General features: G+C 39.5%; 12 protein-coding genes and 1 long non-coding RNA gene across 17 annotated transcripts; 7 read left to right on the forward strand and 6 right to left on the reverse strand.

Annotated features, from left to right (window-relative positions):
* Positions 1-10,263: 10,263 nt before the first annotated feature.
* On the reverse strand, positions 10,264-19,355 carry LOC117832226 (protein FAM104A). The gene is made up of 3 exons (XM_034711267.1): positions 18,776-19,355; positions 18,436-18,553; positions 10,264-12,361 (listed from the first exon to the last, which is right to left on the reverse strand). The coding sequence occupies exons 1-3, from the start codon at positions 18,790-18,792 to the stop codon at positions 12,140-12,142; spliced, it is 357 nt and encodes a 118-aa protein (XP_034567158.1). The 5' UTR covers positions 18,793-19,355; the 3' UTR covers positions 10,264-12,139.
* Positions 19,356-20,396: 1,041 nt separating this feature from the next.
* Positions 20,397-29,203, forward strand: hid1a (HID1 domain containing a). 2 transcript variants are annotated; one of them, XM_034712296.1, is made up of 19 exons: positions 20,397-20,609; positions 21,268-21,417; positions 22,206-22,376; positions 22,501-22,617; positions 23,363-23,469; positions 23,580-23,696; positions 24,420-24,627; positions 24,815-24,871; positions 24,959-25,099; positions 25,187-25,277; positions 25,382-25,533; positions 25,631-25,709; positions 25,865-26,029; positions 26,141-26,368; positions 27,604-27,755; positions 27,840-27,926; positions 28,014-28,105; positions 28,205-28,363; positions 28,449-29,203. In XM_034712296.1, exons 1-19 carry the CDS (start codon positions 20,544-20,546, stop codon positions 28,510-28,512), a joined length of 2,403 nt encoding a protein of 800 aa, XP_034568187.1. In that variant the 5' UTR covers positions 20,397-20,543; the 3' UTR covers positions 28,513-29,203. The 2 variants fall into 2 exon arrangements, with proteins under 2 accessions (XP_034568187.1, XP_034568186.1); XM_034712295.1 differs by lacking the exon at positions 20,397-20,609 and adding an exon at positions 21,019-21,128.
* Positions 29,204-31,824: 2,621 nt separating this feature from the next.
* Positions 31,825-35,490, reverse strand: LOC117832287 (proton channel OTOP2-like). The gene is made up of 7 exons (XM_034711355.1): positions 35,247-35,490; positions 33,911-34,308; positions 33,702-33,838; positions 33,554-33,612; positions 33,358-33,482; positions 32,459-33,264; positions 31,825-32,150 (listed from the first exon to the last, which is right to left on the reverse strand). The coding sequence occupies exons 1-7, from the start codon at positions 35,297-35,299 to the stop codon at positions 31,980-31,982; spliced, it is 1,749 nt and encodes a 582-aa protein (XP_034567246.1). The 5' UTR covers positions 35,300-35,490; the 3' UTR covers positions 31,825-31,979.
* Positions 35,491-37,034: 1,544 nt separating this feature from the next.
* On the reverse strand, positions 37,035-43,574 carry LOC117831835 (tripartite motif-containing protein 16-like). The gene is made up of 7 exons (XM_034710717.1): positions 43,540-43,574; positions 42,398-42,906; positions 42,129-42,224; positions 41,802-42,035; positions 41,365-41,536; positions 40,310-40,384; positions 37,035-40,211 (listed from the first exon to the last, which is right to left on the reverse strand). Exons 2-7 carry the CDS (start codon positions 42,818-42,820, stop codon positions 39,676-39,678), a joined length of 1,536 nt encoding a protein of 511 aa, XP_034566608.1. The 5' UTR covers positions 42,821-42,906; positions 43,540-43,574; the 3' UTR covers positions 37,035-39,675.
* Positions 37,642-39,444, forward strand: amn (amnion associated transmembrane protein). Its single transcript, XM_034710716.1, has one exon. The coding sequence runs from the start codon at positions 37,664-37,666 to the stop codon at positions 39,236-39,238; it is 1,575 nt and encodes a 524-aa protein (XP_034566607.1). The 5' UTR covers positions 37,642-37,663; the 3' UTR covers positions 39,239-39,444.
* On the forward strand, positions 40,987-42,123 carry LOC117831836. Of its 2 annotated transcripts, none has more exons than XR_004635092.1 (3): positions 40,987-41,285; positions 41,381-41,558; positions 41,889-42,123. It is a non-coding gene; the product is annotated as an uncharacterized LOC117831836 (long non-coding RNA). The 2 variants fall into 2 exon arrangements; XR_004635091.1 differs by having other exon boundaries at positions 41,943-42,123.
* A 655-nt stretch (positions 43,575-44,229) lies between the features above and the next one.
* ush1ga (Usher syndrome 1Ga (autosomal recessive)) lies at positions 44,230-52,558 on the reverse strand. Of its 2 annotated transcripts, none has more exons than XM_034712158.1 (4): positions 52,141-52,557; positions 48,493-48,946; positions 47,277-48,080; positions 44,230-47,164 (listed from the first exon to the last, which is right to left on the reverse strand). In XM_034712158.1, exons 1-3 carry the CDS (start codon positions 52,302-52,304, stop codon positions 47,280-47,282), a joined length of 1,419 nt encoding a protein of 472 aa, XP_034568049.1. In that variant the 5' UTR covers positions 52,305-52,557; the 3' UTR covers positions 44,230-47,164; positions 47,277-47,279. The 2 variants fall into 2 exon arrangements, with proteins under 2 accessions (XP_034568049.1, XP_034568050.1); XM_034712159.1 differs by having other exon boundaries at positions 46,626-47,164; positions 47,284-48,080; positions 52,141-52,558.
* Positions 52,152-58,977, forward strand: LOC117832854 (proton channel OTOP2-like). Its single transcript, XM_034712157.1, has 8 exons — positions 52,152-52,599; positions 54,220-54,295; positions 54,765-55,218; positions 55,325-55,461; positions 55,540-55,598; positions 57,364-57,506; positions 57,607-58,457; positions 58,547-58,977. Exons 2-8 carry the CDS (start codon positions 54,254-54,256, stop codon positions 58,715-58,717), a joined length of 1,857 nt encoding a protein of 618 aa, XP_034568048.1. The 5' UTR covers positions 52,152-52,599; positions 54,220-54,253; the 3' UTR covers positions 58,718-58,977.
* Positions 58,978-59,488: 511 nt separating this feature from the next.
* LOC117832856 (Golgi apparatus membrane protein TVP23 homolog B-like) lies at positions 59,489-65,523 on the forward strand. Of its 2 annotated transcripts, XM_034712161.1 has the most exons (8): positions 59,489-59,622; positions 59,812-59,879; positions 59,982-60,126; positions 60,617-60,706; positions 61,693-61,818; positions 61,925-62,053; positions 62,152-62,185; positions 64,682-65,523. In XM_034712161.1, the coding sequence occupies exons 1-7, from the start codon at positions 59,611-59,613 to the stop codon at positions 62,176-62,178; spliced, it is 597 nt and encodes a 198-aa protein (XP_034568052.1). In that variant the 5' UTR covers positions 59,489-59,610; the 3' UTR covers positions 62,179-62,185; positions 64,682-65,523. The 2 variants fall into 2 exon arrangements, with proteins under 2 accessions (XP_034568052.1, XP_034568051.1); XM_034712160.1 differs by lacking the exon at positions 64,682-65,523 and having other exon boundaries at positions 59,490-59,622; positions 62,152-63,292.
* Positions 65,001-68,662, reverse strand: LOC117832354 (5-hydroxytryptamine receptor 3A-like). The gene is made up of 7 exons (XM_034711444.1): positions 68,150-68,662; positions 67,902-68,047; positions 67,549-67,593; positions 67,350-67,456; positions 67,074-67,243; positions 65,410-65,525; positions 65,001-65,306 (listed from the first exon to the last, which is right to left on the reverse strand). The coding sequence occupies exons 1-7, from the start codon at positions 68,205-68,207 to the stop codon at positions 65,001-65,003; spliced, it is 948 nt and encodes a 315-aa protein (XP_034567335.1). The 5' UTR covers positions 68,208-68,662.
* A 3,176-nt stretch (positions 68,663-71,838) lies between these two features.
* LOC117831845 (inward rectifier potassium channel 16-like) lies at positions 71,839-77,637 on the forward strand. The gene is given in 7 exon segments (XM_034710729.1): positions 71,839-71,931; positions 76,355-76,458; positions 76,461-76,756; positions 76,758-76,814; positions 76,816-76,975; positions 76,978-77,144; positions 77,146-77,637. Coding segments are annotated over 6 exon segments (1,143 nt in total). The 5' UTR covers positions 71,839-71,931; positions 76,355-76,382; the 3' UTR covers positions 77,533-77,637.
* A 565-nt stretch (positions 77,638-78,202) lies between these two features.
* Positions 78,203-83,928, forward strand: LOC117831844 (inward rectifier potassium channel 2-like). The gene is made up of 2 exons (XM_034710728.1): positions 78,203-78,381; positions 80,609-83,928. The coding sequence occupies exon 2, from the start codon at positions 80,829-80,831 to the stop codon at positions 82,143-82,145; it is 1,317 nt and encodes a 438-aa protein (XP_034566619.1). The 5' UTR covers positions 78,203-78,381; positions 80,609-80,828; the 3' UTR covers positions 82,146-83,928.
* A 21,829-nt stretch (positions 83,929-105,757) lies between these two features.
* Positions 105,758-119,890, reverse strand: LOC117832066 (dual specificity mitogen-activated protein kinase kinase 6-like). The gene is made up of 12 exons (XM_034711025.1): positions 119,537-119,890; positions 115,508-115,580; positions 113,146-113,194; positions 112,951-113,064; positions 112,589-112,708; positions 111,155-111,271; positions 110,841-110,892; positions 110,597-110,724; positions 110,039-110,116; positions 108,302-108,441; positions 108,041-108,086; positions 105,758-107,807 (listed from the first exon to the last, which is right to left on the reverse strand). The coding sequence occupies exons 1-12, from the start codon at positions 119,553-119,555 to the stop codon at positions 107,730-107,732; spliced, it is 1,014 nt and encodes a 337-aa protein (XP_034566916.1). The 5' UTR covers positions 119,556-119,890; the 3' UTR covers positions 105,758-107,729.
* Positions 119,891-124,414: the final 4,524 nt, after the last annotated feature.

Raw genomic sequence — 124,414 nt, forward strand, 5'->3', positions numbered from 1 at the left:
GAACAGGAGAGTCAGGGTCTACTCTCTGCATGTTCGCGGCTGCTTTCATTGTGTGTGCATTCGTGTGTGCTCTAATGTATTTGTGTGTGTATGTGTGTGTTGAAAAGTGCACTATTGAATGACTACATTCAACAGAGCACAGAGCTCTTTAAATGCCAATGAAAATAAAGAGAGGGAAATTGTAGGCACTCTAAAGCAACAGGGAAAAAACCAACAGAGCGAGACAGAGAAAGCAAAACCTTGCAGTGCCAAGAGAGACTTCATAAGGTTTAGCAGCCCTCCACTCAAATATATGGGGGCAATAAATCCTACACTTAATGTCCTTTGGGCTCCACTTTTTATAGGTGGTGACAATGACAGTGAGTGACTTCTTTTAAAAAAAATGTTAATCAACACGGCAAGTTTTAACAAGGCTGTCTGGACAAACTCCAGGGTTTACTTTTTTTTCCGAAACTCCCATTCCAGTAATGAAAGCTGACATTACGCTCTGTTGCAAAAATATTATGTTTCCATTGAAGTTTGGAAGAAGTAAATCATTACATGGGCTGCAAAAAAGGCCAAAACATGATACTAGACTGTTAGGAAGGCCACACCTGATGAAAGAACGTAATTTATGTTTACTTTTGGTATAACTTCTACAGCTCCAAAAGACAAGATATAATGTGTTTACCTGGGAGAAGAAGGGGTTACAGTGGGTAGGTTTTGTCACTGCTTGAAGGCACCAGGTTGTTACCTCCTGTTTTAAGTCTCTGTGAAGGTAGGCATGCTGTTAGCTATAGCTGGCCATTTATTTAAAATACACATTTGACAACAGTTTTAACTTCTACTCAACTATCCACTGGAGAGCAGAAAAAGGTTTATCTCAAATGTCAAACAATCCATAACCCTCCCATAAGGTCAAAGGACTCTAAAGTGACTTACTGTAAAAACAATGATAAAGAATAAGATTGATATGCAGAAGTATTGTAACCCTTTTTTTTTTTTAAATATAAGCCATGCTACAATACAAAACATTATATTAAATAAATAAATACATATTTTAAAAAAAACAATTAAATACATGTTCCAATAAATATTTAAATATATAAATGAAAGTAGTATGAAAAGAAGATCTGTACTCCATTCATTTGCCCCCACAACAAATGCACTCTTCTTCTTCTGTTTATTTTAAATGGCTGTTGGCAAAGAACCTTTTGGCGCCACCAACTGAAATAGAGTCTGGATCGTGTTTTGCTGGCTTTCAACTGTCTCTCAAAAATAAATAAACCGACTAAAATAACATTAACAACAATATAATTTAAGCGACAAAAATGCATCTTCTATCTTCCAAAGTAGTCCTTTTCAATTATTTCCACAAAAACTACAACACTTGTCATCAGAATTTCTTTATAAAATATTAATTAAATCCAAATGCACACTTTGGTATGAGCCACATCTTTACAATAGTGGGTGATGGTGCTCATGGGAAATGCTGTCCTCAACCCAGAGAACACTTTCCATTTCCTCCAAAGGGGTCCATGAACATGAAACTTTTCACTGAGCCTTCAATGTGTAACATTGGTTACATTTGTGGAACTTTCACTACAAGGTGCATCATTTGCTGGTGAAATGAAGTCACACAAAGTAACAATATGTTCATAGAATAGCTAAAATAAGATTAAAAAACTAAGAAAAAAAAAAGTAAAGGTATTCGTCCCAAGTTAACCAAGCACTCATTACAAATCCTCCATAAGCCTTTTCTGTGTCACATAGAGGCAGAAAAGATTAGCATGGTAAAAACATAGCTAAGGTAAAATTATTAATGAAATGCAAATAGCTCTGAAATGGTTTCAAATTCTAGTCCTTTAAGTGTGTTTCATTGTGTTTTAGTAAGGCTCAACCATTCAGGCTTTGTGGATGAAATAGCTTGTCTTTGTGTATTTTGTTCATGGGAACTTGTTTCCCTTCTGGTTTGATGAATACTTGTGTTTTTACTCCCACTACTTTGTAATTCACCCATTGACAAGCATACACTATCGTTCACTGTGGCATTGAGGTGTTTTAACAGTCATATGCATGCCCAAACAATACCCTGTCCAAGGATTACTCAGTGTTTTCTTAGGAGAGTCGGTTTGTTTTCTCTATTTTGTCCATATATCCATGACTCCGTGTAACCCAGCTCTGTGAAGTCAGCCTTTTTTCTCTCTGTTTCTGCCTGTTCACAGTCGGTCTTGATGGCTCATCAACTTGTCATGGCCTTCCAGCTTTTACAGCATTCCGGTTTTTATGCCCCAAGAGGTGTTTCTTTTTCCATTGGTGCACCACGACTGCGTTGTAAAATAAGCACGAGTAAACTGAAGGTGCGTTTAAGGCTTGGTATGTTGTGTTGATCCCGGAAAAGTTATATCTTCCTTCAGAGCATGATGCCACTTTAGGCATTGGTCTTCCTTTAACAGAGGAACAGTAGGAGGTTTCTGTCTTTGAAAGTCTGCTTTGAGGTGTTGTGTGAAAACAAAGAGACTCGTGCAACACAAGAGAAGGCTGTGTGGGAGAGAAGAGGAGAAGGGGAAAGAAGAAGAAAGTTTGCTTGCTCTGGCCTTGGTTTCATGTTCAACAGAGGAGTGATCATCTGTGTTGAGAGGAGGAGAGAGGGATGGTGACTTAGTGACTACAAGCCCAACAGACATGATAGATGCCTTTAATAACCTCTGGCTGCTTTTTTAGAGCCCTCCAGGATTTGTTGTTAATAAGATCCAGGTCTTATTATGATGACCACCCCTTTCATCGCCTCCCACATCGTGCTGGGCGTCAGTCCAGACAGTCAAAATAAACAAAATGTCAAAAGCCCCCTGTATGTGTGCTGATGTGGCACTTGTTGATGGTGCCACCATGTCTCAGTCCTGACCAAGGAGCATGTGGCTACACAAAAGTCAGCAGTAAACATCCTGCTCGTAGATCACCTGTTGAATCAGCTTGAATGTGCGCCTGAAAGCCCTGTGGCCACCAACCTAACATCAGCAGATTACAAGGTAGATTGCAGAAGCATGTTTAGGCAAATGGCATTTGATGGTTTTAATAAGCATTTCCATTACGAAAAGGAAGGAGGAAGAGGAGGTCATTGGGAATACATGTAGGACCACGGGAGCAATAAGAACTCCTGCTCATCACTGCTGGAAAACAAAATGAGAACAATTTTATTGTACTCCCATTCCTTTTGAAATAACAATCACAAACACTCAGTCCTTTAGTGTGTCTAAGTAGCTCCAAGCTCTATCACAAGCATAGATTTGGTGAGGGCCCATGTTTTATTAATTTGCAGATGAGCTCAGCTATTGATGGCGTTGGCCGCCCATGGGTTCAATTAGGATAATACAGGGAGAGGGGCAGATTATGGTCGGCTATTTAAGTGAGGGTATATCTCTTCCTGACAGTTATAGTCCAAATGCAACAAATTGCACCTTGGTGGCTGTGAGCGGCGCCATATCAGTCCTACAGTGATGAAACATGCCTGTGTGGCAGGTCAGCCGTGTGGAGACGACACCGGGCTGTGTGAGCCATGTAGCCTCTCTCCAAGCTAACAACACAGGCCTGAGTGCAGCCCTTTCCCATTCAGCTAATAGGGGCCATTTAGAAAACAGCGGTCTATACAGTGGTGCGCTGAGTGCATGCTCTACCCAGCCAAGCCTAAACAGTCCCACTTAGCACAACTCTCTCTAAACTATTGCACTTTTTTCGCTGGCACTCTGGGTTGAAAGCCAGCAAGCGTTGACAGCTGGGGAGGGCAAAAGTGACCACATCTCATTTTACAGATGAAAGAAGGTAAATTATCATAGGGTTGTACAAATTTCAACATCCCATTCATATCCCTATAACAACGTGACAGATCAACAAATTACAATATCTTGTGATTTGTAATAGAGGTGTGCATGTCATTACACCAAGCTTTACTTACAGATTCTACTTAAAAATGCAGAATCTGTAGAAAGGGACACGATTTTGAGTCTTGGAAGCGTTCTTTTTTCTGCATATAGTCTGCAAAGTATTGTCCACCAGTAGGGTTGAACCCTTCGAAGGGCGCATTTCATAGCTATTGCATCAAAGCAGTGCGACAAAGCCCATCCCATTTCAAGGCTTCCTCGAATGAGACCGACAAATGTGTCATACTTTTTCCAGGCCACATAGGAGTCATCAGATGCATCCTTTGTGGCCCAACATGTCCCTTGATTCCTTGCACACCAGTTCAAATTAGATGGGGACCTCTCAAGCGGCCAAGTAATACACACTTTTTAATGTGATGAACTGGTTTTATCTCAGTCAAAAAGCTGGCTATAAAAGTGTTAAAAAAAGGATGAGGCATTTAAACTTCAAATTATCTTTAACAACTCAAGGTGCATTTCGATCAAGAGTTCTGGGGTCTTTTAGCCCCCAAAACTACTTCACCCTGAACTAAAAGGTTCAGTGCCCCCCATTGTTGTCATTTTTTTAATTAAACTTTGAAAAACCCTCAGGTTGGTACACTCCACAGCAGAACAGATTCCTGTGGCAGGCATGCATGGCTTTAGAAAGTTCAATGATTCTTTTGTCAGTTAAATTGTCTCTCGCGGTTCCTCCTCTATCTGGTACATAACACTGCAGTTGGCCCCTATTTGTCAACAGAGCTGTCAATCAATCATCTATTTAAAATCAAATAACTAATTCAAACTAAACTTCTCAGAAAAATGAACACTTGGACATAAATCATTATTGTGATAACTAACTTTAATGACAAAAAACATGTTTGAGAACATTTTATTTGACATTTTTATTTGTTAACATGAGGCAGGTGGGGTATATGGTCCGTACTGCTGCCAGTCAATTAGGGGGAGCTCTACATCTTCTGGCTCCACAGTATATGAACACTTATGGAGCCCATTCTGAAATACAGTGGTTACGTGATGTTAGTTATGCTAGCAAGTTCCAGTGCAGCTTTCGAGGTTGCTAGGCACCATGTACAGCCAGCCCATGAAGACTAGGTCTTTTGTGGGCAGGGTCCTTCGAAGGATGCTTTTCCTGAATTGCGACACAGCTTGGAAAGCAAAAGAGGTGGAAAACTATTGGATAAATTGCAATTCTGGTCTCGAATAGTAGCCATTAGACAATATTCTATCTTTGATTAGTCTCTGTAAACAGACATGCAAATCATGAAAACACGGCTAACAATCTGCTCTTTGACTCCAACTCTATTTTTGCTATTTGAGTTGCAAGTCTGACTGTAAAATAGAGATGTGCGAATTTTGTTCCCTAAAGAGTTAAATGTTGTCCCCCCTTGCTAGTCGGCTGTCAGTTAAACAAGTTATTAATATTTTCTCTAATTCTGACTAGAAATGCCAATCTCAGTCTTTGTCTAAGCTGTAACCAAACCAATAGTCAGAGCTATTTCAATAAAGCTATAATGCTCTGCTGCCCTGATGTAAATAAACACAGATGACATACGGCAAATCGTAGAACAGCGCTGTTTGGCAGTATTTGGAAGTAGATAATGGAGATAAAATTGTATGTATGCTGTATCTTGTCAAACTACATAACCAGCACAGTCATGCAGACGTTAACCTGCAAGGAGGACTAAAGGCTGGTGGTGGTAGTACTGCTAACTATAGCCACACTAAGGAAACCAATTCAACGTTCCAGAATGTCATTGCGTGTTTTCTGAGAAATTTCTTCCCATTAGATTAATCGGCTTGTTGGAATTTAAATTTCCTGTTGAACCACTTAGAAAGGAGTAGATTTGGAACATCCCAATTGTAAAAAATGGCATTGCATGCAAGTAGTTTATTGGTAATGGCTGGCTACACTAGAAGCCTGGAAAATATGGCTGTAGCTCTCAGGGGCTACATCATCAACGGATGATAGCTGATTGGTTCTGACATTGAGTCTGATGTTGTAGTTTTCACATCTGAGCAGAAGAGTCAAATAGCTAATGACTGTTTTATTATATGCTATATATTAGGGTTATAATAGCAACATAACTAAACCTCTGTCACAACTTTTGGCATGTTAACAATAGTTAAAAATCAAGCCAGTTCCTGAGGAGCAGTTCCGTGTCTACAAATGTAATTGCAATACTGTATGGATATTCTCTTACAACCCCACTAAGAAGACACCATAAAAGGAGTGATGGTTGTGGCCTGCATGGGGGACTGAAACTGTTCACAGCCCCGCTCTCTGAGATCGAGGTAGAACATTTATGATGATTGATCGGGGCCTTGACTGTAACTTCGCTGTGCAGTGAAAAAGTCTACTGTACATTGTCTCTGGATCACATTGTGTGAAATTGAATAGGGAGGCCATAAAGTGGAACCGGAGACACTGACCCAAGCCTGCCCAGCCTGTCGCTTGTCTTTTACTTTTCTGTTCTGTCCGTTTAAACCATTAAAACTTGCAGACTGTCCATAAAGAGTGTTTTCTCTCTTTTGTTTAGGGAAATGACGACTGTGTCCCTGCTGCGTTGGGGCAGCATGTTTAGGCTACAGTCAGTGAGATAACCCAGTCCTCCTCTCCACACCCTGACAGGAACAGTTAAGGAGAGAGTGAGCACTTAGAGAGGATGAAGAAGAAGATGATTCTTGGTTTTTGTATGTACTTATAAGCAGGTCGTTTAATTCTAAGTGCTGGGCCCTCATATGCATTTTGTAGTCTTATAACCTCTGCCCTCGACTTGACTCAGCTGACTCGCTCTGCTACCAGAGCAAACACAGAAAGTCTTACTGTACTTCACATATCCTGAACTTCTAAATATAATTCTGTATGAATGAACAGTTTGCATAAAAAATAGAATCAATCCATCTTAATTCCTGACCTGTGAAGTACTTTATCATCCTGACCCACTAACCCCTTCTCTCTCCTTGCTCGCCTGCCACGGCTTTTCCTATTCCCCACTCCAGCCAGGAAGGGGCAATAGGGCACCGCTAATGTGCTTGGTGGGTCATTAATTCTTCGGATGGCCATGGGGGCAGCGGAGCAGACGAGCTTTGTTGTTTGATGTTGGGCGAAATGGTGGTGGGGAGGCAAAGCAGATGTTTGTGTTGGCTGGCGAGGGAAAGCAGTACACTTGATGCCAATCCAATCACCATCTCATGCTAAGCAACAGCTGCCCAAATACATTTCAGCTAAAGTCTGGCAAAGAGAGGCAAGGGTGACCAGATCAGCTTTAGCTCACTTTGGCCCTAACATAATTTATGGTTTGAATATACCACTTACTCTAAGGACTGACCTGTGACCAGTTTTCATTTTTCCAAAATAAACTCACATAAGTGAGATTAGGGGGAGATTTTTCATGCACAGATCCTGCATCTGAAGGTGAGCTGGACACTGATGAAAATATAACATGTGGGAGTTATTCCTGTATGTGTAGAGCACATTTATAGTTTCGTTGCTTTTTTGTCTTTGTGGAAAAATGGGAATCTAAGAGGACACAAAGAAACCAAAGACTAACTCATTTGTTTTTTCTCTGGCCATGATAAAAATATAACAATGTATGCGCATACATAGACCCCAGAACAAGGACAGTTCATTTAACTCTCTCCAGCTTCTCCACTCAACTGATGTGAGCCATTCATCACCGCCTACCTTCATAACTGTGTGCTGCACAGAAAAGACAGTGTGTGTGTGTGTGAGAGAGAGAGAGAGAGAGAGAGAGAGAGAGAGAGAGAGAGAGAGAGAGAGAGAGAGAGAGAGAGAGAGAGAGAGAGAGAGAGAGAGAGAGAGATTAAAGATAATTATCTTCTACGTAGCTCACGTTTTGATCCTGTTGTAGAAATCCCCCAGCATGTATACGGTTCAGACGAGAAGTACAGTTTGTGTCACGCTGACAGTGTGCTGCCCTCTGCTGCTCTTTCCATGAACATCTGGACACAGAGTACTTGCTATTAGAGTAACTAAGTGCTTGTATGAATAACTTCTTAGAAATTGTTTTATCATTCAATTGGGGTATTCAGTTACTGAATGCATTTAGATTGTTGTAAAACTTTTGATCTTTTTTAACACTCCATACATGCAGCCTTTGTTTTGATCACACATTGTCTCTTCTAAACACAGATCTGTGCAGTTTTTTTAATCTGTCACCTGAACAATACAACATGAATATTAAAAGAGTCTCATTAGGTACTCTGAAATCATCTTTAAATTATTTCTAAAAGCTTCAATGTTTTTCCGAAACAGAAATTTGAAATATCACCAAGAAAATATTTATCCAAGCTGCTGCTAATTGCATCCTCACCACCTTAATTACACAGCACTTGCTCAGCTCTAATGTGATGTTTCTGCTCCAAGATACAAAAGGCCGTTCAAAAGCCTCACATCCTCAGATGAAAGGGTTACTTTCGTCTCACTAATTGTTCCTATCTATAAGTTGCCGCCTTTCAAGATAATGAGAAGGCGTGCTTCCGTGCAAAGAAAGAGCAACGTCGCTACAGTGCAGGAAGGTTTCTAATCCTGAATTATCATTGCCCTATTCGTCATATCTGACTCCGTAGAGGTGGATCAGGAATCAAAGGAGGCAAGTAATGAGGACCTGTGGTAGCCAGCAAGGTAACCGTAGTTACGTGTGGTGCATTAATGTATGTAATCTGTTACTGTGTCTGTGACAAGACAAGGACATGTAGTGTGCTAATTAAAGAAACCTTTCAGTGCTCCTCGCTTAGACACAGGTCATACCTCATTAATGATGGTCTCAATGCATGGGGAGTTATTCATTACTGGCCATTCTGTGGAGAAAGAGGAGATAGGAGGATGGAGGGAATCCCTGTTTGCAAATACAGTACACATTCAAGCTTGTAGGTATTTCCTCAAAGAAAAACAGCATAAGTGGAACATGCACATCAACATGTTTAAGATATCTATAAACATTTTTGAAAAGGGCTGAATGCAGCCTGAATATTGTTATACTCTGCAGCAGTGGTGGACAGCAACATAGTCCATTTACTTAAGTACTGTACTTAAGTACATTTTTTGAGAATCTGTACTTTACTTGAGTATTTGTCTTGGGGGGAACTTATTACTTTTACTCCACTACATTTCTATCAGTGTTCTAGTTACTCACTATTTAAGCTTTAAAGTCAGCTGATTAATTTTCTTTTCTGAAATCAGATCCTGTAAGACCATGAACTGTTTGTGTACTTGTGTTTGGTTCGTCTCAGTGGTGTAGCCATACCTCGATTGAGCGTAGCAGCCAAGAAGGATGATGATTCTCTACCTGAGCACCACGGCCATATTTTAAACCCACGTTTGAGGTTTTGAAATAAAGAATGATTGTTTGTATTGTTGTAAATCTCTGATCTGTTTACCACACAAACTTTATGACAGCCGACAAAACATCACCATCTAACCTGAGAAAGCATGTGGAGGTCTGTAGCTAACTCACTTGTTTATTCCAGATGAACATTGTAAACTTGTCTGTGCTTGGAGTAACTTAGTTTATATTTCATGGTATACTTTTTAGATATGAAATCGTGTTTTCTAGATAAACAGAACGGAGCAGAGCAGAATGTACACCCATGCATTATTGACTGCCCTAATGCTTTGTGAATATCCATTTGAGATATTTTAAGAAGTACTTTGAATACTGAAGTATTTTTAAAAGCAAGTACTCCAGGACTTTAACTTAAATAATAATTTGACTGAACAACTTTCACTTGTATTGGAGTAATTTTGACCAGGAGGATCTATACACTTACTCAAGTAATGCACCGTGTACTTTGTCCCCCACTGCTCTGCAGCAGTGTTCATTTCGTTAACGAAATTATGACGATAAATGTTCGTCAGCGACTAATTTTTTCATGATGAGCTAAAGTGCATCACTGATAATAAAAACTCTGACAAACGTGTGCCTGTCACTGCAGGTACATTCAAGGACCGTCGTAAATGTGCAATACAGCCCTTTCATGGCATTTTTCTGTGAATCAAGATGTTACACAAGCAAAAGAGTTAAAGGAGTGTTGCCGATTTTAACACTTGGTTTAAGCCTGTTACCAATATCTGATCGACTACATTCATTACTAAAAGAGTGAAGATGTTTCGGGAAAAATCAAAGACTAAAATGTTTTGAGTTTCCGCAGACTAAAACAAGACTAAAATGTTGAGTTTTTGTTGACTAAAGGGCTGAAAAGACTCAAATGTGAATAAAACTAAAAGGCATTTTCGTCTAAAGACTAAGACTAAATCTAAAATAGCCGCCAAAATTAACAATGCTCTGCAGTGACTGAAGGGACAAGGATCATCACGCCTAATGAATAGAAGTAAAGAATGCTCTTTTTCAAAAACATTAATTTATTTATTAAATGAAGGGGTTTTTACAAGAAAAAATAAATCAATGGCAGGTCAATGTCATGAAAATTACTCAATACAAAAAATATATCACTAAAAAAAATAAACCACATCTTTGAAATGCGTCCGTATCTGATACACCAGTCTGAGAAAAAAAATCAAAATCAACATCCACTCTCAGTCCTGGATTGAGGTCCAACAATGAAACTGCGTGTTCTCTTGGCCAGTGTGTGTACCTGGATGTTCAGTGCACAGGGGACATACGTAGCTACCATTGAGTAGTAGTGCACAGGCAGAAAGCTCACCTGCAGTTAGTGGCTCCAGTCGTATGGCAAACAAAGCCTTTTGGGTTGATTTTGTTCCTCAGGGTGTATTTCAACACCCTCTGGACAGAAAGAACTACATTTCCCACAAGCTAAATGCCACATCAAGCAGGCTTCTATAGGATACCAAGGAGTTCAGGGAACTTACAGATTCTAAATAATTCTCCTGCAATCTCAACATTTTAATTTTGTACTTTTATTACCAGTGATGGAACGAGTCAAATCCTCTGTGAATGCCAGGTGCCATCTCCATAAAGCAAACTCTACCTAACATTACTTTGTGTGCAATGTGACTATGAAGTTAGAATAACATCTAAGACCCACTGCTCTCTTTAAGGGGGACAATCCTAGTCATGGTAAATGGACTCTTCCTTTGGTTGTAGTTGCACCATTTTATAAAAGACTGTAAGCATGTCTGTGTCCTTAAGTGGGCAGCAACATTCGACAACACTGTTGATTGGAAGTGATTACTCCTCATGACACATCTATTGTTGTTCATTGATCACAGAGAGCAGGATCGGTTGTGTCAAGATCACAAGAAAACAACAGATTCTGAGTCTATACCATGATCTGGAAAAAAACGCACACCACTCTCAGGTTGCAGAACATATCAGAGATAAATATCACCGACTGTGAAATATGAAAAAAAAAGCCCCACTTTTATTTGTATCTAAATGAGAACAGCAGTTGATGGAAAATTCCACAAACTGTTCAAAATTCTATTTTGCAGTGTTTTGAAATCTTTCAAAAATGATGACCAGTGCTGAAACCAGTTCTACAGTCTGACACTCCACTACAAGTCGCTGAAATCTAATGATGTGTTTTCAAATACTCTATTTACTAACAAAATAAGGACAGAGAACACGTGGTGCGTCCTTGGCCAAGTTAACACCCAAGGCTTCTATGTGTCCCTAAGAAGGAGTCCCTGTCTGAATATGAAAGCAAATGAACAGTCCGATACAAGAAGTGCAAATCCTCCCTGAGACTGGTCCATGTACTTAACACAGACATCAGATTCAGCATCATACAACCCAAGAACTCCACTAGGAGACTAAACGAGTCACACTGACAGGCCTACAATATATTTGGTGCAATTTCTGCGGATGCAGTAGCACTATTTCATACAACATTTAAGACAACAACACAGGGATTATTCATCATCATCATCATCATCATCATCATCATCATCATCATCATCATCATCATCATCATCATCATCATCATCAGTCACAACGAGGCTCTAGGAGCAGCATGTATACCAAACTGCTCAAACATGAAGTGGATCACACAAAATGTTAAAGTTGATCACACAGTTATTATTGCTAAAACAATTATCATCTTTATTTATCTAATTGATGAACCCCCTCCAGATACCTGACCAGGAGCTGGCCTCCATCCAAAGATATGTAGAGCTGTGAGACATCACAGTAACTGGAGATGGGTGGGAAGAGCTGAGTGAAGTGAATCAGCATGTGATGTTCTAAGCACCTCAGGGACTCGGGTCCTCTGGTGGGCAACGGGGAGACTTAAAGCTGTCATCATGTGTCTCTGATGTGGCCTCTGGTCTGCAGGCTCTGGAAGTGGGCCTGCTTCAGGATGTGGTTGATGTGCTCGTAGGACACCGGGTTTGTAGAGCCGGCCAGTTCTGAGGAGTCGCTGGCGCTGAGGGGACTGCAGGGGCCGACAGCACAGCGACTGCCGCAGCTTCCAGCCGCATGTTCCGGACTGCTGATGCTGCTGCTGCTCTCACTGTTGGATGACTGAAATGTAGACATCTGCATGAGCAATGAGCTAGCTAAATATGACCATCAACATTAAAGGGTAACATGAGTATAATCTTTGGAGATTAACCTGGCTTTCAATTTTAATTTCTTATGATGTTAAATTCAAAGCTGTACAACTAAAAATGCTTGAAGGTAATGTTGCACACTGGCCAAAATTAGCATCTCAAAGGCTTCATTAGCCAGTGAAGCTTCTAAACTTAACCCTCCTGTTACGTTGTGGGTCAAATTGACCCATTTTAAAGTTAAAAATCAAAAAAAAAATGTTAAAAGTATTTTTTCACTATGACACTTCTTCTGCTTGGCTTAATTAGCGTGAACAACATATAAAATGAAAATGGTTCATTTCATTCATTTGCAACCCCCCGCATGCATTCATTACACAGATACTGTTCGTGGGTCAATTTGACCCTGCAGTCAAAGTGGAGGCTAAAAGGGGTCAGAAGTGTCAAATAATAACCGTTTCTTTGCAACTGTGTGACATATTTCACTCCAATCACTTTCCAATGTACATAAAAAAAAGTTTTAACATTCATTTTCATAAAAAACAAGTGAGTTATCCTCATTGAACTATGATCTATGAGAATTAAAGAGCACCATTGCACTAAATATTGATTTAAATGGTCAGTAATGGAGTTAATAATGAGATTTAAAAAATGTTTATTTGGATTTTTTGGGGTTCGGACACTTTCAAATTATTAAATATGCCCTGGGTCAAGTTGACCCAGGAACATTATTGTTGTCCCTGAGAATTGAACATAACTGGAACGGCTTAATAAGGGTGCATAAATAGGGTTCATTGGAGGGATGTGTCCTATCAAAAATGCATTGCAAATACTTGTTTTCCAGCAAAAGAAAAATACTGATACTTCAGCATGTTTTGTGTGCAACTCAAACAGTTGTCAGGTAATTTCTAGTTCTATCTTTAATGAAGGGGAATGATTGTTTCTTTTGTATAACTATTTCTTTTTTTTCTTGTATGTTTGTATAAATATTTCTTGTTTTCTACTTGCATGTTTTTTTTTTTTCTATTTTACTTTTACAAGTTCGAAATAAAGACATCAAATTAAAAATATTAATAGTTTTGCAGAAGAAGGAACAGCTGACTTTGGTTTCTCTCAAAAGTTTGGTAACAGAAATAACCATCTGCCACTGTAGGGACTGGTTCAAGTTACTCACGAGCCAGGGGTCCAAGTCCGAACACTTTATTGTTATACTTAAAGTTAATGTTGTCCCATGGCTAGCACTTGCAGGTGTAACCTTCTGTATGTTTGCACATTCTTCAGTTAGTCTGTCCTGGTGTTAATCTGTGAGAGCGTACCTAGTTAGATTTAAACTCTTAATGCTACTTGTGTTTCAGGTTTAAGAGCAGAGCAGACTAACCAAAGTCATTTATAACAGCAGATAGAAATTTTGGCCTGAATACAAAATCTACTTTTTAGGGATGCACCGAAAATGCGGCCACCGAAAATGTTGGCCTTTTATTACCAAAACAACACGGCCAAAACAGAATGTTGTGATGACGCAAGCAAAAACCACGGCCAGTACGCGCTTGTCTGGATAAGGGCCAACATGTCTGCATCTGTTATTCCTTTAATTGCAGCACTAAAGTGTCTTCTAAGCAAAGAGGTTGAGACGGACCACAAAGTGAAAACAATGAAAAGTATGCTCTTCGAGTCTGTCAGACAGTTTTCACTGAGATCTATTCGGATCCTCTGCCCTTCATCGCAACTGTACTTGATCTGCGTTATAAAGATCATTACTTGGATGTGGGAATAAAGCAGCACGCACGAGAAATTATCCAGTAGGGTGGATGCGAAGAAGTGTACAGCGCAGGAAGGAGGAGAACAGAGCGCAGAAAACAGGACTTGTCTCTCTGAACCAGATGAGGGACATGCACCCTCATTGTCTGATATGTTCAATGAGATCCTTGATTTTAGTGAGGTTAGTACACAGTCATAGACATAAATGCAATGGTAGGGGAGACGGGGACAGTTGGGACAGTTGTAACATTTTGACATTTCTGTCTATGACTTTGAGCTCTTTTAATCCAGTGTGTTCAAACTGCTATACAAACTAGCTTCAAGTGTCTGCTCATAAATGGCCTAGAAAATGCCTGTGCAACACAAACAGAAAATGCATGGCCTAATCCCTACTAATAATTGGCATAATCATTTCTTTGGGTGTTTCGGTTTTCGGCTTTGGGTCCTCATTTTGGGTTTTCGGTTTTGGCCCCAAATTTTTTTTGCGGTGCATCCCTACTACTTTTGAATCATTCTGTTGATGGTTGAACCACCTGACATGAAACTTGTCTCCAAAGGTGTCAAAACCACACACTCATCTTCTCCAGTCTGCGCAATTGCAACTCACTCCTAGCTGAAAAAAAGACTCCAACTAGTCCAGAGTGCAGAGTACAGCAGTTCGGCTTCTAACTGGTTTTAACAGACAACATCAGATCACCTCGATCTTAGCTCTTCCCTTGCTCCCTGTGAGTTTTAGAATTGATTTTAAGATTTTGATGATCAAGTTAAAAGCATGTATGGGTCTGGCTGAACTGTTGGTCACCTTATCTTCTGGTGGGACAGACTCGTTGTTCCAAAATAGAGACTAAATTTAAAGGAGATCATGCTTTTTAACCCCTTAGTCTGCCGGAGGAGATAAGGCGTGCAGACTTTATATCTCTTCTTAAAGGTGACATATCATGCAAAATCAACTTTTTAATGGTTCTCTACCTGAAATATGTGTCCCTGGCATGTCTACAAACCCCCCGAAAATGAAAAAAATCCATTCTGCCCCTGTTTTGATTTCTAAACTTTTCTATAAATGTGTGTGAAACGAGCCGTTTCAGACTTCCGTGTTTTTGTTACGTCACAACAATATCTGGTCTGTCACGGAGTCAGAGCTCGGAGCTTGTTCAGCCCATAGACTGTATAAAATACAACTCAACAAGGGGCTTAGGAGGGAGGCATGCTAGTTGTAGGCTGTCTTAATAAACACAAAGGTCGTTTTTACTCCCCACGTCTGCAGATTTGAAGATCTAGTGGATAACTTTTTATTTTTCATGGAAAAGTGCTAGCGCTAGTTAGCATAGCCACATAGCTACATGTTTGTAGCTGTAGCTGTGTACCAAGACACACGTCTACATACTGCCAAATAAAACAACAAGAAACACTAAATCTGTGACCAATGGTTCAGAAAGGTCCTGCTGCATTTCTGGCAGAGGTCGGTTTTACTCCCCACGTCTGCAGATTTGAAGATCCAGTGGATGATTTTTATTTATCGTGGAAAGTGCTAGCGCTAGTTAGCATAGCCACATAGCTACATGTTTGTAGCTGTAGCTGTAGCTGTGTACCAAGACACACGTCGACATACTGCCAAATAAAACAAGAAGAAACACTAAATCTGTGACCAATGGTTCAGAAAGGTCCTGCTGCATTTCTGGCAGAGGTCGGTTTTACTCCCGACGTCTGCAGATTTGAAGATCTAGTGGATGATTTTTATTTATCGTGGAAAGTGCTAGCGCTAGTTAGCATAGCCACATAGCTACATGTTCGTAGCTGTGTACCAAGACACACGTCGACATACTGATAAATAAAACAACAAGAAACATTAAATCTGTGACCAATGGTTCAGAAAGGTCCTGCTGCAGGCGCCTCTCCGTCAGGATCAGATTCTGGATCAGATTTAGAGGGTTGAAGTAACGCGGGTCTGTGAGCAGCCGTGTATTTTCAGCCAACATGTAAACATTAGATCAACGTGCTGGAGAGCCGAGGGGATAGCCACTTCCTGAGGGGACGTGGTCAAAGAGAAAACAGACCGTTCTGAGCAGGGCTGAAGAAGAGGGTTCTTCAGGCATGCCAAAATCTGATTTCAAAGTGATTCTTTGAGCAGAAACTTTAAAGACATGTTTTGGGGACCTCTTAGACCAATATATATTGATGAAAAAAGCGTGATATGTCACTTTTAAAACTCACTTATAAGCTTGTTTTTGTTTTATGTTGTCTTCCCATTATCTCTCTATGCGCTTGCTTCTTATCATTCCTCTAGTTGCCTTCCCATAATATCAACTCTTTTTATTAAATAATTTAATTGCCTTTATGGCTTTTATTTAACTGCTTTAATTTAGTGTCTTCATTAGTTTTCCCTGCTTCTATTGCCGTTTAAATGTTTGTATCTCTTTATTGTTCTTATTCTCTTTTAATGCTTTTGTTTGTTGTATTGTTTGCTGAGCTTATATATCTTTAAAATGGTTTTGAATATATATTTTCATGGTTTCTAACTCCGTCATAGGCTTTTACATCTTCCTGCTTCTATATTTTTTATTCCTCTATCTCTTAAAGATGCAGTTGGTAGGACTTGGGTAAAAAAAACGGTACATATTTTGTGATGTGTTTGGCAAAAAATCATAACACTCATCAACTGCTATCAATAAATGAGGTATTTTGAGATTATGACAAGATCTCTGTATTTTCCTACGCCTCTGTATCCAGCAATCTGTTAATTCCAATAGCTCCAGTCAGCTCTGACCAATCAGAGCCACCTTCCTGATTGGTCCTTATTGAGCATGCACTACGGTCTGTTTGTGGGCAGGGCTTATAGGAGCAGAGAGGGGGCAGGGTACTCAGGGTTTTTTCGTTGTTGTTTGGGGTCCTTTTTGCTTTTGGGTTCTTATGTTGTTTGGATTATTTAATTGTTTGTGGTTTTCTTTTACTCATCTCACAAATTCATTGTTCCTCAAATCCAAAATATTGAAATGATTCTACCTTGTTGATTTTAAAAATGCAAAAATTGTGTATAAGGCAAGGAAAAATCTCCTTTAAGGAAATATTCAAAGATTGTGCTTTGAAAGAGAGCGGGGATATCACTTACGAGGGAAGTTAAGATAAAAGATGGTGAGTGTTCGGACCACAAGGAAAAGCTTTAGTATTTAAAACTGTGGTGTAAAACTGTGGAACAGACTCAATATGGAGCTACAGAAATGTCTGAACATAATTAAGTTCAAGAAGAGGTATAAAGAATTAATTTTCATGAGGTACAAGGAGGAAGACAAGTGTTGAGAATCATGAGGGGTTTGCTTTTGATTGTAGGTGGAAATATGAAGATAGGTTATGAAAATTTGTTTTGTGGGAATGCTCTTGTGTAATGCCAGAAAATAGTGAATAAAGGGGTTGGATTAGATAAGTTTTAACTTCTTCCTACTCCTTTTTGCACATGTAAAGTAAAATGTTTCAGTGCTTGCTAATAGAAATGATTGATTTTTTTTTGTATAACTATTTATTTTTATTTTTTTTACTTTTTACGTATGTTTTTTTTTCTATTTTACTTTTACATGTTTGAAATAAAGACATCAGATCAAATCAAATTTGACACTCCTACCAATTTACAATGATTGGTAATGTTTAGTAGTTGTGTTTAATTTGCAGTGAGCGAAGCACACAATTAATGTCTACCATCATCTTCAATAAACTTCTACTGCCTAAAAGTGTGAGCAAGACAACTATTTGTCTGATTATTGAACAGGGTTTTTAATAATAATCATAGACTGTATAAAATGTGGACGTAGTATCCGTGACGTCACCCATCTGTTTCTGAAGCGCTGTTTTGAGGCCAGACTACACTCGTCTTTTATTCCAGGCTGTAAACATGTTTATTTCTGCTGTAAAGATTGTCTTTTTTGAATTAGTGTGTATGTGGTTTCTGGTACTTCCTGAGCCAGCCTCAAGCGGATCCTCGATTAACTGCAGTTTTAAACACTTCCGCATTGGACTCATATTTTTAGACCAGAAGTTGCTGCTTGGTTATAACTGACCCGTGTTACAACTGCCCCTGTGTCCCTACTAGTAATTGGCATAATAATTAATTTCGGTGTTTCGGTTTTAGGCCTTGCTTTCCTCATTTTCGGTTTTCAGTTTCGGGCAAGAATTTTCATTTTGGTACATCCCTAATCTTCAATAAACTTCTGCTGCCTAAAAGTGTGAGCAAGTCAACTATTTGTCTGATTCTTGAACGGTTTCTTTAGTAATAAGACAAAGTCTGGTGACAACTGTTTCTACCTCAGAGTCCCAGGCATCCCGGCCTGTCTCAGGGGAAAGAGGATGACCTCTGCTTTGCCTTTTGGCTTGTGGCACCAGGTGGCCGTTCTCCTCATCACCGCCACTGCGCTGTCGTTTCCTGTGAGGGTGTAAGCACATACAAAGACATTTGTTCAAATAACAAAATAGACACGTCATCACACATATATGTATCATTGCTGTTACCCTTGCTGTTCACCTTGCAACTAACTCATTTAGCGTTCAAATGGCTGCTGCTGTCAGTGGAAAATAAAGGCCACGTTAACGCTTCTGAATTCAATACAAACATTAGAATTCGTTGAGTTTTGAAGGCCTTGCTCACCTGTTTTCAGTCAACATATGATGACAATAAATAAGCCTCGACAGGTATCGTTTGTGTCCGTTGAACAAAGCTGGAGGACCCGTCTGCTTGACGGTGTTGACTTGTTTAAGTAGCTTGCTCTCTATTACTCGATGGCCTATCACCCGAGTTAGCAGAATAGCCTTGCTGATTGGCTCATTGTGCTAAACAGGGTATGGTACTTAAATTCATTTTGGCAACACTAAAAGAATAAATTTGTATGCTGTAATGAGCTTCACCGTCACTCGGGGTTATTGCCTTTTATATCGCATAAAGACCGGGCGTTGACTAGCTGGCGTTATGCTAGCTAGGTTAGTGAACAAGACAGTCCCAGTCACGAGCTAATGTCACCACTAGCTACCCCACTTAGCTTCAACTCGCCGTTATATGCCCACAAGATATAAATCTAAAACTCGTTTAGTTTCTTCGACTAAAATCTAGCAACTTCCGAGCCAAAGCCAGGCTGAGTCGCACCTCTTTCGCTTTAAATTAGCAAGCTATGACAGCAGAAGCTACAACCACTAGCAATCGCGGCAGTTATGTTTACATGATACTGCGGCTGCGCGAAGACTAGTCATGGTGCTTTCAGGTGTAATCGGAAAACTAATAAAGTTACGTAAATAGGATCCGAAGTAGTTTTCTGTGGCATTATATGTACAATATTAAGAGTAGTCATAGTCATAGGGACAAATGCTAACAATCTAAGTGATAAATCGTTGTCAGTTCGTGGCCCGTGTTTCAGACGCCAGCTAGTTTGAAAATGAAAGATAGAATATACGAGTACCTATGAAGGCAGCATAACATTACACTTACCTACACTGTACATTTATTACGGAAGAGGATAAGGGCCACTGGAAAAAATAAATAATTAAGGTCATTTTTAAAAAATATATTATTATGAGAAAAACAAAAATCAGAATTCTGGGGTTAAAGTCAGAATTCTGAGATTAAAGTCCGAATTCTGACTTTTTTCTTATGCTTTTTCTCAGGACTCTGACTTTAATCTCAGAATTCTGACTTTAATCATTTTGACTTTAATCTCAGAGTTCTGACATTTTCCTCAGAATAATAATAATAATAATAATACAAATAAAATTGACCTAATTTTTGTATTTCTTTGGTGGACCTAATCCTCTTCCGTACATTTATAGTAGTAAATCACTGTTTGGCGTTTTAGAACCATAGACTGTAAATAAAAAGTTTAGAACAGACTCAAACCTACAAGTTAATCAAGTGTTGTATATTTTATAAAACGTTATTGGTATACACTGGAAAAACACAAGCATGTGGCTAGATATGAATTTCATAACCCCACAAAGATATCGTTGTTTACTTTGGATCTGCATTACTCGGCATGTTTTCGCTGATCGTTATTTTGATCGAAGGGTTTGAATATGCTTGTCGAACTGTGCCAACAATAAAAACAGAACAATACTCCAAACAAGCAATTCTTGCAGGCCACCTTAGAAAGAAATTATTGTGGGTATTTATATCAAAGTGTGGGACAAGCCCCAGCCTAATATATGACATAATCTAGAAATGTTCAGAAAAAGTATAGAAACGAAACATCCACCTGACCGATTTGTTGACATCTTCTCAACCCGGAAGTTACACCCTGTAGTGCAGTATTTCCAACCAGCCAATAGTGGAAAACGCCTCCGCCAATGACTCAAGCAAAGGAAGGGGGTGAGATTAACAGGGATTCTCAGCAGCAGCAGCGGTCCTGTTATTATAAAGGGGAAAAATCGCAATGGGAAGCACGGACTCAAAACTGAACTTCAGGAAAGCAGTGATTCAACTGACAACCAAAACACAGGTATGCGTGTCTTGATAGCTTTAAAAGGGGAGAATGTGAAGGTGGTATGTCCAACGAGCGCACTGGAGAGCATCACCGAGTAGATGTGATTACGCGCATAAGGGGGTTAAAAAAAACAAAATCTGTCTGATGTTCCTTGGTGACAGTACCATTCACATTTATTTTACACAATAAAAATATTTCTGAAGATCGATTCAAAAAGACTTCATGCATCACACATCAATGATGTCGTATTTGTCATTTAACTGCTGGATTAAATGATGGCGGATTCCGTGATGCATGCAGATTACCAAAAACCTTGATGTAATCGCATTTCATTGGTTTTGACGACAAGAAAACGATGGCGATGTTTAATAAAACCGATGACGTATGTCTGAAAATGACCACGCTTGCAGATGCGGCAGGTGGACTGAACTCAGATCATTGTGTCAGATAATGCAACCCCACCAATGCTTGAACAGAGCCTGTGTTTACATTGCCATTAGTGCATGCCTGGTTGATGTAGGACAAAATAACAATGTATGTATGACGCAAGGGTAAAATGAGATTTTAATGCACTACAAGATCAATTAGGCTTTTGTTTATCAAGTTCCAGTGATACAGAATACTGACTTTGGCTCAGTTAAAGGGAAATTGCACGTTTATATGTTTTCTACAGCCAGTGGAAGCCACAGACGATGCCTTCTGGGACCAGTTCTGGGCAGACACTACCACCACAGTCCAGGATGTTTTTGCACTGGTGCCAGCTGCAGAGATAAGAGCTGTTAGAGAGGAGTCTCCCTCAAATTTAGCAACCCTCTGCTATAAGGTACGCACTGTTGGAGCTGTTGCAACCCAATATCTATGTCTGTGAGTTGATATTGCATGAGGATATCACTTGATTTGAGGTTGCATAATGGTGTTTTGTTTTAAAATGCTGCAGAATTTTGTTTGTTCGAGCCTTGCACAGTCTGTCTTTCAGCAGTGCACTGCTCCATGCTCTCAAATGAGGGAATAAGTGAGTCAACAGCCCTTCCTTTCCTATGCTTCCTTTCTCCTGGTCCCAGTTTCCGTTTGAAGCTGCCTATCAGAAACAAAGCAGACATGCTGTGTACTTAGAGCATAATTTAATAAAGAGGAGAGCCTTTTAAGCTGGGTAGATTCAGAAGGGGTTGGTACCTATTTTAGAAACAGGCTGATGATAAATAGTTATCAAAAGTAAACCATTTTTAAAGCTCAAAACAACTACAGATGTCTGAATATCATAGCCAAAAGATATTGGCTGTCAAATGAAACAAACTGGGAATATTTAGAGTGCAGCACATAATTGATCACAGCAAAATTAAACACAGTGATTATTGTTGTTTTTGATTCTAAATACAATACTGTCAGGTTATGGCTTAGTCAAAGAGAGTTAATTATAATTGTAATGGGACAATAAGTGTCTGAAACAAAGATGACTCGCTAATGCATCATTAACTGACTTTGAAAAAAATGGTAGGAAAACAGGCACCAATGATGTAGCAAACTGAGCTATTGAACATTTAAATAAAAAAGTGATTTAAATTGAACAGACAGTGCTGCTGCTTCACTCTCATGTACTTCCTGTCTATTCAGGCTGTGGAGAAGCTGGTACAGGGTGCAGAGTCTGGTTGCCCAACAGAGAGGGAGAAGCAGGTGATCCTAAACTGCACTCGCATCCTGGCACGCATCCTTCCTTACATCTTTGAGGACCAGGACTGGAGAGGATTCTTCTGGTCAACTGTGCCTGGTGCTGGGCGGGCTGGGGTGAGTTTTCAGGAAATGAAGAAGGTCCCTTTGAAAAGCCATGAATACCTTTATCCATTTTTAAGTTTAGTTATTTTCACATTCATCTTCTTGATTCAGTCTTTTATATGTCCATCATTTCCAGACAGATGAGCTGGACGACGATGATGGCGCTCGGCCTCTGGCTGAGTCGCTGCTCCTGGCTATCGCTGACTTGCTCTTCTGCCCTGACTTCACAGTGCACAGTCATAAGAGGGGCCCTGTAAGTACCCTGGGTCCTGTTGTGGTGTGCAGTTGTCACCTTCACACCATCCAGTACAATGAAGAATCACTGGCACATAAAGACAATAGCTGGAAAATCAGTAGATGTTCTATTTAGTTGTCTAAATGGGACCTTTGAGCACAATTTTCCTGCTTCCTGGTCATTAGTTACCTAACTTATCGGTCAAGTTTCTCTAAAGAGAGAAAATAAAAAAGGTCATGACTGATGACACACTGTCAGTTGTACCAGGAAGAAGTCCTTGTCTCCCAAGAGCAAGAAAGGAATGTTGCATATCGGAATGCAGCTTTTCAGCTGACAGTCATGCTCTGCAGGGGTTTTAACTTCCCTGATAAACTATAGTGTACCATGTCAGTATTTCTCTAGAATTTCCGTCTCAAATGCACAATGAAAAATATGTTGCTCAAACAGAGCTCCAAAGGAAAGTTTAGACAAAGTAGACTTTTATCTGCTTTAAGAATCACCTTTCAGTCAACTGTTATTACTGATTGGAGAAGGAAGAAGCGTGGATGGAGAGGGGGAAGTACTCATCCTATGTCTAAGAAATAATTCCCATTTAACTACAGTAGTCATCAGCGTTAAACAACCAATGGTATGATTTATGTTGGATGACTTGTTAGAGTACGTTTTGAGTAGCAATGTTTCCATAAAATATTTGGATGTATCTTAATTTTGCACTCTGAATGTACTAAATACATTGGTGAATGTTTTTTTGCACTACTTCCAGGACTCTGTAGAGAGCATGCAGTCTATTGACAGCTGTGAATACATCTGGGAGGCAGGGGTGGGCTTTGCACAGTCCCCTCCTCTCAACTACATCCATGATCTGAATAGGTGAGTGCCCCATGCTCTGCAACATCTGTATCACAAACATTCATACATTGGACTTAATTTTCTGTCCACCTCTTCCTCTTCATTTGTTTTGCTCTGTTGTTGCGTTGCAGGACAGAGCTGCTGAGATTGTTACTGACCTGCTTCTCTGAGGCCATGTACCTGCCCCCATCAACAGACACAGGTGTCTTGAACCCCTGGGTGACATTCTTCTGCTCCACAGAAAACAGGTATGAGAAATAAGTTTCATGATGTGTATAGATATAAATGTTTAATTCATTTAAATCACAGTTAGCTTACAACTCAGACAGAATTCCAAGAAGACAAGAGTTATTCTTTTACAAAACAAAATGCCTTTACGCTGATGATTTTAGCTCAGATGTTATGGAAATGGTTTAAAACTACTACTACTATCCATTCCATTTATTTGTTTACTTATGAATTATATTTGAATGCCTTTTCATGTCTGTGACTTGTGACTTCATTCATTATTTCTGTATGAACTGAAATATATACGTAACTGCACTTCAATCAAGCAGTCTTTATTTATATAGCGCCAAATCACAACAAATGTTATCCCAAGATGCTTTACAAACAGGCAGGTCTAGACCATACTCTATGTTATATATTATTAACAAAGACCCAACATCAAGAGAGGATAAGATCCAGTCCCATCTTACAGGCAGGACTCAGTCTTATTTAATCTTAATCCACCATGAGCAGAGCACTTTGCAGCATTAAGCAAGTAGCAGTGGCAAGGTGAAACTTCCTTTTAACAGGCAGAAACCTCAAGCAGAACCAGACTCATGTTAGACAGCCATCTGCCTCAACTGTGTTGGGCTTGGAAAGAAGGGGCATTTGTTGGTTGATTGAAAACATATCTTGTTCAAATAAAGACCCAAATAGTAAATTCGCACTTTAAGAAAACATTTTCTTCTTTCCTTTGTCCCTAGACATGCTCTGCCTCTGTTCACCTCCCTGCTGAATGTGGTGTGTGCCTATGATCCCGTGGGCTACGGCATCCCATACAACCACCTGCTCTTCTCTGACTACCGGGAGCAGCTTGTGGAGCAGGCTGTACAGATTCTCATTGTGACGCTGGAGCATGGCGGAGGGATTTCCCACCGTCCTCCGTCCCCGTCCAGCATGGAGGAACAAGAGGTATGACACAGAGACCACTGCAAAATCATAAGCTGTATCCACACAGGGGGAGCTCCATGTGTGAACGAAATGATGAATTTTTAGTCCTGATTTGACCAGCAAACATACTGGCATACAGAAAAAAAGGACTGATGACTATGAAGCATATTTATTACTCCATGTGACACATGTTTTTGTCTTCTTGCAGTCCACAGGCCCTGAAAACCTTTTTGTGAATTACTTATCGAGGATTCACAGAGAGGAGGTATGCTGGTTGTTCATTTTTCAGAAACATTAAGATCTTCCCTGTATGCAGGTCCAAAGCCTTACTTTCCTTCTGTCATTTTGGCAGGATTTTGACTTTGTATTGAAAGGCCTTGCTCGTCTCCTGACTAACCCCTTGACTCAGACCTACCTGCCTAACTCTACCAAAAAGATTCAGTTCCACCAAGAGCTGTTGGTGCTTTTCTGGAAGCTTTGCGACTTTAATAAGGTAGGCATAAAGGACTAACATGAGGGATTGTAACCTTTAAATGCTGTGCTGTTACTCAACTAGATCCTATTTGTATTCCCACAATAGAAGTTCCTGTTTTTCGTCTTGAAGAGCAGTGATGTGCTGGATATTCTGGTTCCTATACTCTTCTACTTGAATGACGCCAGGGCTGATCAGTGTGAGTCTCATGCCTGTGTTATCAGCCTCCTCACACTGAATAAACGTCTGTAAAGAAAGAGTATGTATTTACAAACTCATTCTGTGTTTTATATTTGGCTTCAGCTCGTGTTGGCCTCATGCACATCGGTGTGTTCATTTTGCTACTGCTGAGTGGGGAGAGAAACTTTGGTGTGCGCTTAAATAAGCCCTACACCGTCCATGTGCCTATGGACATCCCAGTGTTCACAGGCACTCATGCTGACCTGCTCATAGTGGTGAGATCTCTATGGTTACGTCATTTGAAAGGTTCTTTATTGCAGCCTGAGTATAGTGCGGTTCATTCTCACAGCTGTCACTGTGTTTGTTTTGTAGGTGTTCCACAAGATTATCACCACCGGCCACCAGCGGCTGCAGCCTCTCTTTGACTGCCTGCTGACTATCATTGTAAATGGTAAATATATCTGTACCATCTTTTGTTTGTTTTTCCATCATCTGCTAAGTTTTCTCAAAAGAAATAGATGATGCTTAATCAAACAAAAAATCATTTTATAGTTTCCTTTGTTTAGTTACACAATCATTGTCTAAATATATCATTTACTTCTGCAGTGTCTCCATATTTGAAGAGCCTGTCCATGGTGGCAGCCAATAAACTGCTCCACCTGCTGGAAGCCTTCTCCACCAGCTGGTTCCTGTTCTCTGCAGCCCAGAACCATCACCTTGTATTCTTCCTTCTGGAGGCTTTCAACAATATTATCCAGTACCAGTTTGATGGTGGGAGACAGTTGACTGAAAACACAACAAACAGAAAGAACAAAGCTGTGTTCTTATTTGCTGTTGTAGAGGTATAAGAGGTAAAGTCGCTCCTTTTTCTCTCACCTCCAGGAAACTGCAACTTGGTGTACGCCATCATCCGCAAACGCAACGTGTTCCACCAGTTGGCCAACCTGCCCTCTGATCCTGCCGCCATCCAGAAGGCTTTACAGAAGAAAAAGAAGTCTCCTGATGTCATTTCCCGCACCAGCTCCCAGGAGACCGTTTCCATGGAGGGCTCTCATCCCGCTGTGCCGGCGGAGCCTGGTACACTGAAGGCCAGTCTGGTCGCTATTCCAGGTGACTGACTCTGATATCTGCTGAGTGGATGTAACTGATTGAATGTCAAACTGACACAGTGGTCAACATAGTGTACTCCATGTTCTTCTGATATCTTTTTAATTTACTTTAAAAAAAAGTTTAGTTAGTGAAGAGGGGTTGTGTGAGGTTCTTGTCAATTATAAGTGTATTAGCCAAAGAGGATCCTGATCAGCTCGGCCCCTTTGTTGAGAAACCGTCTGGAGAACGAGAACTGAAGCAAGACCACCAACTGAGCAGACGGGGTCAACTCTGCCACATAATTCAGCTAACTTTAATAAACTCAGACACAAACATTTGTGTTAGTGTAAGTGTACACTATATTTACAAAAGTTATATGCTTTACTATGTGGGATGTCAGAAAGCCCATTCATTTTTGTACTGTTCATGGATGCAACACATTCGTGTTCCTACACCTGGAGTGCACTTATCCGCTGTTCAGGTCTGTAAACTTTGAAAGAGACAAAAATTCTATCAAACTAAAAATATAGTGATTCTGACAGCTGAGATGAAATGCTGTTTATTGTGGACATACGATGACATGGTGCCAAATGGAGAGCAGGAGAGATCATAATGACACAATCCATGGTTCATACAGTATGTCTACTTCATCAAAATACAGTGTGTTAGCTGTTAAAGGGGAAGACAGAGCTGAAAAAACTAACTCTAGAGCCGTTCCTTTGCCAACTGGATATTGTTCAAAATTGTTGCTTAAAATATGATACCTGATATCAAAAATGTATGATATATCAGAGGGACTTACCAAGCTTACAAGGATCCCTTGTGCAAAGTACACTTACTATTAACAAGTACCTCATACAACCACTCTTAGAAACGTTAGAAATACTTGTAGTACTTCATTTGGGGCACTACTTTAAAGCAGATTTAATGTGGAAGAGCCTATTAATAGCAGCAAAAAAAGTCTATGAATAACTGAATCAAAAGAAACTACAGAGACCACACTGATGGCAAAGAACAGGCGTGTTCGTTAGTCAACGTGAAGGTCCGCTCATTTCTTCATCACATTTCTGTGTGTGTGTCAAGAGTGTAGGTATTGCTCTATATTCTACAGAGGAATAAGCCACATACGATTCTGAATATACAGCCTTTCTAATACCATTAATTCATCTTTAGTCCTGGCCTGCTCATGTTTATTTTATGATTTATTATCTTTTGACAACACTAAAATGAATGATTAGTGAACTTTCTTTCTTCAGGCATTGATAAACTGACAGAGAAGTCCCAGGTATCAGAGGACGGCACCATGGTGTCAGTACCAAAGACAGACTCCCTTCAGGCAGCTCATCCAGACCAAAGTGCAGTCGCCGGGACCAGTGACACAGAATCAACCTCAGGCCGAGATAACGAAGTAAGTGTATGACTAACGGTGTGTTTGTGTGCATGTTATTTTAATAATGTCTATGTTTTTAAATCCCTTTTTTTTCATTCTCAGGATGTTTTTTACACTGAAGCAGAAATGGAGAGAAGGCGTTTGTCAAGTGCATCTTCAACATCACTTTGGGCTCCCACACCAGACTGGGTATGTGAATTCCTTTACCTTTAACTGCCCTTTTATAGACATGTTAGATATTTGGCAGAATGTGTCACTAACCATTTTTCCCCAAAGGTCCTCTCCTGGAAATGCAAACTACCCCTGCAGACTATCATGCGCCTTCTACAAGTGCTCGTTCCCCAGGTGGAGAAGATCTGCATTGACAAGTATGTTAATTCATCTTAGCCCTTTTTTCTGCATGCCAAACTCATATACTGACTCAGATTATTTTTGAAACATTAAAACCTGTGCATGTTTCACTGCAGGGGTCTGACAGATGAGTCAGAGATTCTGAAGTTCCTCCAGCATGGCACTTTAGTGGGCCTGCTGCCGGTTCCTCACCCCATCCTCATCAGAAAGTATCAGGCCAATGCAGGCACTGCCATGTGGTTTCGCACCTACATGTGGGGTGTGGTGTATTTGCGGTGAGTCAGCAATAAGAGCTGGGCATTTTGCAAACAGTCCTCTCTCCGAACTTTCAAAGACTAACCTCTTTTTCTGATTTTCTAGCAATGTGGACCCTCCTATCTGGTATGACACTGACGTCCGCCTTTTTGAGATTCAGAGGATGTGAACAGAAGACTGAAAATAGGACCGTTGTACCTTTCTCTTCCCTTCATTATCTGCTGGTTTTCCAGTACACTTCACTGTGTTCAACTTGTCCCCGTTACCATCTTTAAAGCTTGAAACATTACAGAGATGAGATAAGACGGGAGATGATTGAATTGTCAATTTGTTCAAAAACTGTGTTCATTTTTTTCACCTGAAGACCATAGAATGTTTGTCAGTGCACTGAGATGAGCGTGTTTTGAAGGCTTAGGATCTTTTCTCGTCAACAGAGAAGTGAAAGAGGAAATATGGTCAACCCTTTTGGTCGGAATTATCAAAGATGATGTGGTGCTTTCCAGCAGAGGCTTGTGACGTATCTTGGACGGCACACTATTGGTGTTTCACGTTATTAGTCGTTCTTGCTATGCTTAAAAGTGAACTTGCACTCTTTCTGAGTTGTCCGTTTTAATGGTTGTAGCTTGTGACAATGTAACTCTACTGGTTTTTGGAGATACTACAGATTGTATGTTTTTATGTACGGGGCCAGGTTTAAGTTTTCACATGGCCTGCTATGCTTTCAATGCTCAATGTTGAAAATTGTATTTTCCTTAAATTATTCTGAAAATATATATTGACATGCATCTGTGAATTCTGTGTTGGTCCCATCACGGACACTGTTTCCTAACTCTTTCATGCATTATAAATAGAAAAAGCCACCATTTCCAGTTATTTTAAGCACAGACACAAGCCCAAAATAAACATGCAGAAACAAGACTTATTAAAATATTTAATGAATGAAGAGATGCCTGAGCTGCCTCAAAGAAGGCACCCACACTCCAAGCAAACTGGTCCAAGCTGGACTTGATCCCCAGATTCCCTCTTTATAGTCTGGGTCACCACCAGGTCTTCATTCATGAACAATATAGAACCATGCCAAAAGAAAGGACTGCCAATTTAAACCAACATGTAACCATACAGAATAGACAGCTGTTTGAATGACTTGATATTGCAACTCTTTAGCCTAGCCACAACATGTGGTGTCCTTTTGCATAGTGGTCACTAGATGTCACAGTTGCTCTGCAGTAATCATCCACGTACAGGCCCGAGTGACTGACAGTCCACAGGCTGTTCATACTCAACAGAAACCCTGAGACAGGTCACAACAACTTTTAGAGAAATATCCTACTAGATTAAATTATTTTATTAATTGTATGTTTAGACATATCATTAAAGCTCCTGTGTTTTTAAATGTGGTTATGAAACAAACCAAAAAATGAATGATGCCTTTTATTGAGCTTCATGAGTATCAGTAGAAAGACTGATTAAGTCTTCACAACCATCTTTAATGCCTAAAACTGCTACCAGGGGGTAGCTTTCAGACAAGGAGATCAACAACACACCGCAGAAACAGCCATCTTTTCTTTTCCATAGCAAAGGCTTATCATAAATGGTATGTCGAGTGTAAAGAGACAGGAGATTTTATGTTTTTAAAAAAATGACAATTACACATGGACAGGAAAAGAGCAAAAAGTCAAGAGGAATCACTTTGATCATAGGGGTGCCAAAATAAACAAACCAAAAATCCCCACAAGAGCTTTAAGGAGTGTTTTTTTGGTAACACTTTACAATAAGGGTCCCTTAATTAGCGTTAGTTAATGCATTATTAAGCATTAATTAACTGTTTAATAATAGTTTAATAATCGTTATAATGTATTACCTAACATTAACTAACACATTAGTTAATGCATTAATAAGCAGTTAATTAATGTCCACTGCTCAGAGTTAATTAATACATTATTAAGCATTAATAAAAGTTACAAAACTTAATTAGTTAACCATTAGTGAATGCTTTTTGGACCCTTATTGTAAAGTGTAACACATGTATCCCTTAGGTAACACATACGCTGAAGCAAAATGAGTTGAAATGTAGTTGAAGCAACACATATACAGAATTCAACACATTTTATTTAGAATAAAACAGATAATCACAGATAACATCTCAACTGGCACAGAGAAGTACGGTGGCCCTGAGAGCTCACAGCACTGCAACTTAAGAAAACACATGCAAAAAGACAAAACACAAGCAAATTAAGAAAACACCTTCATCAATTTGACAACACATGCGCAGCATTTAGAAAACGCGATGCAAAGACCACAACACAATACATTAGAAGAACGTGCTGCAAATAGACAGCAACACAACAGAAGTGTTTCCAGAGGACACTTAAAAGTGATGCACACGCTTATGCTTATGCTGATGCTTATGAGGCAGTTTAGCATTTATAATGTGTTACTTAAATGATGCATGTGTTACACTTTACAATAAGGGTCCAGAAAGCATTCACTAATGGTTAACTAATTAAGTTTTGTAACTTTTGTTAATGCTTAATAATGTATTAACTCTGAGCAGTGGACATTAATTAACTGCTTATTAATGCATTAACTAATGTGTTAGTTAATGTTAGGTAATACATTATAACGATTATTAAACTGTTAATTAATGCTTAATAATGCATTAACTAACGCTAGTTAAGGGACCCTTATTGTAAAGTGTTACTGTTTTTTTTTTTTACCTTTATATTGATAAAACATGAGGTTTGGAAACTATTACTCCAAAAGCACAGTGCTCCCCTTTATGTTTCACAAGCCACTCTCCTTTCCTTTAAAAAAAAAAAACAATTTTAATGTCCTGAAAACTCAATTTTGCATTACTGAGGTCAGCAAGTTTTCAGGACCAATGAAACTCTTAGGCTGTTTTTGAAACAGCCTGCTACATACTACCTACTAATATAGTAGGCAGTAGGTACTACCCACTACATACTGCCTTTTTATTTAGTGTGCAGTATGACTGTTCTGTTCCCAGAAAAGCGGAAGTAGACAACGGCCAATCTGATAGATAAACTGCTTCTTTATCATCACTTATGATTTAAAAAGTTAAGTGGTTTATATGGAATTTAATAATTTTCACAGCACATAAAAACAGAGATCCCCTGTCAAAATATGAAGAGAAAAGAGAAAGCGGAACGAGCGCTGTGCATTGTGGGAAACAGTACGCGAGGCAGACTGGTCCGATGCATACTGTGAAATTTTCCCAAATCAGTAGACATCCGTGAAGTTTTGGCATACTGCAGATTTTGCTCTTGTTCACATACTACTTACTACATAATGAATTTTGGCCAAATCAGTACGTACTGCTAGTATAGTAGGCAGTTTCGAAAACAGCCTTAGTCATCAATAAATAAGCATGTAAATGTAATTGCAAGCAACTTACAGCAGGTCATTGAACTCAAACCTTGAAACATAAATGTTAGGCCAGCAAATCAAACAAGGTCACAAAAACGATTTGATCATGATTTATTTACACATAATTTAATATATCAAGTTAAATACAATAAAATATTTCTTTACATAAGTTTTATAAAATGGTATAAAAATAAAAGAGAATAAAAAAACTAGACCATTATATTTAAAAAATGTAACAACTCAAACTGTCTAGGAAATTAAGTACACTTCAAAGAGACTTGCGACAGAATGCATGCGGTAGAAAATTCCAAAAGGCAGTCCAATATTCACAATAGCAGCCCACATGGTGAATTTGTAGAACTTTATCTCAATGGGATGATCAAACTGGGGACGTGCACCGAAGGCAGGCATGATCCACAGCTGCCAATGAAAAAACATGATAAATGATTTTGGATTAAAACACATTACTAGTTTGTTTGAATCTTAAAGCTACTGCGAGGAGTTTTAAGCTGATTAAAACAGCCCCACACTAATACTGATGTCTCGTTATGACCTACAAAGTGAACAAAACCCCTCAGTGACTAAGTTTGGTTACTTTTATATAATAATTTGTGATGTGTTAAACAATACATACCACTTTGTCTACAGAAGACCCCAAAATTAACACAAACCAAAAGTTCCTTACAGGAGCTTTAAATAAAGAAGAAGAAAGCATAAATGCGACTTACAATGATGTTCGCAAGCAGCAGAAAGGCACAGACTTCCTTCAGTACTCTCCTCTTCCAGCTTGGCTTATTCTTACTTACAGTGAGGTAGTAGCTAGACGTATTGATTTCCATTACAGTGCTCAACTCTGCATGTTCCTGGGAGGCACAAGCATTTGTGTGCAGAGCTGCTTCCTGCATAACGTGGAAAGGCTCCCGATTAAGGCCTTCAATGATAAAGTAGTTCTGCAGCCCGAGCTGGAGCACTGTCAGCACAGCCCATGACAGGTTGAGGGCATTCAGGTACCCTCTTGCTCCTGTGGCCACCAATGCCACAATGCTGAAGTAGCTGATAATGAACTGGCCCATGGAGGCTCCAACCAGCAGCCCCACGTCCAGGCTGCGAGTGGGGTTCTTCTCAGACACATGCTCTCTGTGGTCCAGCCTGTAGATGATGCAGCCAATCAGGGTGGAGAGGGACATCAGACTCACGATCACTATATTCATGATGAAATGAATCAGCAGGGCCCTGTTTCTGTTCCCCTCGTCCTCTTCTAGTATGTCCATTTCGTAAATTATGAATGTTACAAGTCCTGCCACCACCAGGAGTATTCCTGTCAAAGGTCCAACACACACTTCCTTTGGACTAAATTTTGCATGGGGGTGGCTGTGATTCTCCACAAGTCTGCCAACATTTTTCCACATGACATAGGCCATAGCTGAAGCAAAGAGGCTGTACTCTATGTTGAAGGGGTACAGGTAGTAGAAAGCCTCTTTGAAGGTGTCGCATGCTGAGAGATTGCATTTACACTTCTTTTCACCATAACTGGCTGATAAGGAAAGAGAAACAGTTTGAGTTGTGTTTCTCAAATAATCCATAAATCAATATAATTAGAAGTAAACATCAATAAATACTTAAATACCTCTGTACATCTTGTGTGAGACATTAACATTCAGCTCAGGAATCTCAGTTTGATGAAGAGATTCTTCAGTCACAGCTGCCATCCACACCACCAGGTTAGTTGAAAGAGTGAGTGTGAGCCCACACCTGGAGGAATGAAAACATGAGTGCCATGCAAGACTAACACAAACTTCCATGTGACTGATGAAATAATTTACCGAGTGAAGTTGGTGTGTAGCTGCACACAGTCCTTTGCATGGATCCATAAGAAGTAAGTCTAAAACAGACAAGTGTTTAAGTTTTTCTGACCCTTTGAGAGTAAGACTGCATGCTACCGCAATGCTAAAGCTCTTCGATTGCTACAACCTGAACGAAAAGAAACACAGCTTGCACCACAGGGAAAGCCACTTTCACAGCAGAGTCACAGTGAAGGTAGCCCACATAGGTGGCAATCTTGAAGATATCCATGAGGAGACTGAGAAGCCCAAACAGCACAAGTCCAGCTGAAAAAACAAACAATGTGATTACATTTTATGAAATGTGTCTCAAAAGACCTACAAAGTGAGAATTCTCACCTCGTAGCCACACAGGCCCTGCATGACTATCTTTAAACAACACTGCTTGGTCCTTCCGACAGGTAACCACTGTGTAAAACAGCATCCACAACATTGTGAGGAGGAGGAGGATTATGAGGAAGATTTGCCTGTGCACAGCAGTAATGGCCACGCTGTTGAAGGCGCTTCCGCTAACCAGAGCACATCCCAATATCAGGATGTTGATGCAGATGATGCCTGACAGAAGCCATCCACCCCCATGGTGGGCCCTCTCCATCACTGCCTCCACATGGTGAATGTGCTCTCTGGCAGCCTCCACACAGGGATTGGGAGGACTAGACAAATGTTGGATGTTGTCCATCTGTGCGGCCGTCTCAATGTTAGATGGATGCCCCTCTGAAACATCATTTTGTGTTTTTCTGTAAAGGGCACAGGTTATGGTTTGTCTCAGTAAATCCCATACTGTTACCAAATATTTATGAGCACACATTACAAACTCAAATCTGATCAAATGTTGCTGTTTTACCACACGCTGTATTTCAAAAAGTGCATTGTTTGAGTAAGTCACCCAGAGGGAAGTTTCATCACACACACATGTAGATTGTATAAAAAGGGACCAGGACTGGCCTTACAGTTGTGATGCCAAAAACAGAGGCTTCTTAATCTAGTCATAATCTGATAAATAAAAAGCTACGCACAGAGAATCTTGCCCTTATCAGCCTATTAATGTGACAATGTAGATACTTTACTGTGCACACTGAGTCTAACAACCAAATGAAGTAATATTCTAAACATGTATGAGGAAGGAAGCCCTCAGTACAAGGTACATATAGAGGTTAGTGCTCCCCCTCCCGTTGGTTAAGGTCTAGATGTGATGGTGGCCTTCAAGGACAAAAGCTCCTGTGCTGCATGATTAGTATGATCATCAATTTGTAAAGTTTTCACCATCAAAAACCTATATCAATACATTTATTTTACACAACCAACCACTCTTTTCTTCCTCTTTGTTCAGTGCATTTTCAGCTGCCACCCCCTGAATAGAATAATGCCAATGGCTGCTGCTTGATGGTCTATTGTGTGGTACTACAGAAACATGGTGGTGCAAGACAGCAGTCTCCTATATTCAATTTATACCAAGTCTGTATTTCTAAATACGACAAACTACACCTTTAAATCATTTCTATGGCACATTTGATCATGCATTTTCAGTATTCAGGTCTACGCCCCCAGATCTGCACTGGTCATAAATCCGCCCATGCATATTTGTGCTATGCAATGCCCCTGTGCACAGTTGACTGAAAGACTGGATTTGATTGTTTAAAATTCTCAAAAGTGAAATACATCACCACACATTTACCTAAAGAAAAGCTTGTTGCAGGTCTGGAGCATCTTTTGAGCCACAGTTGTCATGGTGCCCCTCCTTCGGATCCTGAACGCTAAAGAAGAAAGGAATATGGGACGGGTCGTTGGACTTTTTAAACCCTTATTTGTCGTGTCATTACACGTATAGGTACGAGAAGCACCTATGCCTAGCGTTCCTCTCCCTGCAGATCTGAGAGCTCAAGAAGCTGGTGCACCGCACAAGGTGAAGTACGTGAGGACAATCAGGTGTTGATTAATTTCAGCTGATCAGTTAATCTGGTGCCCTGCCCCTCACCCCCAGCACTGCCGGAGGTTAATGGGTTCAGCGGTAGTTCCGATCGCGACTTCCCTTTGGCAACACGTTTTATTGTGATTCCATGTAAACAACAGAGTTGTCTCTAAAAGCACGCAACCGTGCAGGTGACATATTGCCTCAGGGGAAAATGTGCTTCAATAAGGGCATGTGGGTTATGCTGTGCATACTCTTGCTATCTATTACAAGAATCAGGAGATCTGCCTTACTTATCTTTGTTCACTAAAACTGGTCCTGTTGACCTTTGACATTCGAAAAAACAAAATCGAAGCAGCTTGCTCTCTAATAATTTAAAAGTAAACTTAAGACTTACCTTTTTAATCTAGCTTTTAATTTGGAGTAATTTATTTTTAGCCCTGGACTGCATTATTATTATTATTATTATTATTATTATTATTATTATTATTATTATTATTATTATTATTATTATTATTATTTTAACCATTGTTATTTGAATCATTGCTTTAACATATAATTATCTTATTTCATTATTTATTCATCTATTTATTTCTTGTATTCTTCTGATCTTGTTAACGCTACCTTATTTTTAACTTTTCTTTCAACTATTACTTATTTTATTAATTTTACTGTATTGATTTTATTTTATTTTTTAGGTATTTTATTTATAATCATGCCTTTTAGAATTGTACCATTGCTGTTTTTTTCTGTCTCTCTGTTATTCTGTGAAGCACTTTTGGCTACATGTTTTATGTATGAAAGGTGCTATATAAATAAAGTTGAATTGAGTTGAATTAATAATGGAAAGAATAAACACATTTAACATACAATTTGAAATTATCGAAAACTAGAATTACAAAACCATATCTTAAAGAAGTGGCCTTTACAGCACTGTTCAAATGTGGATGCTTTAAATGTGCTAAATTAGTAAACGTACCTTTAAGGGATAAGACCTACTTAATATGATTTACAAGAGAAAATGGAGCAGGGTGCTTTCGGCCATGCTTTTTATTGTGCTTCTCTGTCAGTGTCAGGGAAATAATCAGTACTGTGAGTTTTCTAGTTCTACAGCAGTTTATATGTTGCTAAAGGCCTATTTCCCATTTGATTCTTCTATAGATCCATATCTGGATTGTAATTTGTATTTATTTCAACATGCAGGAGCTGAAGTGTTAGTCTATATATTTATTCTTCAAATAGAACTGCAAGTAACTGCACTGAAAACATTTAACCCAAGCCATTCCATCAACAAGATTTCCTCAATCGTTATTTCAGACAAAAGCTTCAAGTGAAAAATAAGTGCTAGTAAGATAAGATAAGATAAGATAAGATAAGATTAGATAAGATACTCCTGTATTCAATTTAGTCCCCTTATTTATTATAACTTATTTATCATTTATGTATTTGTGTTATTATTATATTTGACATGTGTATTGTGTTGTCAGTATCAGTAAATTGTTGGTATAACATTCTTATTTTGTGCAGTTATTTAAAGATACCAGAAGACAGTGCTGATTTTCACAACATACATTTATTGAAAAACCTACTTCCTTGTGTTACACAAACTAAGAACTTCTGCATTGCCATGCCCTTATATACCGTTTTCCATCAGGTAAAATGTATACAGTAGCTTTGGTGTGTGGTGCAAAGAAGTCATCAGGCTTTCACTAGACACCATGGGTTATATATTTTAGGGGACATTATGAAACACCAAGATAAAAAGTAATACAGGACAGGAACGGATACTGCAGCATGTACTGGCACACTTAAAGCACTGGATAAAAGTGCATGGGGAACACTTTAACAGAGTTTTTTGGCTGACTCCAAAGTCACTGAGGGAGATCATAGAACTGATTGGGAGTGGGATCTTTGGAAGTGTTATCCCTGCAAGCTTCAAGAACTCCTTAGTTCCTAATCATTTACCAGGAGCACTTAGCAAAAGTTTTGGTTCTCCAAAACATTGTTATGATAAAAAGTATGAGACAAAGCATCAACACAAATTTTAGAAATTACTTTGAGTGTTTCAGATATTTTGACAAGCAAACTAAACAAAGGGAAAAAGGCTTGAACGATACAATTTGCAGGAGTGTTACAACAGAACTTGTAAATCTTTGACAGGTCACCTGTTTGTGCAGGTTTTTATGGTCATCAAATTCAGTTTAACTGATGAGCTGTGTGCACTCGTGTTAGTCACACGGTCAGAAACAAAGGTCATCAAATATTCTCTAAGTCTGTCACAAACACTCAGGATGCTGAAAACATCAGACCTGCTTCTTCTCCTCTGTCTTATCGGGGCAGCAAGTGCCCTGTACAAACAGTGGATTCCTGACACCAACTTTGAGAACAAGACCAACTGGGACAAAGATGATGTCCCATGTGGCAGCGACACAGTTCAGTTTCCAGCTCAGAGAAAAGTGTCTGTGTTTGTGGAGACATCACACGCTGTAAGGGAGATGAGGCTACCGGTTGATGGGGAGTTCATTCTGAATTCTGGAGCTGGATTTTATGTGGTGAGTGGACAAGAACCAGGCTGTGGGCAGGGTGTTACAACCAAGTTTAAAGATTCAGAGGCTCTCCAGTGGTTCAACCCAGCTCTGTGGCAGGCAGCTGCAACCCTGGATGACCTGTTGCATGGGCAAGTCTTATTCTCTGTTCACGAGGAGAGCGTCCCCTGCCAGCATGATGATGTGGTTTTCAAAGATCGCTCCTCTTTCAGAGTGGACACCAGCTCAAATCTGCCTAACATCCCTGTCAAATCTGTGTCTGTGCTTGGGAAGAAGTTTGAAAGCAGTTCCGAGTTCTCCAAGTACCTCAGCTCGTGCTCAGGCCAGCTGCAGTTTCACGGTTCATCTGCAGTAGGTGTCGGAAGCCAAGGTTGTGGGGATCCTTCCGGCTGTGAATGTGGGAATTCTGTAAACCACATGCGGATCTGTGGCACTGTTAAATGTGGCTCTCTGAACTGTAAGACAGCACTCCTCCCTGTTGGACACTGCTGTAAAGTTTGTGGTGCAATTGTGACAATCAAGTTCTCCACGACCTTCAACTTACAGAACTACAGACAACGGGTCCATCACCTATTTCTCATCCAACCTAAATACAAATCCATCCAGCTAGGCATGTCTAAAGTCTTCAAGTCACAGGAGTTGCTGAGGATCATCCCTTTTGGCACCACACCTGAGATTCAGGTGGTTATCCTGGACGGAGACAAGGGAACATTGGCAGAAAATCTGGCCGGAGACATAGTGAAGGATGCTAGTTCTCATGGCTCCAGCTTGGGAATCACTGAAGCTGAATTTCAAGCTTCCTCGGGGGGCAGCAGCAATAATTCTGGAAGCAATGCTGGGGTTGTCGTTGGAGCTGTTTTTGGAGTTTTCATTTTGATTTTACTCATCGTCATTTTGGTTATATTGCTTCGTAAAGGGTTTGTACAAATGCCATCAATGCCTTCTATGCCATCTATGCCTTCTATGCCATCAATGCCTTCTATGCCTTCAATGCCATCCCTGAGTCGATTTAAGAGACACAGTGACGTTGGAGAGCTTGGTGGGACTCTTGACCATGGCTATGACAATCCCATGTTCGACAGGCCCAACATGATGCCTGATATTCCTGGTCTGTATGGGACTGAAACAAATACTTCAATCTCAATGACCCAGTCAGGTGTGCACTTTGTGAATCCAGTCTATGATGACAATGAAACTGATTTTAATGCTTGATAAAATAAATGTTCTCAAATTGTTTCAAAGGTATTAAATTGATGGATTTATTAACCCTGTGAAACAATAAGTCCTCTGTTGGCCTCATAATAATTCAGTGTTGCAAATACATTTTTACAACCAAATGGACTTTAGACAAATAAAATAATTATTGCCTGAGATTTGTGTGCTTTTTCCCCTCATTCATATCACATTCAAGAGCAATAAAGCTGCAATAAAGCCGCAGTAAACTGTCAACACATCTGCTGCACTGGTTCATGCAACGGAGTCACCACTAGATGGTAGTAAATTTAACTTTCAATGACATGCATGTAAAAAATCTTGCATCTGTGCCTTAACTTTTGTACCTTGTTATGTAACCTTAAAAAACATCCATAAAGCCCCACCTTTTTCTGTAAGAGCTCAAGTAAAGGTAGATTACACTCTGAGAAGTGGCATCACTTTGCATCAAGGAGAGAAACCACATTGTCTTTCTTTGATAGCCAGGTGACAACATATAAGGGCTCTGTGAAATTAGCTGCATACTTGCAGAGAAGCTTGATAGGACCAGTGATATCATAGAAAGAGACAGTGCCCCTCTCGAAGTCAACATAGAAGCCAATTTTTGTTGTATCAGTGACTTCCAAGCAAATCTCCACACCATCATGCCAGGCAAAGAAACCTCTGCTGTTCCTTCCAACACACCAGGAGAAGTCATTCCCAGTAATGCAGCTGGTGCTTTGCTCCCCCTTTCGATCGATGCTCTTGTAAGTAACACCTACATGCGCACCTTCTCCACTCAGCTGTGCTTCAACATAGTGCCTCCCCAGGTAAAGGCTCTCCACAGTCATCGCCTGTCGCCAGTACTCAAAGCGAGCAGGGTGGTCTGGGTAGCTGTGCTGCCAGGGGCTAGTGTTGGTTAGCTTTCTGTTGTCCTCCCTCACACGAAGGAAATTATGGATAGTGTCCGGGTCAAAGGTCAAACTCCTGGTGTCTAAAAAGCAGGAGAAATATTTCATATGCAGGGAAGCTGTTATGATTTGACAAGCATAAACCATAGAACACACTGCAGGTATTAAGTTGCATAGTTACATTTTAAAAAGTCCTCTCTTGTCTCAGGATCAGGCAGGGATGAAGCTGGAGATTCCGGCATTTGGGATTTGGTACCTAGTTTATCATTCAGAGACACTTTTCAGCAATATGGTAAAACTTAAGGACTTCCAACATTTACTGAGTACCATATTTGATAGATGGAACGTTTCAAAATGAATTCAAACTAACAAAGATTTAACAACAGCACTTGAAGTTTATGGCCATGCTAGCGGCTATATGAGGCTTTACAGCGGTGGTAACATGTTTATGATGTCAATGCATACATGCCTATGTTAGTAGGTATGGCATTTACCATGTGCACCATCTTCTTTCAGCATACTAACATAATAATATTTGCTAACAAATATAGCCGAGGTTGAAGAGGCTGAAGCTGAACAACCATTTTTTTATGGTATTTATTTTTATTCATTCATTATTTCAAAATATTTTTGAAGGGACTTCCTCATTTCCAAGATACCATGACAATTTAAGACCTGTGTCGATTAACAACATGTTGTTGTTTTGTGCTGGCAGCACCAACTAGGTCAATTTCAGAACGCTCCACACTAGTGTGTGCTGATGCCAGGTTACAAAGGTTGTCACACAGCTCCGCTTTCCTTAGTACTGACAGCTTGGTCTGTTTTAAAATGCTCTGTTTGTGTTTGAAAGTTGAGCTATTTTCAACTGAAAGAGCTGAGAGCCCAGCGACAAAATACAGCTGAAGCACAGGGTGTTCTTGCTCTTGGGCCAAGCAATGAAAATGCCAAGCTGCATTGGAACTGTGCGGAAAACAGGTGCTGCCAGGGTAAAAAGAAAAAAAGCTCTTAGTGGACACAGGCCCTTATGCTACGCCAGTCATATTGTCTGAGAACTTAGTGGTAATCCTTCTGATAACTAATAAATATTGTCTGGACTGAAGTGATGGCAGACAAACAGCTGGATAACAGTTAGCTAACTGTGAAGGGCACCGATAGAGGTACAAAACAGGTGTACAACTGAAGCAGTTTCCTCATTGACGAGCTGAAAGATGCACACAATACAATATTTACACTCACAACTTTTCCACACCAGGTCGAGTTTTTCCCTGTATGAAGACAAAACCAGGTCACACAGCTCTTGTGTGGCATCAGTCACTACTTGAACATAGGAGGTCAGATGGTCCATGCGCTTGACATTTGCAGTTGGCAGACACACATCTGCTGGTCGTTTCTTCCACTCTGAGTACTCCTGGAGCAAGGAAGAGTCAAAGGTAAATTCTCGAGTATCATGATGTTAAATGAGCTGTTACACCAAAATGTGACTCTTTTTGTTCTGACCCGGAACTTTTCTCAGTGAAATTGTTGAAATTTCTCAACTCTACGTACACTGTCAAGAGATAAACTATTGGTCTCGGAGAACATCCCATGCTAGAATACTGATAGAAATAGGTTTGCACATTCTGGGTGATTTAGTGTTATACCTAGGGTTTTGAATACTTTGCACACTTGTTTACCTGCAGAAAGTCAACATCAGACTTGCACTTGGACAGTTTGTTCATTTCAGCCAAAGTTTTCATCAGCTCTGTTCTCTTCTGCTCCAGATGTGCCTGGATGCCCTCTGCCTGTTTTAGTGCCCGTCTTTTCTCTCCTTCCAGCACCTCCGCCGCCCCTTTTCTGGCCTCCTCCACAGTCATCAGTAGCCTGCTGAACTGCTCTTCAACAATAACACAAACCTCCTGCACCGAAGACTAAAAGACCAAAGAGAAAAGTTCAGACAAACACAGTTACAGCATGCCATTGTTTCTTAAATAAATGTGCCAAAAATGTGCAACATAACCTACTTTGATTATTTCATTGTTGCTTTGTAGTTTATCAATCACTTTCTCAGCTGCTGCAGCACTCTGACCTATCTCTTTTTGCTTCTTCTGAAGATCAGCCTGCAAAAAATCATCACAAACATACTGCAAAAGATGCCCTGTCAAATTTGCAAAGATGAAAAATTGTTACATTTTCTTAAATGGATATTTTACCCTTTGAGTTCTTAAAGGGGAAATTTTATGAAACAATTAGAGCAATACAGATACAGCCAAAACAAAATTAATTTTAAGACCTCAATCTGTATGCGTGCCTCCCCCACAGATGCAGACGTGTGCCCTTGATGCTCCTGTGTCTCACAGTCTGGACACACACAGCAGCCATCCATCAAGCAGAAGCGTTCAACGGGAAGTTGATGAACCTCACAAGTCCTGCAGTCGATCTCATGTAGGGGATCTACCAGGCGATGGTTTTGAAACTTGGCTTTTTCCAGATGAGGTCTCAGATGGGCCTCGCAGTAAGACACCAAACAGGTCAGGCAGGATTTGAGGGCCTTACTGGGGCTGTCCATGCAAGAGTCACATAACACATCTTGTGGGAGTAGCGTCTCGGATGTTACTGGGGCAGGACCCCTCAGCTCGCTCGGTTCCTCCTTTACATCTTCACTGTGCTGATTCTCCTCCAAAGTCTCTTCATTGGTACTGCTGAGAGTTGCCATGTCTAACAGCGTTTACCTTGGTCGAGATTATGGCTGTAACAAAGCCGGCTCCTTTCTTACAGCTGCTTTTCCCTGTTTTTGAGATCCTTAGGGAGCATACGGAAAGAATTAAAAGACCACGCCCATGGTATTTTGTACTCAGCCTGCTGAAGTATTCTCATTTCACCACACCCCTGTTTAGCTCTTCTCTTTGCTGGATTTTACTGAGCTCCAGAAACAGCAGATTACACAGATGAGGGGAGGAAATGACGAGTGTAATATGACCAACCAGGGAGGGCATCAGCATCCACCCCTTCCCATTCTGTTTCAGTAAATAGTCTAGTAGTCCATTAATTTCACAGTATCTAGTATTATTTGGGTTTAAAATATTGCTTAAACAATGAAAAGTTTTGTCTTTTCCACATTAAGCCAATGAATGAATAAAAAGATAAACCAAGTCTCTGAATCATCATTAGCAATTGGTGTTTGTAATGCTAAAGGAACTTCATGGGAGAGATGGTCAGTGCTTCCTTCTGATAACAGAGTTATGTAAGCAGCATTTATCTACAATACAACTTCCTGAGTTCATGTCGGGCAGCGCAGCGGAAGGAGTGACGCTTGTCTTTTGTGTTAAAGCAGCATGAGGATTATCTTAATGCCAAAACAAGTATTTTCCGCTCTCTGTGTCTGTCTCAGTCACACATAGACGCACACACATCAAAGTTTTGGCAGGAGCTTACCATGATGTGTCTGTAAACAGAAAATCAGACGGGATTTTCATTGACCTGTAAAAACTGCAAATACAACTGTTTTAAAATTAGTAACACTGTGTATAAGTAGAAACTACATTGTTCATTATACAAAGCATGTGTTTATCTTAAACTGAGGCTGAATTTACCAGCACAATCAAACCTCTCTATTATTTGTACTAGCTACAAAACAAACTTCACACAAGTTCACAGACTTCAAAATTATTTAAAAAAATTGTCACTGTCACTGCTGTAACCTTGTATCCCAAAAACCTTTATTTTCCAGAAGGTAAATGTGAAAAACCCTGTTTGTCACATAACTAAACACTGCATGAGATACAACCACAATCTTTCCAAAATACTTTATCTGTTAATTTCTATAGAAAAGGAGATCAACAGCAGTGGTTAATGCAAAAAAAGATTTAAAAAAGATAAAATTTGGAGATACAAGGTTTCTGCTCAACAGCGACAATGTTTTCATGTTTTTTAATGTTGTTTTTTATGTGTATAAATTTGTAATCGAACAGACCCACAACCCTTAGTGTCTTAAATTGTAGGTATGACTCTTCTTATTAAAAGGACATCTTACAGTGTGTTTATACTTCAAATGTAGTTATTCAGCTAACAAAATATTGCAAGTAGATTGCAGTAAGTGAAGTGGTGGATTCATCAGGTCAGTCATTAACAGCATTAAAAACAGTAGTATTTTTATTTATTCCACCTACAATGTTAGAAACGTGACAGAAGCGTACTCTCCTGGTGAGTAACTACTCAAGATACAAAGAAACATAAGGTCAAGACTTGTAAACAAATGTTTACACTGAGGATTTAAGATACATACTGTAAAAGTCAGGTAAATTATTGGTCCATTAAAAATAACAGCTAAATGTGCTTTTACTTACTGATTAACATTCCTACACATTCTGACATAGATGTATTGGCATGCAATCTGCCATTACATGAAATAGAAAAGAACAGGTACAGCCAATAAATAGCCAACAAGATAATAGTGGGTGTTTTCCTAGTGTTTTAGAGGAAAATAACTCAATTGTAAACTTGCAGAACCTGTGCCACAAGTATTTTGAGAGGAGGAAAGAAGTGCTCAAGATTTAACACATTTTTTAAGTCCCCTGAAAAGTCATGAATAATATTAAGCATTAGTAGCCACAGCTAGCAATAGCACCAAAAAACGTCTGTTGTGCTGATTGACATTTAAGAATCGCAGAAAGATTACCAGAGACAACCCAAAGATAAAGCAATCAATGACACAATCACTGAATTTGCAGCACTTGATGACACAATTTTTCCTGAGGTAGAAGACAAGGGTTTCCCAAGCTAATGACATAGTTGGAACCTCAGTATAGTTTCCCAAGCAACAACTGCTTTGAAGACGCTTCCCTACCTGCCCGATATGATGTGATCTCTACACGACTTAGACTCTGTGTCAGTGACATACGTTTTACCACAGATATATGGACTTCTGATGTTATTCCAATGATGCTCACTGCTTAGCTTGACGGCCCAGTGGCTAGATGAAGACTTTAACATGAAAAATATATTAGTGTATGCACAGGAGTGCTCCAGTTCAAAGAAACAGAGAAAAGTCAGTTGAAGAGTTAAAAGTGGCCAGCTCAAGTTATGCTGCTATGGGCAGACTGCCAGGGGAACTGACACACTGGGATCTTTTCTCTCCGCTTTCTCTGCCTATCACTTACTTTAACCCTCCCTGTCCCATTAAAGTTACTAACCATAGACCTTTCTGGAGTGCCTGAGCTCCATTGTCTCATAGGTTCCTCTGAGTCGTTGTCACAGACGGCCTGCTGCTGTGGACGTTCCAGACTTCCGCAGCTACCACTACTACTGTGCGTCTCACCACTATCATATCTCTCTCTCTCTCTCTCTCTCTCTCTGTCTCTTCATCTCCTTTATTCCTCTTTCCCACCCCTACTCGGTCAAGGCAGATGAGTCCTGTCTGTAAAATGGGACTGGATGTTATCTTGCTAGACCTGCTCTGTTTGTAAAGCGTCTTGAGATAACGTTTGTTGTGATTTGGCGCTATATAAATAAAGATTGATTGATAAAGATTGAAAAGTGTAATTTTTCAAGTGTTAACAAGTGATTTGAGCAAGAATTAGTTAGTAAAGAATATTAGTGTACATACACTACCAGTCAAAAGTGTGGACACACCTTCTCATTCAATGTTTTTTTATTTATTTTAATTATTTTCGACATAGTAGATTAATACTGAAGACATCAAAACTATGAAATAATCTGGTTTTGCCATAATATGGATTACAACAGTAGTCAAATAGGGTGATCATTGTGTACTTACCCTACTTCTGAAAAACACAATTGATGGTCTCAAACACATTAAGAAGGAAAGTCATTCTACAAATGAACTCTTGACAAGGCTCATGTTAATTAGAAACCATTCCAGGAGACTACTTCATGAAGCAGACTGAGAGAATACCAAGAGTGTGCAAAGCTTTCATGAAAAAAAAGGGGGCTACATTACAGAATCTAAAATATAAAACATATTCTGGTTTGTTTGACAATTTGTTGTTAATTAAATAATTCCATATATGCTCTTTCATAGCCGTGATGTCTTTGGTATTAATCTACAGTGTTTCAAATAATTAAAATAAAAATAAACCTTGAATGAGAAGGTGTTTCCAAACTTTTGACTGGTAGTATATATTTACTGAATTTTAGTCTTTCTTTCCCTCAGGTTTACATAAACTAAACATAACATTTATCTATATATTAAAATAAAAAAATAAAAATTAGAACTCATCAGTCTCGGCCATCAGGAGCAGGGTCCTATTGGTCATTGGTAAGCGGCTTAAAAAAACTCATACCATGCTTCCCTACTGCATTTCCTGTTGTAAGGACAAATACACAAAAGTGTTAGTGTGTGCAATACAAAATCGAATAAAGATACTGTGTTTCAACATAGTTAACCTCACTACAGTAATCTCAATGAAAAACTGACATGGCTTGCAGAATGTAAACATTAACAAACATGCAATATGAGCAAGGACATATTTAAGTGGCTCTGGATGACACTGTTACTCAAATGCTGTAACTTAAACACTTTAATATTAAAGTCAGGATGAGGTTACTGTCAAAGGTTTTTATGACAAAGGACACTTAAGCAAATGTACAGGCACATGTAATGCAGGCACATGAAGTCATAGGATGTACCCCACAGGGGCAAACACATTTAGGGGACACAGACCCTACACTTACGTCTCTGTTAACTATGCCACATGGCATACAATGACATCACACACGACTGCACTGATTGTCTCTCAGTTTGTTAAACCATGCAGTGCAGGGAACTCCAACAAACCAGTGTACAGAGCTATCTGTAGTGATCCTCATGAGGCCTACAGGACACTTTAAAAGAATCCTGTTAAGAATTCATGTCACGCTCATTGCTTCTTGCTCTACATACTCATCCTGACATTCTCCTTTCTGCTTTGTTACCACTGAGGTACCAGGAGAGGTAAATCATCGTGTCCTTTCTGTCCGTACGTGACATTCACTCCACAATGATGCACTGACCTTAAAGGCTGGGTGAGCACACAGCAGGAGGACTGTCTGCAACAACTATCTGCAGGACAGAATGGAGACACGATAAGAAACTGCGTTTGTAGCTTGAATATAGAAACAACATAAAAACATGCTGGCATACACATACTGCACTGTGTGACTGAAAATCTTACCACTCACAGCTCAGTGTCCTCTATACTGTCTGGGTCCTCTATGGTCTCAAGTCGTGTTTTACACGCATCTAAGATCTTTTTTCGTGGTCCTAAGGGGATGTGGATGCTCTTTAGGTCATGATCAGAGCACAGCAGCAGTGCTTCCAGGTCGATCTTCTCTCTCTTGAAGATAGAGTAAAACTCATTCATGCTCTGTGCAGCAAGGAAGACCTCCAAAGGGCTAGTGTCAGCCTCATCATCATCGTCCAGCCCTAATTCGATATCTTCCCACGGCAGCTCCTCCATATTCCTCTCCTGCAGGCTACGTGCACTTCCAATGCTGTCTTCATCGAGATTTGGGTACGGCTGCAACCGACTGCGCAATCGCACGTTATTGCCAGAGCGGTTTTCTGCGGCTTCATCCCGACTGCCGAGGTCAAACATCCCTCCACTCACATAGTTCCTCCTGAAAACCATGGTGCCCAAACCGGGGCGGTTGAAAAGTGAATCATGACCTGAGTCAGTGCTGATCTCAGAGTAGTCCACGTCAGGCCCATGAAGGTCAGGCTCACTCATGGCACGTGATATGGCATCATAATTGTCTCTGGGGAACATGTCGCGAACGTTGCGGCGGCCACGGTCCTTCGGGTTGACATAAGTCCCCTGTTTGAGGAACATGACGTCGTTGCTCAGCTGAAGTCCGGAGAGGGAGCGCACACTCTTCCTCCCATCCTCGTAGATTTTAAAAGTCCCATCTCCTTGTTTCCTTTTTTCCAGCTTCTTCTGAATCTTTGTCTTCCCTCGGTTTGTGGCATGGAGAGTAGCCTAACAGGACAGGGATAAAATGGCAGTAAGGCACAGTGAAAACAAAAGGATTACATTTGGTCGAAACTGAAATACATGAACAGCTACGGGCTCTTTCGCCATAAAATTAAGTACAAACATTCATGGTTGTAAGAGGATGAACCTTTGTCCTATACTTTGGTTTGCACAAGTAACACTCCTGTGCATATTACCAAAATGTGCATGGTGAATATGGTAAACATTACTCCTGTTAAGCTTATTAGCACTCTTGCTGTGATCATGTTAGCACTGAGATTATCTAAGTATGTTATGCAAGTTAGAGGAAGGACTTACCAGCAGTCTTTAGTCAACAAACTCAAACTCAACACAACCATGAACAATGCAAAACAAACAAACTCTAAGCTTCTAAGAATAGAAAATAAAACCTCCTGACCTGGGAATATGGCACACTGACGGTGGCAGCATTAAAGTTGCGCAGCTTGTGGCTCATAGAGCTGCTGGTGTAACTGGAAAAGCTCATGGCGTCTGACGCAGAAGCTTCAGAAGTGTCCTTATGAAACTTCCGCTCCATTCGTTTGTGGTGTTTCTTCTGCATCTTCACGCACTCTTTGATTCGCCGCTCAGCCTCGCGAAATGCCCGGTCCTTCAGTTTGCTGACCAGCTTGGTATTGAGGCCTGTCTGCTTGACGGCAACAGAATCCAGGTAGCGGACGCAATCCATGTGGTTCTTTGTGGCAGCCATGTCCAAAGGTGTGTGGTAGTCGTTGTCCAGGCACCATATGTTGGCACCGAAAGACACAAGGAAGAAAAGGCAGTTGTGGTGACCATTGGCAGCTGCCAGGTGGAGTGGTGTGTTCCCCCATATGTCACACTTGTCAGGGTCTCCTCTGTGGGGCATGAGAAATATGTTCAGTAGACTATAACCTTTTAAATCAGAGGATTAAATTAAACATGTTATTTCATTTATTATAAAGACTGCTGCTACCATACAAGTGGCCCCCTTGCTTACCTGTTTAGATGACTCACTCATGAATAAGCACGTGATTTTTTGATAATGTTTTCAGCACTGACTTGCCATCCATGGGCTGTTAATGAGGCCTTATTGAATAATTCATTGTTGAACACCACATCAGTCTTTCAGAAAACCAACCATATACTATGTGAGCATCTAATGTGTTTCAAAAGGTTTTTCCAAACCAGCAAATAAGATGGTGTGATCAAAATAACCCTTGAAAAAGTATCTACGCTAATGCAGAGGCCATAACAACAAAACATGCAACACTCAGGCTTGGCGGGTAGTCCACGACCTTAATGTTACCTCTGCCTGTGCTGTGCTCTTGCTGTCTGTCCTGTAATATGACCACAGGCTTGCCAGCACCACTGCTTCACTACTTGTATCCAGTTTCAGGGGAGGCCGACTAGGCTACGCCTGACGTGAATAGTCCATGGCGGGTGATGTCACTGAATTCTTCAAGTCAGGACATACACAGCATCATCCAGCTGTTGACAAGGAGGGCTGTTGTGTATGGAGTTATGGTACTTTCCTTTTAATCATATGTGTGATATGAAATTTTACGAAACATTTTTGTTCGCTTGCTATTGAAATTTGGTTCAGACAAATATTTATGTGCATGTATGGGGCTGTTCATGTGATTTAATATTGGAGCTTGTTTGTGGTCACCTCAACTAAATACTGAAAATATTAATTTAACTCCTAAATTCCACATTTATTCATATTTCTTTCTTTGAGGATGTGGTTTGTGTCTCACTACCTGACTCTACATATTAACACCTTGTGTGATTGATGGATTGCGTTGTGAGGTTTTCACAAGGAATGCACTGGATCTGCCAACCTGGGCGCCTTGTAGCAAAGTCACACACTGATTTCAGCCCTCTGTTCTCTAAGTCTGGACTGGATTTGTTTAAAAGCGTACGGGATGTTCTGATCGAGGTGTGTGATTGACAATAGAGCCACAAATAAGACAATGTTCAAACAAAGGAATTACAGTGCTAACTCTGCACTGATATGAAACAATATCATGCAATCAATTGATCCCCAAAAGTAAACAGCAATTAGATTTGTTACATTTATATTTTGAGATGAAGTATTTATCACCACCTGGACAGGGATTACATAATAAGCTTGACGGTTGTCTCTGTTAGATAGAGGCCATCTTACATGATAGCTTTATGTCATAATTTATGTCTGTCCTAGTAAAAAGCTGACCACGGTGGTGATAGGTCTTCTCACTTATCCCTCCACTGCTCTTTATCACATTATGGACTGTTTGCATCCTCACTTCCTATGACAGCTTGATGTTACTGCAGGCCACCCTGTGCAATATACTTGCCAAATGTAGCGCTGGGCAGCGTCTTTCCCATGAAATTGTCAAGCAGTATTAGACTTATCTTCATTACAGCATCGCCGGGTCTCACGATTTTGGTGCCTACTGTGAAACATTATGGCAGCTATTAATGTTTAATGTTAGCCCCTCATGTCAGTCAGGAGATTGTGTGTTCTGCTATCAATAGGGCAATGCTTTGTCTTTGGCAGCTGAATACCTCCAGAAGCCTGTTTACACTTACTCTGTGGGAAATATGGAGTTTACAATGCAAGACTGAAAGCATTCCTTGCATATGTGTTTTAACAAAACTTTTAAATGCAATGCCTCTAATATTTGTCTGCAAAATTCAATCAATGAATGACTGATTCTAGCAGTTTTAAAGTAAGTCTCTCGCAGACTATACACAATTAAGCAGATTCATAATGAACCCATTTTTCTGCCTGACAGGCGAACCAGGTCAGGCAGAAAGGAAGTGGAATGGGCTGTTGTGTGGTTCCCTTCTCAACTATCCATGACTAACAATCACATTTGTCCACAAGGCCCGCATTTATACCACGATGCAGACTACTTAAGCCAAGTTATTTACTGTAAATGTGATGAATCATGTTTTTTTTATGGTATGATGTAATGGAATTGTTTCTGATGTAACAACAGAGTAGAGTGCCTATTTTATAACAGTAAGAAAAAATGTGTAGGAGGCTCCAATCTACATAGAGTTCTTCATATTCACCTTATATTGAATGCATTCCTCATAGCCCAACACAGATATCCTAGTGAAGCTTTTCACTCACAGTATCGCAGATTTCTTGATGAACTAATCTTGCTGAAGGAATATTTTACCAATCCCATGCCAAAGTGGGTTTAGTATTAGTTCCACTTCTGAAATTTGACTTTGGACAATTCCATCCATAAATGGCAACCAAGTGTTCTATTTAAACCCTCAGTAATCCACATCTAACTTGAAGTATTCAACAGTTATATATCCCACATGGATTATTATCATAGCTATTTCTCTCTAAATGACAGTCTTGAAGTTACAAAGTTATAATATTGAGTAAATGTTTTTTTTTAATTATAATTTAATGCTTTAAATTTTGATTTAGTTTACAAAGCTGTCATTCTTACATGCACCATGTGAACAAAATACTATCTGAGAGAAGTGATGTTTAGGGCTGCTAACATGTAGGCTTAGTTCTTTGTTGCAAAATCATAAATATTTTCAGCTTCAGGAAGTATCCAGCCAAGTTTGGGGAATTTTCCAGACTACATGTCCAATTTTAATTAAGTCACCTAACTTGCTGTGAGGTTACACGTGCATGCTCTTTTAAGCCAGGAGCAAAGCCTGAGGTTCATGTGTTGGATGGAATGTTAGGGCCTGACCTCTCCCCTGGGGATGATGAACTCTGATAATTACTGCAACTTGTGAAGAGTGGCCTACATTTTCAGTGGTGTATTGTTCCTGGGACTACGTATGGTTCAACTGCAAAAACTTCTTTTAAGTCAGCAGTGTAAATACCGGGACATCTTTCCTTGTAGCTTGTGGTTTTACTATTGGTGATTGGGAGCGTTTGCTAAAATGAGGCAACTTGATCAAGAAAACACTGGATAAAAACAATGAAAATGGTGAAATAAATAGTCTGCTCTTTATAATACCCGAGGCAAAAGACAACCGAACATAAACCTGTCTCCACAGTATTACGCACACGCCCTGATAAGTCATGTAACAATTTACCCACCCCCTCGCCACGATCAGCCGCAGAGCCTCCAGGTTGCCGTGATAAGCGCCCCATAACGTCGGTGTCATGCCATCTTCATCAGGTGCGTTCAGATCCTTCCGCGTCGCCTCCTTCAGCAGGTCCAGGTAGCCGTCCCGTGCCGCCTTGTGGTACCTGTCATTCATGGTGCTCAATGAATCCACCCTGCTCTACTCCATGCCGTTTCATTACCATAAACACGGCCATCATCGTCGACATAGCGGGAGCAAACTGGCTGTAGAGCCAATATGTCCAACAAACAGTCGCCCCTGATCATCGGTGGGGGAACAGGCAGTGCGCGTCGGTGGTATCCAGGGACGCCAGGATGCGCACCGTGTGGGCAACAGTGCTCCCGGTGGCCGAGGTGCTCCAAAGCAGTCCAAAACCACTAATCCCCCCTTAGGTAGAAACTGCAAAATCCCCTTGCAGCAAATTTACCAGGTAACTGTTTTTGTATTATCTATTCCTGCAACAGATAAGGACCTGAACATCTTTCAACTGTCCATGCCTCCTCATAACCCCTTTGAAAAAAGGCATTATTATTTGATGACTGAAATACACCCACTGACTAGTTTATTGGGCACACCTGGCTGAAACTATTCAGTCTTTGCTTTGAGAAATCTTCAAGATTTTGATGCAACACTTCTCTATAGCAATTTTAAGAAAAAAAAAATCAACATAACAACTTTCATTAAGGTAGGATGTATTGCACAATTGTTGCATAAGGATGCACTGGATTTTGCAAGTCATTACTAATAAAAAATAGAAGCATGGTGTATGTGTAAATTACCCTTGCTTACAGGCACTGCTGGACACTACTCATGCTTGGATTCACTGCACTGATAAAGTCTCATATTAACCCAGAACAAGTATTTTAGGTAGTAGTTGTCCACTTCAATGTCCAAAAAAAAAAGAATATGTGACATTATTAACTGGAAACATGTTTTTTATTTTGATGCGATTACATTTAAAAACTTAAAACTTAAATTGATCCTTTCAGACTCATGCATCTCATATGAATAAAGGTCAGCAACAAAACATTGATTGTAACAAAGTTATTGTGAAATTAAAACTTGATCTAACAGGAAATAACTTGCAGACTTTTGAGACTGTGAAAGTATTTTCCGCAGATGTCTCATTGTGCCTGACATAAGAAGGAAGACGTGTCAGTCAGCTCTGTCATTGTTCATTTGTGTACCTTTTAATAAACTATTGTTCTCACCTTTAACTTCCCCTTACAAGAAGGATGTTTCAGAAACATGCTTGAGACACGAGTGGATACAACAGAGTGTTGTAATAAAAAAAGTACCTCTTCTCTCGGCCCCACCCTGACAAGAACCAACTAAATTTGCTTAATTCCTGGTCCAAACTGAGCATTGGGGATTTGACGACTCAGAGACTGAAGTTCTCAGACACACAACCCAATTGAAACTTCAATAACAATAGGCACAGATAGTGGCCAGGCTTTTCAAATACTTCACCTCAGGCATTTTGTAGAGACAAGATACAGAGGCACATCTCCTTATTGAGACATGAATAGCATTTAAGATCTGAAAGTATTCCCTTCCAGCACTGAATCGAAAAGAAGGGCGAGGAAGCATGTTATGCCTGTTTGGAGAATTTAGATTGTATCCAGATTGTGGGGCAGCATGTGGTCAGCTGAAGGAAAAAAAAAAAAGGGGGATGAAGTTTAACAAGACAAAGGCACCACAACCCATAAAGATTAAAGTGTTAATCATGCATAAAGAAACAGAAAAAAAAGCTTTGATCATTCTCATCATGTGCAGTTTTCATTCCCCTTGCTCAAAATTTATTTTGGGCATGCTGTTACATCATTTACATGGATATATAGGAGATTAAAAATGTATTATATCATATCATAAAAATTGCTGTTAATCAAAAACGGAACCGGTTTCTACTATTTTGGAAGTTGTAAGAAAAAGTTTTTCCGAGAAACATCTTTTGAACTTTGCATGAATATTTTGTGCAAAACAGCCTGTGTTTGGTAATAATATGGTGTTGTTCATAACAGATTATTGACATTTATGACTCTTTGTACAGTAAACCACCATGTTTTTGATGGCATATAAAAGCCATGACGGCTCAGACTGCTTCTCAGGATCACACTACACATCAGGTAGGCTTACAGGTATCCTGAAACCTTTTCTTTATATCTGAAAGGTCACTGCTTTGTTGAATTGTCATTAGAGCTCAATTTTGGTAATCAAGAACTTTTTGCTTTATACGCTTTTAGGTTGTTTCACTAGTCCTTATGTTATTCCTGATTTTATCTGTGTTAGTGTGGATGACTTCTCTCAAGAAAACAAAACAGCTAATCCATGTAAACATGTTTGTGGATTCTCTCTCAGTACTTTTGGCATGCAACATAAGTGCAAGAAGAGCTTGAAATTAAATCCCATTTGTTGATTTGAAACTGATCTTTTGTGAAGCTCCAACAGGGTGACAATTATGCTGATTTTGTGCCCATGAAATGGTTTCACCTGGGCGGGATCTGTCTTTACAGTGAACCAATAAGTGGGTGTAGCTGTTAAACCTGTAATGTCTCATTTGGGACCAGATGCAACTAAGAGCTCATTTGTGAATAGGTCTTTGCTAGAGGAAACATGTGCCTGAACACTGGCTTTCCATGCAACTGTTTGACCGACGGAAATCCCTGTGAACCATGCAGGATGACGGCCAAAGACAGGGAGCCAGAGGAGACCCACCTCTCCAACAATGACAATGTGCCGGGTCCAGCAGGGAGCCCATGTAAACTGGACCTGGAGGACTCCTGTGGTGGAGCTGGGAGGGAGCGGAGTCGAAACTGGGGATGGATGCTGTCCGCTGTCATTTGTTTGAACATATTGATTCTGGGCTGTGCCCTTGTCAGCGGCACTGCCTACAAAAATGTTAACATCAGCATGCCTGACCTGCAGATTTTCCTTATTATCCTCCTTCTCCTCACCACCATCTGGATGATTTATTATGTTATCTACACGGCGAGGAAAGACAATGCTGTAATTTACAAGGATGGACATGCTGGACCTGTATGGCTCAGGGGTAAGTTGATGCTGTACTTGCTTGAGAGTTAACTTTTAATTTCTCCTTGAATGTTTTCAGATAGTTTCATAACTTTACTCTGTTCTCCATGTGGCTGCTTCTTCAGGAGGACTTGTGCTATTTGGAATCCTCAGTATCATCATGGACATTTTCAAGATTGCCAGCTATGTGGGCTACCTTCACTGTGATTCTGGTGTAAAGGTTGCCTTCCCTGTGGTGCAACTTGTCTTCGTTATTGTGCAGGTAAAAATGACAAAGAAATTCAACATTTACTCAGTTCTGCCTTAATGCAAAGCGTTAATACAGTGTTTTTCTTTGCAGACTTACTTTTTGTGGATCCACGCCAAGGACTGTGTACAGCTACAAAGGAACATTACACGGTAGGTGATTAGTGGATTTTTGTCTTTGTTAACATGTTAACCCTGAGGGTATTTGTTTTGAAGTTTGAGATTAACCTGGATAACAGGGTATATTTTTACATCTAAGCTGCCGGCACAGTGCCAATGTTGTTTTATTGATCAAATAAAAATGTGCTTTCAATTTCAGAACCTTAACAGATGCAAACAGTTAGTTCCCTTTTCTTTACTGTAACAATAGACAGGTTTTTTTTTATTCAAAATACTTTCTTGCTCTGTAAATGAATTGCTTGATGATACGATAACAGAATTAGGAGAAAATGATAATCATTGGTGTAGTTTCACAAGGAAAAAACTTTGAGTTTTTCAGTTTACAGCAGAGGACTTGTAAAATTAGCAAATATTTACATTGTAAGGCAAGGCAAGGCAAGGCAAGGCGAGGCAAGTTTATTTATTTAGCACAAGGCAACTCAAAGTGCTTCACCTGCCCAAGACATCAGAAGAATCATAACAATGGGTTTTAAAGGCTGTTGAAAGAGGACATTTAAGATTAATTAAAAGACAACATTACTAAAAGTAAATAAAGCAAGCTATTACAAACCAAAGCAAAGAGAAAATAGAAACATAAAAAACAAATAAAAACAAGATAGTTTTGAAATATTAGTTTCAAAGTTACAGTCTAGTGTTGTGTAATTAATAAAGGTATTAAAATATTTAAAGTAATTAGGCAGTGGAATCTTCACTCTGTCCACTTTCCACTTTCTGGAACACTCAGAGAAAAAAAACTGAAAGCTTCTTCTCCATGTTTGGTTCTGACGGTCTGGATGGTTTATACTGTATGAGATCACTAATGATCACTGTAGATCATTAATGTTTTTTGGCCCTAAACAATTCAGTGCTTCATAAACCAGCAGTATTTAACCCTCCTGTTATGTTCCTTTATCTGGAAGAGCAATAATGCTCCTGGGTCAATTTGACTCGGGCATATTCAATTATCCAAAAGTGTCAAAACCCCCCAAAAATCCAAACACTAATTTTTTTTAAATCTAATTTTTAACTCCATTACTAACCATTTAAATCAAGATGTAGTCCATTGATGTTCTTTAATTATCACAGATCATGGTTTAATGAGGATAACTCGTTTTTCATTAAAATTCATGTTCAAACTTTTTTTTAATGTACATTAGAAATACCTAAATATAAATACAATAGTTTTACATGACATAGATTTTTGTTTATTTTATTTTACATATTGATTTTTTTTCATTTGTATGACATGATGTTGATAAATTAACACGACACCTCTTCTGTCACATGCTGCCCAGATTTTTATGCTGCATTTAGCTGGTTTGGAAGGCATATATTGCCTAAAATAGACTCTAAAAAGGTTCAATTTGACCCACAGCATAACAGGAGGGTTAAGAATCTACTCCCTGAGAAACAGGGAGCCATTGAAAATAACTTACAACAAGACAGATGTGATCCACTTTCTGCGTCTTTGTTAGGGCTCTGTCTGCATTGGTCCTAATCAGCTGTATCTGTCTCATTGATTATAACTGATTTCATAATAAGAAGAATAATTGTTTTTTAATGTTCCATAATATTTTGGCTATCTAATAACATATGGACTGGTTGACTAGTTTTAGTTTCACATGCTTCAGACTATTATGACTTTGATGATGTTAACTGTGAATGTTGCACTTATATCTAGTGTTAATATGACAGTTTTGACTCTGTTTTGTTTCTGATCATTATTTTCTTTTTGCCTCCTTCTTGTCTTTTCATGCAGCTGTGGGTTGATGCTCACCCTCTCCACAAATCTAGTTATATGGATGACTGCAGTGACTGAGGAGTCCCTCCACCAAACCGAAGTTCCAGAATACCCAAGTAATACTACAAAAATCTCTGGACGAAAGATGTACATCACCAAAGGTAATGAAGTCCGATAAATAATCCAAAATAGACTCAGCAATCATTAAAATATCACAACATATCACCTCTCTCTAACTGTTCTCTGTGTCATGTGTTACAGCTAGTTACGGAGACGATAAGTGCAAGTGCAGCCACACCTCATGCAGCGTCTTCAAGGAAGCTTACTACTACCTGTACCCATTCAACATTGAGTACTGCCTCTTTGCATCCGCCATGGCCTATGTTTTGTGGAAAAATGTGGGTAGAGTCGTAGACGAACACAACCACCACAAGATAAAATTCACTCTGAAGGGTGTAATCTTTGGTCCGGTGACAGGAATTCTCTTAGTGGTGGCAGGTCTGGCAACTTTCATCGCATATGAGATGCAAATACAAAAAGACGATCATGATGATGAGAAGAAAGAAACAGCAGTGATGATTCACTTCATTATGAACATAGTTATAGTGACCATGATGTCCGTCTCCACAGTGATTGGCTGTGCCGTCTACAAAGTGGACCACAGGGAGCATGTGTCAGATAAAAACCCCACACGCAGCCTAGATGTAGGGCTGCTGGTAGGGGCCTCACTGGGACAGTTCGTCATCAGCTATTTCACTATTGTCGCCATGGTGGCAACTGGTGCCAAAGGCCACCTAAACAGGCTCAACCTAACTTGGGCTATCCTGATGGTAATCCAACTTGGCCTGCAGAACTTTTTCATCATTGAAGGCCTACATCGGGAGCCCTTCCATGAGGTGGAGCCTGTGGTCACTGTGCTTGCAAATCCTTATGTACTGCAGCAGAGCAAAGAACTGAGCCTTGAAGAAGGATCAGTAATGGACTCAAAATCGAGCCCAGTACTCACAGCACACAGCCTGCACAGCCACACATTGGAGCACAGACCTAAACTGACATGGAAGAGACGAGTGCTGAAGGAGGTCTGTGTGTTTCTGCTATTGGGAAACATCATTGTAAGTATCATTGGCCCTCACTATATCAAATGTATGTTTTCAAAAGTAACCAAATACTCAACCAGTTCTCTCTTTTCTTTCTTTGGCAGCTATGGATAATGCCAGCATTTGGAGCTCGCCCTCAGTTTGACCACGACACTGAAACAGAATTCTACCAATTCAACATGTGGGCTGCGGTTGTGAATGTTGGACTTCCTTTTGGCATTTTTTATCGCATGCATTCAGTCGCCAGTCTGTTTGAGGTTTTCCTAACTTCATAACACTGCCTAAAACAATGAAAGCAAAAAAAATGCACAGCTGACTGTTTTGGCATTATAAAGTTGTTTTGTATAGATTTGTATCCTGTTTTGATGATACTTTTTTATTTCACTATTAATTGTGAAGTAGATTCTGACTGACTATGTCATACCTCTTTCATTATAGCCTTCAAATGTGACAATGTAAATGCATTAAAAAAAAGTTATTTTATGAATTATTATGAAGCTGTTCTTGAATGACTGGCTTATGCTTCAGTCTCTGTATGCACATAATAAAAGAAAGCATTAAACTGCAAAAAGAACAGTCCACTGTGTCTCTAATAGTTTTTAAGGATCATTCAATTATATTATTATTACTTGTTGAAGATGTAGTAGTTTACCTAATGAAAATTACAATGAAAAACAACATATTCTGAAATAACCCAGCTATAATATATATTGGACATTTTGACACATACAACTTGTTAAGTAATTTTAAAACAAACATATTTCATGGTTACATTTTTTCAGCCTCTAAACTGTGTTTTTCTTTGTTTTATTTGTGAATTAAGGACTATTTATTTTATTTTTCATCAGGCATTTTAATCATTACATTTATTGAGAATGAAGTTGTAGAGCAGTAGCTACTCTTAATGCTTAGTTTCTGCAAAAAAAATATTTATTTTGGGGCATTTGTCAGGTAAAACGCACCAAATAAATGACAGCCCAACACGTTCAGTAGAGCAATAAGCATGAAATAAAGTCCTGTATCCAGGAGAGATAAATACATGCGAAATAAAGGGCTAATGTGCAAAGTTAACCTAAGTCAGGCACGTTTAAAGCCACACTTCTGGGGTCCTTAGCACACGGTTTTGTTTACCACCACGTCACCAGGAAGTGCATCCCGGACTGTCAAAATGCACGGACAGGTAATCTACAATACTTTAAAGTACCACATGTTTTTAAAAACAGTTTTACCCTCCTGAATCTTTAGATAAAATAATTGAATGTGCATGACATTTCAGGTTATATAAAAAAATGCAGACATGGTTTTACTCGAAATGTGGGTGCAGCAGGTGCAGCATTAACGTACATCTGCTTATATTTCATGTTCTCAGAACTCCCAAGACGCTCCTCTTTTTGGTGAGGAAGATGATAACATTGGGCAAACAAAGTCTAAAATCAGGTGAGATATATTTTCGTGCTATTGTTAAATAATTTTTTTTAAAAGTGTAACTCAATATTTTGATTTAACTTTCAAGAAAACTAACACCAACTTCTGTTTCAGACACCCCCTGGCCTCATTCTTTCATCTTTTCTTCCGAATAAGTGCCATTTTGGTGTACTTACTGTGCGATATCTTCAGTGGTCGTTTCATTGCCTGTATGGTCACCATCATTCTCCTGCTGTCATGTGACTTCTGGACTGTCAAGGTGAGCAGGTCAGAGTATGTCCATTCATAGGATAGCCTTTCCTTGCTTTTCATCCCATTTCAGTCAGAAAACAGTAAAAGGTTCATGTTATCATTTCTCTACAGCCCAACAAGTTCTAAAAGTAAAACCCCCTAATAGAATTAACTGGCACATAATATGTTAAAAAGAATTTGCTTGAAAAATACTAAAATAGGGTTTTAGTCATCTGTATTTTTGAACACTTATTTTTTACCCTTGCATAACCATTTTCAGCTGATACGAAAACTCTATTTATTTTTTTTATTATTGGAAACTCGTATGACATTAACTGGGATCTGTACTCAACATTTTTTTTGTTCAAATTTACATCAGGTTACCAGGGTTTGTAAGCCAGGACATCTCAACAGCATTACAATTCTTAATTGCATGTCTTTTAATCATAAATAGCACATAATACTGTATATAAACTCTGTGATCTGTGTGTTACAATTGGTTACTTTCTCCCCCCCAGAATGTATCTGGCAGACTGTTAGTGGGTCTTCGGTGGTGGAATCAGGTGGATGAAAAGGGAAACAGCCACTGGGTATTTGAGTCAAGGAAGGTAAGCAGAAGCTGCTCAGGTGCATCCAAAAATGTCTAGCTGCTGGTATTTACAACAGTTCTTTTTCAGCACAAGATAAAAGGAAACCATGTGCCGCACAAAGAAAGGAGCTCATGTGGAGGACACAGGTTAAAGCTAACAAGATAGAGTGAAACATCTTTTCAGTCTCATCGTGTTTCCTCTTTACAAATGAACGTGACCTTGGCAGTGAGCGACAGGCTCAAGGGAAAGTGATAAAGATCTTTGTAAATACAGGCATATTCAAAGGAAAGAGAGGGGGCTGAATTTCAGAAAATATGGTGCATCTACAGTTACGCAAAGAAGAGCTTGGAACAACTCTGTTGCTGCCAATGTAACATTTGCTGAGGTTGTAATATGTGTAATGTAGCTGCATGACCTTATTCGACAATTGGATGTAGTGTAACAGAAATGCTGCATTGTCTCCTCCAGATATATGACACAATTGGAACACACTAGCATGAATTTTAAAAGACCTCATCTTTTTTTCCCTAAGATTATTAAAATGGATGAAATTAATCTTCTTTACTTTCCTTTTATTAAAGTCTTTATTTTGAGACAGCAGTTTATATTACAAAACATTGAGACAAAACCAGCTTCATTTCCCCTGCACTCCCACTCCTAAGATTTTTAGAACTAAATGTGTCTTTGTAGTGATAAATTGTGTTGAAAATAGTGATATTAAACACATAAGGGAGATATTTTATAAGCTAATATCATTTTCAATATAGGAAATAGGATAATTTCCCTAAGTGCACACTGCCTCCAACATGTGACTCCTTGTGTTCTGTGGGGGTAAAAAAGAAACAAATGAAGCACTTAATCTAAATTCATGCCTCATGTCAGGGAAGGTGCGTTTCCACAGTTTCCACAGGCCAAGCCAGACTAAGGTTTAAAGAGATTATCCTCTGTGTGTGATTTACCTTCTATATGAGTTGTTTCTGTTTCTTGTTTGCTTTTCAAATCAGACCCCCGGTACAAAACCTGTGTCCAGCGCAGAGTCACGCATCTTCTGGCTCGGACTCATCGTGTGCCCCATCTTCTGGGTCATTTTTGTGTTCAGCACCATCTTCTCTTTCAAGCTTAAGTGGCTGGTGAGTTACTTTGTTTTAATATGAAATGTGCCTTACATTTGTTATCTTCTTAGTTTGTGATCGTTGGGTGTAAATCTCGCTCCTGTTTGTGATTTTATCCCCACAGGCGATAGTTATCATGGGCTTGGTTTTGCAGTGGGCCAACCTGTACGGTTATGTCAGATGTAAGGTGGGTGGGAAGTCGAACCTTGGAAACATGGCTAAGAACTACATCAGTGCCCAGATTTTCAAACAGGTAAGTGGACAGTAATCATGCCCTCTGCAATATGTTACAATGTTCTCTAAATGACATGATGCAATACATTTTCTGTTTTCTCTCTTTTCCCACCGCAGGCAATGACAAAAACAGAGGGACCTTGAAGTTGGGGTAAAAAATGTGAAAAACACATTGTATTTCATGGATTTCTGTTGGAAATGACTCGTCTTTTTGAGGCGAAATTTACATTTCAAATATCATCCAGATTTTTGGTGAAACTGAATTCTTAGTTTTCATGGAATTCTTAAAAAACTCAATGTAGTTGCTTTTGAGGATAAATTACAAAAGTATGAAAATGAATTGACTCTTGCTGGTAAGCTTACTGTGTTGCTATTAAGGATGTTACAGTCTTTGATGAGCTCTAGCTTACCTTAAGCCAGGAGTTTTAGAGGTGATGTTCACATGTCTTACTTGTGGAGGGGTTTGGATCAAGTCAGTGCCTTACATTTAGTGTTGATGTAAAATACAAAAAATAAATATGCACATACTTAAGCTTCAGTTTGAAGAAAACTTTTTCAATCTGCAGCCATTGAATGTAAATGTACTGTATACTGTTATAATAAGAAAATGGGTCATTATTTGTAGGTAGATAGATTTGTCACTTAAATATGTGAGACCTGGTTTTGGTTCTTGGAACATGGACCTTAAAGCTCTTGTGAGGTGTCTGTATGTAGTTGGTTTCGAGGCAGACTGAAATGAACACTGTTGCCTCTTTATAAGCTCCAAAGGAAAAAAAGACAAGAAAAAGACGATTTCTCTGTTGCAATTTTTAATGCCTTGCAGGAGGGGTTGATGTCGGATCAGACAATTGACAGCTGAAGACAAGGCTTTTTTGCCTTTTCCACAGCATTCAGACATTCACAGTGGGTGATACATTACATACATCAGAGACAGGAGGATGAGAATTGTGTGTCAAAAAACACTACTCACGTATGTGCAGGACAACATCAGCAAAGAGACAAGATGTATCACTTTGCCCACTGGGGGGCGCCAAAATCCACACAAAGTTCCTCACAGGAGCTTTAAGTTTTGAACTTCTTTCTATAGGTTGCTAAAATCTAAATATATTACAAAAATATCTGGGTTAAAATATGATTTGGTGTTAGACAGGTCAAAATGCAGGTAAATGATGCATCAGATTTTTAAAATCAATTCTACTTTATTGTCATTTCATTGTATTCTATGAAAAATGAGACAATAAACTAACAATGTTTATGAGTGGGAATGTTTTTCTTACTCACGGCATGCTGTGAACTAATGACATTGATATTCAATAATCATACTCTTTAATGAGCTTTGAATAACATTACAAAACTGCTGATTTTAAAGAATATTTACAGAATTCCACCACACATTCCCCGCGGATCACCTTTGACAATCATTATTACATCTCAGTGTTCACCGTAAGCTTCTCCATATCTGCCTTCTATTGGCTCTATTTAAGTAGTGGACAGAGAATAAACAGTATTTCTAAATATTAAGATAAATGCCACAATGATAAAAAAAAAGATGTCAAGAGATCCAAGTCAGAACACCACTGAATAAGGATGGCACTCTGTATGCAGTGAAAAATTCAACCACTAGGTGGCCACAAAACACAGTTGTCCAGCAGTTTCTCCATCTCATCTTTTTTTAGTGTCTTTTCTTCAATTGATTTATATTTGTGTTTTTTGTAAAAACTTATCTGATGGATCAAAAATCCCAAATGATAGAAAGAAAATGTCAAACTTTTGACAAAGAGTAGAACACATGCAGATGTCCGAGTGTAACATGATCATAACGTATCCTCAGGTACAACCATAGACTATATAATAAAGGGTACAACATGCGATTCAGTCGGGATGTGATTAATCTCAGGACTGAAATATTTTAAATATCATATTTTAGTTTAATCAAAGTTATGCTAACAAAATTTCTATCTGACAATGACTTGTGAACTACAAGTGCAGCTCAGCCCAATATATATTAGACAAATTCTAATGCAGTTTAAACAGATGTAACAAATTAAGTAATTGTATAGATGTATTTTTCATCAGTCTTATAATCTTATGGATATTTATCTGGATATATCTATCTGGATATCTATATGGATATGAAATCTATGAAATCTAATGAAAGTCTTCTTAATATGACATTTTATTAATAGAACAATGTAGTTATTAGAAAGTATTGGCAAGCATCAGGCTAGCATGTTTTATCAGTACCAGAAGTCAAAGTGATTCACGCTACATGTATGCAACACCATCACACAAATCATGGTGATGAAATATGCCGTGCCTGAAATAAAATAGCACCAGAAAAATATCCTGTCAGCCAGTTCAGCGACCCTCTGACACCTCTCATTTTCTGCATCCTTCGCACTGAGATCTTCCAGGAAGTCGAGGACCTTCTTGAGCATCCGACTGTCTCCCTCTGAGGCATTCAGCTGAACTACACTTAGGTCAGCTTTGATTTCTGTAAGCAGCAATCAGAGTCGGTTAAACAATGTTGTGAGCAAAATCAAAATACTTTTTGAACCAAGATTTACTTCACGCAGAAAGCGGTTTAGGTCCTCCTCACCCGCATCCTCTTTTTCTTCCCTTTTCTCTGTTTTGACACGGGACGAAGGTTTTTTGGGCCAGCAGCAGAAAATGAAGCTGCCATCGTTGGCCAACCCTGTCAGTACCATGGACACCAGCATGCTCAACACCAAGAAGACCAGACAGATACAGAAGTGGGTTCCTGCAGCACAAACAGACAGAGAGTTACTCAAACTGTGATGCTGTTTATAACAGGGGCGGGTCTGAACTTTTTGACTTAGGTTGCCATACTGGGGAATAGATTTTCCCATGGGTAACCCAAAGTACAATTTAATGGCTTTAATTAACTTATTCTACCACCATGAAACATATTTACTTTAAATACAAACGTAAAGTCTCATACATAGTCAAATTCCCTGTATATATCTGTACTGGATCCGCCCCTGTTCATGTATTTGTTCAGTGCTTGAATGGGTTTGTGTCTGCATGCATGCTGACTGACGGATGATGGGGCTGCATTGACTGTCTCCAGGGAGTGCCTCGTTGAGGATGACAAGGAACATTGTGAAGCTGAGAACCAGTGTGACCTTGAAACAGTTGCGTTCACCGCCTCCCAGTGGCAGAGCGAAACTGATTATATCAGCCAAAACAATGAGAATGCTGGGCAGCATTAGAGTTATGAAGGGGTTGGTAAATTTGATTTTCAGTCCCACCTGAAGAAGACACCAGACAGACAGACATTGACTAATGCTGCGAAGAAGCTTGGTTTGAACTCATTTTAAGGACAAATGATGTTCCACACGTTCATGAACTCACCTTGATGTAATCGCGGTCATCTCCTTGTTTCTCTAGGGATGCATAATCTGTTTGCCAGTCTCCATGGGTACCATCAACCATTTTCACAAAAATAAAATCCATTTTTGTACCACATCCTGGAAGAAGACAAGCCTTAAATCTCTCTCCTGTGTACTTCATCACAGTTGTGGTTAAAAATACAGCAGAATCATAGATACAAATCATTAATGACTATAGACTTCAGTAAAAGTGAACTTAGTCATCATGACCTAACACATTGGTTTGTAAACTGCTGTTTTGAAGCTTAATATTTCTGCATTTTGCCCATCATTGTGTTGTTTTGGAGACAAAAGTGACCATATAACGCAGAGCGTATCATATTTGATACATACGTTTTTGAGACCTCTACATCATCAGTGTGATATATTTTTCGGAAAAAACCTGATGTATACAATAAGATACTTGCAGTGCATGGATAATCCACCAGGTGTTAGTAATTCATGCACCAGTAGGCCGTCACTTGAGACATCCAAAATGTCGATCAGTGACCCACTCGTGGTTTTTCAGGGATATTTTTGCCAATTTTGAAAAAGTTTGGATGAAAAAAACTTTCAAATTGTTCCTGAAACTTCAATAGGAATATTTACTGGATTAATGTATGGTGGCCCTGAAGTGCAAATCACAATGGCAATTCAGAAAACACTACGATATCAACCAAACCGGAAGAAGTAGGTAGGTTTTCTGATTTGCTGTTGTGTTTTCTGATTTGCTGTTGTGTTTTCTGATTTGCTGTAGTGTTTTCTGAATTGTCGTAGTGTTTTCTGATTTGACATAATGTTTTCTGATTTGCCGTTGTGTTTTCTGAACTGCCGTTATGATTTGCACTTCAGGGCCACCGTATTAATGCAATGTAAAACTAATTAATATTTCATTACTTAACCTATAGTCAAATCGTGTTGAAAACCGGTCTATCAGAATAGATACAGCAGGTACATAAGGTATTATGTGTCGGAAGATCCAATAAACACTCCATTTTCAAAGAATTGGAATTTTCTGTCAATTATTTGATGGTTCAGGCTTTATAGGGTTAAAGTTTGGCCAAGTGGTTAATTCGCATGCCTGGTGTAGAGGCAATTATCCTTAAAAGCATCAAAGAGTTTCTCAGGCGGAGGCTGATTGTCTTTTCTGAAGGAGGACAGTCTGATCGCAGTTCATGCAAGCTTCTGCAACTGCTGTTTGTCCTCAGCTGTTGAGTATATCTTTACAAGATGATCCAAGCTTCTAATCTCAGTGCAGGCAGCTGGTTGCCCGCCTAATATCCTCCTTTATATTATTTTAATGTCTTAATGTGGCCCTAATGCCACCATAAGAGAATCTATATATGAAGACTTATAACAAGGTCTCTTGGGGTTTGACTCACTCCTGAAGCCAACCTCAAGTGGGCACTTGGGGTACTACAGTTTCAACACTTAATTTTTTTTAAACTATTTATTTAGTTAGTTGTTTTATTTGTTCTCTCTTTTCCCTTGGAGGTTATCACTGCTTCTTGACCAAATAAGACATAAAACAATCTTCAAAGTGGTCACAGTTATGCCAAATTGTGAATCAAACCAATTAACGCATTGTCAAAGAGTACCTTAAAATCATGTTGTGAAATATTCAAATTACTTAATTTCTGAGCTCACCATTGGTTTCCCAGGTTTGGATAGCAACAGGGCATTCATCACCAGCGAAAGGATAGTTAAACAAGTTGACTTCACAGTTCACCTCAGCATTGATAATCACAGAGTGCATCACTGTGCCATTACTGAACACGATCAGATCACGGGAGCTGTGCTTCATGGTTGTTAGTATTCTACACAGGTGGGAGACAACAGACAGGTCAGGTTTATTTCACAAGTACATCAAGTGATTCTTATTTGATGACAGTTTGTTGCTGTGGTACGATGCGATTGACTGACCCGTTTGTTACATGGATCTCGGGGGTCCAGACATTAGCCACTGGGAGGACAACTTCGTCATACTGGTACTCTGATGTGTTCCATGACAACTCCGGGTCTCTCCATAGCTGTGGTTCAAAATCAGAATTAATGTGTGTGAAACATACTCTTTGTTCCTATTTGTCCATCTAAAGGTTTGTTAGTTTATTTTGATGCTTACGAGTGTGGCTCGAATTTGACTCACTAGTCGAAGCTCCTTGGTTTTCTGTTATAAGAAATAACACAGTAAAGTCAGGCAAAGTACAAACTCTACTGCAGAGCTGGTGGAAGTAGGGTTACAATTAACTGTCTTAAAATATTGCACCATTCAACAAACTTTAACACTTTTTACTTGATTGAAATACATTGTCAATACCTCAATGTAGGTTTACCTAAATAAGGCTAAGAAAAGGCTAAACCAAGAAAAGCTGTCTTTCTAATAATCCAAATGATCAGTATTAACATGTCTAAAAGGATCAATTAATAAGAGTTCAGATAAAATCTCTATCAGGAAATGCATGACACAATACTTACAACAGACAGAGTTTGGTACTCAATGAAAGGCACCCTGATAGTTTGGGTGCAGTTGTCATTCTGTGGCTGAGATAAATGTTCTTTCTTGATCAACATGTGAGCCAGACATCTGCGTGTTTTGCAGGTGGTTGCAGCATGCCCACATCCTGGAATAAAAGATAAGTATGAGCCAAAGCTTGGAATGACATTTCCCAGACTGCTGCTTCTCGTTAGCTGCGTTTTGAGAAATGTAAGTATGAGACACTTACCGACTGTTAGGAGAATCAGTGAGATGACAGCCTTCCACACACTGTTGGAGAAAAACATCTCTGACTGCGAGCAGCTTATCTGATGGTGGTTTGCTTTTGAATTTCAGTTTTTATCATCCCTGTCTGCTCAGCTATCTTTAGGTTTCCCCCCAGGATTACACATAACCACATGTTCACAACGCAGGCATATTACAAAACAATATTACAATAGTGCATGAGAATACCATTGTGTGATTAATTACACTGAGTGTTCAGGTAATCTGTCATAGATCCTGTGTAAACAGCCGGGACAGAAATGCATTTATTCTCACTCTCTGTTTACCTGAGAGCAGGTACCGGTAGCTCCAGCTGCTATAGGTTATTACACCTGGCTATGCTATTTTACATTACAATGGGAGCTTAGCTGCCATACAAGAGAGTGACCACAAGCTGTATTTAATGGAAACAGGGATTGGCTTCAAAGACAATTAATTTTGACTGCTGCGCTTTCAGTGTAATCTGCGTGTCTTTTAGAATAATTATGAAGAGCTCTGTGTTTTAACAGCTGGGTGATGACTGTTTTCGCATTATGACTCTGAAGCAAGTTCAATTATAATAAGCTTATTATAATTATCATATAACCCAGACTGCACTTCAAAAAATAAATTTAATTACTGCATTTATTTTATATTTCCATGTTGTGATAAGGTGGTGGTATCAGCTGTAAACAGTTAGCACATTTATAATGAAAAAGCAAAAATTTTCTAAATGTTAGTGGCTTGAGTAATAGTAATGATTTTGAAGAAGCTTGAGATTAAAATGGTTTTTTTCTTTTATATTTTCTTAATGTTCAGCCAGAGCTTGTTTGATTACAAAAACATAACTTTATTTATGTATCATGGTACTGTGGGGCATTCACACTGTACCAGTCTCTTAAGGCTTTATAATGAGACCCTAGTCCTGTTTATATAGTTTAAGGACAGAGAAATATGAGTTTACACAATATGTCAGATAATCTTTCTGGATGAACAATGAGAAAAATGTTTTGTGTATTTTGACTCTCCTTTCAGACTTCTTTCTCATAAGGGTTCCTTGATTTTTAAAAAACCCTTACACTGTTATGTTTTCAACCTACTTTTAAGCCTATAAATCTGTCTTTTTTGGACTTTTGAACCACTGACAAACTGGTTATTTATCTTAAATGTGGTTCACACCTGATTGACCTGATCATTATCAGATAGAGCAAAGGTTATCACCCTGCAATCTAGAATATGTCAGATAAACAATACCCTTCACTGCTCTTCATGCTGGTCAGGCTGCCTCTTATTTAGGGCTGGTCACCTGCTTCCTGCTGTCTGTCACCCTGTTGTGATAATGGGAAAACAGGGGATGGCCCTTTTTTGCTTTCTTGCTTTTTTGTATTGTGAAGAAAAAGCAATTAAAAAGCCTTCATTAACTGAGTACATGTAATTTGATTAAGTACATAGGCTACTTGATAAGTTCATACTTGAACAAGAACATACTTTCAGTACATACTTGAACAAGTACATATTGATTGAGTACATTCTTCAAGTACATACTTGATTAAGTATATACTCCATTAAGTACATACTTGTTGGAGTAAATACTTGGGCTGTCCTATAACGGCCACTTGATTGGGCTTACACGCTTAGGCGCTTGGCGTGCACGTTCATGTGTTTAGTGTCAGTGCACAAGGGTGTCCCGTTTCTCTAACACTCAAAAGTGCAGCGCGCTTGATTTGCACTTTATCTGTACTTATGGTAAGACCACATCTGAGCGGTATTAGTCCAAGTATAAATCCCACAAGGCATCTTGTTGGTTAAGTTTATTCCCACGAAGTTATTATGAAGAGCAACAAGACTGGCCGCTGAAGAAATTTCAATAAGAAAGATGTTTTAGAGATGCAAAATTGGTAACTTTATTTATATTCACGTCTTAACAATACATATAGCTGTATGTTTGCAGTAAGCCGGTCCATGGAAATGACTAATGTTACGTTTATTTTAGGGACAACGTATGGACCACGTATGAAACATTCTGATCAATCAACTAAAGAGCTGGTGAAAGTGGCCAGGGAGAGGAGTGTCTGGGCTGCTGCCCCCGTGACCCGGACCCGGATAAGCGGAAGAAGATGGATGGATGGAATCAACTAAAGAGTAAAGAATGACCTTTGTATCTGTTTACGTACTTTTATCCTTTGTCATTTATTTTAATCGGATTGTGGCCACATATCACTACTTGTATCTGCAAAGATGTTGTTATTAATAATCATTTGGAGTGTTACAGTCGCATACTACAGTTGATGTGTTAACAGCAAAACATCCTGAGGATCAAAGTACAAATTTTGGTCTCTTGGCCTAAGTCTTACCATTAATCTCAAGCAGCTCATCTTAAGAAAGTGCCAAATAATGCCAAAACAATCAGCTGCATGTTTTGTCTTACGTAATGTACCTTTAACGTGGCAAAATGTCACCGAAGTGTATGCATAACCAAAAAGCATGAACTACTAAGCAGCTCTGTGGTGTGTTGTACAGGGCTGCTGCTTTACAGTCTGATTGTTAGGGGTTCAAATCCCACTAAGGGCTTCCAATGTGAGATGAAAATGAAACAGTTTCCTCAAAATGTGGTTGAGCTGTGCTTTTAAAAAACTACAACAAATTGGTGGAATGGAAAGCCAGAAAAAAGCAAACCCTGGCAAGCAGCTCTGTAGTTTGATGGACAGGGCTGCTGCCTTAGAGTGTAAGGTTCAGGGTTCAAGTCCAGTCTAGGGAATGTAGAAGGTTGGGGCAAGGTCTTTCAGCGTCTGCATGTAATTAACAAATGTAATAAGATATTTATGTTTTTTCGTCTTGAGAGCTCAAAAAGCCGGCTTCACATGGTGCATGACACTTATATCAAAAATCAATAAACAGCCCTATAGTTTTACACTTAGGCTTTATGATGTACTTTACTTAAGGAAGTGACATTATTTTCTTTCTGCCCCCGTTTTCACTCATTCATTGTATAGTCACCGCCTGTAAATGACAGACAGGTGAACAGATATTTCCGGGTTATCTCTCCAAGGAATGTTTCTTATCTATGTCTTCACACATCATCTTTAAGAAACCAGACACAGATTGATTCAGGCAGACTTCATAGGGTCATGTTCTATTTTTAAAAACACAACAAGGCTGTTTTGATGTTGGCGACCTCTTCCTTATGGCCCGTGATGTTTATATGACTGCAGTTAATGTGTTTTAAAAGTCATGGTGTTCTGGCAGCTATCTGTGATCTCTCTTGTCTTATCAGAACCAAACTGAGGACAAGTGGGACAAAGAGAAACCCTGTGCCAATGGCAGTGTCGCCACCTGATGGAGCAAAGGTTAACTTTCTGTCTAATGAATCACAGAAATTTAAAGGAAAATGACTTCAATACACTGCAAAATAGCTGAGCAACCAATAAATCATTACTATTTATCTGCCCTTATCACTGAGGACTATTTGATTACACAGCTTCTATGTCATCCTCTTGAATCAGTTAAGAGGAGCTTAAATGGCCTTAAGTTTGGGAGCCTCTAAAATATTCCATAGGTCATAAATTCTTTCAGATTGTCCAATAAGGTTTCAGAGGGAAGTGATTGCTGGTAAGTGATATTAGAAGAAAACAGGACTTTGCCTCAGGACCAGGCCAGCCCACAACACTTCGCGACCAACTGAGCACACAGGTTACTTTCACTGTGGAAACATATCGCTCAGTGCTCAGCTTATGTGACACCCGACAAACTGTGATTTCAACTCTGCAAGTAAGTTCAATACTGAAGATTACACTGCTTTTACACTTTGTGTAAGTTTACTAATGGCCTCTAGGGCTTAATCCTTGATAACCAAATCTGAAAATGAGATTATAATATAATATGATAGAATAGATGTGCATTGCCATTTGTACAGGTAAAGGGCAATGCAGGCATATTGAAATTTGTGTGTTACTCCCAAAGTCAGCAATAAAAATAATAAGTTTAACAGATACAACAGCAGCAAAATGAATAAAATATTAGACACAAAACACAGAAAAGAAATATGCACTGTAAATAAAAACTTTCTAACATATAGAATACAAACTGTAAAAGGGGACATTGTACAAAATACTGAGAAATGGGCTCTACAGACTCTTGTACAAATAATTTTGTACGTCATCTAATTTTGCACATGAAATGTACATCTGAAAAGTTAATTTGCAAAAACAGTTAACTCACTTTTGAAACATTAAAAAAATGTTTCAAAAACCATATTTTTTCTAATACTAGCTTTTGGTATGATCAATCAACTGAGGTTGGGTGGCTTTGACGAAGTCAAAAAGACTTTACTAATCAGAGATATCTTGAAAATGTAACTTTGTTAGGAATCTATATCAAAACGAAATATGTTTTTTGAAAATTTGTAAAAACGGAGTTATCTGTTTTTACAAATGAACTCAGTTTTTCACATTCATTATCGCACAGAGAAATTTTCCAGAGCTGTTATTGCACAATCAAATTGTTACACTATCTTGTATGTTGTTGTTATCACACCTTAAGGTAGTTATCTGTGCATTGAGTAAGTAATGTGTGGGATTATTCCACTCTAATGGCTTATAATGGCACTCTCATATAGCAGATAGCAGTGGGCCTTGCTCACTAACCTGTGGTAGCTCAGCTTATATGACTATATGACAAGATGTATTTTACTTAATAGATTCAAAAACAGCTGAGTTGGTTCAAGTTCTACTCAGTAGTACCTAACAACATTTGTAAGGTCCAGTTCATTGACAATAAGTTGTTACACTTTGACTTTATAAATGAAGTCTTGATCAACATCAAATGCAGCGGTACTGACATTGCCATAAACTGAAAAACATCATGCATCAACACTGCGCATTTAAACAAAGTATAATATCTGTCACTTTATGGTGTTCTGAAGTTATCTAAAAATATGTGGAATTATCAAAATGCTTTATTGTATTAACTGCAATCATTACATTTTCAAAAATCCTGTTAAATTATATGTTAGGAAATATGTGATGTGGAACATTTATTTTGCAGTTTGAACGTTTGATAAATGGTCCAGTTTACACTCATATAAAACTAAGTCTGCTGTGTATGTAGGTGTCAATGTAGTTACAGGTGGTAGCCTCAATAAGATTTAAAATTGGGGAGGAGGAAGAAACGTAAAACAGTACATGTAACAGTAACACTTGCAAAGAGAGCCCAAAGAATACAAACAGTCTCATCAGTTATTTTTTCCTCCTGGTTTCAGGTGTTATAGTGCTGGAATGTGGGCAGGCTGGTGGCAGTGACCTTTTTCTTTCTTTACTTTCTTGACCTGATTTGCTTTTAACCCGTCTTTGTCCATGGACTTACTATCTGCTGAGATAAAATCAGGCTGTAGCTGTCTGAGACCCTGCTACTCACAAGTGAAGCTTAAATCAAATTATAAATGCATGTTCACTTGTTAACTGCTTATCTTTCTGTGCATGTTTCTCTACTTACTTATCAAACACTGTTACTGCATTACAGTGACAGTGCGTACCATCTTATTTAGATCAACATTCACTTGACTGAAAAGATCATTGTCTTCTAAAGGCTGCACTTGTCACTTTTGCACTGAGCCATCATACAGTTAAGATTTCTTTGGTTCCACAATTAACCCACAGGAGGTGTCAAATTATAACCTTTCTGATGTGATTGATCATAAACCTGGACAAACATCAGCTATGTGCTCTCAGGTGTTTCAGTAAAGCAATACAAACTCTATAAAAGTCAGATAGACTTTGAGCAAGGAAGGACATGGTGTGAAAAAATGTATCGATTAGTGATTGTGATTGCTCAACAGTGAACAACTCATCAGTGACAACTGAAAGAGCTGTCAGATTACTGGAGTGCAATACAATAAAGTGATAAAAATGTCCTGACTTGTGTAATTTCTGTCTTACTGGATAGAAGGTTGTGTGGTTAAAGTTTGACATTTGAGGAAACATTTGGAGGTGAAAGCTCTTAGAAGTGGTTAGAGGGTAATCATTTACCCTCATGAGGACAAAAACAGGTGAAGGTTTTGCTAAATTAACCGTGACATACCTTCTTGGGACATTAGGATAAATCCTGGATGGGTATTGGCAACAATTAGTTTTCGTAAACCTTTTTTTTTAGAGATTCCTCTTGAAATATGAGTCAAAACTGTTGAAACTGATCATAATGTACCATTCTTATGAGCCACATCTGAAATATAGACATAAAACCTTAGCTGTATTTGGAATATAGGGTTTCATTTTGGGATTTTCAACTTTCCTTAGGCTTTATTGGATTATAATAGATGGTGGTAGTCAAAATAAACAGTATTTAACAATTATGGACTTTAAAACAATCAAGTGAAGATATAAAGACTTCTGTTGTGGGGCACACAGTTTCAGGTGTCTCAGGCTAGTGTCATGAAGGTTTGGAATAGATTACACAATAAAGTCTATAAGACATAAAAAGTATTTATATGCTGACATTTAAAGTGGTATTATGAGTATAATGAGACATGCTAACACTAAATAGCAAAAGGGACCGCCGCTTATGCTTATTCTGGTTATGATGTCTTGGAAAAAGTACACACTGCATCTGCTGGGACGTTACTTTTTGGGCTTTTTTGGTTTGCAGTCTTGTAAATGTGAATGAGGCAAGAGGTTTTTTTTGTAATCCTTGTAACACAAGTATGTATTACAAAAAAAAGGAGAAGACAACACTTAAGCTCAGACTGAGGATAGAGTCCAGCTAAGGCAGCCATCACCCTGGCCTAGATCAGTTGTTCAAGACAACAACAAGGTTTTATTGGTCTCAGTCGGTATTTAAAACACCGCTTTAACAAGGACCAATGGTACATACTGCAATAGAATCTTTTACTGTCACGTAAACTAATTGCCATCTGATTTGGTTCAACAGGTCGCAAAGATCACAGTCCTTTTATACGGTTGTTACTTAGGGCAGTAAAAGTTATCCACTTATAGCAATGAGCTCTAAAGTGGGTTAAACCAGAGGTGCTGTATGGGGGGAAAACGTTAGGATGATTCTAATGGCTCATGACAGATGGGAGCCCCAAAATGTTAGAACATTTGTGGTTATGAAGAAGTGGGGCCAATGTGATCTTCTTACATGGGGCGCAAAGTCCCTGGCAGCACCCCTGGTTAAAACCCATTCAGTTTGTTCTGATAGTTTGTAGACACTGCTGTTTGTTATTGAGCATTCTCAACTTTAAAGTTTGAATGAAATTTTTTTGCATGATTATACTTAGTTTTAATTATTATTAGACCTTTATTTTACCAGGTAAAAATGTTTGAGAACCAGTTCTCATTTACAAACATGACCTGACCGAGAGGCGCCAACAGGAACACATACATAGACATATAAAGATAAATAGAACAAAAGTGAACAAGTAACAAGCAATGTGCGCGAGGTGTAAAAAAGTATTTGTTCATATAAGTTATACATGTATGTAAAGTCCGAATGTGATCAGCAGGAGCAACAGTCAACTAAAATCTGTTGAAGTTTTAGCTTGAAGGTTGTGAGTGGAGTCAAAGTTGAGAGTTTGAGGGTGTTTTGTACTACATGCCAGTCAGTTAGCTGCTGCAAAACGAAAGGAATTACGGCCAAAAACAGTAGAAGTACTGGGGATGATGAACTTCATGTATTCACTGGACCTAGTGTGATATGAGGCTTGGGTGACGTGAAGAAGAGAGGACAGCTAGGGAGGTGTCTTGCCCAGGATTGACTTGTATACAAAATGAAGCCAGTGGTAAAGCCGCCGGGTATGAAGGGAGGGCCACCTCACCAATTTATAGAGATCGCAGTCGTGAGTGTGGAAGGGTGCAAGTGTTTATAGAGATTATTTTAACACACCTGTTTTGGACAATGTCCACCACTGAAATAGAATTTGTGGTAAATAATCAACCAGTTAGAAACTTGTGCTCCCTAAGAAAAATTTTCACACCTTGAGCTGCAGGGCACTGCTCAAGTCATTTTACTGCCGATAGCCTGAGGCACAGACCGACCTGAGCTGCTTGCTCAAACATGAAGGGTTTTAGCTTCACAAACAAGTCTGAGGGCCTTTTACATTTTAGCCACATGTAATGAGTAAGATGCTGTCCAACCTGCCCAAGCATGAGTCCATTGTCCTGCTCTTGATTTTAAAATGTAACTTTCTGTCCTTCCACAGGTGACTGTAGGGTAAAGATCTAGTCAAAATGAGCTCAGACAGAGGTGAGGAGGTCGTCATTGATACCAATTGCACCACAGTCCACACCCTGGGTAAGCAAAAGGATGTCAGCGCCTCCGCTACATGCAGAAAGATGGCCGGTTCCCCGTGGTTTTCCAGAAGGCCCCGGGAGACTGGAGCCCATACCTGATGGACATCTTCACCACTCTTGTGGAGATCCGCTGGAGGGTGATGTTTCTCATCTTCTCCCTCTCTTACATCCTCTCTTGGATCTTCTTTGGCCTCTGCTATTGGCTCATTGCTTATGTACACGGTGATGTCGATGATGTTGATAATGAACCATGTGTGGACAACGTGCGTGGCTTCACTGGGGCTTTTTTGTACTCAATGGAGACCCAGGCAAACTATCGGCTACGGCTTCAGGGGGATGACTGAGAACTGTATCGTGGCCATTATTGTTTGTGACAATTCAGGATGTGTTCAGCTGCCTTCTTGACACCATTGTTATCGGTATTGTTGTTGCTAAATGGCATCAGCTCGTAAGAGAGCTCAGGACAGTTGGCTTTAGCAGCTGTGCGGTGGTCAACCTGCGAGATGGGGTTCTGTGTCTGTCATGGCGACTCGGGACTTCAGAGGGAATCATATTCTGGATGGTGTCACCAGGGCTATGATAGTCCGATATGTGAAAAAGTCACATGGGTCTGTTGTGATGTCATACCAGGATCTGGACATCCAGGACAGGGACATTATTCTCGCCACACCGGCTACCATTATTCACAAGCTGGAGCCTGGGAGGTCCTCTCTACAGTCTGGGTCCTGACAGCCTGCTGGAGGCTCACTTTGAGATGGTGGTGTCTTTCACGTACACCGGGGACTCTACAGGAATGCTCCACCAGACGAGAACCTGCTACAAACCAGCAGACATCCGCTGGGGTCAGTGCTTCCAGGACATGCTGAAACTAGGGAAGAAACACTACAAAGTGGACTACGCTCGCTTCAATGAGACCACATGGGTGTCAGTGCCTCAGGTCAGTGCTGAGGAGTTTGACAGGGGGAGACGACCTACGGAGGGCAGGCAGCCCCACAGCCCTCTATTCCCACCAGACAAGACAAATGGACACATTTGTCAGGTGGATCGTGACATCACTCCAGAGGTTATGCATCAAACTAGTTTGTAGCTTAAACTGCCAGAAGTATTCTATCATAAAAGGTGAATACTGTCTGTAATAATGTGATATACTTAACTCTTGTAAATATATTTATGTGTGCTTTTACAAATGTTATTTTCAATGCTGTAGAAAATATTTGTACAGTTCAGGTTAAATAAATTTTTTTTTTGGTCTCTTAAAACTCTAACATGTCTGTTCCTAATGGTACTAAGAACAATCTCTTTGTGGCTCTACACTGCCACCTTGTGGTCACGCATGACACTAAGTGTCACTCCATCAGTGGTGTTCAGTCACAGATTTCACCATCAAAGTTGGCCTGCTGTGCAAATAAATGGAAAAGGACAAATACTTTATCACGTGATCTATTCACTGTGATTATTGCAAAATAATGTTGATAGTTTGCCCCACATCGTGAATAATAATAATACAAAAACTGAAGATAATTAATGGTCTTATAACGTTTTCTTTACGGCTAAATATGGTAATAACAACATCAAGTTTTCATCGTCCATTGAAGAGAAAAGGAAGTTTTTTATTCCTCTTACCTTCCACTCAGACAAACAGTGCAGACCCATCATGATACAGACCCTCAAACAGGCGCTTCAGCTTTCTATTGGCCGCTGGCCGGATGGAGGCGGGGTTAAGCACACGTGTTTTAAAAGTCTGTCTTTGCATCCACAAACATCTTCCTCAGTTTTGCTGGAGAGGGTTATGGCAGAATTTGCAGCGCCAGACGGGAAGCTCGGTGAACATTACAAAAGAGCAGTAAGGAGAAAAAGAAGTGTGCAGTATGTTAAACTGGCACATGGGACTTATTACGACAAGATAACAACAGATTTGCAGAGCGAGGACCAACAGGTAGGTGTAATAAGCGGGAAAGATTAATATGTAACTACGAGTGTGACGTAGCATGAGATATAGATTGTAATATAATAGGTGTATTAATAGAAATGCAGACCATCAATAACTGATGGTTGCTCGTACTTCACAATGCTAAAACTGCACAAAAAAGCAAAAAAACTGCTTATGCTAAGAATGCTGGTTCATAACGCTGTATTATTATTATTATTATTATTATTATTATTATTATTATTATTATTATTATTATATGTTGCATTTTGACGCACCTGTCATTTAAAGCCCAGGCATGACCTAAGATTTGTAAATTTCTTAACATATTAATGACCTTATAGAATGAAACACGCCATGTATAAAATGTGAATGGCTTTTGAAATCTAAATAGGCTTCCAGTATTCAACAACAAGTGTTGCAAAAGCTTAAAACAACCCACTGGATGCATGTCCAAAGTTATTGATTAGTGTAATAATAAATAGAGCAGCTTTATGTAACCAGTTTCCATCTGCCTCAGCTTCTGACCATGAGAGAACACATGCAAAACAAACAATCACAGGTTGTGGAGCCTATAGAAGCCTTGCTCTGTCACCATGTACAAACATGCAATAAAAAGAGATGTGATGTAGGGAGGAGATGAAAGCCACGGGAGACAGAACTCAATAAAACTGTGTGACAGTTGCAACATGAGGCAAAAGAGAGAGAGACACTCAAGTTTGAAATGTGCTCAGTAACAGAGCATTACACTGTAAAAGTTTGAGATTTAATTCACAGTCTGTCACTGTCAAGTGTAGGCTGTCTAAGTCATAAAGTACCACACAATTATCCTTTCTGCATTCTTCTTTATCTGAACTTCTATCTTACTGTAGATACAACATAGTTGGCATCTGTGCCGGCAAAACACTTGAATTCATGAGTGAATTGCAAACTGGATGTTGTATTATGTTAAGGAGGCTGCATGTTCTACATTTGATGAGTATTCTCATTAAAACATGTATTTTTTATGGGTTTAAGATGAGTTAAAGAGGTGGGCTCAATAGATGAATTCAGTGTTTTAAACATTTAGTACAATCACAGAAATCTTATAAAGTAAATTGGTTGGCATGCATTGAGCTGTGAATGAATGGAGCCACATATTCCCAATAGTGTGCGTGACAGGTTGCTATTTCTAGTTGACCCAGCAGTGACATCATGAGTTTAGAAAAAACACAGAGGATACAGGAGGATTTAGGACCACGTCCTGCACATTTTAGCCCACATGACATGTGGTCCCTGTCACAACACTTCAATCCACACTTAAATATGAAAATATATTAAGATACATTTTTGACATCTGTAATGTGTTTTAGAAACCTAAGCTCAATCTGAATACCCTTTTCAAAATTGGCACCCTAACTCTATTCCAAACTTAGTCACCTATTGGACTCTTCCCCTTTGACAAAAGAGTCAAAACTGGAGGTGGGATGTTATTTTGGCGCAAGCAGAGCATGTCCGCCTGACCACAGCCTGATGTAGCCTGTGGTGCTGCATTTTATTGGACCTTTCAGGCCACACACACCGAGTCGATAGCTTTTCTAATTTAGCTGTCCTTGTGACTCTATTACATGGGGCACAAGGTTACAGTTTTCAGAGAAAGAGACCCATCCTCTATGAAAAGCTGCAAGGTTCATTAAAGGCTGTTACATGATGTGCTGGCGCAAACCATAGTGTGAATTAGTTTTGGTTATGCACATGTGTAAGTGTAGCTCAGTAGCTGAGATTAAATAGCACAAAATGATTCAGCTGTCATTTTTGGATGCATGCTCAATGTTTAACAATGCTTTCTAACTTATGTCTGCACAGAGTTTGGTAACAAAGCTGCTACTTTGTATCAGTGGCTCTCTGGATTCACATGAGCTTCGTCTGTAATTTGACTCAGCTCCCAATGGGCTGACCTGCTTAATTAATACTTGCATTATGCAGAGTAAACATCCTATCCAACTCTGTCAGCTCTCTCAGTGCTCAAATAATGTTTATAATCTACAAACCTTACTGCACAGCAATGCATTTCCTATGCTATCTAATGGAACTGAACCCAATGTTTGTACATTGTTTGAGGAATAGTGCTGCAAACTTAAGATGTGCAATGCATTATTTAGACATCAGGTAACCACACACCCCCACATGCTGATCTTCACCCTGGTTCAGCCAATTACTCTAAAACTGTTTGTCTCTCTGCCTGTTATTTCCACAGCACACTTCACTGATGAGGTTCAAAGCATCCGTCAGAGAGGAGTGACCTGCCCGGCTGCAGAAGCGCATGCCCTGCCGCCCTTGTCCACTGCAGGATCTAGTCCCAATTTTCTGCTACAGTTTGTACCCAGGATCATTCAAAACTGTTTCTCCAACGCTTCTACCAAAAACTTAGACTGTTTTCCAAAGCAGATTCGGCCCAGCCCTCCCAGGCGGAAGCAATGGGGAGTGTGCGAAGCCACCGTTACAGCATTGTGTCCTCTGAGGAAGATGGCATGAAGCTGGCTGCTATTGCTGTCCCAAATGGCTATGGAAACGGCAATGTCAACAAGGTGCACACAGAGCACCAACATCAGAGCCGCTTCGTCAGTAAGGATGGCCACTGCAATGTGCAGTTTATCAATATGAGTGAGAAAGGCCAGCGGTACTTGGCAGATATCTTCACCACCTGCGTGGACATACGCTGGCGCTGGATGCTGCTCGTATTCTGCCTTTCTTTCCTGCTCTCATGGTTGTTTTTTGGTTTTGTCTTCTGGTTAGTGGCCCTTTCTTATGGGGATTTACACAATGAGACTCAGATTTGTGTTTCCAATGTGGACAGCTTCACTGCTGCCTTCTTGTTCTCAGTGGAGACACAAACCACTATTGGCTATGGCTATCGCTACGTTACAGAGGAGTGCCCTGTTGCTGTCTTTATGGTTGTCTTCCAAAGCATCATTGGCTGCATCATTGATGCTTTCATCATTGGTGCAGTTATGGCCAAGATGGCCAAGCCCAAAAAGAGGAACGAGACCCTGGTGTTCAGCCATTATGCTACGGTGGCCATGAGGGACGGTAAACTTTGCCTCATGTGGCGTGTGGGGAACCTGAGGAAGAGTCATCTGGTGGAGGCCCACGTCAGGGCCCAGCTTCTCAAGTCCCGCACCACTGCAGAGGGTGAGTACATCCCACTGGATCAGGTGGACATTGACGTGGGCTTTGATAGTGGCATCGACAGAATCTTCCTGGTGTCTCCAATCACCATCGTGCACGAGATCGATGAGGACAGCCCGTTCTACGAGATGAGCAAACAGGAGCTGGAGACATCAGAGTTTGAGATCGTGGTGATTCTGGAGGGAATGGTTGAGGCCACAGCCATGACTACTCAATGTCGGAGCTCCTATGTGGCGAGTGAAATCCTCTGGGGCCACCGCTTCGAGCCTGTGCTCTTTGAGGAAAAGAACTACTATAAAGTAGACTACTCGCGCTTTGACAACACGTACGAGGTGCCCAGCACACCTGACTGTAGTGCCAGGGAGCTGGCTGAGAGGAATTCAAACGCCTCCAGCCCGAGGAACTCTTTTTGCTACGAAAATGAGGTGGCTCTGGAAAAAGTGGAGATGGAGGAGGAGTTTGAGGAGGAAGATAACAGGGAGATGAGGGGTGTTGAGGTCTTTGACCTTGAGGACACCAACACTGATGTGGTGTCAGACTCTGAATGCAATCTTGACTCTTTGCCTTTGGAATCAAGGCCTTTGACAGCAGAATCAGAAATATGACTGCAGAGATAACAAAGGGTAAAAAAATACTGCAGGGTATGTTAACACTAGCTTGATTTGGTCTTGAATGCTTGTTTGTAATGCATGACAGTTTGTAAAAAAGCTGTGATTTGAGTATGATTTTCTCTATGCAAAAGCTCACCCATAGGACGCCATAGGAATCCAGACATGTTGCACTGTTAATGGTGAAGATTGAACTAATTAAATGGAGCTAGAGGGATAACATGGGTCAGATGCCATCACTTACACACTGTGAAGTCTATCATTTTTAAATATTAAGTAGACTAGTCAATTGGGTAAATAAAAAGGAAAAACTATGCTAGAAAAACAATTTCTCATTTATTACAGGGCCCATTTACAGTTTGCACATTTAGTATCTTGGACATATAAGCTCCTTTTTGAGGCCTATAAGTCACACAAGGTTGTGACAGGCTAGATTAATTCAATTTATCTTAGTTAAAAAAACTTTAAGATTTGTATTTAATTGCCAACCAAAAAAATAATTTATTTTGTTAATTAATTAATCTCTATTTAATTGCTAAATAAATGTTTAACCACCTCCACAAAGGTTTTTTAATGAGCTGGTCTCTTAGCAAAACGCATTTAGTTTCTCTCATTGCGATGGTTTTTCTGTTGCTCCATGATGCAAGGCAGGGCAAAGATTCCTTGCGCACATCATGAGTTAAAGAACACCATGCTCTTCCAACTATCATCTTGTCTAAGTTAGGCATCTTTTGCAATGTGTGCCTTAACAAAAGTCCCTGTCGTGGTGGGAGGTTTGGCCTCTACTAAGCACACACTGCAATAGTTGTCACAATAATAAAGAAAGCTTTAAAAGGGGTTTATCTGAGCAGTATGCTGCCCTTCTTGAAAGGTCTTCATGTTTTAATGTGCAATATAGATCTGTGGTAGAATGTGACGGGGAACTCAGCCCTGAGCCGAGGTTATGAATGTTGATGATAAGTGCTGCTAAGTTACATATTGTATGTTGAGAGAGAAATCTAGGAGCCAAAATGTATTATTTGTCTTTCAAAGTATCAATTTTGAAGAGTGCAGATGCAGCCTATGATGTTATTTGTGGACGTAGACAAGCATGAATTTGTCAGTGTGTTTTCCAAAGCTTTAGTGCATTTCTTCCTCACCAGAACACCCCTCCCTTTCCTCCCCCTCTTTTTGCACCAAAGCCAAATGTATAAATTTAAAGAGACAACCGTTTCTCACCTGTTAGTTGGGTTTAATCTTGATGTTTTCAAAGGTTGGATGTCAGATCATTAAATCATTGGCTTTGACGTAGTCTAAATTATATTAACACCAGTGTTTATGGCGAGCAGAATGTGGACACATCCCAGTTAATCCTCTCACTTCGCCACCGCGGGTCTTGTGAAGTTATTTTGTCATTTCTGAATGGGCCCTTGCTTTGTCTTTATAAGCATCAAGTCCTCTTAGTAAGTTTTCCTGAGCAAAATCAGCACACTTGATTCCAGTCTTACAGGTGACTGAGCATTCGTGTTTTTGTAACCCTTACTAAAGGTGTTGTTTTGACACTTTTCTGCATCTCTGGTAAGAACAACTTTTAAGAAGCTTTATCTGATCTCTCACTGACAATTCTCCTGTCCTAGGTCTTTATTTTTCTACCAGGGTCTTCCCAACTTCCTGCACAAACCGGAGACTGTACAGAATTTTTTAAAATCTTTTGTAAATTATGAAGCGAATACTGTATATTGATATTGCAGTTGTTGAAAACTGTTAATGTCCCTTTTTCAATAAAAATGCAACAAAATCATTATGAAGTTGACGCATTGATTGTTAACATGTAGTAATACAACGATTGAGCTGCTTAACAACTATTAGCTTTCCTTTTGTGTTAACATGAGCTTTGCAATGCACGTGTGTGAGAATTTGCATCATGACCTCAATTGTGTGACACCTGGACATGCTGCTACTTTATTTGGAGCTTTGGCCTAAAATCCAGTGTGCTCGCTGTCATGGCTCACACCATCATTACTCTAATTCACCAAAGTGACTCACTCTAGTGCTGCAGGTCCACAGAGACCCAATGCTTTATCAGTTAGCTCTGCTGGAAGTCATTTCCAGTGACAGTAATGGAAAGAACACGTCATTCACCTTTCTTGATCTCTTTTAGAAAACTAGAAAAAGTGTATTGTGTTCTACGGTGCGACTAAATGTGTACTAGAACCAATTCATATTTCAAAAAGTCACACATTTTAAGAGAACAAGAGTATGATTGCTCATTATAACAAATATTTTTCACTTTTCAGTTATTTTAAATAGAAAAAAATCAATAGTTTCAACGTGATCTGTTAACACACAGATTACATAACACAAAAATGCTCCAGAAGGGGGGCAGCCAAGATAGTATGATCACACACCAACCTCTGTTATCCAGCATAAGCACGAATAAAACTCTATAAGCTACAGATGTGATCAATATAGTTGTCTCTGAGGGGAACCTGTATTTGAGTTTGATACATCTGTCATAATCTGAGTTAGTTTCCATTCACAGCTTTGTTCTGTCAGAATGAGACGTAGTTGGGATCTATTGATCCGACACGTCCGCAGGAAGGCAGTGAGCCGGTTTGATTGGGTTCTGCATAGGAAGTGGGTGCTGCCGCGGGGCTTTTTCCACATTAGCCTATGAAACTGCCACAAAGCTTAGACTAGGACTGAAAATGGGTAATGTCTCTTTCACTCTTAGAAACTAAATTTCAATTAATACTCATTAAGTTAGTCTCATTTCCTTTATTACATAACATGATGAACTTAGTTTGCTTCCTCTGAGTCCTGCACTGAGGTTTGTTATATGACACATTGGGTTCATTAAGATCCAGCTCTCTATTAAAAACATCCTCTTTACGATGGCAGTGATGACACATCTTAACTCCTGACACCTCTGGGATGATATTTAACTGAACAGATTTGGTGGCTGATCAGTCCGTGCTGGGTGCGCTGAGAGAAATCGACTACAAATGTTGGCCTGAGAGTGCCTGTCGATGATGCTGGTGACGTCTCTCATGGTGACTCCCTGAACTGGCTTATTAACGTCAGGCTGATCAGCCTGACCTTCAGATTAGATGGTAGAATATAAGCAACACAGAACACATAGTACTTGATTTATCTGTTTTGATCTAAATAAGGTAATGGTCCCAGGATTCTGGATGGAAAATCACTCATAGGCCGGTAGACATATTCCATTCTCCAGACCTCAGCATGAACCGATAAAAAATAAAGATATGACCAGTTGAAATGTGGCATTTGTACTCTTATAAAAGTTCAGAAAGCCCCTGTTTTATCTCAGTGACTGTCACTTGTAGACAGCTCGTGCACATAATTTTAGCGAGTGTAAAAAATCATAGGCATATTTATCACTCAGGAGGAAGTGTGTGCAGCCTGGATAAAGTCCTTCCTGAATATATTTAGAAAGGGTGTTATATCAGAAAAATGTCAGAACCTATGTGGGGCACAGCTATAATCTTATAAATAGCTGTAAATATGTGTATTTGGCCTGATTCAAATTCTTATGCTGTTGAGGCGTCATTGACATTTGAAAAAAGCAAAACTAATCCTTTTTAATTATGAAAAACAGGTGTGAAAATCAATGTGAAAAATGTATATATCAGTACATTAGTGACCGTTTTAACCTTGTCTTGCTGTTTAACCAAGAGTTGTTATGCATTAGGCAGAGACAATTATGAACTATATGTGACTGTCACATTTTCTGTACCCTTCAATTAGGCAAAAGAAGCAATAGTACACTGCAAAAACAGAAGAATAGGTAACTTTACAGTCAAAGACAACCAGACTTAAACATGACCTGCTGCATTTATCCCTCTTTTCGGGAGAAGATAAATGGAAATTTTCGGTAATGACGGCACTCTATCTGCAAACATGAAACATGAAAATAAGTCTTCCATATGGGGCTGAACTGAGAAAAGAAGGTTTAAGGTATCATCACACACTTTGTTTCTGTCTGTCTGACAGATGTGACATCTCTCACACACTCAGCTACTTTGTTTTTGTATATTTTCCGAGAAAGCATAGCACTGCATTGATATTGACAGTAAAGTAAAGCTGTGACAATGAGTTCATGTGTGGCTTACAGCAAGGAAACAGAACAGGTAGTGACATTCATAAGTTGTAACCATTCAGTCAGAATGACTTATTGTCTCAACAAGTCTGGAAGTGGGACAGAGCCTGCAGATGGCAAACTTTTCTGGAAGCCAATACAAGTGTGAGAACATTCTTTAACAGCCTACTGAAGCCTGTGAACTGATACACAGGTCACATTATTAAATTAGTTTTATTATTAATTATGATTAGCAAATTTCTGTGGTGGCCTCTTTAGCCTTATTTGTATCCTTGCCCCCAAATGTGGCATGGAATGAAAAAGATCACCATGACGCATCTTTGCAGAGTACAATTGGATTAATTTCTGTAATTATGTAATCCTGATGACATGGCGCTTGCGTAAGGCCTCTGTTGGGTCTGATGGTGCAGCAGAGAATAGCTGTCTCATGCAGCCAGCTCGTCAGTCAATGATGGCTGTGTGTTGACGGCATACTCTGCATAAAAGCAGTGGATGTAGCCTCCAGGTTAGAAAAGTGAGCACAGTAAAAACTGCATTATATCGAATGGCTCCCACTGGGTAACTCAGCTAGGTGCTAAAAGAGTCAGTTTGTAAAGAAGTCTATGAGAAATGGAATTTATTTTGCTCTTATTCAGTCAACAGTTACCCAGTCAGTTAAGCATGATGTAAAATAATGCTATTTTACTGATGTTTTATGCCATTTGGAGTAAATTAGATAATGAAGTATCATCTGCATAAAGGTTTATTAAACAAATAAATTGTAACATTCTGGTTGCCTCAATCTTCATTCCCATTGGCTATTGTCTAACCACTGCCACTGGAAAGTATGTCCAACTTCGGGGTAATCCCAATGTAGCCAGACTTCTAGTAAAGACTTCCTTTGGCTTGCCCAATATAGTTTACAGTCTAGTTTGCAACAGTGAGCTCAGATCAAAAGCAAAACCAACTCTACCCTCCAGATATGTCTACAAGATAATGCCATAATTTCCTGGTGCATCACACCCCCTGAAGCAGTTCCCGTTTATCGGATTATGGTAGGTCTTAGTTTCACTGTTAATAATAAATTACAGAAAACTTCACTCTGGCATATTTTATTATGATCTCAAAATTAAAATGATTTTCTAGTGATTCATTTGCAATTCATAGGCTGCAGGTCAGAAATAACATCATGCAGAAAAGTAAAGATGCTAGCTTTGTGAGTTGCAGTCAAATACTTGTTTACAGAGGTATTAGTCAGATTGCTGCCAATGGGAGCTAGGATGTTGTTACCCGGATTGTGTTCAGCCTGCTTTTGATCTCCATTTGGATAACTGTCTTGCATACAACAAAGCCTGCTGATACGTAAATGGTCAATACTACATGGACAACAAACATGCTACAAACAGAAACACGAACACCTCCCCCACTCACAGTCTTTACTGGGTATAAAGATTCTACATTTTCACTTAGAGGTTATGCTTGCCGAAATAAGCGACCCCAACTAGCATCCCAGCTGATATGAACAGTTGCACTTTGCTAAAAAAGCTACCTCTATAGATGGTTTGGTTAGGTTTTATTTCATGCCAGATCTGCCCTCATGTCCAAATGAGGTCTCCTCTGGACCGAATAAAAAAGAAAGATTTGAGATAGTCAAAGAGACAAACTTGAGGATTCAAGTCCTAAAAAACAGTTCTAATACAATGATGACAGGATGGGTAAGTTAATTTCTCTCCTACATCAGTGATTGACTTGAGGACTCATGTCACAACCTTGAGGATAATCCACTTTAAGCTATCCATCTGCAAAAAAGCTCAACCAATAACCAAAGAACTGCCATCAGAATTTAGTCTGTCGTATGCTCGAGTAATATTATGATGAAACAAAGCTGAAGTTTAGAGGAATGACTGTGACCAGGGAAAAATCAAATATCTCATACATTTTTCCATTTATAGTTGAATATCCCATTTTTTTCTAATTATAGACATCATTTTGCGCAAATGATGAATTCAATGAATTAAAATTATGCGAAATATCAGAATACACAGACAATTGGCTTTGACCTACAAAGATTTCCTCCTTACTATAAACAGGACAGAGTGTCAGATCACAGATGAAAGTGTACTTAACCACACAGCCAACAGCTGACGCACTTGCCAGAACCTTCTGCTGCTGCTGTTTTGGTGAAAGTGTGTTCGTGTGTGGGTGTGCACAGGAAGGGGATTCCTGGTTATAGAGACAGTGTAAACCCCTGTAGTGATCTGTCTCCTCTCATGGGGCGTATTCTGACTTTTTTTTGGTGTCAAGGGGTGCTTATCTTTTTAAATCTGTTGTTTTCTATCTCTCTTCCAGGGCTTAAATTGACAGAATTTTTTCATCCCATACCTGATGCACTTTGAACCTCACGTAACATTGTATTAAATCTCCCCTGCTCTGTTCTATTGGTGGTTTTCCCCTCCTGATATTTGATCACAATAGTTGATTTTTGAACTACAATAACCCAATGCAGCAACAAAAACACACACAGTCTCTTTCAATCTCAGACCCACAGCTGCTGGTAGTCATTTTGGCTCTATCTTCGACAGCTGAGCATCTCATGACACTCAGGGGAGGAGTAGGAGCATAACAGGTACAATATGCTGGACCCAATTCAGACTTTTTCCATTCCTCCATCATGCTGAAAGACAATATCTCTGTTTATTCCAGAGGGTGTTTTTGGTCGCACAAGGACCAACCAATAGGAATTTCTCACACAACAGCATACAAGGTTATTGTCTGTGCACCTGCATAGTTCATGTTTCCCTCGCTTTTCATGCAAAATTACCTCCACTCATGTCATTATTTGGGATCACGCTCTCATCAGATTGTAATTTGGTCAGAATATGCTACATTCTTTCAACTGCTGTATGTCTGTCAGTTAAGTCTATTCATGCTACTGACCTTTATCTTTCTGGCTCAGGCTCCTCAGACCTTGACAAATGTATCCAGAGCCAGGAAACAAAAGTGATACCTACTCTTTGCTCATTGTTGGCTCTTGACCAGTAGCACCTTGTGTTAAAAGGACTTGGCTCTGTGCAGTGTTGCAGTTTGTTGCCTATAAAGGAATCACAGAGTGGGCCAAAAATAAATGAATAAATAAATAAACACAAAGCCTCCCTGACCGCCAATTATGATGCCTACTTCCATCATAACAAGCCTTGTTGGCAACTAGATCCCCCTGCAGTTAAGTTAAAACAGTTAAGACTCTTGCTAAGTTAAGAGTAACATATCTAAATCTCTTTTCTTTTCACTCCTCTATTTCTGTCTTTTTTGCTAACTTCTACTGACAGTCTTCACTCAGTCATAGTTAGTGAAGCCTGGGAATGAAACATGTAATAAAGTTTCATAAAGCATGGACAAATTCCAAGATGGAGAACACGGGACACTTAAGAGGGGCTTGTTTATGACGACAGCTGATAGGAGATGGATACCTCTGAACTGTGTCCAGCCCTTCAAGGTTACTATTAAAGGAACCCTGCCACTGTAAGTCCCAGACAAGGCATTACTTGGATATAAAACACCAGATGTGAAGTGTAATGATGCCATTCCAGGTTGGAACCACATGAAACACTAAACGACAGGGGCGTGACCAGATTTTTGAGGGTGGTCCAACTGGGGTACTGACAGAGGCAGGGATGGCCGAGGTATGTGCACATACACATACATAAATGAACAGCACTATCTATTTGAACTATAATTGTAGTATCATACAGCTGCTGAACAAACCTTAAAAAAGAAAATGAATAATAACATATTTAGCTTTTTTTTTATTCATGATGTGTTCTTGAAAGTCCACAGGAAACAAACAGCACTCACCAATATTGCAAATCAGTACTTGGCATGCCCAACAGAAAATCCCTTTTACAAAATGACTGACAACTGCCATCTCACAATGTCCAAACATCAAAAGCAATGGTAAATATCACTGTGCTCTCATTTAAAGCTACTGTGAGGAACGTTTGTGTTGATCTTGGCTCCCCCTGTGGACAAAGTAATACATCTTAAGTCTTTGCTGGTTTTCTCTTCTACATGTGTAAGTTATGTTTTCAAACAATAATAACAAAAAAGACATATTACTCACATGAAGCTCAGCAGTAGAAAAAGCAAGCAAAGGTCTGTTTATACAACATACTGTTTATCCTCTGGTCTGACACCTACCCCGTCACAGTCATTACAGTCATTAAATATTACAAAGTCAGTCTTCTCGCTGATTGCCTTGTTTGCTTTTGTGAGTAATAAAAAGGCATCTGTTTAACTTTCAGCCTATTTCATAACCAACTAAAACTCCTCACATGAGCTTTAACTGATGTTATCTAAGAAACTTTTTTTTTTAAATCAGCTGAATTTGGGTATCAGAAGCTTCATTGTCAGTGATTAGCTTGCACTGGAAACCCTCTTTGTGTTGCTAGCTTTCTTGAACAACAGATGAGTAATGCTTTAAGCAATACCATGTTGGGCATAGCGCTAAATAGCGTAGATATCAATGTTTTCAGGCTGGGTATGACGAAATATAGCCTGAACTAACCCCTCTGTATTATATGATCAGATTCAATAGGTACCTTCAGCTGGCTTAGTTAGTGAGTTTATGCTGAAGTCTGCCTCCCTTCTTTTTACAATTGAAGATCTCGCCCAGGACTTATCAAGCCCCAAACCAAGTCCAGCAAAAAAGCTATGGCTTGAAAAAACACAAAACTGTATTCTCTCTGCTAAACAAGCACCACATTCATCAAGCTACATTTACAGTGTGTGTAGCATAAAACAAGTTATGATTAGCCCAGCTTAAATTCTGACAAAGGAGAAGAACTGGTTTATGGTAGCCCTCTGATTATCATGAGTTTAAAGAGCTTATAAGCTTGCAACTTCCGCTGTACTGACAGTGGTGCCAAGTTGAAGGAGAGATACTCTTTCACTCTTTTGTTTCCCTATTTCCCTGCCCCTCTTGGGATTCTAGAACCTGTTTCCATTGTCCTCAATGCTTCTGGCTCTCCATTCAGTGAATCAAACTCATCCCTTAATGATTTTAACTTGTTTTTGTGAATGGAAGTGATGTCTTTCCCCTTGGTGTGTGGCACATCGGCCCCCACAGAATGAAGTAGCTTCTGCACCTAAAAGAGCCAAGAAAGGCCTTCAGCCAGGGTTACTATGACAATATCTGGGCAACCAGCAACACAGTGATGATCCCCCCGGAGGATTAATTGAGAGAAAGAAACTTGGAACCTAGCTCTGGTTGCTTTTAAAGTGCTTGGAGACATATGAGAAAGACGATAGTAGGCTATTACATGGGACTCATTAGCAGGCAATTAGAAAAGACCCGGCTAAATTATGTTTACTGTGTGTACTATTTATACTACATTTATTTGTATCTCTGGTTGATTGTAGTGTATTTATTTGCATTAACCAGGGATAATCTGAGGAATCATTTGTTACTTTATGTACAGTATATTATAGCAGTGTTGGTTGGAATTAATTTTTTCAGGAGGTAAAAGTTGAATGTTGAAAAACCATGACTTTGACATGAACACAGAGACAACACAAAGAAACTTGTGCTTTAATGAAAAGGATAAGTGTCCAGTGAAGTAACCCCTCCCATTGCACCCATGTCCCAACACTTATGCCCTACTAATAAGTTACGTAACCTTCCACATAAATGACCACTAATATCCAAACAGCATTGCCCCCTTCATCAGACCAAGGCTCTTTGCATACGTGAGCTACAGGTATCTACAATGCCAATACTGCATATTTTACCAATCGTACTGGTTTGACTAATCTGCCATTAATGACTGCCACAAACCAAGCATGTTCATAAATGGATAGTAGGAGCAAGCACATAAATGGGGCTATGTAGTAGGAACCCTCGTTCAGTTAATGTTGTGCTTTGGGGGCCCAATACAAAGAGGCTTACCCCTGTTTGCAAAACACAAATCTTAACAAAGAGCCTGGAAGCCTGCATTCAAAGCCAAAGGAGTGATGTTTGAGAGAATTACCTGATATTTCTGAGGAGTTTTAATCAGGGTTTAGAGCACACCACAGCACAGACTCTGCAATGCTGAAGGCAACAAATGATCTCCTTATACAAGTCAATAGTTGACACTCTTTAACATTTGTCCTTCAGCATGGAGCTGCATTTGACACAATAGCTCTTGCAATTCTATCGTTTGCACATTAGATTGGACTTTTCTATAATGCTCAGGGCTGGTCCCATCATTTCATTATAGAGCCACTATGCAAAAACACAAATCTTGATTCACTTTTACAAAGGTGACCACTCAGCTGTCTATCCTAATACAACCAAATAAGTAGAATTGTCTGGCACTAAATGCCTGGATGTTATAACGGGAGCATGCATTGCTAATAACTTTCTACATAAAACCAAAATCAAAGGGGTACATTTGAATAACCCCCAAACCCCTCCAGAACAACAAAGTCTCTTGAACAGTTATTTAATTAAATCATACCTTATACAAGAAACTGTGAATACAACTTAAAGGGATTTCCTCAGACCTCTCTTTTCTCTCTTGCCTACGTCGATTTGCTCTCTCTGATGCTCCAATGTCCTTATGCTTATTTGTCATAAATCACCCCTTGAGGAACTACATGCACAAAATCTTAATTTGAACTCTTCCCATTGTTGTTAATTTCACATTATTTAAAGATAATATTGTATTTATTCATTCATTTTTTTTATCAAAATAAAAAGATTACTGCTGAAGAGTAAGACTCATATTAAGACTCCCAACTCCTGACTTATCTTCATCCAAAGTCTTTGGAATCAATGTAGGCATCAACACTTACTTTAGATATAACCTTTTCAGCAAATGCCATGTTCTTCACTCTTTTTTATCCCAATGGGGTTGGAAGTATATGGTTGGCGGTCACTGAGAATATGTTGTACTGGGCTCCCAGTTTGTGATGTAAGCTTGCAGGCTGCATTTGCAATTCAGATTACCCTACATTAACGTCAAGTACAAATTGTGTCAAAGATACAGTACATATCCTCTTCAAGAGCCAAGAGAGTAATCTCATACTGTACCTGTTAATCATATGATGAGTAAGTAAGAGTTACAGCACCACACAAACACACACTCACATTCACAAACACACCGAATCAGGGGCAAGGCAAATTGAATGCAATCTTCCACCTCCCCATTTCAGATTTAATTCACCCTGAACAAGATTAGGGGATCCAATCAGTTGTGACATTGAGCCGGGCACCCAGTGGAATAGGACACCAGGGAGGCCTAATCATCCCCACTGCTCCGCTCTGCTGGAGCAAGCCAATCAAATCCCCTCCAGACGAAGCAGATGGTCGATATCAACTTCTCCCTTTTCTTGTTGAGATTATCTCCTTGGCACGGTGGCAGTGGCCTTTCTACCATCCGGCTGCAGGATGCTAATGCTGAGTTTCCCATGGTGTCAAGCAACCTGACCCCCAAAACATACAGGCAGAGATGGGGTTCATCATGTCCCCAGTTAGGTGCATGAGTGAGAACATCACTCCCCGTGTTATGTATACGACATTCAGGATCAGCCGAGGACAATCAGGCAGGACTAGATGGAAAGATTTAATTTCACAATAAATATCACTAATTGAAGAGTGTAATCTTTGTTTGAGAAAACATTAAAAAGTCAAAAATACAAGTGCAATTCTTATTCAATGGCACTAAATAACTGTTAGTAAGCAGACAGCTACGTCATTCTAAAAATAACTAGCAATTCTGCTTGCAATGCAATCTCTCCAAACAAGAAGATTATTCATTGCGTCACAGCACAATTTTCTTTTTTGACCCTCCTGTCCCGAGATTACAGAGGTGATTTACGCTTGGTATAAGCAGGTTTGTTGTGAGGGAATGACGCAGCAGAAGCTCTGCAGAGGATGACATGTAATGTATGAGTTGAAACAGAGCCATTTGCCATCCAATGGCTCATCAATACGCAACCAAATGTATGCCTAAAGTAGCAACTATCTAAATCGAATGCACTGAAACGTGTTTGCCCTGCTGCAAAACCAAACATACAGACAGTATCCCATCTTGGCATGGTGCCAAAGGAAGGACTGGTTCTTAAGTGTGTTTTAATTAAAGCAATGTACAAGAACCACAAGTGTAATGGAAGCCTTCTCTGCTTTAGTGGAGCACTGAAAACAGGACAAGTTTTACATGTCCAGAGAGTGGAACAGGTAACAGGAGAGGAGCTGCACGCCTCTCAAAGACGTCTTTGGACCAGAGAGAGGGCTCAATGTTACACCTGTCAGCTCAGGTAATCAACATTGTCTTCTCATCTCTGGATTTTCTCCAGTAATGCAAACAAGCAGTGCAAGGACATGACAATTAAAAAAGTCAAGCTGATAGCAAGTCAGGAAGAAGTTGTGCATGGAATTAAGGCAGTGCCAGGTCAGAATTTGAGTTGAAATCCTGTCAGTCTGATGCTCTGTGTGCATGTGATCCTTTTCAATGTTTTGCCAACTTGAAAGATTACTTTGATGACTTTGAAAAACCACAAATGACATCAGCTGTTTCCCAGAAGCCAGGATTATTTGTGTAATTTAGGTTTTGGTGGACTTTGAAATAATCTGAACAAAAAATTTAAGTGTTGTGCCAAGTCTATTTTAAGAAACATACATCACCTCGTTCATAAAGGACAACTACTTTCAACTTTTAATTAAAAAAGAAGTGAACAGGGCTAAGGATGCTGATTACTTCCCAGTGAATTTTGCAAGGCCTCAGAAGCAGGATAAGTTGGCTGGCTTTCTTGCGGTGGATCAAATGATTGGAAAGAAAGACCTTACACTTTTCCAGTGTGGAACTAAATTTTAAAAATACTTAACACCTAAACCAATTACAGTGACACTCCAAAGTCTGACACTCTTACCCACCCCCTCTAGTTTTTCCTCCCTCTGGATCAGATGTTTGTGCGCTATTTGATCAATTAAAAGGTAGCCTAAAAGCTTTAAAACAGAGACTTTTCTTACTGTTGAAAACAAAGTACATGACCATGACAGCATCCTTTCATCATCTCTTGACAAACTATGATGCAAAGGTATGATAAGAATGGCTTTAAAAAAGACAGTCCACAGAGGGGCACTGGGATAGCTCCATGACCAGATCAGGCTTCATCACACTCAGAAGACGAGAAGAGGTGTATATATAAAATGAAGTCTCAGCGGCCTGGTTCTTTTTTCGTCCTGGTTGTTTTGCATTAACAGGCACGGACTTGCAGTGAGGCAGCCTCCATGAGAAGAGTCTCTTTACACTCACTCCCACTGGGGATGAGCATGTTTCCATAAGACCAGCTGGGCTCTAATCGCATCACCTCTCCTTTGGAAAAACAGCCCTGGTTGAGGGGCATTGCTCTCTGCTTCTTATGTCCCCTGTTGCTACCTTCACTCCCCATCTTGAGAAACTGTGAGCCATGTGATGGCAACAAAGAAAACAGTCATTTGCTGACCTCACTCCAGAACAAACAGTAACAGGTGTTAAATGACTGAAAGAAAATTGTTTATACTTGATCTCTGTCCTGCAGAAGGATCCTTTCATTTGATCATGAATTTTCCCAATGGAGGCAGTTAGAGCAGATCCCTTACTGTATAATCTGTGACAGAAAACCATTTCCAAATGCTTGTCTTTTGATCTATGTGGTTGTTAATCCGAGCATTAGTTAAAAACGGACTGATTTCTTTTTACTTGTTTTAAATTATATTTTCAAGTTTTGTAGTTGATAACTGTAGTGGTACATGTCTGAATGATACCACTGAAGAGGAAAACAAAAGGTCTTTCACTGTAACATGAAATTACAGAGTTTAAAATAATGTTAGTTACAAAAGCTGGTTAATGCTAGTTTGTAAAACTCATAAGATTTGTCAGAAATGGGATTAAAGTCTATACTTAACCAATATATTGTTTTAAATACTAGCATGCTGAGTTGTGGTTAGCTTTTAGGTATAATAATGTTAATTGTCATCAGTGGCACTTCCAGGGAAGCGACCAGAGGCAGATTTTGAAATGTGATTAGCCAAGCTAAGTACCATCCCACAGACTCTATCAAACATGTACAGAACAAGCGTCAACCTCCGGTCTAAAAATATGAGTCCAATGCGGAAGTACTAAAAACTGCAGTTTTAAAAAAGCCTGGTACAAAAGACGAGTGTAGTCTGGATAGATCATTTCTCGATCGGCACCCACTGTAGGGGGGTGAATTTTTTTCTAACGCTGCAATTTCAAAGATATTTAGATTAAGAGTCTCCCAGTGAGAGGCACAGCTGACTTGACTGACAGGCGGGAACACTGTAGCTGTTGGGTAGGAGGCTCAAAGCCTGCCTCTTTACGTCACACTGCATGGCTCGACAGCAGCAATATGGCTGCCGACGACGATTGGCCTCAAAACAGTGATTCAGAAACAGATGGGTGACATGATGGATACTACGTCCATATTTTATACAGTCTATGGTACAGAACAATAAGCTGGATCCCCAGTGAAGTTAGAACTTTTAGAGCTCCCCCTGGTGACTGGCTGCAGTATGGGTCTTAAACCCCTATCCTCCATTATAACAGATGGGAAAAGGTAAATACAGTAAGGAAACTGAAATACTTCAGATCTTTTTTTTCAAGCATGCTTTCTGTCATAGCAGGGAATCCTTATCATGCTGATGTATGTGCAAGTTTTCTTTTTTTATATAAGTTCAGTTTTAATTTGTTATTTGATGTAAACAAGGTCAGTATTTGAAAGCTCAGTCCACTGCTGGAGTATCCTTTACTGTGTTATAAGAATAGAGGAGAACGTAGGAGGAAAAAAAAAAATCAGATGTCTGATTTTGTTCCTTCAAAATTGCAAGCAAACTCCTGCGCAGTCAAACTCTCAATAATACATTTATTGGCAACATCTTGTGACCACAGCACAGCCAATAAATACTTTGTGCAGAATTATGCTTCCAGCTTGTTGTTGTTGTTGTTGTTGTTTTTTGAGTATTTATAATTGTGACTTTGGTCAAACATTATATCATTAAGTACTGAAAAATGTAAGCTTAGAATATGTAAGTGATACAATTTTGTGTTAAAAAGGTTATGAAAAATATACACAACAATACAACTTCTATCTTTTTAGTTGAACTTAAACTAGAGTTTTAGTTTAAGTTGCTACTTGCTCAAGAATCTTGTTACCCCTGCGACTTACCCCTTTAAGTCATTCCCCTGATTGGGCACCCAACTACAAGAAGTCTGGACATGCCCCTGGCCATAGTCATCATTTTTGCAAGATGCTAACATTTGCTATGACTTCAAAACAACTACATGTTAACAATGTGAGCATGATAATATCAAGCAGATATTTTGTTTAACATGGTCTCCATTTGTTAAGCATGTTGATATGCTAATTAGCTCTGAATACAGCAGGGCTGATGGGATTGTGAGGTAAGTTTAATACAGTTTGTTGGTATTAGACCTAAGGTTTTGGACAACTTTTCAGCAGTAGACCTTCTCATGGGATCAATATATATAAGATGTACCTTAAGGTCAACATCTATGTGCCAAGTTTCATGGTAATCTGTTCAGTATTTGCTGAAGTATTTCACTGAATTGCCGAAACGTTGAACAACTCTTGAATTAGTTTGTGTCTCTCAAGCTACTCTAATTGAGCTAAACAGTAAAATGTTGGGTGTGTATGCATGTTCATGCAGGCAGTAGTCTCGCCGTATGCTCCAAAAAACTTCTGCAGGTTTGTTAATTTTTTTTTAAAATATTCCAGTAGTTTGAAAATGTTCTTAGTGGATCGAGAATTCTCTCTGCTCATTTGCAGAGCTGCCCACCACAACAAAGCTGGTAGATCAATACCTGCTTGTCGCTAATGCTGGAGGTCATCAATGAAAGCATGGAAACACATTTATGTAATCAGACAAGGGAGATGTGAGGTCAACAAAGATAAACAATGCTTTTATGCTTCTTTGTAGTTAAAAAGTTGAGCATAAAATAGATGTGAACCAAAGTCCAGGACTCAAGCTGTCTGGTCCTGATTAGTTCTACACCACTAACAATATTTGTAGATCTAGATTGCGAGCGCTCTTCCTTCATGCTGGGGTTTGACAGGAGAGGGGGACTTGGCTGCAGCTGTTACTCTTGCTGACATGGTCCCACAGCAGTTCTCCTTTAGCAGTGAATGTTGGAGATATTACATTTCACCTTCTTTGGCTGTCCCAGGTTTTAAAATAGTTTAAATGTTCCGAATCATGCAGTAAACAACGCACACCCTTCTAGTTCCGCCCGTAGAATCTCCTGAATGTTGAAACTGTAATAGCAGCAATCTTGCAGGCTATTACTGATATCTATTTGTGGTCTCTATTCATATTTCACACTGTACATGGTGGCAGAAGTGTGTCTAGTTCCATCAAGGAGTTTTTCCAAGATCACTTGACAAAAACAAACTAGTCAGACGGGTTTGAAATGTTAAGCATTGCAGGGGACTGCTGCTTGCTCACTAAATTTAGATCTTACAAGTTGGTTACTTGACCAAGGCCATAACTTGGAACCATGAACAAAACAGAGCTAGGATATGACAGCAGAGAATCTGTCCATTCCTCAGAGTTGCATCTGTGTCAAGGCAGAGTTCACAGACACTTGACACCTTTGTTTTCAATTAATCACAACATGGATTTATCCAGACTGAGAAAATGTGTGCTGGTATGACTTTCAAAAGAGAGAATGACTTCCACAAGGGATTTGTTTCAATTTAAACCAGTTCAGTTAAACTGCTACAAAAAGTGCAGTCTTGTATTTACTGTGGATTCAGACTAGTTTAAGGTGCTCTGTAGTTCCAGTCAAGCAGGTGTTACACATGACCCAAAATGCCCTTTACTGCTACTGTCCCATGCTTTATCCAGCTCAGCCTCACAGATGTATCCAACAAACTACTGAATGTTGAGAAGCTGTTATTACTGCAGTGGTGCCTCCCCACAATGTCTGCATTTAAATGCAGTCATAATATTCGAATTAGAAGTCATGATGAGCCCTACAAGATATTTTTGAAGATGTGCTGCCTCTTGAGATCAAGATGTTTTATTTTGGGATTATACCTCAAGATTGGTCGAAAAAAGACAAGTATCTAATGAACATTTTGCTGGTTGCGGCTAAAAAGGCATTAATCAGGAAATGGTTGACACAGGAGAGCCCAACTCTAAATGGATGGATGGACATTACGATGGACATTTACAACATGGAAAAGACTACAGCACTTGTTAATCACAGATCAGAGCAGTTCGCTCCTAACTGGAGGAAATGGGTTAATTTTGTAACCCTCAATAGACCAGATTTTATTTTTTATTTTATTTTATATTTTAAGTAAAGAAAAGACTAGTCCCTTGTTGTACATCATTTATTTTTTTGTTTCTGTTATGTTATTTAATTCCGTTGGTATATATGTGATTTTGAATTATGATTTTAAAGCTTATGTGGAGAATGTACAGATGATGTATATACCATGGAAATGTTTAATGCAAAATTTCAATACAAAATAAATATTAAAAAAAAGAAAAGCCATGACGAATTTTAGCTTTTGGAAAAAAAGGGAACACAAAAAAGGGCATTTTGTTGTTCATCAACAGGAGACTAATGAAATGATCTCATCCTTCCACAAGGTAGCTAGCGTAAACAAGAAAGAGCTATATGTAAGCATGCAATCAGACCAGTTTATTTAGCAGTTATAGTGAAAATAAATCCTAAATGAGTATATCTGAAATCTGAAAACAGTCTGTGTTGATTGATTAAGCTAATTAGCTGGTAGGATAGCGTTACATTATTCATTATTCTCCATTTTGTTATCAGACTGTTGTTGCAAGTAATGTCTATTATGTAAAGCTAAGTAATGTTAGGATCGCTAATCAAGGTGCCTTCATAAGCAGCTGTCTATCGATTTTAAGCAGCAGGTCAGCAGACAGCAGCAGACACACTGAGTTTCCCTCATAGTAATGGCAGCTGCACACAATGGTAAACTCACAAATTGTTCATCAGATTCGTCTGTATTTCATATACAGAGCACACATTTGAGAGCTGTGTTGAATCTGTAATCCTCACTGCCAACTGGGTTAAAAATCAGGTAGTTTAAAGTTATTCAGCAGCAGAAATTCCCAAGCCACCGGCCCGTTTCTTTTTTTAAAATTCAAATATATGTCACCGAAATGTAATTATGTCATTGCCTCCACATCCTCCTGAGACATTTTCTTCTCTGCAGATTTAGACTCTGTTTTGTCACCCAATCTTTTGAGCCCACAGAGCACAGCACTGCCCTTGAGGCTTCCTGTAGAAGGAAGGAAGTTTACATCTAATATTTCTGAAGTGCACTTTATTTTTAGTGTTAGCCTTAAAGCAATAGCATCACTTTGCAGAGCTTATTTGAGCCCTTCCCTCAAGGTAATCACTAAAAATACTGAGGGAACGGAAACTCTATTTACTCTAATATAATAAATGGAAGCTTCTAGGTTGGAATGTATTACACGTCAGTTTCATCATGTTCTAGTTGCTGACAATATTTAGCCTCATTTTTCGTAAAGATGCTCATCCACTATTGCAAAAGATGAGGTATGATTACGGTGCATCAATTGCTTCTAACATTTTTTAAATAGAAATAACATTTTCAAAGAGTCTCCAAATGAAGTTTTGTCTCTAACATGTTACCTGAAATTTTCAATTCCCTTTAAATAAAGTTTTTTGGTCATGCTCTCTGCAGTGACAAAAAACGTACAAGCGAAATCAGTTAGCAAAGTCATGGAGAATACAGAAAAATATGGTTTAAAAAGAACACAAGCTCTGTAAAGGATCCTGACATAACATTTTCTCTCGTGTTGCTAACACAACAAATGCATTTTTTGCATGTAAGAAAAGAGATCAGACACCCTCTAGTTCAGACTGTAATGACACTACTCATGGCTACTCAACCTGTCGTGCCTTTCCAAGTCCATGTCAACACTCACTTCCCCTCCCGCTCAGTCTCTCAGACCGAGACTTACAGTGCAATAGGAGCCTGTCCTAAGAGCCAGTCAAGCATGTTGCTCAAGGTTGTGCAGTGTCAGCCCAGAGACTAAGAAGATCTGATTCCAGAATGCCTCTTTTATCCTCCATAGAAAAGGGACCCCACTCCACTTTCCATCACAGGCCACCCTGTGTCATGTCTGGAGAAGAGAAACTTACACAACAGCATCTGCTGTTTGTAGGTCTGCCATCTAAGGGCAGGATGATGGCCTCGTTTTTCTTGGCAAAAGCAGAAGGAAAGAGGGAGGGGGGTAATGGGTACGGATTCATAGAGGGTCAATGAGGGATGAGTTCTCCCACAACACAATTTATCCATAGAAAGACAGACAATGCGTAATTACTATAATTGGCACATCAGCAGGTTTATTCTATGGAACATTGTGAGTGTGAAGCACTCTAATGAGTTGTTCAGCAACGTTCAAGCTCTGCTACTGAATTTCCATCTCCAGGACGTGGACAGGTCAGGAGATCGTGAGATCTGGCAGAAGATTTAGGAAATAATTCCAAAATGGAGCTCACATACATGCCATGTCTGGGGTACTCCTCTGTCCATCTGTATGTCTCATGGGACAACAGCAAACATAATTCCCAAACTTAACTACACTAAGCAAAAAATAGGAACAAATTTAATAACTTGGGCTTGTTCAAGAGATCAGACACACTTAATGAAAAAAGGGGAAAAGACAGAGAAGAGAAGGGGAACTGAATAGTACAGAGCTCTGGCTTGCTTCACTAGCTTACTGTAAATCATAGGAGTCAGATGTGTGAGATGACTACTCACAGTATCATCTCTCTGTCTCCTATGCACCTGTCCAAGACTTAAAGCAGAACAGCTGCCATGCTGGTATTGCACTGCTCTCTTGTGACAAATGGTTGTCCCAGGAGTACTTTTTAGACTTCAAAAACAGAGAATACATAAGTACTGTATAAACCTAATACAAAAAAGATTGTACACTGTGTCAAGTATTGATAAAAACTGATTTTGATTGTTTGCAAATTATTTCAATCCTACATTTAATTTAAAATAGTGCACAGACAACTTATAAAAAAAATATTTATGAAAAATGTGAGTTCATTTTAATTCGGATGTCAGTAACACATCTAAAAAAAAAGTTGGGACAGGGACTACAAAACACTGAAAACGTTTGAAATTAAAAAAACAAAGACACAAATTTAATAGAGGAACACCTCCCATTTGATTAAGTTACTTTGCAAAGATTTAGCAACATGACTAAGTATAAAAAAGGCATTCAAGAGAGGTTGAGTCCCTCAGGGGTTAAAGATGGGAAGAGGTTCACCCCTCTGGGAGACACTGAGTGAGCAAGTAAACAATTTCAGAATAATGTTCCACAGAATAGAATTGCAAATATTTTGGGAATTTCCTCACGTTATGTAATATCACTACAAGATTTAGGAAATTTGCAGAAATCTCTGTAGAAATGCTGAAAAGGCAGAAAACCAATACTGATGACCATGCACTTTAGGCCCTCAGTTGTAACTGTATTAAAATAGCCATGACTCTGAAGTGGAAATCACTGCCTGGGCTAAGAAACACCTCCAAAAACCATTGTCTATAAACACGGTTGGTTGCTGCATCCACAAATTCAGATTGAACTGTACCATGTGAAGAGGAAACCATATATATACATGATTCAGACAGAAATAACAGAAACTTCTCTGGGCTCGAGTCCACTGAAGATGGATTGAGGTGAAGTAAAAAAATATTCTGCGGTCTGAGAATCAAAATTTGACATTCTTTTTGGAAATCATGGACACAAATGGCTTGTAATCAGTGCACTGTTGAAACGCTTGCCTCCCTGATTCTATGGGGATGCATAAGTGCCAATGGAATGGATAGCTTACACATCTGGGAGGGCACCATTAATGCTAAAAAAACATATATTCAGGTTTAAGAGCAACATATGCTGCCATCCAGACAATGCCTATTTCAGAGATGGCCTTGCATATTTCAGCAGGACAATGCCAATCCATATCTTCCATTCATTACAACATAACTTTAGTAAATGCTTCCCTTTTAAATGTTCCTCTTGGTCTCTCACAAACGCCGGCCAGAGAGCTTTCTGTTTTTATGCTCCTAAGCTGTGGAATTCTCTGCCTCTGGACATCAAAACAGCGAGCTCTCTGGGTGTTTTTAAAAGTAAACTTAAGACTTTGCTACCTTTTTAATCTAGCTTTTAATTTGGAGTAATTTATTTTTAGCCCTGGACTGCATTATTATAATTTTTATTATTTGTATTATTATTTTATCCATTCTTTTTTTAATCATTGCTTTAACATTTATTTATCTTATTTAATTATTGATTCATCTATTCATTTCTTGTATTCCTCTGATCGTGTTAACGCTACCTAATTTTTAACTTTTCTTTCCACTATTACTTATTTTATTAATTTTACTGTATTGATTATATTTTATTTTTAAGTATTTTATTTAAAATCCTGCCTTTTATAATTTTACCATTGCTGTTGTTTTCTGTCTCTCTGTTATTCTGTGAAGCACTTTGAGCTGCATGTTTTTATGTATGAAAGGTGCTATATAAATAAGGTTGAGTTGAGTTGAGTTGAGTAAAAGAGTCTGGGTGCTAAACTGGCCTGCCTGCACTATACTTGTCACACACACTGAAAACATTTGGTCCGAAATATATGAAAGGAGACCTGCTGAAATCCTGTATCAGGCAAGAATGGGACAACAGTTTCAAAACTCTAAACCTGGTCTCCTTGGTTTCCAAACATGTACAGTGTTGTTGAAAGAAGAGGTGATGCAACACAGTGGTAAACATGACACTGTGCCAGCTTTCCTGAAACATGTTGATCATTTGATATGTGTCTTTTCACTATATGTGTGCCTCTGTATGGGGTGCTGGATTAAATTGCTAAGAAAATGTACGTTCTTTGTAACTTTAACATGTTACCAATGCATCCATTAAAGTTGTTGTGTTCTGGCAATATAAGGAGCAAAATATTTAGTTTCACTTTTACTGTTGCCCGGCTGAATTCCGAAAATGTCAGTTTCTAGTCCAAAGAGGCTTGATTCACAGAATGAAGCCAGTTAAGTCAATGAAGTAGATGCATTCCTATTTTTCTCCTTCACACGCTGATCTTTTGAGCAGCATTATGTAAGTTCTCATCAAAGGCAACCCTTTCTAAAAAGAGTGTCTTTGATTTGGCTGGCCAACCACTCTTCTGCACAACACAGGACCACGGCCTGCAGTCTCCTGCCATTGAGTTTTCTCATCCTGCCATGAAGTCTTTGACGGACACACTTGAAGCAGAGAAGGCTGCTCAGAGTGAGCCTTTGTTAACCTCTGTTGTCAACATTCACAAGAAAAGAAGCACTCAGAAAGAGCCATCAAGACAAGGTTCTCTATTCATCAAACATCCTGAGGAATCACGACTTGTCAAGAAGCCTGTGGGGACTTGTGTTTGCTTACATAAGGATGTTTACATGAACAGTCAATGTCACTCTACAGGCAAAAGACAGATATAAAAACATATTTACTGTATTAAATGAATCAGAAAATGACATTGTAATTCCATGTAAATAATAATTTTCAGAGAACTATCTTGAATAGAATCTGCTGTGATGGGATTACTTAAGTTGAGTCTAAAATGCCCTATGTTGAGGTGAAGTTTCACTTCTCTTGTGATAGAGCCAGACACTATTTTAACCTTCAGTCTAAACTCTGTTACCTTCTTCATAGTATCATATGTGAGAGGCTTAAGAGCATGTCTTGCTGACAGGTGTGTGAAGAGAAAAGTAAGAGATCTGGAGGCTGCTGCCATTTGAAACCTAAAGACCTGACTTTCCTTTTATCAACTGGATCATTCAGCTCCAGTTTCTCGATTACAGCACGTGGCTGAAGGAATGAGAGTCTTAAGTGGAACCGTTAATGGAAATAAAGAGTGTCTGAGTCAAAGCAGTTTGGCAGAGAATCTGAAGTGTATGGCTGTCAGCATTAACGTGATATCACAATGCAATTACAGTCTGATGTTTTTGTTCTTCTTAGCACACCGTTGCTGAGCTGCAGGTCTTACTGCTTACCGTTGCTGCTGTGATGGAAAAATGACAACACCACTGCACTTTTGCTCACGTCATTTTAAAAGATTACCAGATGTCTCAGTTGACAAGTCAAAAATATAATGCACCTTGTGAGTTTAAGCTACCACTTACAGGCTGAGCATACAGATGCAGCTGATCAGACTGGTATCAGCAGGCCACCACATCACAAAAGCCTGCAGAGCACTATTTTGGAGTGTGAAAATGTTGGATTGTAAGATATTTTTCTGGCATTAGACGTGTACATATTTTTCTAGTAGATATCTCCCAATAACTGAAGTCATGTGCCACCATATTATATGCAGATATTCCTGGTCCCAAGAGGATGAAAGACCACACTAATGGGAACTAATATCTTCCTTGCTGAACCTGAAGTAATTACAAAAAGAAAGCTATAAAACATACATACTGAACAATAAAGCCTTTATTTTTTGTCTTTCCATAGTTCAAGTTTGTCAGTCCCACCCAATGAAAAGGTGGCAAATAGAGTGAAGGAGTAAGAGGTAGAGCAAGTGTTCCATTCTCATTGTGATCAGCGTAAAGTCACTTTTACACGCCAAGGGAATGGCCATCCAAAGAAGGCCAACTTAAACCAAAAGAAAGAGGAGAGAGAAATAAAAAAATTATAACAGCAGCTTCTTTGTGGTGTTGCTAGCTTTCCCTTATTATTCACAATCATAAATACTCCTGACTCACTGACTTTTGATAAAGGTCGCACTACAGTGTAAACCAGAGAGGCGATGACTGCCAGCCATGAAGAGACCCATGGCAGTAATCATCACTGTCGTTGCCACCATCATCACAGTCTCTGAACACTTGGAGCACGGGGGGGGGGCGCTCTGCATAGTATGGTCATACAGAAGTGACAATGGCCGCCCACCAAGGACTGAAAAGAGGCTCTCGGTCCAGCACTCAAGAAGAGTATGACCTAGGGAAAAATAAATGGGGTCGTCTCCGCACGAAGGAGAGCAAAGAAACCTGAGCGGTGGCGCCTGACAGCACATCAGTCCAAAATAGGTGTACGACAGTCAGCTGGCCCTGTGAGTACAAGTGTTTGTGTATGACGTGTCACACTGCATTAAAACTAACTACCAACCACTCTACCACTCAGCAGCACTGCCAGGTTAGGACAGTGCCATGTTGCATTAAAAAAGGAGATAGTATTTACATCCTCAACACATCAATTATTTCCCTAACATACTGTCTGGGTAATGCATAATAATAAGATCTCTAGGGAAACAAATAAACATAAGTGCCTCATATGAAAAGACTATGCTGACTCAAGAACTGAGAAAGGTAGACAAAAAAAGTTAAAATGTTGTTGAAATAAATTCAAAATGCAAGCCGGAAAAGAATAAAGACCAAAAATACAATTAATGCAGTAATTCATGAGAACAAATTGAAAATTGGCACAGAGAAAAAGATAAAGCTGTGAGCTCGATTAGGCAACCCCTGAATACTTCCAGGAAGCAACTATGGCAGCGATGACGTTGACTTGTAAATACCAAAGAGGAAAGAAGAGTAAAGAGGGGGGTGACTGCATGAGGGGCCTCAGCTCGGATCAATACAAGTTCAGATGGTATCGGATACTTCACATTCCTGCCTCTCTCCAGTCGAGAAATCTAGGAATGACTTGGAACTCCTCCCATCCAGAGTGTAACCTTTGACATTTTGTATGTTTTTTTTAGTCTTCGCGCAGGAGTTCCCAGAGCTCGTTTTGCAGCCCCCACACTGAGCAATCGATTAGAGAAGAGGCAGGTGGAAATGGTCACCTGATGCAATGTGACAAATAAGGCCCTAGTCCGGTTAAATTCACACTTATCAAAGATATACAGTATCAAAACTCTGTATAATGAGAAAAACATACAAACGCATATGCAAATATAGCTTTCAATACACAACAACATACACATTAACTGATGGTTTTGCAGATGAAGTTCAAAGTATTCATACAATATGTGTCACAAAGAAATAATGGCTGGCTCTGTCTGTTTCTGAAGAGAGAAATAAAAAGGGGGCAGTGGGGCAAAAAATCGAAAGAAGAAAGACAAGAACCACAAAAGCAGGATCAGTTCATATCTGTCGTGTTGAATGATTGCACACACAGGAAGCTTGGAGGAGTAAATTAAACCTCTCCAGTTGTTTTTTTTTTTTTTTTTTTGAGCGTACAAGTTCATATTACCGCCACACCCCCCACTCCAGTGCTGCTTGGCTGCTGTCAGTCTTTGGGTCATCCCCCCCCCCCCCACTCCCCTGTCGTGTGCGGGTGCATGAGAGTCTGTCATTCCAGTGAGTTTAAAAAAAAAAGGTAGGCCATTGGTTTGTTTTGCTGAGAGGTCCCGCCTACCCTGATGAGGGCGGAGCCAGGTCGGAGCCCATCAATCATCCAGGATGACCTTGACAAAACTGGCCACATCCGTCTCTTTGGAGTCATGCAGAGTGAAAAAAGGATGTTGCTGCATCATAGAACAAAAGACATTGTTTTAGTATGGCGAATAATGGTTTCAATGATGCCTGTGTTGTTGTGTAAAAAATACACATCACCATCATGATGAGTTATTGGGTAAGCCTGGCCTCTTGTGGACAAAAGCAAGCACAATGAACATTCTGACAGGGATGTGGGCCAAGAAACAAGGTAGCATCCTTTTTAGTGTTTTTGGTGAAAGAGGAAAATGCAGAAGGTACCTACCATCAATTCAGTATAAGCTGGTCTCTCGTTTGGTTTCTTTCTTAAGCTGTAAAACAAGAGAATGTAAAAGTGAGAAAAATAGTCCAATGACAATCATTTAGTGTCAAGCAGATGTTTCACAGATCCAGATTATGCCTCCTTTCTAAGTGAACAAAGAGCAAACACTGACCCCTGCTGGCTCTCAGTGTGACTCTACAGAAAGCTGAAATGAGGAGGCAACGCTGAGGGAAGTATGTAACAGTCATTGAGTGTGACACTCACCACTGGGAGATGAAGTCTACAAACTCTGGGGAGAAACGGTCAGCGGGCAACACTGGAGATGGCTCGTCCACCACCTGCTTAAGCTGCTGGAACGGGGTTCCCCAGGAGTCGTAAGGGAATTTCAAAATGGCCAGCTCAATCTAGGAGACGGAAAGGGGACCAATTAGAGGAGTTTGTTTGGGCATGGGTTTTATTTCATTACAATGTATACGAGTGCGACATCTACAACAGCTTTGCGAGCGAAAAATTGAAAAACTAGAATTACTACTGTGTCAGAAATTCTGCATTGCCGGCCCTCCTTCATCTCCTTTAGCGTAGTTTCGTAAATGTGCTAATTATGATATTTGATATATTTGATAGATATATATATTGAGAAGTATGTCTATTTTATCTGACAGATGCAAAGTAAGAGGAGTGAAATGATCATAAAAATGCAAACTCCTGAACAATGTCTGACTTAAAAAAGGTTTATTATTATCAGTTATCAGTATCAAGTGTTGGTGCTACTATTTCCTAAGAGGGCTTTTTACCTGTTGAAGGTCTCATACCCAAAACAGTGCTAAGCTGGACAGTGTGCAATTAGACGGTGTGTGGGTTTATCTGTTTTACATCTTATAATACAGCTTGGCTGTAGAGAGTTTGTAGCACGATCAGCTATCTCAATACGGGGAGCATTTGGACAGAGTTTGTGAAAGACAGTGAGGGAGACGCAGACGAAGAAAAGTCAATGGATCTGGGAGAGGAGAAATAATGTCAGCTGGGAGCTGAAACAAAAGTAAGAGAAATCTGGTCATCTCCTTTTTTTTCTCTCTTTTCTTTCCTTTCTTTCCTCTCTTCCCTCGTGAAAATGGGGAGTTGTGGGAGGAAGAGTGTACAGCCTAACCCAGCAGGAGTGAGCTCCAGCCAAAACAGGCTTCTCGCACTGGCTCTGCTTCCACTGTCCTCTTCCTAGTATCTCTCTGTATACTGTTCATTCTGTTTTCTCTCTTCCCCATGTAAATTAGGGAGTTGGGGGAGGTAAAGTGCACAGCTAGAGCAGGCAGGAGTGAGCCATAACAGGATTCTCACACTTGCTCTGCCTTTCTTTTCTTCTTTCTAACATCTCTTTGCATACTCTTCATACTGCTTTTTCTCCTGTCCTCTTTATGTTGGTGTGAGTTTGGCGGGCGGTGAAGGCTAGCATGGAGAGATGATGGTTTTTGGGACGTTGGAGCTAACTGTTAAGACTCCCTGAGGTGTCATGGGCCTAACTTAACTAAAAAACGGTGAAGGGAGATGCCCACTGTGATGTGCTGGCTCTTGCTGCCCATCCATCCCCATTTATCCTCATGCCTGGGTGTTTGGGGACTTAAGGGACCATATGGTACGTTATGTAACTTATCGGTAGAGCATAAATTGTTGGGATGAGGGTGTAATAAGATGGGTTTCTTCGGTGTGCGTATCCTTTCATTCGAGCACAAGTAACTTGTGTTTATTTTAAATACTCTTATAATAAACAGACAATAAAAACGCATTACAATATTTAGGTAAAATAGATCATATTTCATTTGTCACCTGTGTTAAGAGAAGCTGAATTACATGCACCCAGTGGCAGCAGAGTCAATACACATAGGATCATTTATCATAAAAGGAAAACATTTCTGAGCATCTATCCTGCATTATTCTACATTTGAACTAAAGAAAACAACAGAAAGAGGGGCAGCAATAACGTGACTTTAATTGATAAACGTTACTCACCATAGTGATACCAAGACTCCAGATGTCTGACTTGACACTGTAGCCTTTCTGGTTGAGGTCAGGGTTGATCCGCTCGGGCTAAAATGGAATTACAAACAACAGATGAGAAACAAAACACTTACGCCGTACCTTTAGAACAATTACAAATAAACTTAAAAACAACAAAACACAATTGGAGTAAACAAGGACAAAAAAGTGCTATGTGATTAATGTTTAACAAGAGTAAAAGTTCCTTATGTTAAGAACAGAATCAGAGCAATAAGAAAAAATCTATCAGATGACTGTTTCGAGGGGATTTAAAATAATACATCAGTTATGTGCCCACATTCAAGGCTACACACTTGCAAGCTTTCAATTAAGGTTTTAGTAGTGACTTCCTTTGTCTAAGGGGTAAATTTACATGCAACCGGGCTCCTCGCCTGTGGATCTCTACTTTTACCCCACTAATGAGGAGCTGGAAGCCCTTAAGAGTCTGACACAGGTAACCCTTAAGAGGATTCGTCAGAGAAACCTCAGCTAGCTGGTTTCTGGAAATCTTCACCCCCTGTACCCACTTACCGCCATGTAAGGCTTGCAGCCTGCATCCATCGTTTTGGCCACAGAGTCCACCAGGTGGCCACTGATGCCGAAGTCGCACATTTTCACTTGGCCCTCTGTGTTGATCAGAACATTGGAGGGCTTCACATCTGGACAGGGAAGAGTGTAGTGAAAATAATGAGAGAGATCAGAGGGAAACCAGGTACGAAAAAACAGCAACAGGACACTTTTATATATACACATGATGATGCCATCTTCTGATTACCTCTGTGGATCACTGACAGATTATTGTGCAGATGCTCTAATGCCTTGACAATCTGTGAAATGAAGAGAGAAAAGGAAGGAAAATGTTGAATTATTTTCATAATTGCTCGACTATTTCTTAATTGCACATGTAAACACACTTGAATCTTATATATTTTATGTAGTTTAAAGGCCAATATAGAAATCAGCATTGCAAAATTAGCGTAAGCTATAAATGCTGTAGTGTGTGGCATCAGTTAACTTGATTCATACCTGACCCTATAGAAACAAACATCAGTAGATTCATCAAATATTAAAATATGCAATAGGACATACAGCCACTGTGATCTTGCCCAAGATGTCCTCGGGGATGTCTCTGCCCTTCTCAATGACATTCTTGTAGAACTTATCCAGAGACGTGTCCATCAGCTCCATGCAGATCCAAACATCACCCTAGAAATAGACATCACCCAAGAATAAGAAAAACAAAAGCAGGGCACACGCCAAATAAAACAGGTACATCACCATATACAGGTGCAGCCCAAAAAATTACAATATTGTGAAAAAGGCCTTTATTTGATGAATTACGCATCAATGCGGCGTGGCATGGAGGTGATCAGCTTGAAGCACTACTGAGGTGTTATTTAAGGCTGGTGTGCTTTGATAGTGGCTTTCAGCTGGTCTTTATTTTTGGGTTTTCCTATTGACAAGTATCCCACAGATTCTTATACGGAAATGAGGTGAGGCGAGATGACAATCAAGCAGAGTAGTATCATGGTCAGCAAAACATTCGGTGGTAGTTTTGGCGCTGTGGGCAGGTGCTCAGATCTGCTGTAAAAGGAAATCAGCATCTCTATAAAGCCTGTCAGCACATGTACACCTGAAGGGCTCTAGAATCACCTGGATGGCAGCTGCATTGACTTTGGAACTAATAAAACCAACAGCAACAGATGACATGGCACCCAAAATCATCCTGCTCTGTGGAAACTTCACACTGGACTTAAAACAACTGGGATTCTGTGCCTCTCCACTCCTCCTGACGCGAGGATCTTGATTCTCTTGTTTTGGCTGGAGCTTCAAATGAAATGCTAAACTTGCTTTCATCTGAAGCAACGACTTTGGACCACTGAGCAACAGTAGTTAATTTTCTCATGAGCCCAGGTAAGACGCTTCTGGCGTTGTCTCTGGTTCAGAAGTGTCTTGATATTATTTCTGGAAGATGTCTGAGAGTGTCAATGCTCTTGACATCAGCCTCAGTCCACTCCTAGTGAAGCTCTCCTCTCAAGGCTGTGTTCACCCCTGTTGCTTGTGCACCTTTTGCTACCACAATTCCATTCCACTTTCCACTAATATGCTTTGATACAGCACAACATAACAGCCATCCCTTTCCACAATAACCTTCCATGGCTTACCCTCCTTGTGGGGGTGTCGATGATCATTCTCTGGACAACTCTCAAGTCAGGAATCTCCCTAAAGACTGTTTTTTTTTTTAACTGAACTTGACTGAGAGTAACTCAGATTCTATACTGTTTGAATGATGATCAACTCAAACTGGAAAATAAATGTTTAGAATGTGTTAGTTTTTCTGTTGTTGTTTTTTTTAGCTTATGGTCCAAATAAAAAAATGGAAAACACTTAAAAAAAAAAAGTTTACATGCAAGGAGTCTGGAATATATTACATTTTCACTCTTAAATAACTGATGAAAATATTGAACTTTTTCACCATATTCTAATTGACTGAGATGCACCTGTATGTCATAGTTTATTCACCTCTCTGAAGAGGGCGCCATAGAATGTGACTGTGAAAAAGCAGTCCACTGTCCTCATGGAAATGTCCAAGTCCATCAGCAGCCTCTTCTGCTCCAGAGTGTTGACTGTGGCACGAATCCTCTGGAGACACAAACGTCACACATTAGGCTGTCAGTGTCATCAGTGAGCAGATATAGCTTAAATCGACTGGTGTCCTGTAACATGTAACATGACATAAGTCCACTAGATCTCATCCAAATGTTTACTACTTGAGCTCAAATGTTAAATGCATCTTTGAGTCATGATGGTACTATTTTAAAAAGCATGATACAGTTACAGAGATGCCAAAATCAGGTAACCCGAGCAGCAGCTTCTCAGCCTACCTTGACAGCCATGATAACCCCGCTGGGCACATGTCTCATCTTGTGCACCACTCCGTACGCTCCCCTCCCCAGCTCTGCAATCTCTTCCAAGTCATCGGCCTTCACCACAAAGTTCTGAAAGGAGGAGGCAGACATTACATTAATGCGTGAAGGTGTTCAGCAAAAAGAAAGCACAGAAGTGGGACTGTATGTTACCTGATCTCCAATTGTGACACAAGCTTTAGAGTCGAGATCTCGAGGTGGGCTGTGGGGAGAGAAAAACAGAACTTACGAGTCACATGTACAGTTCCCATAAGTTAAAAATACAGTTTTATTGACATCTTACACGGTTAGCCACCAATTTGCCAATATCTTGGGAAAAACACAAGTGTGTTTTTATGCGCACTCTGGGTTAAAGATACTTTAGCATTAGTCATTTCCTACAAAATACTAAAACACATATCTATGACTCATTCTACACTTGCTGACAGATTCTAATTTAAATTCCAATGAAAAGCTTCTTTAATTTCTTTTGAGTCCCTCCCCAATGAAAACAGGACCAACAAGCTAGCAGCCATGGGTCAGCACTGTCTTTTTGTTTGAGCTTTCATTTCATTTTTGTCTGCAGCAAACAGTAATCAAAACCAGAGTTAAGTCACTCCCTCGCTTTTCAGAGGAGTCATTTATTATGCAGATTCAAATACTTCTTTAAGTTGTTTCATGGGCACTTAAAATCCATAGTACTAGTACTCTATGGTTCTTTATAATGACAGGTTTTATGCATGTTTTGAAGAGATATTTCAAATATGTCAAAAATAAAATAGTCCAAAAATAATCTAGCTAGCTTTTTCTTTTTAAAGAAAATGATGCACTTGAAACTAGAGGTTGGAATGGTAGGATACTATACAATAATGATGTAGCGGTTCTGCAATAATTTATACATAGATTGCATGACAGTTATATAATGATACATCAGGACATCTTATAACTGAAGACTACAGAGTGCATCCTAAGAAGAGAAGTGTAAGATGGATATAATTAGCAACACCACAAGGAGTCATGAAGGGGTTATCCAGTGAGTCTCACTGGAGGGAAGTCTGTTTAGAGGGTGGGATCTATTTTAGAATTAAATGCTTATATTTGGCACTAGTGATATGATAATTGTGTTGCGTGATTTAGGACTACAGTATACTGGTGCGCCTCAAAAAAAAGGTTTAAGTTGCCACAACTTAAAATGAGTAAAGCAACTTAAAAAATAAATATTCTCATATACTTGGATACATATTTTATATTTTTGAGCTGTGGGTGATGATTATTTTAAAAAATGAAGAATATAACAACTTTAAAATTTTTTAGTTTACATCTAATGGGTCTGAAATTAGTATATTTTCACGTTGTTAACTAACTGATGTAAAATATGGAACTTTTTTCACCATGCACTGGAAAGAATGCCCCTCCAAAAACAAGAAAATAAACTTATTTCAAGGTACTTTTACCTTGAAATAAGAAAAAAAAATCTGCCAATAGAACAACTGAAAATTAGCTTGGTACAATTTCTCAAAATAAGATGTAATATTTAGAAAACTATGATCTTAAAATTAGCAGGGAAAACTTATTTTAAGCAATATTCTACCAGTATTTCAAAGCTTAGTGTCTCAGAATAAGCCAGGAATGCTAACAATTAGTATTTGTACACTCAAAAAAAGATTTTTGCACTAATACATTTCATGTCAACTTCTTCATTTGAGATATATTCACCTTCATTTGAGTTGTATTATAGCGGCACTTCTCTTGGTTTAAGACCATCTTGTACTTGAAATAAGATTACAAAGTTTAATTTGAGCATTTTGAAATATAATGTCTTCTCATAATTAGCTGGATATACTAATATTCAGTCATGTTGTTTTTTAGGATAAGCCAGCTAAGCTCAAATGTAGGTATTTCATTGTGTGCATGTAGTTTGAGGATGTATATTTCTTTATCTGATTTAGAAGAAACAGTGCCTGAAAACTGTAACCCACCCTTAAAAAAATCCACTTTTCTATCTTTCTTTCTTTTATCAATGGAGCTGTTTTCTGATCGTTTCTCCAATAAAATGCATTTACTTAAATCAAGTAAAAGATTTGTCTTGAATGAAGATTATCCATCTTCTACAAATAAGATTTCAGCTTGAAAAATGAAATGTAAAATAAACCTTGTTTCTTCTAAATTACAACTCAAAACAAGATCATTTTCAAGATTGTTTGACTTAACAAGATATTTAAGATGCATTGTCTTAAAACAAGTCCCTCCATCTTGCTCAAATGTTACTTGTTGAGTAAATGTATCTTAAATCAAGTCAAGACATTTTGACTAAAAATGAGGCAATTTCACTTGGTAAGATTTTGAGTTTTTTGCAGTGTATTCTAACATTATTTTATTCACTAGTATTGTCATGTTAATATTTTGTCCCACCCCTGCTGAAGACAGTCTTTAACATGCCAGAAAAATGTCTCAGCTTCAATTTCTCCTTGCTTCTTGGTCTTTATTTGCAAAACATATAGCGGGGAGATGCATTAAAGAGGAAAAGAAGCCTTACGCTGCTGCCGCTGCTGCTGGAGGCTGCGCAAACACTTCTTTGGGGAACTTCAGCCCAGGGTTCTTCTTCTTCCCTAAGAGACAAAACAATTCAGAACCATGACTTGAAACAACTCTAAACGTGATCAATAAAGTTGTATTTAGCAGCAAAACAAGCTGGTAGTACCAGCTTTGTTTACAGAGGGACCGTGGCAAATAGACTTGACTTCTACAGACTCTTCTTTGTCCATTTGACAGATTATTGAATGTTTGAGAAGAGGTTTACAAGTTCTAATTCAGAAAATGAATTTAATGCACTGTGTGATTTATGTGTGGATCTATTCCTGTTCTGGAAGTGAGTTCTGTTTTCAAGGTTACAATCAATTTGCAGCTGTCTCTGACACAAACTATAGCAAATGTTATCTAAGTGGAGATTAGGTGTACTCAAAGCTGAAAGCTGAGGCCCTGCAATAGAAGGAAGGTGGACTAAATGACTAATCGACATTGGTATGATGACTCAAAAATGAAGGGGGGGTTAGGAAGGGAGGGCAGTTAGAGGGAAAGAAGCTTTCATTCCGGTCATGATTTTTTTATTTTTTTTTAACATGGCATCATATCAACAGGAAATATCTCTGTTACACATTTCTTACAGTCAACTTTTGGATCTTGTAAAGTTTTCTAATTATGTGAAGTGAGATGTTGCAAACTGCTCAGCCCTTGATACCCGCTGTGTTAAATCAATGACAGCAGTCCCATTCATAAACACAGCTTACCAGCAGCCTCTGGGACTTCCCACAAGGGGCCACGAGTCCCTGCCAGAATGACACAGCTACCGGGCCTACGAGCAGCAACACAGGAAAAACAACTCTCCACACACGGACGCCCGTGTGTTCGGCGCGTTCTCTTTTTGCTGCAAGGTCGACAGGAAAACAGAGCACTTTTCTTGACCTCAATGTGTGTGTGCTTGGACTTGGCCACGATTTGGCCCACTGGAATACGATGAGAAACAGTTCAGAGTCAGACCTGGCTGCTTATTTCCTGGTCTTGTCCTGTTGCATGTAATTATTCTACCCCAGTTCAGAGAAACTGGTTTAATGTGCAGCACAAGTCACCTTCCCTCTAAAACAAATGCAACTGCAAAAGTTAGCGATGGGTCATCTCACTGGCATGATTAGAACTCATTATTACTGTGGGCTTGTACTTGCTGTTTAGTGAGTCACACCACTCCTGTGTGGAGGAAGTAGAGTTGGGTAAACCCCTTCTTTCTAGAACAAGCTGGAAGGGAAGTGAAGTTTTGCAAAGATTTTTAAATCCTATGGCCTTTCATTGAAATGTCAGACAGGTCCATTTTGTGCTGGAGCCTTAAAATAGTCCCACAGTGTCTGGACAGACTACAGCAGTCTCATGTGGTAGGGAGAGATTGAAGTGTGATTTACTCACACATGCTCAGTCCAAAATAGACTTTGTGTTTCCTCTGCGTGGGATATAGCAAGCGCACTCAAATCCTCCCAATGACCTGACCAATGAGACAACCTTTTGTTCACGTTAACAGAATTAGGGCAGCGCCAAACACGATGGTGCGCTGCAAAAAACATCTGACACGGCACAGCTGTTCTAGAGCTGTTAGAGATCTCTAATTACGCTTTGCAGCCACAGGAACACTAGCAATCTCTTAAATACAAGGACTTCATAACTATGTGTGTGCACTAATGAAGTTAAATGGACTTGAAATAAGGTAGCAGCGTTTTGGCAGAGACCCTGTGGCTTCGACCGGGGGGTGGGACATGACTCACAGCCGGTCAGACTCCACACATCTGCTTAAAACACAACAACTGTCAGGACCCCATCGGGAAATATGATGTCACTTCACTCCGCTTGCTCCTTGCTAACTCTGTTAGGGCCAACTGAGGCCAGCCTCACATTGCACCCTTTTACTGCAAGACCTGCAAGGCTATGAGGTCTGGCTGGATAGAACACACTAGCGCCATGATATATCAGACTGTACATGTGCAGACAACATGGATTAAAGCAGTGAGCATTTTAAGGTAGTAGGTGATACTATGGACTGAGATTTGTGCTACTAGAAACTGAAATTGAATAATATTATTTAATTTGAAAACATGATTTGAAATTTAAATTAATGTTTTGAAACTGATTTTATTTGCTTTGAAATTGTATTTAACCCACTTGAAAATTTAACTCTCTATTTACCTTAAATTCAAAAATAAAAAAATTCAATTTCCCACAATTCAGATTCAGTTTTACAATTCAATTTCAGTCCGTGAGGATAAGTAATCAGGCATGTACATCCTGCATGTACACTGCTGGAATTCCAAATATGGCAATTGCATTCTGCATTAAAACAAACAAACAAACAAACAAACAAACTGCAGACATGTGTCATTGAAAGTGTATCTTAAACTGAAAAGTTTTGCTGATGCTGAGAGCATCTTTCAGCTGCTACAGACAGTGAAGCAGTGCACTTTTACAGGAAATGCAGCAATTCTTATAAACCCAGAGATGTTCCACAGAAAGTATTCAGTGTGGAATAATTGCATACGTCATGTGAACAAGAATTTCTGGATTGTGCACGAGGGATCAAAGTGTCAATAGCTGCCTGGCGAGTCACCATCAGGAAGCTCCAGCCTCAGAGTGGGTCCATATACAGAAAAAAGATGACTCATGCACAGATAATCTTGTGCACCACCCTATCAGCTCTGCTAGGGAGAAGAACCCAATCTCCAAACATGCCTCAGCAATACCATGAAAAGCAGCACTTGCAAAGCACTGCACTCTGGCCCACTGCACCCCTTGACCACCCAAGGTACAACTCCTTGTAGAGGCTATGAGGAGAGAGAAAAAAAACTTTCACAGAGACACCTCAGGCCTGCTTCGGTGCACACAATAATTACAGCACAGAACCTGTGTAGCAGCTATAGAGTCTCTGCTTTGCAGCCAGTGAACTGTCAACAAAGACAGCGGCTGCTCTAGGTATTGGTGCTGCAAGTCAAAACATGCCATGGTAGGCCGAAGGCTGTGATTGCACTGTGAGCAGCACCCCAGCCAATCTACAGAGCCCTCTCAAAACAGTGTGTACTCCCGACCATGGTAACGCTAGTATGATTGTGTAACACAGCACAAGCGGTGAACTTGAAATGTAAATTGACATCATCATCACCCCGTGTGTGTGTGTGTGTGTGTGTGTGTGTGTGTGTGTGTGTGTGTGTGTGTGTGTTAGTATGTATGTATGTATGTATGTATGTGTGTGTGTGTGTGTGTGTGTGTGTGTGTGTGTGTGTGTGTGTGTGACGCAGAGGAAGGACCTTGATTTTTCCAAGGAGTGTATTTTATTCAACACAGTGCAGTAATTATTACACTGCACAGACTCCCAGGCAGGCGGAAGCCGAGTGTTTGATAGCGCCCCGACTCCTTGGCATTGCCGCCTGTTTTAAAAATAAAGTTATTTCCACCCACAAATGGAGGGAGAGAAAAAAATGCATATTTTATAAACGCGGCGCTGAAAACATTTCATGGCTAACACCGAAGAGTCCCAACACAATCGATCAGTCATGAGTCAGGAGGCCGAAAAATACAAACACCTGTGGTCCCAGTGTGGTTTACTTTCCCCGAAAGCGAGAAACTGATCCCAGGGCGGTGATTTCCAGCTAAGGGGCAACTTGGTTCATAATTACAGCTTGGCAAAAGTCCGTCATTGTCGTGAGATTGATGTTAGCTAACGTTAACCACAACACGGGAAGTTAAAGAAGCGATGCGACTAGCTTTAAAAAAAAAAGTGGCATTAAATATAATTTAGCACACAATGATAAGGTCTCAGCCGAATACCTTCATACTCCAGGATGATTTCGCAAAATGATAGAAAGAAGGAAAGACATGCTGGTTAGCTTCTTTCCTCCTCCCATACGTGCAGCTTTCCACCTGGCAAGGTTACATTTCTCAAACATGGTTAGCTAAATTACTTACACGCAAACTGCATATCGGTATTTAATGTGTATGCACGGTTGCTTAAAAACACAGCAGAAATAACACTTACCTCCTTTAGACAGAGACATTTCCCCTTTGCTTTGATGAGGGGGAAGGGAAGCACAAAGACTTTTGCCTTTTTCTACTCCCTCCCTCCCTGCATCAAGCCTTACACCCGCTCAGGATCGCTGGCTTGTGCAAAAAACTAGCTGCGATAAAAACTCAACGCTTGTTCTTCGTGCAATCTTTGCGCTTCAAACAGCGGCTGACGCGCTCAATGATCGATCAAACGATGAATGCACAACTTTCAATAAAGTCGGCGAAGTATTTACACTTCGAGTAAGTTTGCTTACAAAACCTGCACTTTTAGGGTGGCCCAGGGGTGGCCAAAGTCTGACAGCTGAAGGTTCCAACGACGTAATGACGTGTTTCCTGTCGCGTGCTAAGCATTATGGGATGTGGAGTGTGATCGCTTGAGCGCTTAAACATAAACCTCCCAACCATCAGTCACAGAAATAAAACATGTTAAATGGCCAAATAACTGGTGACGGACAGCAACGAGGTAGATTTACTTGAGCACTGTGTATGAGTAAACTTTTTGAGTATCTATAATTTACTTAAGGCTTATTTTTTGGGAGAAACGTATTACTTTAACTCCAAAAAATTTGAGAGGCACCCTACTGCAGGCAAGATGGCGCCGCCACAACATCCACACCGGAAGTCCATACCGGAAGTCCATACCGGAAGTGATTCTTTAACCCCCTCTCTACCCAATGCCGGATGCTTCGAACTGGAAGTTTCTTCTTCGTGTAGCGTATTGATTGCATTAGTCTGTCGCTGCTAAATCAATTAGCAGAAAGCTAATTGTGATAGAGAGAGTGAGTGAGAGAGATCCCGCTGTGTATGAAGAACAGAATAATGTAGAGTGTTAGTGTGTGTGGGGGGAGGGGATGAGAAGGAAAAGACTGTAAGTAAGAGGGAAAATACACTCAAGCTGTACACAGAGATCTATATTCACCACAAAAACAACAGAGGCTCCCCAGAAATGTGTACTGTACATCTATCATCAGTGGCTGACAGTGGTGCCTCAAGTTGAAATATTTTAGTCCTAATATTTTATGTTGATTTGGAGTTTGTAATAGCAAAAGTGCATTGTTCTTTTTCAAGTACAACATTATCAATACAAAAGGGTTAAGACATCATACATATAACATTAAAAGAACATAAAATAAAGTATAATTCTACATTTCAAGTAGGGGTTGGATGGAAAGAAACAGTAGCTATGTATACATTTTCAGTTTTTCTAGTCATTCTAATTGAAGGTTCCAACTTCAATGTTTTCATGGACGCCAAATAAAGTGATCTTGTTAAGACATTGGTGTACATGCATAAAGCATTCAATCTGAATAAAACTGTTTGACAAGCTCAGAGTGTTTACGCCCATCTAATGTCTCAAAATAGAAGGAGAAACCATTCCCTCCGTTTGTTCTTGTGGTTAATGAACACCCCTGTCACTGTATCATTGTAACGTGTTACAAATTATGTTAAAAAAGAAACAGTCACCACACACCTCTACATTTTCCTCCTCCACTCGCCCCTGCACCATAGATAACATTCTGCTCTTCTCTCGTGACTGTGGATCTACTCTGGATCTGTATTTCATTCATTCATTAATCTATACATGTGATCACATAGGCAGACAGCATGCAAGGTAATTTGGAACAAACACTACAGCAAACTGTACTGAGGTACAGTCAGGCTAACACAACATAAAATAGCATATGACCCAGACAAAACAAGAGAGGCATATGCAGATGTCATCACGGCAGCATCATAATCAGCTTTAAGTATTTCAACACACACTCGGAACAAAAGGCTGTGCATGGCTGAGACGTTAACACTATAACTTAGTGATTCGTGCAGGCTTCTAAGTAACTTCTCAAAACAGTAAATTCTCAACAGCCTATACACTTTTGGAGTCAATCAACTAGTCAATAATACTGATACGATTAAAATGTAAGTGCAAAAAAGTTCATAGAATTACGCGTAAACCTACGTGTTTTTGAAGGCTTTTATTTTGCGTTCACGTTCCTGTTTTTCAAGGCTTTTATTTTTGTAACTTTCGGTATTGACTTCCGGTGTGGGTGTTATTGCAACGTTTTTAGCTTTGTAACTTCCGGTATGGACTTCCGGTATGGACTTCCGGTGTGGATGTTGTGGCGGCGCCATCTTGCCTGCAGTAGGGTACTCTTGAAAAATTTGGAGACAAATGTAAGTATTTTTTATATACTTTACTGTGTCAATGTTATAAGTACATGATATACATTTCTTACATGTTCGAACCTTTTTGACACAACACTTTTTTTTTTTGACATTGAGACCCTCCACTCATACAAAATTGGAAAGTAATTATATAGAAATGTAAAATAAATAGAAAAGGAAAAGAAAAGAAAGAAAAAAGATTATAATAAAAATCATTTTAAAAAAATGAAAATAGAAAAGGTTATATAAAGGTAATCAAAACTCAAATTTGAAAATACATAAATTCATATGTAAATAACCCCAAAAAATAAAATATATATACATATATACATATATACATATACATATATACATACATAGACATACACATACACACATACATATGCATATATATACATATATGTACATACACACGCACATACATACATACATACATACATACATACATACATACATACATACATACATACATACATACATACATACATATATACATACATATAAGGGGCATAAGCTTCAACATTTTCTTTTTACAGGCACATAACTTTATATTCATTGAAATCCTGTCCTTGCTTTGAAAGGTGCCCATCTTTTTTCAAATAGCTTTTCATTTTTACTTATTCTATAGGCTACTTTTTCCATTGAGTAAAAGTTCTCTACTGTTCCTAACCACTTGAATGCATTTGGAGATTCCTTTTTTTCCAGTTTCTTGTGATTTGCTTGAGTGCTGTTATTCTCAATACACAGAAGAGGTATAACTCGTTTTTTAGTCCTTTATAGGACGTGTTCAATTTCGCTTAAAATTTGCACAAATGTAAGTATGTAAGTAAGTAAGTAAGTAAGTAAGTAAGTAAGTAAGTAAGTAAGTACATTTTATTTAGTATAGCACCTTTCATAGAATAAAATCACAAAATGCTTAACAGGAAATATATTCAAATTAAAATGAAATCATAAAACATTAAATGAAATCATAAAACAGTAAAAGAAACAATAGCATAATAAAACATTAGTCTGTACAAGGTGAGTCGAAGGCCTGTTTAAATAAATGTGTCTTTATTTACTTTATTTTGTGTCTTTCAGCTGAACGAATATTTACAGGAAGAGCGTTCCACAATGTTGGCGCCACCACTTCAAAAGCACGGTCACCTTTTGTCCTTAGACAAGTTCGAGGGACAACCAGCAAGCCCTGGTCAGACGAGCTCAGTGACCTACTGGTGAGGTAGTGGTCGAGCAGGTCGGCAATATACATTCAGGAGCCTGACCATGCAGAGCTTTATACACAAAAACAAGAACCTTAAAATGAATCCTAAATTTAACTGGAAGTCAATGTAGGGAAGATAGAATCGGAGTGATGTGGGTTGTCCGGCTGGACTTGGTTAACAGCCTTGCAGCAGGGTTCTGGACTTACTGAAGACGATGGAGGGACGGCTTACTGAGGCAGGTGAAAAGTGAATTACAATAGTCTAGTTGGGATGAGACGAAAGTATGAATGATCATTTCCAGTTCAGGATGTGACACAACAGACCAAAGTTTACAATGTTTCGTAAATGGAAGAAACATGACCGGGACAACTGTTTTATGTGGTGATTGAAGTACATAAAGTTGAGTTCACTACATTTCTATGATTGTTCTCAGCATATTCATATTTTATTATTTTATAACATCCGGTATAAAAGACTGTTTGTCTAAGCGGTGTTTCCATACCTGTGCGTTGCACGTCTCCATGGTTGAAAGAAGAGCCCATGGCAAAGCAAATGTCACTCAGACCAGAGTGTTCATTCAGTGGTGGTAATTGTGTTTATGACCAGTGGCGTTTCAAATGTGAAAAATTGGTGGGGCACCTACCCCTTATATACCATAGACTGTATAAAATATGGACGTAGTATCCGTGACGTCACCCATCTGTTTCTGAAGCGCTGTTTTGAAGCCAATCAGCAGCGGCAGCCATATTGCTTCTGTCGAGCCAGTGTGACGTAAAGAGGCGGGCTTTGAGCCTCCTAGCCAACAGCTGCAGTGTTCCCACAGGCAGAGTGCCTCTCATTGGAAGACTAGTAATCTCAATATCTTCAAAATAGTTAGATAGCGTTAGAAAAAAATTCACCCCCCTCACAGTGAGAGGATATCGAGAAATGAGCTATTCAGACTACACTCATCTTTTGTACCAGGCTGTAAACATGTTTATTTCTGCTGTAAAGATCAGATTTTTCCCATTCATGTGTATGTGACTTCCGGTACTTCCGGAGCCAGCCTCAAGCGGATCCTCGATGAACTGCAGCTTTTAACACTTCCGCATTGACTCATATTTTTAGACCGGAGGTTGCCGCTTGCTATATACATAATAACTTAATGTGCTACATACAAGGAAAACTAGTCCTCTAGCAACTAATGTGTTGGGGTTTTTTTACATGTCAAGGAGTCATTCATGACTCTACAAAACACACATCTTAAATGTTCACTCTTCACAAACTTCATCTTGGTCTAAAACTGTCCAACCAGAGAAAGCATGTCGAGGTATGTAGCCAAGCTTGTTGTATTCGAGATGCACATTTTAAACCAAGTTGTCGGTGCTTACAGTAATTTAGTTGACATTTTGATTCTATGGTTGGGTGACTCTATTGTTGTTCCCTTTTTATGGAGCTGCAAACCAGGAAGTCTGCATGTGAGCTTAAAAAATGTAAATGATGTT

Source organism: Notolabrus celidotus, chromosome 20 (genome assembly GCF_009762535.1).
Source record: "Notolabrus celidotus isolate fNotCel1 chromosome 20, fNotCel1.pri, whole genome shotgun sequence".
NCBI classification, from domain to species: Eukaryota; Metazoa; Chordata; class Actinopteri; order Labriformes; family Labridae; genus Notolabrus; species Notolabrus celidotus.

Bases quoted from the DNA above. Each gene is read 5' to 3' on its own strand.
- hid1a (XM_034712295.1), top strand. From the start codon at position 21,045: ATGCAACCCCACCAATGCTTGAACAGAGCCTGTGTTTACATTGCCATT. The intron at 23,470-23,579 runs GTGAGTGCCCCA...GTTGCGTTGCAG, and splicing joins TACATCCATGATCTGAATAG to GACAGAGCTGCTGAGATTGT. The intron at 26,030-26,140 runs GTGGGAGACAGT...TCTCACCTCCAG, and splicing joins TATCCAGTACCAGTTTGATG to GAAACTGCAACTTGGTGTAC.
- LOC117832066 (XM_034711025.1), bottom strand. The intron at 113,065-113,145 runs GTAACATACAGT...TCCTCCTTTCAG, and splicing joins GTGTCACAATTGGAGATCAG to AACTTTGTGGTGAAGGCCGA. The intron at 112,709-112,950 runs GTAGGCTGAGAA...TTGTGTCTCCAG, and splicing joins GGGTTATCATGGCTGTCAAG to AGGATTCGTGCCACAGTCAA.
- LOC117832287 (XM_034711355.1), bottom strand. From the start codon at position 35,299: ATGACAACTGTGGCTCAAAAGATGCTCCAGACCTGCAACAAGCTTTTC. The intron at 33,265-33,357 runs GTATTTAAGTAT...TTTCCTTATCAG, and splicing joins CTCACACAAGATGTACAGAG to CCAGTTATGGTGAAAAGAAG. The intron at 32,151-32,458 runs GTAAGTCGCATT...TTTCATTGGCAG, and splicing joins TGCTGCTTGCGAACATCATT to CTGTGGATCATGCCTGCCTT.
- LOC117831835 (XM_034710717.1), bottom strand. From the start codon at position 42,820: ATGGCAACTCTCAGCAGTACCAATGAAGAGACTTTGGAGGAGAATCAG. The intron at 42,225-42,397 runs GTCTTAAAATTA...GATTTTTTGCAG, and splicing joins AGGCACGCATACAGATTGAG to GCTGATCTTCAGAAGAAGCA. The intron at 42,036-42,128 runs GTAGGTTATGTT...TTGGTCTTTTAG, and splicing joins GCAACAATGAAATAATCAAA to TCTTCGGTGCAGGAGGTTTG.
- LOC117832854 (XM_034712157.1), top strand. From the start codon at position 54,254: ATGACGGCTCAGACTGCTTCTCAGGATCACACTACACATCAG. The intron at 55,219-55,324 runs GTAAGTTGATGC...CTGCTTCTTCAG, and splicing joins TGGACCTGTATGGCTCAGGG to GAGGACTTGTGCTATTTGGA. The intron at 57,507-57,606 runs GTAATGAAGTCC...CATGTGTTACAG, and splicing joins AAAGATGTACATCACCAAAG to CTAGTTACGGAGACGATAAG.
- LOC117832226 (XM_034711267.1), bottom strand. The intron at 12,362-18,435 runs GTAGAAACAGTT...TCTACATTTCAG, and splicing joins GGGATGCCTGGGACTCTGAG to TCATCCAACAGTGAGAGCAG.
- amn (XM_034710716.1), top strand. From the start codon at position 37,664: ATGGTCATCAAATTCAGTTTAACTGATGAGCTGTGTGCACTCGTGTTA.
- LOC117832354 (XM_034711444.1), bottom strand. From the start codon at position 68,207: ATGTTTTTCTCCAACAGTGTGTGGAAGGCTGTCATCTCACTGATTCTC. The intron at 68,048-68,149 runs GTAAGTGTCTCA...CTTTTATTCCAG, and splicing joins ACTGATTCTCCTAACAGTCG to GATGTGGGCATGCTGCAACC. The intron at 65,526-67,073 runs GTGAGCTCAGAA...GTCTTCTTCCAG, and splicing joins CCAAACCTGGGAAACCAATG to GATGTGGTACAAAAATGGAT.
- LOC117831844 (XM_034710728.1), top strand. From the start codon at position 80,829: ATGGGGAGTGTGCGAAGCCACCGTTACAGCATTGTGTCCTCTGAGGAA.
- ush1ga (XM_034712158.1), bottom strand. From the start codon at position 52,304: ATGAATGACAGGTACCACAAGGCGGCACGGGACGGCTACCTGGACCTG. The intron at 48,947-52,140 runs GTGGGTAAATTG...CATGCCCCACAG, and splicing joins CGGCTGATCGTGGCGAGGGG to AGGAGACCCTGACAAGTGTG. The intron at 48,081-48,492 runs GTCAGGAGGTTT...CTGTCCTGTTAG, and splicing joins TCAGTGTGCCATATTCCCAG to GCTACTCTCCATGCCACAAA.
- LOC117832856 (XM_034712161.1), top strand. The intron at 60,127-60,616 runs GTGAGCAGGTCA...TCTCCCCCCCAG, and splicing joins GTGACTTCTGGACTGTCAAG to AATGTATCTGGCAGACTGTT. The intron at 61,819-61,924 runs GTGAGTTACTTT...TTATCCCCACAG, and splicing joins CTTTCAAGCTTAAGTGGCTG to GCGATAGTTATCATGGGCTT.